This window comes from Bactrocera neohumeralis, chromosome 5 (assembly GCF_024586455.1).
Source record: "Bactrocera neohumeralis isolate Rockhampton chromosome 5, APGP_CSIRO_Bneo_wtdbg2-racon-allhic-juicebox.fasta_v2, whole genome shotgun sequence".
Taxonomy (NCBI): domain Eukaryota; kingdom Metazoa; phylum Arthropoda; class Insecta; order Diptera; family Tephritidae; genus Bactrocera; species Bactrocera neohumeralis.
Genome location: NC_065922.1, coordinates 66,476,861 through 66,598,756, shown reverse-complemented (window position 1 = coordinate 66,598,756; position 121,896 = coordinate 66,476,861). Strand labels below are relative to the sequence as shown.

The window sequence follows — 121,896 nt, the reverse complement described above, 5'->3', positions numbered from 1 at the left end:
TCAAGAGATCTATTGGCGTATCAATTAGACTGAATGAGATATGGATCGAAAGTTTTGGCGGAAAAATAAACACTCACAAACTTGTCCCTCTATCATACCTGTAGACCTTCCTATACTCACCGTTCCCACGTCATTCGGTTCTAAATAACCGGAACGGACCCGGATTTGCATCCAGCCAAGTACTGTCATCCCGGCACCATGCCCCGAAATTACTTAAGTATTTTTTTCCGACGCTACAACAACAACAACCTTCCTATACTCGCAGTTTTTTTGAAATAAAACGAACAATGTTTGTGTTTTTTAATTTCGTTTTCTTCTTTTTTTCCTTCTCTTTTTCGCTTTCTTACGTGATTCATTAAATTGTCTTATATGATATACAATAAACTGCTTAAAATCGCCACGTTCGTACGAACGCAACGTTACCGTTATAAAAATAAATGTATTAACATAAAATAATAGTCTTAGCAAAGGGTTTCCTCCATAGATGTCGTCGTTGAAAATACCAAATTGCTCCGAGACACTTTGCATGCAGAGTATGTAGAGTATATATTGCGCGCGATGTAGATCGTGAAATTTGCCGCGCGCCAACAACTCCAACACAGCGGTGTACGCATGTTCAACAAGTCAGTGATCGATCAATGGACCCCAGAACATTTTCGATATTTTCGTCTCGTCTTCGGTTAGGAAAAATTGACGTCCCAAATGTAGAAACTCCTTTAAGGACAATTGGCCATCGCCATTTTTGTCTATCACAGCAAAGGAAATAGCGGCATCTTCATCCGAAAGACCCAGACAGCGGAAGAATAACTTATACTGTTCGAGATCCAAGTGGCCAGTGTGATCATAATCAACGGCCTGCAAATAAAAAACAACGAAATACATGCATTACTTAACTGTAATTAAATATCAATTAGTTACGAAGTAATTACCTTGAATAAATAGGGCAAAAAGCGTCCAATGCGCTTCTCCAACTGTTCGTCGTTGAGACGATGATGCACCTCCACCAAGAACTGCTCGGCAGTCACTAAATTATATGGCGTAATTTCGCCGAATTGCTCGACCCACGTTTGACGCATGACCTCTTCGAACTCAGCCGACATCTCGGGCGTGAGATGACCCAAGTCCGTGAAGCGCTTGGCAATCAATTTGTAGTCGTCAAATGAGACAACGCCATCGCGATTGACGTCGAGTATGCGGTGGAGCGTGCGCATTTTGCGACGCCAGAACTCGGAATCGCCCTGTAATGAGAGAAGAGAGAGATGGACAGTTAAAAAATTGCTTTTGGGTAAATAATATATCAGGCTTATATTTAAAAATTAATATAAGTAATTTTATTTCTAGAATTTTTATAGTTAAAGTAATACCTATTTCATAAATAATTAAAAAAAAAATATTGAAAAAATTATAACAATTTTAAAGATAAATTTCAAAAAAAATAAATTAATTAAAAAATTTATATAATTAAAATAAATTAGTTTTAATTCCATTTTTTTCTTTTGAAAAACCTAAAAATAATTAACAAATAATTTATTTCGAATAATAATTTGTAATGTACTCTAGTATATGTATTTACCGTTAGCATAATATACAATAATAAATTCGAATTAATAAAGAGGTAATATTCATTTCAAATTAAAGTAAAAACTATAACAATTTTAAAGATAGGTTGAAAAACATTATACTAATTTAAAAATTATTTATTAATTTTTTGTTATTTTTTTTTTTGGAAAACTAAAACTAACTTTAGTTCCAGTGCATTTACCTTTAAAATAATATACAATATTTAAACTAATTTAAAAGTGCAAGGGTAATTTTATTTTATTATTTGGCTATTATTTTTTAATTTTAATATTTAAAAACTAATCAAATATTTTAATTTCAGTACTGTTATCCTAAAAATTATATTTAAAACTATTTAAGAAGAAAAAGTAATATTAATCTAAAAATGAACTAATAAAATAGTTTTAACTCTAGTACTTAATATTGAAATAACTTTCAACTCTTTAAACCGATTAAAAAATATATAATATATATATTAAATAAATAGATTAAAAAAAAATTAATAATAAAAAATAAAAAAAAAATTATTTTGGTTAAAAACAAATTTTTTTTTGCTCAAAAATTCAATTAAAATGTTAAATAAAAAATAATAATTTTAATTCTAGTAATTTTACTATTAAAATAATATAAATTTTTTTTAACTCATTTAAAAATAGTAATAATGTTTTTAAAATTAATTAGATTAATTAGAACTAATAAAGTAATTTTAATTACCTTAAAATAATATTCAAATTTTTAAACGATTATTTTTTGTTTTTTTTAGGTTTTATTTTATTTATAAACTATTACCAATTATAATTAAAAAATAAAAAAATTAACTTCACTTCTTCTAACGCTAAAATATTAAAAAAAAGTTAAATATTTTTATATAAATATTCAAATTTCAAATTTAATACTTTTGCAACTAAAATATTATTAAATGTTTTAAGTTAGGTTTCTTTATTAATTTTAGTAATTCTCTTTTTAGTTTTTTTATTATTTTTAATAAATTTTTTTTTTTTTTGATTTTTAAGCTATTCTCTGTTTTTTCAATTTAATTTTTTTCTATTATAAGATTTATATGTATATAATTATATTATATATATATACACATATTTTTTTCAAATTTTAGTTTATGCATAGTTATTTATTTTTCTCTACTCGTTCCTTTCTCAAAAAATCTAAACCCGTTCGGCGCATGCAAATTAGTTGCTTAGAAACTAGTTGAAAAGCCGACATATTAATGGGTTGACAAGCCACACTTAAATAGCGAAACAATACAGTTTCAGTCTGGTTTTTTGTTGCTTTAGCATCTCATTAAACTCATTAAAAATCGGCATGTGTTTTGGACTTTTAAGCATTCAGAAAGCATCCGAAACACGCTTATTTGCATAGGTGGGATAGGGCAAAGAGAAAAAGTAAAAAAAATTCAAAAATAAAATTGAAATAAAAAAATTAAAAATATACAAATAAATTATAAAATTATACAAGAACTTAATAAAAAATACAAAAACAATAGGACGCTGCAACAAAAATTTATTTGAACTGATTTTTAGTGCTATCGTCTAGGTAGTATTATGAAAAAATATTCAATTGGTGTTTGTATTTATATAAAAAAATCAGCAAACTGGTTATAACTGTGCCCAGACTATGTCTGCTCTATAGAAATGTATGTATGTATATTAAAAAAATAACAAGTGTTACCAGATGAAATAATTAATAATCTGCATTAAAGTAAAATAAATTAAAAATACAGCAAAACTAGTTGGAGGCAAAAAAAAATGTTGTTTTTTATTTGCTTTAATAATTTTAAAATGTGAAAAAAATATTTTTCTTTTAATTAAAACTTCTTTTTAAAAGAATTAGAGAACAACAACACAACTAAGATAGTGTGAAAGAAAAAATTTTAATAAAAATTTATTTTTAAAAAACTTTAAACAGTTATATTTAAAAAAATTAAAGAATATCGCTTTTGGTCAGGGACTACAGCTAACCTAAGAACTTAGGCCGTCAACAGTTCGCCAAGCTGTGACCCTTGGTGGCCTGAGCTCAGCCTAAAAGAATAATAATGCAACTAAAATAATTTGAAAAAAAATATGAAGAAAAATTGAAAAAAAAACTAAATTTTTTAAAATATATAAGTATTTATATTTGTACTATTATTTACAATTATATTACAAAAAAATTAAAACTTATAATTAAACATATATAAAAGATTATTATATGTATATAAAACTATAGAAAAAATAAAGAGTAACAAATAATACAAAAAAAAATTGAAAAAAAAATAAATATTAATAAAAATTTATTTTTACAATAAAAAAAATTTCGAGAAGGCATATTTAAAAAAATTAAAACTTATATTAAAAAAACTGTAGCACAACTAATATAATTTGAAAAAAAAATAGTGAATATTAATAAAAATTTATAATATTAATAAAAATAATATAAAAAAATTTGAGAAAAAAATAAATGTTAATAAAAAATTATTTTTACAATAAAAAAATTTTCAAAAAGGCATGTTTAAAAAAATTAAAACTTATATTAAAAAAACTATAGGACAACTAATATAATTTGAAAAAAAATAGTGAATATTAATAAAAATTTATAATATTAATAAAAATAATATAAAAAAATTTGAGAAAAAAATAAATGTTAATAAAAATTTATTTTTAATAAAAAAAAACTTAATTTAAAAAAATTAAAACTATATCAAAAAAACTTGTAATAATTTGAAAAAAAAATATTTAATTTAAATTTAATATAAAAAAATATAAGAAAATAATAAAATTAAATTAAATTAAAATACAACTTAATAAGTCTATTAATTGTTAATAATTTTAAAATATTTTATTTTTTTTTTTAATAAATACTTTTAATAAATATGTATTTCTTTTATGCTATTTTTAAATAAATATTCATATATATATAAATTTAATGTTAAATAAATATTTTTTTTTTATTGTAATAAAATTATTATTTAAATTTATTTTTATCAAAGAATGCTTACCCTCGCACTGTACTTGGCGCGTACGCTTGCACGTTTTTGTTCAAATTCATCGTCGGAATCCGAATCGCTATCACTGCAAAGGAAAGAATATTAACATTATTGCCTTAAATTGAAAAGAAAATATATATACTATATACTTGTAATATATTTCTAAACACGCCAAAATTACAAAAAAGAATCATATTTACACAAAAATATTAATAAAAAATATATATTTAATTTAAATGAAACTATAACTTTTAATAATTAAAAATCTGTTTTTATAATATTTTTACCTCTCTTATATAAATATTTAAAAATAAATATATAAAATTATTTATTTTTTTTTTTTGTGAATTTTTGAATTATTGAAAATTAATGTGTTTAATGAAGAATTATTTAGAAACAAATATTTATATGCGATTTCAAGTTATTTTTATATTTTACAGCCAAAGTCCCCACCGCTAGTGTTGTTATATATTACAGGTAGCATATACATTTATAATTGTATTTTCTTAATAAATAAATAGTTATTTTGTATTTTGTATTCTAGTCTCAACAAAGAAGGAAAATCTTCATTTATCTGTGCTTTCTTCGGAGTTTACTCACCTTTCTTCGTCACGCTTTGATGATGCTACCGTGGACACCTGTTTCTTCGAGCTACTTTTACGCTTGTTTAAATACGAATTGTTCACCCTGGGCTTCAACAGACAATAGCTGCCGTTGCAGACGGGCCTCATAAAACCAGCTGTGGGCAGCGTTGCAGCGTTGATAGCTGTGCAAGTCGAGCGATGCTGTACAAGTGCAACGGTGGAATGCTGCAATGAACAAAGTAGAATTGAACTGATTAATTTGTGGAGAAAACGGCGGATGAATAATAGCGGTAATAACAAAGAACTGTAATATACTTATGAATGAACAGGTGGTTCGGGGAAAATGAAGGAAATTGTTTGATGAGTCGATTAAAGCGCTTGAAATATTTAAAATTTGATTTAAAAAGTCAACAAACTACCTTAAATGAGTAATATTTATGTGTTTGAAGAAATTTCTTATATTTATTTTACATTTAAATTGTGTTTACAAAGTCGCATAACCTCACTTTCTTTATAAATGAACACATTGTAATCAAATATTATATAACTTTTGTTATGTACATAGTATATGTAACATACAATTCTTAAAATCGAAATCATAAATTTTATTTTGGGTTTAAATACAAATAAATAAATAGTTTTCACAAGTCACGCCAACTTTGTAAATATTATAACTGTATTGTGCTTCAAATTTGACTGCTCTGGTTTGGTGATTATCTAACTATCGTATGTCATTACAATTCAAATGGAATGCATCTGCCACAAAGTGAGCATAAACTTATTTGCTTTCACATACTGTGTGTGTTATATATATTATCAATAACCAAAGTGAGGTTATGTAATATTTGTGCCCTTAATTTATGTGCATATATGATTTGTAAATATGTATGTGGATCAATGATTAGACAGTGAACACGTGAGCATTACTCAATACTAAATGAATTTCGAAATATATACATTAGAGTGATTCAAAAAAAAAAATATTTTTTCGTTTCGTACTGGAAAAATAGGTTCTTAGATACCTCTAAAAAGGCCTCTCCAAACATCAGTTTTTAATTGTAACGGGAAGGTCCTCCTACATACAGTTTTCTATTTTTTCTTATTATCAGATAGAAAAATTTATATCTCGCTTCCAACTACTTGAAAAAATATCTTGTTCCTTAAATTTTGTAGGAAATTGAATGCTCTACAAAAAAGGTCTATTATGATTTTTCGTAAACCCAACCGTTTAAAAGATATTAACGGTTGAAGTTTGATTATTTTTGGGAAAATTTTTTATTTCTTATGAATTTTATAACTCAATGAAAAAAATCATTATGAATAAGGTTGTTGGAGAGGCTTTGTTAGAGGTGTCTAGGAACCTATATATAATATGTACATATACATACTAATACATACTAACATAAGTGCACTCAATTAATTTACAACAATTAAAGAAAAAATTAACTCTTAACCAACTTTTTTAGTTAATATTCTTAAATTTAATTAAATAACGTAACTAAATTACTTATTATATACTTAAGGGGGTATTCTTGTCTAAGATTTTGAAAAAATCGATTTTTTTTGCATATCTTGAAAGTTTAGACTTTCAAAAATATGACCTTGGAAGGATTTTTCAAAATTCGACTTATTTTCGGAGATACAGCCGATTTTGTGACGTGGCGTCCGTGTTCACTAGAATTGTCTCCTAAACTTTAAACGCGTTTTTCTCAAAACTGACTTTTTCGAAACGATACCCACGATTTCTCAGGTTCTACTGGACCGATTTACTTGAAATTTTTATAGAGTCTTCTTTATAGGCTTGTCTATGGTTGGAACTAGCCCCATCCCCATAATATAATATATATAATAATGCCATATTACTACTTTTGTAAAATAACACGATTTAATAGCAAAAAAATAGTGAAAATTCTCATTTTTTCGTGCCTCTGACTACCCCTAACCCCTTAAGACATAATAATTTATATTTATTTACATATAAATTTTATTATTATTTCAAATTTATGGATAAAATATTTTCTACATTGCATTCTATATTTGTTTAATTTATTTGTTTTGTTTTTAAGCGAAATAAAATATTCAAATTAATTTAAAAAATTTATCAACAACTTATTTTATAGAAAAAAATTTCTCATTTTATAGAAAAAAAAATTAAAAATTATTTTTTTCTAGAAAAAACTCTTTTTTCTTAGTTTTACGTATCAATTTTTATGTTTCATTGTTTCTTTTAATTGCATTTATTAACATTTTTAATTATGACTATTTATTTTATTTATTCAAAATTATTTTTTTTTCATATCCAAAATTTCTGATACATTTTTTCGTTTTTATTTTAACAAATATAAAATTTTCTTATTAATTTTGTTTTCAACACATAAAATTTTATTTTATCATTTCTGTTGTTAAGAAGAATTTTCTTAATTTCCTTTGAACAATTTTTAATATTATTTTTTCGTATTTTTAGAATAATTTAAAAAATAACTTGTGTTTATTATTTATTTATTTATTTTTTTTTTATTGCAATAATTTCATTAATTTATTTTGATGGTTTTTATTATTAAATGTTTTTTTATACCAATAATTTTATTAATTTGTGTTATGTTATTTATGTTATTAATTAGAAATGTTAAACTTATTTTTTCGTTTTGTAGAATCATAAAATATTTAAAAAATATATCTTTCAAAAATAATTTGATTTTCAACATGGAAAATATAATTCCTTTTTATTTTTCTATTTATTTGTTTATTTTTTTATTTCAAAACTTATATTAATTTACTTTAATTGTATTTATTTATAAATATTAAAATGATCATTTATATATATTTGAATTTCACTTCTAAAATCATTTTTTTATAATTATTTATAATTATTGTTTTAATAAATTATAATTTATTTTTATTTTTTTAATTAAGTTTCTTTTTTTTGCACATTCAGTAATTTTTTTCTAATTGTTATCTTTTTAATGGTATTTATTAATAATATTAATATTAATTATTTTTATTTAGAATCATAAAATATTTAAAAAATATATTTTTCAAAAATAATTTGATTTTTAACATGGAAAATATAATTCTTTTTAATTTTTTGTATTTATTTGTTTATTTTTTTATTTCCAAAAATTATATTAATTTACTTTAATTGTATTTATTTATAAATATTAAAATGATCATTTATATATATTTGAATTTCATTCTAAAATCATTTTTTTATAATTATTTATAATTATTGTTTTAATAAATTATTTATTTTTATTTTTTTTTTTTTTTTTTGCACATTCAAATTTTTTTCTAATTGCTATCTTTTTAATGTTATTTATTAATATATTAATATTAATTATTTTTATTTAGAGTCACAAAATATTTAAAAAATATATCTTTCAAAAATAATTTGATTTTCAACATGGAAAATATAATTCTTTTTAATTTTTGTATTTATTTGTTTATTTTTTTATTTAAAAATTATATTAATTTACTTTAATTGTATTTATATGTATATAAATATTATAATGATTTTTAGTCGCAATTTTAAATTAATATTATTTCTCTTATTATTTATATATATTTGAATTTCACAACTAAAATCATTGTATTTTTTGTAATTATTGTTTTATTAAATTATAATTTATAAATATTTTTTTAATTAAGTTTCTTTTTTTTGCACATTCAGTAATTTTTTTCTAAATGTTTTTTTTTTTAATGTTATTTATTAATAATATTAATATTAATTACTTTTATTTAAATATTTGTTTTTGTTATTGATAATTTATATAACATATAATAATTTTATATTTCAAAACTGTATTTATTTGCTTTAACATTTCCTTATTATTGACTTCTTCTCATTTTCTCTTTGGTTTTTATTTTTGTACTGTAATAGGGCAATAATTTAGTTTGTTTACTTCAACGTAGCGCCGGTTTCGAAAGTATTTATTTGCCAAGTTTTCTGGCACAAGGCACACGCTTGTTTATGTCTGTATTTATGTATGTACATATGTACATACACATACGCATTTATGCAAATGTCGTGTGTTGTCGTTTACGACACATCTTCAAGCGCCGTTAAACCATTTGGCTGTTTGCCAGTTATGAAAACGAAAGACTTCAACAAAAGCAACGAACTTGCGACGAAATGCTGGTATGTATGTATGTATATATATATATACATATTTATTTACAACTATTTATATACCATATACTTATTTATATGAATTAATTGCTTAACTGTTGCTTATCGCTATTCCATGCACACACACTCCCATTTCTATACTCGTATGTATGTGTATAAATACAATATGTGAAGCTTTTCTCAAAAAGCCGAATTTTATGTTGTTTACCGTTGAAAAATGCAACCAAAACAAACTTTCTTCGTGTAAAAAAAATTACGGTTAATTTTGTTTACTTCAAAGTTCATTGACTGGCCGAAGTTAATTAAAATGTGTGTCGTGTGCAACTATTTGGAACTAATGAACGTTTTGTTTACTAACTTTGAAGGCGATTTAACTAATGAATTGCAGTTTAATATGGCAGGAATACGTATTAACTATGTACAGTTACACTCTAAGAGACTTAAATATTGATAAAATTTTATTTTTTTAAACGTATTTATTTTTAAACTATTTTTACGTAAACGTATGTGACTTCAAAAAGCCTATTTTATATGAATGGGGGTGCTGATAAGCGAATTTAAATTTGTGCGGGTCATATGCATATACCTACATATAAAAAAAATGTATAAAGAGAACCAAAATGCAAAAATTTTAAAATAAATATATATGTAGAGAGAAAATATAATGTTTTAGAAACAAAAATAAAAATAAAAAATTGTATGATAATGTAAAAATCTAATCAAAATAACAAACAAAAAAATCTAAGTGATGCACATTCAAATATTAAACGAAAAGAAAATTTAAAAATAATGGATATCAATTAAATGTAGTTAATATTAATTAGTATTACAAAAAATATTAAATAAAACATATAATACAATTACAAAATAATATAATATAAAATATTTTATAAAATTAATGCTTATTGTAACTTAATTTTAATAAAAAAAAGTTTTAGTATTAATTTTTTTTCATTTTTTAGTTAATTTTTTTGTTTGTATTTTATTTATCTATATATACATACATACCTACCGGTTTTTGTTTTTTACTTCTTTTATCATTTTTTAAATAACTTTTTTTTGTATTTTGTTTTGTTTCTTATTTCTTTTATTATTAATTATTTTAGTTTTTTTTTATTATTTGTTTTCTTTTGCTTGTTTTTTTTTTATTTTATTTATAGTATATATACATACACACACATATTTTTTGTTTTTTATTTCTATTATAATTTTTTTAAATCATTTTTTTTATATTTTGTTTTTTTCTTATTTCTTCATATAAATTTTTTTTATTGTTTTTTAAATAATTTATTTTTTTGGTACTTTTTTGTTTTATAATATTTTTTTTTTTAATTTTTTCTTTGTCTGCGCTTTTGAGATACTTTAAACCCATTTATTGCTTACGGCTGTCAATAAGTGCATACATACATACATACAAACATACTTATGCTGTTTAGTAGCATAAATAAAATATTTTCAAATACAAACATGAAATAAGTGGAAAAACGAATAGTGTTTATATACATTTTTTGTAGTGGCTAATACTCCAAAAAGCAGAAAACAAAAATATTTACACTTTTAAATAAAGTTTGTATTTCTAATGGGTTTTTACAGTTATTTTCGCTTTACCATTTGTTTGCTGAAGTGGCGAGAGAGCAAGTGTTTTGTCTGTCTGGTTTTTTCTATACTTTTATTTTCGTTTTCATTTCTTTATTTTTATTTATTTTGATTTTGTTTTATATATTTTTTTGGTTTTTGTTTTTTATTTTTTTTGTTTTCGTGATATATTTTTTTCTTTTATAAATTTTGGCTCGAAAGCATAATGGTTGTGCAAATTTGAGTTTTACAAATAATATTGTTTGTGACTTAAATAGGCAGGATTTTGGCGAGATTTTTTATGAAGAAATTTGTCAATTTTTTTTTTAAAGAAAATTAAATTTATTTAATGACAAATATACAAGAAAAAGAAAATATATACGTATATAAAAAAAAGTAAAAATAAAATTAAAATATTTTCTTTAAAATTCTTAAAAAATTGTAACAAAAAAGCTTAAAAGAATAGGAAATATATATAAAAAATAGTAAGAATAAAAATAAAATTTTTTTTTAAATAAAAATTGTGACAAAAAAACTTAAAACAATAGAAAATATATATAAAAAATAGTAAGAATAAAAATAAAATAATTTTTTTTATATTAAAATTTGAATTAAAAACAAAGCCTAAAACTAGACTTAGAATTCTGTTAAGTATTTTATATACATAAATTTTTTGTTATATTATATTGTTATATACTTATTTAGTGTTTTAATGCTAATTCTAAAAAATATAAACAAATATTTTAATTACAAAACTCAATTTTCATTTATTTTTCTTTTAATTAAAATTGCAAAAAAAAAATATATTAATTTTTAATACCTTTAATAGTATATTAATTTCATTTTCCTTTTAAATAAAAGTTCAAATAAATATTTTATCAAAAATTTTCAAGTTCATTAAATTTTTTTTGTATTTTTAATTTTATGATTGGTTTTTTATTATTATAAAATATATATATTTTGTTATTATTATTATATAATATATATATTTTGTTATATATGTATTTCATATTTTATATATTACATTTTTTTTTTACTTTTAATTCATTACAGTTTTTTATGTATTTTTAATTTTATAGTATTTATATTTTATTATATACATACATACATGTGTATTTCATATTTTTTATGTACATTTTTTTTTAATTTTATTTTTTTATTTTTAACTTTTAATTTATTACTAGTTTTTAATCACCTTTGCCCATTACCTATACATACACCTGCATATATGTACATACATATGTATGTATACTTGCAAGCATACATTCATACATATTGATTTAGCAAATTATTCAAAAGACCTCGATTTCTTCTTTTTCAATTCGCATGCTCGCCGAATGCCACACGCAAAATACAAAGGCAACAATAATAGCAACGGTTTAATGAAGGCACCAGCAGCAATTTTTAATTAATGAAAAAACAAAAAAAGCGGAAATTTTGTACCTTAAACCGTGAAGCGACTCAAAACAAAGATTTTGGAGCGTAAAGTCTGTTGTTCATAACAAGAATATACTAAAAAGTGAACCAAAAGGAAACTGAAGAAAGATATGACACTTAACTGACATAAATAAGGATAAAGATGATACGACTTTAGGTGAGGGGTTAGAGCTTATTATTTATAAAATCATCTATTATTACTTTTTCAATACTTATTTTGTATTTTTATAATTTTTTTATTAATCATTCATTAATGATTAATACCTTTTAATATTTTTTTTCTTTAAATTTTTTTACTATTATATTATTTATTGTACTATTTGCTTCCATTATTATTATTTTTTTCTTATTTCATATTTTTATTGTATTTTTGTATTAATCTTTTATTTTAAAATTTTTTATTAAATTTTTTTATTTCTATATTATTTCTTTCATTATTATTTTTTCCTTATTTTGTATTATTATTTTTTTTTAATACTTTTTTTCATTACATTTTTTTATTTTTTGTTTTTTCATATTATTTTATTTTTAAAATTTTATTTTTACATAATTCTTTTTATTTGAATATAAGAATATTTTATTTTCATTATCTTTTTTTTTTTTTGTTATTTATTATTTTTTTAACATTATTATTTGTTTTAGTATTATATATTAACATTAACATTTTTTAAAATAATAAGTTTTTTATTTGCTTATATATTCTTGCTGTAAAAAAATTCTTAGCTTTAATTCCCTACTGGGTCTCTAGGTGCTAAGCTGCCACTATTAATCGTTCGCTTTGCATACAACATTGACCTGTTGCTCGCTAATTGATTTCGTTTATTGTTTAAATAAAACGTTCTTTTGCCGTTGCTGCTCCTAGTACATCAAGGTTTCGAGACTTGAATTTGTTAGCAATTTCTAAGTTTCGTGTGAGGTTGTCCATCGTAATTTTGTTAGTTTCTTTAGAGAAATATAGATTTAGAGAAATATATCTAGTTAAAAATAAAATATAATCAGCATCATTTATGGCTTCAAAGCCTTTTCTGGAAAAATTCCGAAAAATAGAGAGAGCAGTTGGGAAATATTTGCCTCCACAATCAAAAAATCATTGTCGAAAATTTTGTAAAGGCAAAACAACACCAACTACATATGGTGCATACATATGGTCTGTATGTACTATATTCAAAACTCAAAACACGAACACGTGTTCGGCAGAAGCCAAAAAACTGTTATAATAAATTTCTACGTATACATATATGTTTGAGTACAAATGCAACCCTGTGTAGTGATAAAGTAAGCCTAATAACCAAATAGGCCGACAATAACCAAAGAATGGAAGAAAAACTAAGAAAAAATATTTTTATGTGCACTATGACATATGTATAGTACATATGTAAGTAGTTGTGCTTGTATGTATGCAGACTTTACAGATAAAGCGAAACGAGTGTGTTTAATCTTTACAAAGTTTCAATATTTCGAAATAGTCAAATATAAATGCCAACGAATACAAATTTGAATATACATACACACATACATATGTACATATATGTATATGTATTTATATAAATTTCAAAATCAATCTACATGAATGTATGTGGTATATGTGTACTTATGTATATGTAGCACATATGATATCTACATACATACATACATACATATATATATATATATATATATATATATATATATATATATGATGTCATATGTGCTACGTGCATGTTTAACTACACATACATACATATACCACATACATTCATGTAGATTTTTTTGAAATTTCCCGCACATTCGAGAACACTCTTCTCTAATGAGTTTGAAGTTGAAAGAAGTACTCGTATTAATTATAGTTTTTTTTCGAATAAAACTCATTAAGTGGGACCGATAAGTGTGTAAGATTAGACATGGACATGCTATTCACAAAATGTAGCAGACATGTTGTTGTGTTGTATGCCTGTATGTAAATGCAGATACTGCTAACATAAGCCTTAATTAAAAATGTTTGCTGCAAGTATTTTGTTTTCCATTTTCAATCTACAATGCATAAAATCAAAAATTTTGTAGAAGAAAGAAATTTTTAATTTTTAAAAAATTCTACAAAACAAAAAATTCTAATTTTTATAACAAAAATACTTATTTTTGGTATTTATCAAATAATGTCTGAACTTATGTTTGGACTTTTCACACTGTTTGTAAAATCTATTATATAATATTTAATTTAAAGCAAAAATATTTTTTAGAATAATTGTATTTTGAAATTTTCTTATAGTTAGAAATATGCAAAAAAAAACAAAAATTAACGAATAAAACTTTAAACTCTTAAAAAAAAATTTATAATATATTTTTATAAATATTTGGTAATTTCATGTATTTTTAATAGAATTTAAAATTTTTTTTTTTTTTCTTATACTTTGAAAATTTGCAAAAAATAACAACAAAAGAAAAAACTTCAAACTTTTTTCAACACATTTGTTTTTAAGATTTGGTAATTTCACGCTTTTTTAAATAGAATTTATTAAATTGCCTATAATTTAACGTAAACATATTTTTAAAAATAACTTTGTCTGAAAATTTTCCTATAATTAACAGTTTGCAAAAAAGATAAAAACGAAAGCAAAAAAATAGCAAACAAACAAGTTTTAACGATTTTCACCAACGATTTTGTTTTTTTTTTTTTTTTATCAATTGTTTGTAAATAAATTTTCATATATTTTTTATTAATTTATTTTAATATTTTTTTTAATAAATAATAAACTAATTTTAATTAGTAACTGATTTTCTACTATTTTATTTGAAAAAATTAATTAAAAAATGTAAGTAAACTAATTAAAAAAAATAATAATAAAAATAAATGTAAACTAATTTATAAACAACTGAAAATATTTTTTTTTATAAATTAATTTTGTTTTAATTTACCACAAACAAATTTTAATTAATATTTTTTTAATGAAACATACAAATTATTTTATTTATATTATAAAATTTCTATACTTGAATAAAGTAAGTAATAATTATAAAAAATTAATTTTAAACCATTTTTTTTTTAAATTATTTTTTTTTTTATAATTTAATTTACATTTTTTTTAATAACTTTTTTATATAATTTTACTTAAATTTTTATTATTTTTATTTATATCAATTGTTTAATAAATTTAAGAGCAAAATTATTTCAATTACTTTTGTTAATTTCAAATCTAAATATTTTTAATTGATTTATTTTTTATAATTTAAAAAGATTTTCATTAAATTTTTTAATTATTTTTATTTATATCAATTGTTTAATAAATTTAATAGCAAAATTATTTCAATTATTTTTGTTAATTTCAAAACTAAATATTTTTTGATTTATTTTCTATTTAATTTAAAAAGATTTTCATTAATATTAAAAAATAATATTTAATTTTCCAATTATTTTTATTTATTTAATAAATTTAAGAGCAAAATTTTTATTATTTTTATTAATTACGAAAATTTATATATTTTTATTTGATTTATTTTTTGTTTAATTCAAAAAAACATTATTTTATTTGTATATGAAGTAAAACAAACTAGCCCAAGTTTGCGGAAGAAGCTAAGAACACAAAATAGTTGAAAAAAAAATTCTCAAAATAAATGCGACCTGCATTAATAAGATCTACTGTACTGAACCCACCCTTTCTTAATTATCAGTATCATTAAAATGTTTGATTTTGAAATTTATTAATAAAAAAATTGAAAATATCAAAATAAAAAAATGTACATACATACATTAACACTCAAACACAAAAGTATGCGTACTCTGCTAAAAAATATAATATATAGTATATTTTCCCTAGTTAAGGTCAATTTATAACAATAATTATATTAATTTTAATTGTTTAATTTTTTATTTTTTTAAACTTCTAATTTGTGTTTTTAACACACCCATACTTTTGTGCACGACTGTAGCATGTAACACTAACTTCAAACTTACATTGGCTTCAATGTCCATGAAACAGTGGGAGATTGCAGCATTGCCCACGGCGATGCTGCGTTCCAGCATTTCTTTGGAAGTGCGCAAAAAGCCACGGCTCATAATTGCAAAAGCCATTTTGTTGTGTTAGCTTTTCGTCTACAACACGATATTAAAAACGCCAACTTTTTTGATGGAAATAATAGGCAGGTATTTGAAAGACGCACACACAGAAAAGCACTGCAGACACTATCAGGATAGTAAGTGTGTGATCATTTAAATGTGTTTGCTTTATTTGGCAGCGGTTTGAAAATTCGAAAACAGATTTTGAAATTTCAAGCAATAGTTTTGATATTTTTAAGCGTTTAGCTTACACAATTTGCAGTCACTGTTCTCTTTAAATAATTTTTTGCTAAAAAATAATTTTCGAAAACTTGAAAAATTCACACCGACAAATTTTTATTTAGTCTTGCGCAGTTTTTACACTGTTTGTATTTTCGAAACTCTCTTCACAACACAATTGAAACACTTTTTCGCTTTCTTTCACTTGAAAATTTTCAATTTCTTGTGATAGTTTTTACTTTGATTGCAAAATTATAGTATGTTGAGTTGTTTGCTTTTTGGTTGAGTATTGAAACTCTCGCAGTTTTTTTGGAAAATAGTACGACCGTTCGCTTCAGCGTTCGAATACAATTTGAACGAAACTCCTAGGCGGCACGCACGAATAAACCCCTGCCACGCTGCCCAAAAGCGCAGCTGGCGTTACAACGCAGTCAGTGACGGCAGCGCAAAGAGCAGCGGCAGAGTTGTTGTTTATGGCTTTGCCGCCACATACACGTACACACATGGAGTATATAGGGAACTGGAAACATAAATATAAATGTGTGAGTGCTCAAATATATGTATGTATGTGTCCATACATACATATGTGTATCTGAATGTACGTTTGTATATGTGTATTTAGTGAGCAGCAGCACAATAAAGGTATTAATTCAAAAAAACAGACGCGAAAAGAAGGGTGTAACAATTGGAAACAAAAACAAAGCGAATATATGTATAATTTTATGTGTATAATACATACATACAGATTTATGTAAGCATGTGTAACTTGGAGTAACAGAAAATATGTGTACAAAATAAAATCGAAAACCGAGCCAACTCCGATTTTAATGGAATACAAATTTTTATACATAAGTCAAATATACATACATACATATATACTGTACTTATACGTAAGTACAAGTATCATCTCTCGATCCAGATTGCTTGCAAAGTAAAGATTGCTACTTTATATACATACATATATTTTTTGTATGTTTGTATGTACATACATACATACATATGTATTCTTAAAATGTTTTTGTAGTTCAAAACACGTGTTGAGAGCTAGAAGATCAATTTACACACATAATATTAAACATTAGGGGGGTACTTAAATGTAAAAAAGGAAATTATTGGAAGAAATTCCATACGCCTGAAACTATACCTCGATACTACGTGATAGAGCTAGAAAATTAATTTATACACATATAATATAACATTAGGGTGGTTCTTAAATGTAAAAAATTATTGAAGGAAATTCCATGCGCTTGAAACCATATCTCGACAATACGCGATCTAGTAAAATATAACACATATGGAGTTTGGCTCAAAGTGGCAGATGTCAAAATGTGAACTTCGCTGTGGCTACTTTTGGACTAAAATATTTATGGAAAATTAAAAAAAAAAAGGTATTAATATATCTCCATGATGCTACCGATTCAAGGCAACGAGACGACCTGAAAAATTTATTAAATTGATTATTTATTAAGTTCCATCCTAAAACATTTTTTAGCTAATAATACAAAAAAAATAAAAGAAAGGAGGCAAATAAGGATTCAAAAATCATGAAAAAGCAAACTCGACTTAGCCAAAAAATTTTCAATAGCTAATGAAAAGTAAATAATTATGTGTATTGAAGTTGGGATAGTTTTTCAGAAAAAAATATTAAAGCAATTTTTAAGACTTAAACGCAACATTGATATCACTTGATAAAGCCTACAACGCAGTTGACTTTCTATACTGGTTGGAAGTGTTTAAATTGAGTCTCACAGGCGTCAAGATTTAAATTTTTTTACTTTCGATGCACCCTAATAGTCTCTAACTTGAAGCAATATTTAGTTTTTATATCTTTAACATTGATTTTTATCCATAGAAGGGCACAAAAATTAAACCAAAAGTATATTCGAATTTTTTAGTACCACCCTAAAGTAGGTATTAGTAGGTATGCTATTAAAAAAAAGAAAATAAGGATTAAAAAATGATAAAATAGACGCTAAGCCAGTCTAAAAAAAGGGCTAAGGAAAAACACTGAAAGTCCTTCATTCAGATGAGGTCAACATAGCACAGTAACTTTTCCACAATTTCACAATAATAATAGGGAGTGAATTTGGAATCAAATAAATCCCTGTAAAAAAATATACAGAAACTTTTGTAAATAATCTACAACTATACAAAATTTCGTTATGTTTGAAAAATAAAAACAAGGAAAAACATTTACTTCAGTTGCATCGAAGCCGTAATACCCTTCACAAAAAGTTTATATGGTCGCTATAGTGCTCCGATTGCAAACATTTCTTCGGAGATTGTACTGGTGAACAATAACTTAAGCCAAATTTAGTGAAGATATATTTAAAAATATATAAGTTTTACATATAAGAACACGATTTTGATAACGATGATGTCTCCGACGTTTCCTTCTGGATGTTACAAACTCTGCGTTAAACTCTACTCTGGGTATGATGATTTTTCGAAACTAAAAGGTATTATTTGGCGAAATGGAAAATCAGGAATGGCACTTTCTGTAATATAAAATTCAATGGACATATAAAAAGTTATAAAGAGTGCTAAATATGAAAAATGAAAATCATCGATTTTTAGAACTGTTGACTGCTTGTTCACTATTACTGAATAATTAAACTCACCAACATACACATTAAACCAATGGAATGCGGTTTCGCACTTTGACCCAGTTGCATCCATTTTAACTAAACACATCTACAAAATCTTGCATTGCCGCTTTCTTTGCCCGAAGTATATCAACAAAAATGAGATTTGATCCAAGCTTGACAGTAATTGGCATAAACCAGGCCGATTATTTACTATTGAAACAAATTTTTTCTTGAAATATTGTATTTAAAATAAAGTCAGTGTTATGGCACCATCACTAATGTGGCAAAAATACTAACATATAAATAGTCGTACTGTGTTCGCCGAAAATAGTATCCCAAAGGATGCCAACAAGTCTATTTTTTGAAGAAATAAGGGAGGGAGAACGGCTACAAAGCTAGTGTTTGGCCCCGAAGCACAGTCGAAAATCCGTTTTTTGTTGTCTCCTTGCCAACGTGGACACCTTGTGACCCCTGCGCTCTTAGCCGCATCCAAAACATTGCTTCGCGAAATGGAATTTTCATGGTCTAGATACCATTTTCAGGTCTCTAAGTGATCAAGGTTCAATGCGCCAAGTTGCAATTGAGCCCACAATAAAATAGCAATGAAAATTATGTTCCAGTATTACTTTTCCCAAGAGTTCGTGCTTAGCAGTTACAAGTTTTGTTAATATACATATACATATATGTACATATGTATATGTAGCTATATAAATGTATGCATGTCTATATATATGTATGTAAGTATTTTTGTACTCAAAATGCCGACTTATCACATCAGTCAATGCCTGCCCAAGTGATAAGCCGCCCAAAAGTGCTTATATATGTATGTATGTGTGTAATCATGTATGTGGGTGTGTGTGCCTGCGTGCAGTGCGACAGCAAACGAATCAGCCTCTAAATTAAAAAAAATAAAAAACAACAACAACACGCCAGATAATATATGACCGCATATTGAATGCGAGAAGACGAATTTCATTTTAATGGAAACTAGGTCACACGCATACATGCATGAAAATGTGCTGCAATAGTTTGAGAAGCTAAGTATGTGTATATTTGTATGTAAATATGTGTATTGTATTTACAATGGACAAGTATTTAAAAAAGCATAAACATACACAAAAGTACAAATACATACATAGATATGTGTATGTATATATGTATGTATGTATATGTGTGCGCTTATAAATGAAACTAACGAAACGGTGAAAAACATTTAATCATACAAGCTTTATTTGAAGGTGTATATAACCGCCTTCATATATATGTACATATGTACATATGTATGTATGTACATTTATATGTATTTAACTTGTAACCAAAAGTTAAGAACAAATGTGGCATAAAGATTTAGGAACAGATTATAAATTATAAAACAAGTATGCCGTTCCCTTAACTTCCGCACACATATGCACATATTTTTATACCAATACACATACATACATATATACATATACATACTAATATATATTTATTTTATGCCAAAAAAGTTCAATAAGTACAACGGAAAAACATCTTTACGCACACCCACAGAAGCACACTCATACAAACGCACAAAACTATAACAACAAAGCAACAAACCGCTGCAATGAAAACAAAATTAGTATAAACAAACATACAAATGTTTATGTGTGTGTATGTGCAAACATTTGATGCCGAAATAAGTTTGTTTTCAATTACCTTTTGTTGTTGCTGTTGTTATTTTAGTAAATACAGCAGTTATTTGTTTGATTTATGGCCAAGTATCAAATTTGATATTTAAATTAAACTTAAATACCAAGAATTGTGTGCCTACATGACTGCCGGCACTGGAACTTGAGCAAAAAACACACATGCATATGTATGTATGCTCACATATTTGTATGCATGTACATATATATATGCCATTCACAGTTTTTTTTTTGCACAATAGCTTGTAGTTGCTTTATTTTGACAGTTATTTATTAAAAAGCAATCACGTAGTATTTTTGCGCAAGGTAAGTTTCAGAAAGCATCACGACACATCGCAAAAATTATAGCCAATGACGTGCAAAATAACAGCTAGGCGGCTTGTTTTTTTTTTTAAGTAGGGAAGCATCAAAAGCCAGATTGCGAAACTTCAATCCGCTAAACCTAACCTACGCCCAACTTCAGACTCTCCCACGGAACCACCTCATAAAGTATGACTTTGTAGGAGTGAAGTCTCCTCTATGGCAAGGACTGACGAACGCCTAATCTGCTCATATGTATGTACTATGTAAGTACATATTTCTCAGTTTTGTCATGATTTAGGCTGCCGCTTCGCTGACATGACTGTCGTCAAATTTTCCAACGTAAAACTACCACTGCGAGTTGCTTCAAGCTTTTTCATTGTACTTAAAAAGTGAGGGCAATGAAAGAATACATGCTCAGAGTCTTAAAATCCCTCTGACCACGTCGGACAATTCGGACAAATATCGTGCTGGAATCTGTACAGATAGCTTCTAAACCACCCATGTTCTCTTTGTATTTGGGTTAGGTAGAAATCCAGGTCGCCAAGTCGTATGTCGATCCACAAATGGATGTCTGGTATCAGTCTATGGGTCTCCCGTCTTTAAGTGAGGTTTGCCACCGCTGCTACCATTTTGTTAAGCTTTTGACTCTCTTCTCTTTTGGCTCCTAAAAACGGCTCTGATAACTTGTATACCCGCTCGTATTCCTCACCCTGGATGTCAATGGGCATCGTACTGCCTATTACTTCAGCAGCATCGCTTGATATTGTTCGAAAAGCACTGATAACTCTTAGTGCCGACAGCCTGTGCACAGCGCTTATTTGTCTGGCATATGCTTTAGTGCCTAGCGCCTGGATTCATATTGGAGCCGCATATAATACAACCGATCTCATTAGCTTTGCAATTAAGAATCGACGGCTGGAATGCATGCAGCCTTTAATAAGGTGCTTAGAATTTTATTAGGTTTCTCTGCAGTGTATTCAGATGATCCTTAAATTTGTGGTTTAAGTCCATTATTACTTCCAAACACTTTAGTTGTGGTTGTTAATGAATCTCACACTCCCCTATGGTGAGAGATATACTCTCTTCCACTTTTCTAGTACTTATGAGTGAGACTTCAGTCTTTTGCTGTGACTTATGTACATATGTACTTACAAAAAAGGATAGTCGAAGTTTACGGTTACTTTGCCAAAGGAGTCAGCACTAAAAAATTTAAACTACAGCAAGAAAAAACGATAACTTCGGTTGCACCGAAACTTTTGTATCCTTGTATCCTTCACAAAAAAAAATTGTATGACAGCTACATATATGCTATAGTGATGCGATCTTTTTAGAGATTACACCATTGCTCTAGACAATAACTCATGCAAAATTTCTTGAAGATATCTTGTCAAATGAAAAAGTTTTCAATACAAGCACTTGATTTCGATCGTTCAGTTTGTATGGCAGCTATATGACTTTTTGTTTCTCGACAAATAGGAAGAAATGCACATTTTATATCGGTTCAGAACTTGCTGAACCCACAAGGTTTTTAAGAAAATTTCGTTCTCGGAAAAAACTAAAGAGAAATTTTCAAATTATTCGAAACTGGTTCACCGCGATCTCCATTGCACCAATCAGTAAATACTTAGAATAACTGATGGGATCTGGGGGCCAGAAGTGACCAAAGGGCTAGCTTGTGGACTGAGACAACGAGAGACAAAGGTTTCAAAGAGGGAAGAGAATTCTTAAGTAGTGTTCCTGATATATTTTAAGAAAATAACTAAGTGACCAACGATCGAGGTGTAGCAGATGTTGAAACATGAAATTTGCATTAAAGGAGAAATTCACATTCGATATGACAATACAGGCATAACAACGAATTTCTGTAATACTTGTATAATATATTATTTTACTTATTCGTATTCTTACATCGGTTTTGAAAGCTGTAGAAGAATGATACAAGTAAAAATAAAGCAGAAACAGGATCCTCTTGTGCTTCTGTAAGCTGGTTTGATGCTGATCCCCTGCTCGCGAAGAGGTAGCGAATACAAGTATATGTAATTTACCTGCAACCCATCTCAATATACATATAAGTGCGAGCATTCCAAGAAACCTTAGGTGAAAGAACTCATTCATCGTCTGTTTGCCAATTCATCCTCGACGCCTCTAAAATGTCATCCAGCTGCAGGTGTACGGCAGATCCTTTGGCCGATTGAAATACCTATAGCTTTACAAATTTCTTATATGTATGTATGTAAGTACCAAGCGTTCGCCTTTTTCGGTTTCAGCATATTCTTTGTAAAAGAAATGCTGCAAAAAAACATTTTCCACAATGACAGGTTAAAATTGCCACTCCTTAGCCTCTCTACACACACGCACGCAATATGAATTGAGGTGCGCAATTAATCTGGAATTTTCGCCATTGTTTAGTCCCTCAATCATTGCTGAACGGAAAACAAGCGCAGCGTGTGACCTTTTCGGATTGCAAAAATAGCTGCGCATGTACACAGTCTACTACGCACAGGTATGCGACTCGGCCAAAGGCATGAGCAAGGTTTGTTGTCTAGAATTTCAAGCGAAGAAATTGCGCAGTTCCATAAACATCAGCCATTCAACCGGTGGAACTTCTTCTGCGAAATTCTGCGCCGCATACACATTCACCTTTTGGCTTCATAAACTCACTACACACATACATACATACATAGCGTACATACACGCACGAGTGTAAGCCATATAAAAAGATTTGCAGCGATATTCCGGCCGGCTTAAAGAAAGTGGCTCAAGCCAGTGTGCGGTGGAAAAAGAAGAGTTTAAAAGAAATATGATAGGAGATATGGATAACTATTATATACATATGTATGTTACCTATGTATGTATGATAAGCGAAAGATAGTGATAAAAAAGAGGAGCAGCAAACTAAAAAATGAAAATGTAGTGAGGCAGAAAAACTGGTTTGAATTGTAAACTCTACAAAAAGTCGAAAAAGAAATAAGTGGAAGGCATGGGCTCTAGCTAACTGGCTGTAGCACAGGTAACTTAAGTATATGTATACATATATATGTATATTAATTATCTAGTTGCACAAATATAATACAAAAGTATGCACAAAACACATGGAAAAGAAAAGCATAAGGCACGACATAGGAGAACGGTGGCAAGTCACTAAAAAGGGGCCTTATTGGTGTGTAGCACTGTTATGGGAGCAATTATAGGAAATTAATGCCCGGAACCACCTTATAAGCACATCCACTTCATTATAACAAAAAAATCGAATTGTAATTTTTTTACACTTGGGGTACTCACAACGTGTCATAAAGCATCGTAAAATAATAACATCATAAATTTTTATCCCATGAATGACGATGATAACATGTGTACCGAAGCTCCCCCAACAGGCTCAGCTGCTCGGATACTTGGCAGCCGCATCGGGCGGATACCGACGGTGCTCGTAGAAGGAGGAGAAAATTAAAGGCCGATTGCCCCCTCTACCACCAGCCGGTCACCCTGGCGAAAATGATGACCCTGGCAGTAAAGGCTTAAGCTAGCCTAAAGTGGTATCTGAGGCACCTCCGGGAGTGGAAAAATCCTAAGGTAGCGGAGGTACTAGCGCAAAACAGAGATCAGAGGAAGTAGAGGCTCCCATGCATCGAAGCAGTGCAAAGGAGGCAAATCCACGTCCGTTCGTGTACGAGATAGCGGTTCGCGGAGCCGCTTCCCTATTAGCGCAACCCGATATATGTAGTATTATGTATACATAAATAGTAAGATAGATTCGCCATATACATATGTACATGGTTACTGAATCAAAATATTCGGTAAGTAAAGTGTACAGTCTAGTTTGTCTATTTAATCGTCTCTCTGAGCTCTAACACTGATGTTTTCAAGCTTTGGAGGTATCTAATTGAACATTTTTAAGCAAATTAGATACCAAAGCATATTTATTCCTTGTAAGTCAACGATTTTTTCTTGGAGACCACAATTCCAATAAAATATAGATGTATTCCCAGCCACCATCGAATAGATTGTGCAGACGAAAATCTCACAAACAAACATCTTAAATTTAAGTTTGAGTACCGAGGAATGATCTCCTTACGAAGAAAGTTTTTTTTTTACAAAAATCGTATATGGCTGAATATATCGTCACCTGAAATGCAAAATAACGTAACAACATTTTCGGAAATTTACAGTGTCGTGAATGAAACACGAAATAAAATGGAACATGAGTAAAAAAAAAAATAATTATATTGGTTAAAACTGATTTATACCTGAGTGCAGAACCTGAAAATGTTGAACATATGTAATATTATGTATGTAATTTGAAGTAGTGAAGCGTAATCAATAAGACACTCAATTTCGAATTTTTTGATGATACGTTGTTTTGCATTTCAGGTGACGATATATAAGTTATTTCTCTCTAGATATATATTAATATATCGCGGTATACATGTTCCAAATAAGGTTAATATAGAGTAAGGGCAACTAAACGCGACGATAATAATACATAGTTAATATACATATTCTACATACATATATTAAGTTAAATAATTAAATATTTACCAGGCTCTGAAGGGAAAAATTTGTTTCTGAAGCCTCCATTCTCAGTTTGAACCGATCATCTGACTTTGATAAATAATGTCCATAACTTAGTCCTTTTCAGGTTAAAATTGTGAACGTCGAGAATCGGTTTCAACACTTCTAAGTTATACGATTTCCGAAGAAACTCTAAATATGACCTTTAAGAGAACTTTAGTAATGTAATCCCGAACTGTTCTCGATTTACCGTGAAGTAAAGCAGTTAGAGTTATTGAACTATCCAATCAATATTTAAGTGACCCCAAAAGGTCGGAATGAGTTTGTATTCCGGCTTTGAACGAAAGAAAACAGAGCTCAATTTAGTATTGATTGGGCGATTAGCTAACTGCTCTATTATAAAGTAAATTTTACACAATCAATGGTTAATATTAAATATTAAAATTCACTTAATTATTCTCCAAGTAGTATTTTAATTTCATTTACAAAAGCAAATTCTTTTTGACACCTGTCACTTACTAATTGTTGAAGCTAAATTTAGTCAATTTCTTAATAATCCACTAGTACTTGATTTAAGGGGGTAAGGTTAATTCGAGCGAAAAAAAGCATATTTTCAATAATTTTTTTTAAAGATACAATCAATATTTATTTATTTGTATAATTATAGCATAATTATATGATATTTAAAGAATATTCTGTGAAAGTTTCATAGAAAAATATTAAAAAATGAGCCGGTGACAGAGCATCTTCCAGACCTTCCAAAAAAAAAAAATTGATTAGCGGTGAACCGCATAACTCATGACTGGATCATTTGAAATTAAAAAACCAAATTGATTTGATTAGTTGATAAGTTTCTTCAGGTAACGCTGTCGAGTTTTTTTTTTAACAATGATTTTTCAATTTTTTGCAACGTTAGGAACTCAAAATACTGATTTTTCACCAAAAAATCAGAAATTTTATTGATTAAAAATAAGTTGCAATTAAAAAAAAAAGAAAACTCGACAGCGTTACTTCACAATTTATGTAGAGAAAGACTGTGCAAACTTTCAAAAGAATCTGTTCAGTAGATTTTGAGCTACAGAGTTCACCGGCTTCGAAAAAGTGAAGTGTGAGAAAAACAGGTTTAAAGTTTCACAGCCGCTCACAATCAAATCGGAGGGCGGAGACTTACAAGTGTATATCTCCGTCAATTTTGCTTTAATTGTTATGAAATTTTCACAGAATAATCTCAAGATATTGTACATTTATATAAAATAAAAACAATAAAAATGCAAAAAAAAAAAAATACCTTACTACGCCCTTAACTTATTATTTTAGAATAATATTGTATTCTATATACATATGTATGTATGCATTTATACCGAAAAAGTTGGGAAAATTCACCCCTTTATATAAACATACATACTTAAGTAAAAATTGCTACTCTTCATTGCAATTAGTTAATATTTACCATTGACTGACTGCCTGACTCTACTACAAATATTTATATTTTTTGTAGAGACAAAATTATATTTCTTTCAATATTGTATCTGAATAAGATATACATACATATGTATAAGAAATGTAGGCCTGTCAGTGTAAATTGGATTTACCAAAAACTTGTTCATACAAAAAAATGTTATGTACATATATATTCATATATACATATCTGTGTATTTGTACAGCAACATAAATATGCCCTATAAATGGTGTTAATTTGTTTACTTTGCATTCACATTTGGTTTCAACATTTCCAGAAAGGTAAAAAAATACCTGCCTTCAACAGCGGCGTGACTCCAACGACGAACAAATGGAAAACGCCAGAAAGTAAGCAGTTGGTATGTACAAACATACATACATATGTACATATATATTTATTCCAGCGCGTGCAATAAGAAAGTGGTAACAAAACAAAACCATTAGATACTTGCGGATACTGCTATGCATACAAATTCGTAAATATTTTTTTATGCGCTTAAGACTATTCACCTTTTCTCAGTTTGTTTTCGTAGTTTCTTATACCATTTTTTTCTTTAAAAAAATATGTAATTGAAAGGGCAGATAATTACATAAGTAGACACAGGTAAATATCATACACAAGCAAACAAGCATAAATATATACCCTACATATATATTTTTATGTCAGATTTATATTATTCATATTAAACCAGTTGTAAATGAGCTTCAGTTTAGTTGCCAAAAAGAGTTGTCGTTGGCGTCAGTTATTTTCCTTAATACAATCTTTTGAGCTGAACTTCCGGTTTTAAAAATTGGAGAGCAGTGAATGTCACTTAAAATAATCGATTTAATATTCGAATTGAATTAAAAAAATGTAACTGTACAACACGCTTTTTATGCATTTTGATATTCAGCGCTTATTATTTATTTAAGTTATCATTCTCTTAAGCTGAATATGCGCTGAATAGTAGAAAGTCTACAAGGTATGATATAGAATTGTAATTCTTCAAAACCCTGAAGTAAAGTTTCACTCTAAGAACGACGCTTTTGAATTCAGCGCCTTATTCAGCTACCATTTTCATTATAAAAATGGCGCTTTAGTATTCAACGCTTTATTCAGCTACCATATTCATTCTCAGAGCAACGCTTTAGTATCCAGCGCTATATTCAGCTATCATTTTCATTCTAAGAATGACGCTTTAGTATTCAGCGCCTAATTCAGCTAACATTTTCATTCTAAAAATAGTGCTTTAGTATTCAGCGCCTAATTCAGCTAAGATTTTCTTAAGCTGAATAGCTATAAGTCTACAAAATATGGAATTGTAAGAAAATCCTCATGTTTTCTTTTAGTTACAATCATCCGTAATCAGCAATAGCAAGCCTCTGAGTATTTTATTGGTAACAATGTTCACCCAAACTAAGCCAGGATCTTTATATGACGGAAACGTAAGGTACCTTATATTGATAGCGAATCCTTATAAAGCTTATCCAGCTATATCTATAAGCAATTATATTTATTTTGCTCTTCGAGTAAGTGATAGAATCGTAAAATAGTTTCTATTTCCTCGATGTTTCAATAATTTCTGCATCGGTTCCACCAGGTATCTGACAGAAAAATTGAACTATAGTATTAACGGTCGTATATTTAAAGTTTGAAGAGGATGGAGCCATGTGTAGAAGTTCACGCAAGTGAGGAAAGTTCTCTGAGCGCCATTCACTTGGGACTGGCCAGCAACAATTATTTTACATATGGCTTAAACAGCTCACGACTTCCGGTCTTAGACCAAGTATCCTCTGGGTAGCCAAAAAACATCCTTTTGAAGGCGAGCTAAAGTGAGAATGATTTACCAATGATTTACAATTCAGATCGATTTCTTGAGAGACAATCGAATCAAGGACAGGCCGAAACACCAAAAGAAGCAAATGAGCTAATGTTTGAAACTTTTCCTTCTGGAATGTGTGTTTTATGGAGAGGAGCAGCCTCTATCTTTTCCTCATCTAGACTACACGACACGGCACATCAAGTGGTTATGTCCACACTACTTACATTATGTAGGATCGGAGCTCGAAGCCAGTTAAAATGAAGAAAAGTCTTTATTGAGAATATCATCCAACTCTCAATGATACAACAGATCGTTTATGGTTTGAAAATGCTTCTAAAATTGTTGATTCTCCCCACTTGCAGATGAACGAACATTAAAAAATCATCTCATTCCCAATCAAGATGATTTGTGATTAAGTAATAATACTTTGAATTTATTTTAATTTCTTAATGTTGAACTAGCTAGATGGATATCTCTAGGCGTCATTTCATTTTCGCTAATAGTTGACTCAGCTGAAAAGTTATCGAAGTCGTTGCAATAGAATATGTCGCTACCTCATTAAAGTTTCATGTTTCCTTTCTAATCTAACTATTATACACATGTTAGTCTATATGTATTATACTATACCAATTGCTTATGGTTGTTCGATTCGCCGCTTTTACGTATCAATCGTACCGAAAACAAGTTCCAAGGTACTCGGCTAAGTACCTGTCAATGCTCTGAAAATTCGTTCGAATGCAATTAAACTCAGCTAATACTGTGTCCTTGTACATCGAGGACTCTAATATTGAGAGCTCGTACACTCTCAAAAGAAAATAATTTTGATGGCAATCAGAGCTGTAACCCGCGCCAGAAAAGTAAGCCTTCAATCCGCCCATAAAAATAGGAAGCCATAAAACGGTAAATACTAACGTAAAGTAGCAATAAAGGCAGTCTGGAAAAGTTTGTTGTCTGGCGGCGAACACTAATTATGCCAAGTATTGATTGTAACTCCTGCAGGTCTAAGTACATCCTGGCCGACACTCACACCACCCAGAAGCAGTAAAAAGGAGGTCAAATTTCGGCGCAGGCGTATCAAATCACTTTGCTAGACACAACTCCTTTTGCTAACGTGCATTTTGCACGTCTGCCATGCTGCTCCACCCCGGCCGCCGCTTGGATATTCATGCTTGAATTCCATTGAAGAAATTGCGCATCAGCTGTTCAAGTGGCCGGTGGACGTGCTCTAGGTAGTGGAGCCGCGCGCTGGTCACGCCGCAGCTGCCTGCGCTGCCACGATGCGAGCGGCATCTAATGACGCCACCGCGCCGTCAACGCCGGCCGTTAACATCACCGTTGTTAGTGGCGCGTACGCCAACTGTTGACTGTGGTGAATGCGCATGACGCAGTGCATCGGCACATATTCGACTTCTTTTGCGACGCATAGGCAAAATAGAACTTACGTGCCACAACAAACATACAAATACAATAACTGTAAGCTGCATATGACGCCAGCTGCTCAGGCGTGTTTGCGGCGTTTTTGTTTACCAACACCCGGCAGCATAGCCGCCATATTTTATTCTACGCTGCCCGCTGGAATGCTGGAAAGCGCTGCGCAGTCAGCGGCCAAGGCGTGGAGTTTGAAGTTGTAAACAAAAACAAAGCTTCCAGCGCTCAGACCTCGCAGCTGTTGACGAAGCCAAGTACTCGTTTGAAAGACAGTTGTTATTGGTAACATTTTTGTAAATATGTACATATGTATGTATGGTATGTATGTATGTATTTTTGAGATGTCTCTCTAAAAGGTATCTCAAACACGCGCCAACATAAAAATAAATTACAAAGGTGCGACCATATTTATGAGCTTTTTTTAAGGTCATTGGAAATTGTTTGTAAACACTTTTGGTAAATGCACACATATGTACATACATAAATATTTGTATACATACGAGTACATGTTTCAAAAGAACAAAAATAAATAAAAAATTTTGTTATGAAAAAACAACAAATTACAAAAATGGACAGACAACTTGATGATTGTTTTAATATCTGGATACATACATACATACATACTTACATATGTACGTGTATGTACATATTAATGTTTCATTATGCTCTTGCCCTTTTAACGTAACACCACTTAGAGTTAAATACAATTTTAAGTGCTTCCTTCTTCTGGTTTTAATATTCATATGTACATATGTATGTGAGTATGTACAATATACAAATATAATTAGTATCTAAACGTGCATACATATTTACACTGCGACATCTTCAAATTGAATTTACTCTTAATGTGCTCTATTGCGCGTCGCCAACATGTTTCCATGAAGAAACGTAAAAAAAGGAGGAAAAAGTTGAGCGTCATGCCACACACACACTCACACTTATAGATGAATGTGAGTGCAAGCACTTATTTGCCCTTTCCTTGCTGTTTTTCTAGCATGCTAGGACACATGCATGCACGCACACATACCTACTTATGCACACACACACACACGCATATGCATTTGCATACATACATATACTTTTTTATTGGAACTAGGGTTAAATTTAATAGCTGCACATCTCCGCGTTGGTCGCTTGCATCTGGTGTGTCTGGTGACCGACCTACTCCTTCATGGATTTCGAATTTGCCGTGCAACTCGCGTTGGTCTACGTGCGCTTTGGAACGAAGTCGGGCGAGCATTTCGATGCAGCAACAAAACAGTAAAAAACCTGTACATACATACATACATATGTAAATATTGCAAAATTGCAAGTGCGAAATTTCATGCAAGCAAACACACAAATACTTACATATGTACATACATACATATGGATATGGTACTGTACGTGCCAATAATTGCGCTTGCATAGCGAGTAGAAAGCAAATAGCAAAACAGAATTGTAAAATTTAAGTAAAGCCGGCTTGAAAAGAAAATGGAATAAAGAAATAAATAAATTGATAGTCAATGCAACCGGCTTAATTGAAGTAAATTTATTGAGGTTGTCCTCAGCTACGTGTTTTTCATTTTTTGCAAAGGCCACAAGTGACTACATAACTGTACATATGTATGTATACAATGTATATACATATATGTATACATACGAAAATTCATACAAATTGTAAAAGACGAGAGAAACTGTAATTTATAACACCTGTCCTCTTTCGTTAAAACATATAGATTTATGAACCGAACAAGCAACTGGTATAATTAAATAAAAGTAGGATAGAATGAGCTCAAATAATTTAAAAGAAGTTGGGGAAGCGCATCAAACCGGGTATAATATATTAGCTAATACCAGCAAAATCTAATATAAATAAAATATGATCACAAACCACTTTAATGAGGCGGCTAGCGCTAACAAACAACTGGTATAAATCAAGAAATCTGCCATTACTAAATATTAAATATGCAGAGGTCAAACCATTTTAATGGGACTGCCGTAAAGAACAAAAAATTAAGTAAATAAATAACTGGTATAAAAATAAAAAGTGGTATAATTACTTAAAATAGTACTGAAAGAGGTCAAATCAATTCAATTAAGTTGAGAAATCGAAGAAATAGCTGGCATGAATAAAAAACTGGTATAATGAAATAAACGTAGAATTGAAAGAAGTGAAATAATTTAAATGAAGTTGGCGAGCTGAACCAATCATTGGTACAAATGAAAACGGCTGACATATCAAATTGAATTGAAATAAGAAGAAGTCTAATCACTTAAAGAAAACTGCCGAATCGAACAAATTACCCGTAAAAATCTAGAAAGCTGAGATTACTAAATATAAAATATGCAGAGTTTTTTTCTTTTTGTATACTAGGAGGAAGCATCGAAAGCCGGAGTGCGGGACTTTAATCCGCTAAACTTAACCTACTCCCAACTTAAGACTCTCCCACGGAACCACCAAATAAGGTATTACTGCATGGGAGTGACAAGACGTCTCCTCTATAGCACAGACGGACTGACGCCTATTCTGCTGCAGAGGTTAAACCACTTTAATGAGGCTGCCACTATGTATCAGCAAAACACTGGTATAATTAAAAAACTGGTAAAAATGAAAATGTCGAATTGAACAAATAACTGGTATAAATCGAAAACCGGTATAATTAAGTAGAGGATATCAATTAGTTTAAAATATATTGACGTATAAAACAAATTATACCAGTTATTAATTAACAATACTGGTAAATAAAAAAGTGAAAAAACTGGTATAATAAAGCAAAAGTAAAATTGAAAGATGTCATAGGTATAAACGAAAAAATTATAATGCTTTTTAATAAAACTGCCGAAATGAACAAATAACTGGTATAAACCAACAATACTGGTATAAATTACTGTAATTAAAGTGCAAAGAAACAACTGGTATACAAGAAAAAAATGGAAGATGACAAATATTTTTTGTCAAAGAGACTGAAATAAAGGTTCATCGGGTTGATTTACATAGAAAAAACTGGTATAATAAAGCAAAAGTAAAATTGAAAGATGTCATAGGTATAAACGAAAAAATTACTTTGTAAGAAAACTGCCGAAACGAACAAAAACTGGTATAAACCAACAATACTGGTATAAATTACTGCAATTAAAGTGCAAAGAAACAACTGGTATACAAGAAAAAAATTGAAGATGACAAATATTTTTTGACAAAGATACTGAAATAAAGGTTCATCGGGTTGATTTACATAGAAAAACTCCATGAAATAGTTTCGTAGAAGCGCTAAATCTTGGAAAATCCCCTATTGGTGGGAAAACAAATTCGTCTACAAAAAATCCGGGGTCTCTTGAGAATTTTTTTCACGGAAATATTTATAGATTCAGCTCATTATGCGATCGTTAGACTGAATGGTCCTTAACCTGACACACATAAATATAATTTTTGTACGATCTGTTATAAAATCCGTTGGTGAAACGAAACAGACACAGGGGCAAGGTTTTTGAAGTAGAGTATATTCAAACTAGTCAGTTAAGGGTTGCGAACTGCTGAATAAATCTTATTTGGGTAAAGCACGAGGGTCTACTTTCTGAAGCCACCCATTTGAGTCGAAATTTCTTTTCGACTTACTTTAAACACTTTCAAACAACCAACATGGACCTACATAAAGTCCTCCCATTTGGACTTACTATAAACAGTTCCAGGTACATAGTGTATAAGAAAAACATTAAAAGCAACGGACAGTCTGATCTCATAGTTTTTCAACAAATTTAGAAAAGAAAAGTAAAAAACGTTAACTTCGGTTACACCAAAATTATAAGTACCCTTCACAAATTGTACAAAGGGTTCCTTACAAGAACTTGACTCCGTTCGTTCAATTTGTATGGCACCTATATGCTATAGTAACCCGATCTGAACAATTTCTTCGAAAATTGCAAAATTGCCTGAGGCAAAATAACCCATGCCAAATTTCGTGAGGACATCTCGTCAAATGAAAAAGTTTTGTAAGCACTTGATCGTTCAGTTTGTATGGTCCGATATGGGGAGAAAAGGACTTGTGCAAAATATCGAAATGGTACCTCAAAAACAACAAAAAAAAGCGTTTAAACAGACAGACGGACATATGTAAATCGATTGAGATCGTCATGCTGATCATTTGTCTATTTAGACATATGTATGTATTTTTATAGGGCCTCCGACGCTTTCTTCAGGAAATACCTTGTTCAGTGTATAAAAACTGAGCGAGAGTAGTGGTATTTTCGACTAGTTCGAATAGTTACATATGATTCATGTCGTATGTACGTGTCTCACGAGACGTCTTACCTGATAAGCGTTTAGCCTGTAAAGGTCGAACACAGCTTCAAAGCGTGCTTCTAGTTTTTTGCGCATATAATCTTATGTTAAACTTTTTTTTTTGTTAGACCGACCTTGATGGTATTTGTATAGTATAAACCCCCACAGAAAACAATAACAAAACTGTATGACTTTACATACGAAGTTAACATTGCGTCGGAGAACGCGTCGGTCACATGTTCTCTAAACTACGTGCATTCTTACATTCCCCTACTTCGAAGTAAAATGAGTTGTGATTCATTACAACTCTCATGGCATGTGACGTTTTGTTGATTTCCAGTGCTTATCTAACAGTTAGACCGCTGTAATTGGACACAAAACTTATCAGGGACCCACAAAATTTTGACAGTTATGTTATGTAAGGCGTTCGGTTGTAAAAAAAGCGATAACAACTGCGGCAAATATAGTATATTTAATTGATAGCGTTGTTTACCATACTTTTTAGTTTTTTAACATGAAAACATTTCGTAATATATGTATGTACTTATATACATATATAAATGTATGTATGTATGTATACATATAATATGTGTGTGGACTCATTAAGGACTAGTTGCGATTAAATTATAGTCGCGCATGGTTGGTGTTTTGGCTGTTTACTGATAAATTCCAAAAATAGCGGGAGTTCGTTAATTGAATTTACATCAATAGTTTTTGATAAACTCAAATATTTGTTTATTCACCTTGGACGATTTCTAAAATTAAATTCAAAACTATGTACGTTATCTGACCCGGCGGAATTTTGAATATGTAAAGGGTGATCCACATCGAGTTGCCCTACTTTTTTTAAATAAAAACACAGAAACTTCGATTTTATTGTGGAATGTTTATTATCATTCGAAAGAACATTCTTTGGCAATTATTTTTTCAAAATTATATCTGTCAAATGTTAGCCGGGACTACGTCTCTCTGAGTGCAATTTTTAATGACTCGCTCTAGCATTTCGACTGGTAAGTGGCGAATGACACGCATGATGATTTGCTCCAAGGCCTGAATCGAAGCGAAATTGTCCACCTAGACTTCAAACTTTACATACCCCGCACAGGAAAAAATCTAACGGTGTGATATCATACGATCTTGTTGCCAATCGACCGGCCCAAAACGTGAAATTATCTGCTCACCGAAGTGTTCTGTCAATAAATCCATTGATTGAAGCGAAACCAAATGTCTCCGAGACCACGAGCTTCAATTTCAGGTATCAAATAGTCGATTATCACGGCGCGATAATGGTCGCCGTTGACGGTTACGTTCACACCAGTATCATTTTTGAAGAAATATGGACCGATAATTCCACCGACCCACAAACCACACCAAACCGTTGTTTTTTGGATGAAATGACAGCTCTAGAATCTCTTCAGGTTGCTCTTCGTCAAAAATGTGGCAATTTTACTTGTTTACATACCCATTGAGCCAGAAGTGGCCCTCATCGCTAAACAAAATTTGGCTCGAAAACGTCGGATCTTCTTGGAACTTTTCAAGAGCACGAAGAAATGTCGTTTGGGAAGGTCGAGCAGCTTTAGTTCTTACTTCTTCTTCTTAATTGGCGTAAACACCGCTTACGCGATTATAGCCGAGTTAACAACAGCGCGCCAGTCGTATCTTCTTTTCGCTACGTGGCGCCAATTGCATATTCCAAGCGTAGCCAGGTCCTTCTCCACTTGGTCCTTCCAACGGAGTGGAGGTCTTCCTCTTCCTCTGCTTCCACCGGCGGGTACAGCGTCGAATACTTTCAGAGCTGGAGTATTTTCGTCCATTCGGACAACATGACCTAGCCAGCGTAGCCGCTGTCTTTTAATTCGCTGAACTATGTCAATGTCGTCGTATATCTCGTACAGCTCATCGTTCCATCGAATGCGATATTCGCCGTGGCCAACGCGCAAAGGACCATAAATCTTTCGCAGAACTTTTCTCTCGAAAACTCGCAACGTCGACTCATCCGTTGTTGACATCGTCCAAGCCTCTGCACCATATAGCAGGACGGGAATTATGAGTGACTTATAGAGTTTGGTTTTTGTTTGTCGAGAGAGGACTTTGCTTCTCAATTGCCTACTCAGTCCGAAGTAGCACCTGTTGGCAAGAGTTATCCTGCGTTGGATTTCTAGGCTGACATTGTTGGTGGTGTTTACGCTGGTTCCAAGATAGACGAAATTATCTACGACTTCAAAGTTATGACTGTCAACAGTGACGTGTGTGCCAAGTCGCGAGTGCGACGACTGTTTGTTTGATGATAGGAGATATTTCGTCTTGCCCTCATTCACTGCCAGACCCATTCAGTTCTTACACAAGCTGTATTTTGTATGCTTTTAATTTAAGATCTCGTTGATACCGATATATACCGACAGACGCACTTATCTAAATCAACTGAGCTCGTCATTCTGATCATTTATATGTATACTTTATATGATCTCCGACGATTTCTTCTAGGTATTACATTTTTCAGATTATAAAAATCTAGTTCTACCTTCTTGAAACGAGCTTTTGGGCAGCCCTTCTGCTGAAAATCTCACTTTACGCAAGCGTGATTTTAAGCACGAACACATCTGTTATGAATACTAAATTTAATAAATCCACACGTCAGTAACTTACATACGTACAAACAAACAAAAAAAAACAAAACTTCAAACAGACATACATACATACAAACATATAAACAAGCCAACAAACATTCAGACGAACCAACAAACAAAAACTACAAAAATACATTCAGAGCAAGCAACATACATATGTATGTATATACAAATGTATGTATGTATGTACTCAAGCATCTAGCATGAGGAAATAGTCGGAGTAGATCTTTGCGATCGAAGGTCTCTCGCAACAGTTTATTGACAGAAATCATCTTAGAAAGGCGCTTTAAGCGTAGCATACGCGTAAGCCGGCGCTGCATGCATTCCCAAACAAACAAAACATAAAAACATTCTTTTTTGGAGAATTGTAAGAATATCAGTAAGCATGCATGACCCTGAATACCAGCTGCTACAAGTGAGCGAGACGAGCTTTTGGTATTAACGCTGTGTGGTGGGGGCGCATATAAGCCAAAAACAACTCCAAATGCGCCGCTTAAGCAACAAAACAGCGCGCCAACGTGGCAAAGTTGGAGTACACCAATTCTTGAGTCAACGAAAAAGCAAGATTTCTTCTTAAAAATAAACTTAAAAACTGTTTATATGTAAAAATTAAATTTCCGTCTTCGTGTGTAGCTTCGCGTGCGTCCGAAATCGCATCAACCATTTGCCAACTGTGGGTGTAGATATTCGTGATCACCGATGTCATGCAGGCAGTCCAATTGTCTGCGACTCGCAGCGCCATGCACGTAGCACCCGACGAGCAATAAACGCGCCTCGCTGCCAACAATTGCATATACATATGTACGTACGTATATATGTATGTGTATGCATTCGTATTTATCTGGCTACATGTGCTGCGCCCAGCGGTGAAAACGTGAAAAATGCCGGCACACATGCCAAGTGATGTGGCGTGGCTCCAAAGTACATAATTGCTGCTGCCGCCTGACACTGCTGCTGTGGGCTCAACAAGTTGATGACGACGACAACAACAACGCCACGTTGCCCAAGTAGCAGTCGACTTATGCAGATGACGATTTACTTTTTCTTATGTGTGAATACATATATATGTATGTATGTATGTATGCATCTCTGTCTTCACTACACTTTAGAGCAGCACTCTTTTTTGTAGTTGTTGTTATTTTCGTGCATATTGTTGCACTACCGCTGAGTCCAATGACGGTCAATAAACTCGGTCGCCGTTGTTGTAAAACGGGCTATGAGCTTCAGTTGTGGCATTCAAGTGGGAACACAGCACATTGCAGTTATTGCAGATTGAACTTAATTGGCTGTAAATGTGTGGGTTGCGCTCAATTGAAGTTAGTGGCATGTAGGAAAAATCTAAAAATATATATAACGGTATATTGCATTTATTTATGTATTTTTTGTTTTATTTTTTAATAAAACTAGCTACTACTAGAAGTAGCAAGACTTATTCTACGTTGGATTTCAATGCTGACGTTCTTGTTGGTGTTAATGCTGGTACCAAGTTAGACTTCGAAGTTATGACTGTCAACAGTGACGTGGGAGCCAAGTCGCGAGTACGACGACTGTTTGTTTTCCTCTTGCTCTCGTTCACTAACAGACACATTAGCTACGCTTCCTTAACCAGTCTGGAGAAAGCAGAACTAACGGCGGGATTGTTGAGCCCAATGATATCAAGATCATCATCGGTACGCCAGCAGCCGTACACTCTTATAGAAGATGGTAACTTATCCATTCAGATCCACAGCTCGAATTATTTTTTCCAGGAGTAGGTTGAAGAAGTCGCACGATAGGGAGTCGCCTTGTCTGAAACCTCGTTTGATATCGAACGGCTTGAAGAGGTCCTTCCCGATCCTGACGGAGCTTTTTGTATTGCTCAACATCAGTCAGTCATATTAGTTTTGCGGGGATACCATATTCAGATATAGCGGCATAAAGGCAGCTTTGAAATCGACTAAGAGGTGGTGTGTGTCGATTCTCGTTTCACGGGTCTTTTTCAAGGTTTGACGCATGGTGAATATCTGGTCAGTTGCAGATTTTCCAGGCCTGAAGACGCAATAATAAGGTCCATTCAGTTTGTTGACGGTGGGCTTTAATCTTTCCACTGTATGCTCGTTAGAACCTTATATACGATATCGCGAGGCTTATCCCACGGTAGTTGGCGCAGATTGTGGTTTTTCCTTTTTGTAAGCGAATCTCACGATATCTAAGGAAAAAATTCAAAGTTTTTTGCCCACACAGTCAGATCAGCGTAAAAGGAACGGATGCGAATTTATAAATATCCAAGCATTACCAACAAATTCTTCAAAATTAGTTTAAGAAAGAGCTATTCAGATGATGAACCGACTGCCTTTTTCCTTGTGAAGCGTCTTACTTAAGGTAGTTATTGAATGTAGAGTTGAATTCACCGTAAATATACCGACAATATACTTTTCAATTTTCAACCGTTTTTCCTACAGGGTATGTATTTACTTTTGAAATTATACTTGCGGCTGTACATTTGTGCTTAATTTGTATGACAAATGCATTGAATTGCTTACTTAATATTCATTAGAAAGTTGTAAAACGAACAAAACATTATTTAAGAAGCCTAGATAATAGAATTAGATTTCATATGCCGCTCTTTGAGCGACAAATCTTTGACTAGATTAAATCTTAAATTAAATGAGAAAATCGAATACGAATTTCTAAACCTTTTACTAAGAAGAATGGTTGGTTGATGGGTAGCGTTTCAACTTGTGTTAAGCAGAACGCATGAGAGCCTCATTATGAATTTGTACGACTTGGGACCTCAAAAGACATGCTATGATTGTTCCAGTGCGGTGTTCTGGCTTGTATATCATACATTTATTCAGCTGCGTCTTACGACAATGAGGCGACCATGTTTGAGCTGCGTGTTTAATGAGAAACCAGCTGATGTACAATGCCAACGACATTTATTTGTCCTTACCCCAGATACTGTCGTCCAGCAATTTGAGGATCTTCTGGCGCCTTTGTACTTTAGTAATGATCGCCGTGGTATGCGCTGTGAAAGTGTACAGGCTATTCAACGTAACTCCCAAAATTGTGAGGTCGTTCATTGTCGGGATTTTAACGTCATCGACAAAAATATTGAGGTCTAGTCTGTACTTCTTTGTCCAAATGGTGAACAGGGTCGCTGGGAATTAAGAAGTACAGAGTTTTAGGCTCCTTGCAGTGAAGAAGAAAGAAAGATTCCGGAGATCCCGGAGGCGTTCACTTCTTTTTGGACCGGAAGAATTGATTGGCAGAATGCAAATACAATGGGGATATCTAAGGACGCTTCAATCCGAGCCGAGCGCATTTTCCCATTTACGAAACACGCGAATTTCCGCTCCTGTCAGCTTTAAGGGTCCACTCTGTGCCTACCCTAAGAGCCATCTGGATGATGTTAAATTTGTTAGTCAGATTAAATGTTTAAAGGTAGTAAAAAAGCTTAACAAGCAAGTTTTAGTACCATATAATGAGATAAAAGATAGTTACAACAAATACAAAGCAGAATATCATGATTAGTAGCCTTTGAAGAAAATAAATATTTCAGTAAGGCTATTTATCGGAAGAATGTTACAGCGGATATTGCTTGACAATAAACATTATAACTTTGAATTTTTCAAAATTTTCAGAACTATCAATATTTTTTTACACTAAACACAATTATATGTTTGTTTGTATAATGAAAGAGTAACATACCTGGCTTGTGGCGTACGTGCATTGTAATAATTACATTGATATTTAATTGCGATAGTAAATAATATTTGTTTTTATATGTAGAAACACTTGTATTCACATTGAGTGCGTCGCACGCGTGATTTACACTTACAAATGTACAAGCACATGTAAATTAATAAGCTGATAAGCCAAAATCAATGCGTGATGAGCATGTCCAATAACACCCATAATAGCCACCCACCAAAAGTCACGCGTCATAAAGCAGCCACCGGAGTTATTGTCAAATTTACAAACGTCAAAGTAGCGATAAGCACGGAAGCAGCTGACGAGTGCGAAATTCAAATTTGTATAAGCAAGTAATAAAATACAAGCAAACGCGTGTTAGACTGGAAAAGGTCAGACAAATCATAAAATAAAACAACAATAAATGTAACAAGTGTATGAAAATTGCGCCGTTAAAATATAGTGCGTACTGATGTTTCATTTTATTGAAGCGGCAAACGTGCCTTGTAAAACGTCGTCCGAACATAACTTTCCGAAAATACTTTTCTTCTAATATATGTACATATGTACATACATATATTTATTATTTACAAGTGACTAAAGTAATATGTGAGCAATGATAAAGCAACACTCACACCTGCTAACAATTTAGAAAAACACAAGAAGCCACAAGTGAGTTGTTGTTAAACCGGCCTCAAGCGTTTGGGAGCAGCAGAACACAGCAATGTAGAAATACATATGTATGTCCAAAAAGCAACAAAAAAACTATTTGTTATTATACCGGCTCCAAGCATTAGGAAGCAGCATAACGTATACAAACTGCCCACAATAGTGGCAGAAGCGGAATTCAGAAAAGAGCGGTAGTGATAACAAAACAAGTAGCAAACAAATAAAAGCATATAGCAAATATAATAATGCAAACAAAAAAGAGATATGCAACGGAAAATACATATCAACAAAATAAGCGGAACATGCCATCATATCAGCAACTGTTCTCACACATTCGTTTAGCTGAGTGATAGACATTTGTTTACCACAAAACAAAAGTCGGAAAGCCAACTCCAAAAAAACTAATCTCCTGCTTTTTTTATTATTGTTCGTACCTTTCGAATTTGTAAACATACGATTCATCAGCCATTGAGCTGAAAGCAGACGGGCTACGTGCCTGGTTTGGAGGTCAACTAGTCGGTAATAATAAGACGCAGTCCGAAGCTTATCAGTAGCATGGGAGCAATCTTTGCTGCAGAGAATGAACTTATAAATAGCAAATAGTAAAATCCTCTTTTATGTTCTTGTTTTTAAATATTTAGCGAAAATATGTTTAATCTAAAGATTTGCTATCGATAGATTTAAATGGCCGTTTAATTATGAGAACTAAATTGAAAAAATGGTAATTAACTAACATATGTACATATGTGGACTGAGATCATGACAGACGAATATACAATTAAAATCTTTCGTTCTTCGGTTAGCTAAACAATGCGAAAAGATTCTAACTTTTGGCTGATACCATAGCACTATTTATGAACTTTCTTCTGGGCTGATACTTAACTGGAATTGCGGTAAAAAGCTTCTGAACGCTACAACGACAGTCGCGTCTACGTAACCGGAAACCCGTATTCATATCCAGTAAATAACTGTCAACTCGGCTAGATTCCCCAAATAATTTATGATTGAAGTTTCTGCCGCTTTCATGAATAAACATCAAACAAACAAACCTGGAGAATTTTAATAAAATAAATAATAAAGCTCAGATTATTGTTGTCCAACTGCTTCAATTACAAAAGTTTATAAACTGCTCCTGCCTCAAGCCTAGCACAAAATGTGGTTGTACACACTATCTAAGAAGAGCTCCCGCAGGATTAGATTTTTGATGTTTGCCACCGATAAAATGAATCTATATGACATGAAGTGTACATGCTTTAGGTTAAGGGACCGGAAACCATCTTTTCAGGCATCTAAGAGCATAAAGAGAATGATCTTGATTACGTCGACGATATTGCGCTCTTTATCGACCAGACTACCGAGGAAATAGACATTAGGCATGCACGGCACGCTATTAACATATTAATTTACTATATCCCAGTGAATGGCGTCCTTGGAGTCAAATCTCAAGAATTAATAGAAGAAAAGTTCGAGTTACCTGGCAAATACAGAGTTATCCTTGCACAATTTCGTTTTGGATACTGTAGCAGATTGAACTCCTACATACTTGTCCAGCATCGACCCCTACTTTCCTAAATTCCGGTTTTGCTGGCACTTTATGATCTTCTTCTTCTTAATTGGCGTAGACACCGCTTACGCGATTATAGCCGAGTTAACAACAGCGCGCCAGTCGTTTCTTCTTTTCGCTACGTGGCGCCAATTGGATATTCCAAGCGAAGCCAGGTCCTTCTCCACAAGTGGAGGGAGGTCTTCCTATTCCTTTGCTTCCCCCGGCGGGTACTGCGTCGAATACTTTCCGAGCTGGAGTGTTTTCGTCCATCCGGACAACATGACCTAGCCAGCGTAGCCGCTGTCTTTTAATTCGCTGAACTATGTCGATGTCGTCGTATATCTCGTACAGCTCATCGTTCCATCGAATGCGATATTCGCCGTGGCCAACGCGCAAAGGACCATAAATCTTTCGCAGAACTTTTCTCTCGAAAACTCGCAACGTCGACGCATCCGTTGTTGACATCGTCCAAGCCTCTGCACCATATAGCAGGACGGGAATTGTGAGTGACTTATAGAGTTTGGTTTTTGTTTGTCGAGAGAGAACTTTGCTTCTCAATTGCCTACTCAGTCCGAAGTACACCTGTTGGCAAGAAGCACTTTATGATAAGAGGGCATAATAGACTAAAGAGCAAAGTCCGTACTTGTATTTTCAATTAATTAATAAATTTATGTACTATCGCCTTTTGTTATTAAATGCGCAAACTATTAGTTTGATTTTCTCTTTCTGGCAACACTAGCACTGTTGTTATCACCTGCCCAAACAGCTGTTTATTTGTTTATGAATCAATAGTTATTTTGAAGTGAATTTTTCATTCTGAAATATTTGTATTAAAAATTTTTTCGTGCTTAAAAGATATTTGCTGTTTTATTTTTAAATTGGTAGTTTTCTAAATAAATATGTATTAAAAATGGATTTCTCTTTGGACGCAAGCACAGATGAAGATTTTTTCGGGTCGCTGAAACGGTAAATTAACTCAATACTACGGCCAAATAATAACCATTGCTTTGTTTTAGACAAAACACGAATTTGGAGAACCTTTTTGGGCTCGAAGCGCAGCACAATGCGGGTAAAGAAGAGCAAGACTCGCTCAAGTACCAACCTGTTAAGCAAACTTCAGTTAATTTAAATGAGAAAAAAGTTATTTCAAGTCCTAGCACAATGGTGCAAGCTTGGCAAACTATTTTAGCAAAGGTAGCGCACGCTTATAAAGAAGGCGTTGCTGTTGGCAAAGTAGGTGTGGCATTATTGAAAAGTATTGAAAACGAATACAGAATTATCATCTATAAGGCCAAATTGAATGTACTTACCACATGCTCATTACGAAATGAAACGGTACAAATTCACCGCCACAATAACTATTTACAATTTTACGACGATGATTTATGCTGCTGGAGTGTTTATTTTGACGCCAGTGCTAATACCGAAGAATTTGTAGCTAAATTGATTGAACTTAATATAAAAATAGGAGAAGAAGTTAATAAAGAAGGCAAGGAGTTTATTCCAGAAACTGATACAGAACTAACAAACAAAGAAGATGTACTCACAAATAACCAAATATTTTTAAAGAGCGTAGAAAAGCCGCCTATTGCCCCTGCGAAGCCTACAAAGACAACGCTAATAACACGCATGGCCAAAATGGGTCAGCAATTGCCGAAAATGGAACTTCCTTCACATGTTCAAAGCAGTGCCGAAGTCACCGACTCGTCAGACACGGAGACTATAAGCACACCAATAACAACACCACGTCACTTACAGAATTCAACACCACGCAGCAGTAACAGAGCGCTGTCTACGACGCAAGCAATACCAATTAACCAAATAAATCCTTATGCTATTTCCAATATAAATTCCAGTTTTGATTCGCAGTTCATGCAAATGATGCTCTCGGAAAATCGTACGCAAGGCTCAGAGCTGCGTATGAATATCAGCAGGTTGGAGGGTAAAGTTGAGAAGGTACTTGACAAAATCGATTTATTGCATACTAGTTCCAGTCACAAACTAAATAAAGAAGATGAAATATTGACATTGGAGGAAAAAGTGTTGGAACTTAAGAAGGAGAACAGAAAATTACGACAAACAATTGAAGAGAAGAACGAAAATTTGCCGGAAGCAACTTGTCAACAAATTTTGCGTATGTACAGTGCCGAATTGGAGCAAGTAAACCTGGCCAATTTCGACAGTCTAGAAAGACTTGTAGGTGATCTGCTTAAACAACGGGCTGCGTTGCACGAGAAATTAGAAAAGTGGGAAAAAGAACTAACGGAGAAAAATTTACAGTTGAAAACGCATCAAATACGTCTAAATGATGATCAAGATATGTTAGCAAATACCATTGCAAATAAACACCAGCTCGAGGAGGAGCTCAAAACCACGCAACAACGGCTCGTCGAGTGTGAAAGTAGCGAAAGCGATTTGCGGCAACAGCTGATCAAAAGCAAGAATGAAATCCTTGCACAACAACAGTTGGTCGAGGAGTGTAAACAAAGGGAAACAGAGGCCAACAACACGCTGCTTGAACTGCAAACGCAAAATGCAGATTTGCAGAAAAAATTAGAGGAAAAAGAAAAAATGCAGTTGGAGAGTCAGCGCAGCAATTCGAATATCGCTTTACGATGTGAAAATGAGCTAAGCGTTGAACAGCAAATCGAGACAGTATTAAAAAAGACAATGAACAATTTATATGCGAGCTTAGCTGCAAAACTAGAGACAATTGTTCCAATGCAAAAGCATGCGGTAATAGCGGTAGTTGGCAAAACTATACGCGAGGAAACGCTCAGAGCAATGGACGAGTTGGAAGAATAGCTTTGGATATCTTGAATTGTGTGCGTGTCACTATGACAATGTGTTGATAGCATATAATCAGATGATTTGTAAATTAACTTTAAATATGTATTAATAAAGTATAAACATTTATTATACGAAGAGATGTGAGTTAGCACAAATGATAACTTCTTGCCATTTTCAACTTTGCAAACGTGCTTTAGAGATTAGCTTCTCGAATTGCTTCGAAAAAAAACAAAAAAATATTTTTGTGGCTTTATTATTTTATATGTATATACGTATATTTGTTCTGTTTTCGGTCATTTCTATGAACAACTCATTGATTAACTATATTATAAACTGAATGTTCCATTTTCCTGCTTCCTCTCTAGTATTTACACGTTAAGGCTTTACAGAGGATCAACAATCAATGATATACATGTGCAGTATGCTGTTTTGTAATGAAATTAAGCTATTATGACTTTCACTGAGAAATATAATTTAACTAATCATACATATAATTATTCGTATTTATGTATGGATGAGTATACGTACATATGTATGAGCATTATTCGTATACAGTCCACTTTAGTCAAAAAAAAAAGATTACTAGTCATATTTTTAAATAAACCTCAATGTAATATTTAACTATTACTAGTAGTGGGCAGTGGTAGCTCTATTAGCTAAATTTAAGTATAGTTACAACGTGTGTGAGATTATGCTTAAATTAGCATAGTAATACATCCATATATAAAGTTCACTTTTCAAATTATTAAACGGAATTCAACTTTAAAAACTATATAGATAAGCTAGTATGTACTTTATATGTATTTGTAAACCGCCGGCTCCACTTATGTATACCAGCTAAAGCAACTAATTGCAATCTCACTTTAAACACAACCATTTTTAATCGGAGCTTGTTTCGTCCTCTTCACTGCTGGAAGGTCGTGCTGAAGCTCGATGTCGTTTGCGCTTCACACGCGTTTTCTTGGGACGCATAGCTTGTGATTCGGCTTTGCGTTTGTACTTGCCTTGTTTCTTCTTCTTGCGGCCGTACTCATCATCACTGCTTGTCGGTGACTCCTCATTGTCACTTGAATCCGACTCAGTTTCTGACTCTTCGCTGCTGGAATCTGAACTGCTACTAGTATCACTGCTGTCACTCGATGATGAGCTTTCTTTGTGTTTTTTATGTTTCTTACTTTTTCCGCTTTTCTTGCTCTTTTTGCGTTTCTTCGAGGAAGTTGATTTTTTAGATTTCTTTGATTTAGATTTTTTATGTTTTTTCTCATTTTTTGCTTTCAGCAGTTCAGCTTCCTTTTCTTTTAATTCTTTCATACGTAGTTCAGTCAATGGTGTGAGATAATCCAGTTCAGAATCCGAGCTGGTGCTTGAAACATCAAGTACAATTTCTTTATTTGGATCAACCTGAAAATGTACATAAATTAGTTTTATATATAAAACAACTTACTTTATATGTATATAATACTTTCAAAAAGTTGCGGCATTGATAAGTCAGATGTCCTGCATATCCACATTTTTTGCAGGCTGCCCGTATAGTCTCTTTGTTGGGATTAGTCAGTGGGAAGCTCATTTTGTTTCGGTGGTCAGTTGTTATTAATTGTTCCAATTGCTACTGTATTGCTTCGGAGTCGAGAAGATTTTGTTGCGGCTTAAAACCTTTTTATTTTGACAATTTTCCGCATAACCTTAATTTACTTGCCAAGTAAACAACAAATTTTCGCACCGCACAATAAAAAAAAGAAAACAAAGTCATGAGTAAAATCAATCGGTTTTGCATTAATAGTAATCGTTGCAGCTTAACAGCTCTGGATTTAATAGATAACAAATAATAATCACATTTTTTCTATTTCTCCGCTATTCGTTTCCTTTGTAGACTCATGTAATAACACTGTTAAGAAATATATTTTTTATTTTTTTGAATATGTGTATAGCTGATTTTTTGTTAAAAATATCAAATAGAAATAATATCGAGAAGGACTTTCTAAATTAATCGGTTTGTACATATGGTTTTATTTTCGTTTTGCAACACTAACACTTTCCTTACGGGTGACAGCACACAACAAACGTCATCAAGTTTTGCAGTGAAAGAAAAGTGCATTGGTGTAAAATTGTTGAAATTACTTTGATTTTAATAAAGTATCCACTTTAAAATTGTATTAAACTGTTTAAAAGTGTATAGGAGAACAAATGTTACGATACGTGACAGTTAGTTGAATAAAAACATAATTTTTCTTAAGGTTTTGCTATAGTTTCACACCTACACCCTACTCTAACAGATTGACACAACGTAAGCGCACAGACAACTACACGCAGTAAACTGTGAACAAAGCAAAATCATTGATATATCTAAACTTTTGCAGTATTCTTTCGCATAATTTTACAACGCCGTAGCGCTGTGAATGATTTCTTCCGCCTCGCCAGTTGGTCTGTTTGGAAGCGCTTACAACAGCCGAAGTAGCAGCAGTAGTAGTAACAGCACTATGCAGCAACAATCCAGCGCCTCCGGCAGTAGCCCCTTTGCCGCATATTCCTCTTCATCGACAAGTCCGCAAATGGGACTTGATGTTGAGTTTGGAGCGGATCCAGCGAGTGGTGCGTTCTTTCAATCCGAAGGACGCAAACATGACGATCTTAAGCAAATGCTGGATAGCAATAAAGATGGACTTAAACTTGAAGCTATGAAACGTATTATTGGCATGATAGCGCGTGGGCGTGATGCCAGTGATTTATTTCCGGCAGTAGTGAAAAATGTTGTTTCCAAAAATATTGAGGTGAAAAAACTAGTATATGTTTATCTAGTGCGCTATGCCGAGGAGCAACAGGATTTAGCACTTTTGTCTATATCAACATTCCAACGTGCATTGAAAGATCCAAACCAGTTAATACGTGCATCAGCTTTGCGTGTGTTATCGTCAATACGTGTAAGCATGATTGTGCCCATTGTTATGCTAGCTATACGTGACAGTGCTATGGATATGAGCCCATATGTGCGTAAGACCGCAGCACATGCTATACCCAAGTTATACTCGTTGGATGCAGAACAAAAAGAAGAACTAGTGACAGTTATTGAGAAGTTACTCTCAGATCGCACAACACTTGTCGTTGGTTCTGCTGTGATGGCTTTCGATGAGGTGAGAACTACTTTGAAATGTTTTGCAACTTGAATTTGTCAAATTCTTTAATTTTTACGAGCTTCAAAGTATTTTATTTGTCTTTTTCATATTATATGAATTTCTTTTATTTGCTATTTTATTATTTGTATTTTTATTTAATGAAACTGAATTATTTTATAATGTATTTTGATACACCCTGTGTTTTTGTGTTAGGTTTGTCCGGAGCGTGTTGACCTCATACACAAAAACTACCGCAAACTGTGTAATCTGCTCGTCGATGTAGATGAATGGGGTCAGGTGATCATAATCAATATGCTAACGCGCTATGCCCGTACGCAATTCGTCGATCCCAATGCAGATGAAGTCGCCGAAGATGAACTGAAACAGAAAGAAGATGGTAGCGAAAATTTCTATGAAGAAACTTCTAGTGGCGATTCCTCCGACGATAGTAGTAAGGAAAAACGTGAGAAAAACACACGAAAATCAAAGTCCGAGACGTCAAAGCAACGGACATACTCATCATCTTCATCGTATCATGTAGACTTGGACCACCGTCTACTCTTGCGTCAAACCAAACCGCTACTACAATCGCGTAATGCTTCAGTTGTTATGGCTGTTGCGCAATTATATCACCACCTAGCGCCACGCAACGAAGTACAACTAATTGCGAAAGCATTAATACGTTTGCTACGTTCACATAAGGAAGTGCAGAGTGTGGTGTTGACCTGCATTGCCTCCATGTCGACAAAGCGCAAAGCGATTTTTGAGCCACACATTAAATCGTTCTTTGTGCGCACTAGCGATCCAACGCACATTAAGTTGCTCAAATTGGATATATTAACCAACTTGGCATCGGCGTCGACGATTGCGCTTATTTTGCGCGAATTCCAAACATACATTTCCAGTAATGATCGTTCATTCGTAGCGGCCACAATACAAGCGATCGGACGCTGTGCAGCGTCCATAAAGGAAGTGACTGAAACCTGTCTCAGTGGTTTAGTGCATTTGCTCTCCAACCGCGATGGTGAGTGTGTATATCAAAATTAAAAAAAAAAAACATATTTTAATTGTTTTTACTATTTATCTAACCTATAGAGCACGTTGTCGCGGAGAGTGTTGTTGTTATTAAGAACTTGCTGCAATCCAAATCTGCGGAGCACTATGAAATTATCTCGCAGATGGCAAAATTGATTGATTACATCACTATACCAGCAGCGCGTGCCTCTATATTATGGCTCATTGGAGAATATAATGAGAAAGTGCCGAAGATCGCGCCCGATGTGCTGCGCAAAATGGCCAAAACATTTGTGGATGAAGTGAGTGAACTTAAGATGCAAAATATCAACTTACAGTAATTTTTCCCGTTTTATTTTTCAGGAGGATGTTGTTAAACTACAAATTCTCAATCTCGGCGTGAAACTCTTTCTCACCAATCCAGAGCAAACGTCGCTACTCAGCCAATATGTTTTCACTTTGGCGCGTTACGATGCCAACTACGATGTGCGCGATCGCGCACGTTTCCTACGCCAATTTATTTTCCCAGCCAATGGCCGTACAACCGTACTCTCCGAAAATGCGCGTAAGATCTTTCTCTCTTCGAAACCAAAGCCGGCGCTAGAGAGTAAATACTGTGAACGTGATCACTTCCAACTTGGTTCGCTCTCACACTATCTGAATATGCGCGCTACTGGCTACAAAGACCTGCCAACATTTCCTACTGAAGCGCCCGATACCTCGGTGCGTAATATTGAGGGTTACATGCTGGAAAGTAGCGCAGGCGCTGCAAACGCCACTAGCAACGCTGCAAGTACCAGCGCCACACGTACGCCACAGAAGCAGAGCAGCAAAAATGCACATACAAGTAATGATAAGAGTTTCTTCTCCGAATCAGAGAAATCTTCCGCCTACTCAGAGTCGGGTTCGAGTAGCAGTAGCTCCTCGTCGTCAACGTCAAGTGATGGCGAATCATCCGAATCAGAAACGGAGCACGTGAATGACGTGGCTGCTGTTAAAACTAAAAAGCCGTCAAAAGCTTCGGACACCAAGTCGTCAACCGCAACCGTGCTGGTAAACACGTCATCGAGCAATGGCAACAACAATGCGCACTTGAATGACAACAATAACGGTGGCAACCAGAGCGAAGGCACTTCGGACAGCGAGTCTTCTTCGTATGGCTCCTCTGAAAGCAGCAGCGGCAGCGATACAAACACAGAAGATGGCTCCGAGAGCAGCGAATCGGAGACTGAGAGCGAGAAGCAACGCAAGTTCCAGCGTGTCAAAGAGAAAGCCAAGGAAACAAAGGCAAAAGAAAAGGCCAAAACAGCGGAAGAGCCAGCAGCTGCAGCGGCGCCAGCTAAAAGCAATCTGGACTTGTTGTTGGATTTGGATGACATACCGCCCGTTGGGCCCGTTATGACACCCTCACTTGGCGGCTTCCTAACACCTGGTAAATTTCTACGTCACAGACTAAAGATATGGCTCTTCTAATTTTTTTCCGCTTTGCAGGTACACCACTGGGTGGCGCCGTTGGTTTGTTGCCCGTTAGCGCTGCTAATCGCATCGAGTTGGTCGGTCCCTCACACATCGAATTTAAGCATCGCGAATTGTTGAATAAACTCTCCGGTCATGGTTTGCAAGTGAGCTATCGCTTCACACGCTCACCGCATCTATACTCCGCCGCTATGGTTTCAATAGAATTACAATTTATCAATCTAACCAACGATGAGATAACCAACATACATCTGAGTCAGCAGACCTTGCCACATGGCATGCAACTGAATGAATTTGCGCCCTTGCAATGCCTGCAGCCGCAACAAATGGGCACCAGCGTGCTCGGCATAGACTTCAATGACTCGACACATGCTGTCGAACTGGAAATCAGCACCAGCGCGGGCAAGTCACGCGTCACACTCAAGCCGCCGGTGGGCGAGTTGGTGCGTTCGGTGCAAATTGGCGAAGCATACTTCAAGGAGGAGCGCACCAAATTGCGCGGCATGAACGAACATCAAAGTCGCTTGCAGCTGCAGCGGGAGGCGGTTGATTTGACCGCACTGAAGCAACGCATTTTCGAATGTATCAATGTGGCGCAGCTGGCGTCAAGCGACAGCAAGGATGTACTCTACTTTGTGGGACAAACTATGAATTCTAAAAGCCTGGTACTGATTACTTTGGACTGGCAGGCGGCAGAGGGCGCGCATTTGACGTTGGTGGTGAATTGTGAAAAAATGGTGATCGGTTCGATGGTCTTGAACGAGTTGCGTAATGCACTCAGCTTGGCTTTTCAATGCTAGACATCGCGTTAAATCGCATTGAAGCTTAAAAGCTGAATTTGAAGTTATTTTTATATACAAACATACATATATTTTAAGCAAAAGTTGAATGAACAAATTTATTGAATAACAGTACATGAACTACATTTATGACAAGCAAAATATGCGTTAAAAGCGTATTATTAAAGTTGCCAGATTAGCAAGAGTAATGCTAAAGGGTTTTTGGCTTAAAATTATCAACGAAATTGCTGAGCAAAGTGCATAATTAATTAATCAAAAAAGACAAAAAAAAAAAAAAAATAATTAAAAATGTGGCTTTTGGCATAATAAAATTAAAAAAATTTATATTTGCGTTTCAAAAATCTGAAACTTCGAATAAAACGCAACTGTTTAATAGCGAAGCATACAAAATATTGAAATTATAGTTATTAGCTTGTTGTTTATAAGGCAAAAAATGAACTGAAGTTACAAAACTTGATCTGTATTGCAGCATTGTTTTTGTAAATCACTGTCATCTATTCAATATAAAAGTATCAACTATTTTTTAATCACTTATTTGCTTTTTTCATTATTATCATTAGTTTACAACTGGAAAAAGGTAGTACCAGGGTGATCCTATAATGCCGGGATTGCTGTTGAGTAACGGTACTTGTATTAGTATAGTTTCGGGCCTGCATATGCGAACAGTTCCAGTCGAATTCATTGCTGTTTTCGATTTGCTAGTAGTACTTGAAGAGTTCCGAATCGAACAAACAACTGGTATAAAGCAAAAAATGGCATACACAGAGTTAGAATAACTCAAAATATACACTTGTAAATTCATTTTTATTTTCCTTAACATTTTATACGTTTCTTCTCTTTTAAAATACTTTAAATTCATTTTATACCAGTTTATTACCAAGTGAAAAAAAATGTTTTGCAACCAAAAAAATAATAGTAATAAATTTAAAAATTGCATACTGAAGTGAACTATTAAATCAGTAAAATATGCAAAGCGTGGAATTCTCTAAAATGTATAATTTTAATAAAATCCAAAATTTCCAAATATGTATATATAATGTTTATATTCGGTATAAACAACCTACGGAGAATGTGTTATACCAGTTTAATTCATTAGCAGATATGCAGAGATAATTAAATATTTTTGGTTTTTAACAGTAAAAATATTTTGTTATGCTAAAAGCTTAGTTGTACAACTAGTCGAAAAGACGGCTACCGAAATCTACAGTTATAAAATTATTAAAACAGCAAAAAATAAGTTAAAATTAATGTTTTAAATAAACATTTATATTTACTTTACCGAATTTTAAATAGTTTAAACATTAAAGGATTTCAGTGTTTTATACCAATTTAATTTACTGCCGTTTATGCAATATGGCTTACTAGTTAAAAAACTGGTCGAAAAATTGCACACAGTATAGCTAAAAAGAAAATAAAGAAATAATGTAAAAAAAGTTGAATTTTTCATATTACTATTTCATTTAAATTTTCATTAAGAAATTTTTGTTTTGTATTTGGTGTGTATAAAATATTTATTTATTTTTTTCAATTTAATTAAATTTTTTTTATTTAAATTTTTTTGTACTTGATTTAATTTGATTTTTAATTTTTAATTTAATTTTTTTTTTTCAATTTACTAATTTTTTTTCAATTTATTATTTTTTTTCAATTTATTAATTTTTTTTTTTTATTAATTTTTTTTCAATTTATTAATTTTTTTTTCAATTTATTAATTTTTTTTTTAATTTAATCTATTTTTAATTTTATTTTTTTTCGTTTTGGATTTATTTTATTTTTTAATTTGATTTTTTTTCAATTTATTTATTTTATTCAATTGATTTGATTTTTTTTTTTAATATTTTCGTCAATTTATTTAATTTTTTGTTTTAATATTTTCGTCAATTTATTTAATTTTTTTTTTTAATATTTCTTCAATTTATTTAATTTTTTTTAATATTTTCGTCAATTTATTTAATTTTTTTTTTAATATTCTCGTCAATTTATTTAGTTTTTTTCAATTAATATACATATTTACATATTTTTTCTATTTATTTTATTTTTTTATTGTTTTTTACTTATTTTTATATTTTGTTTAAGTAAGTTATTTATTTTCAGTTTTACCCGTTTTTATTTTCCGTTCAATATTTTTTTTATTAATTAACTAACTAAGCGAAAAAAGAAAATGAAAAATCTTAATCAAAAGAACATCTTATTAAAAATATTTAAACAACTTTTTAGCTTAGAAAAAAAAAAAAAATTTTAATAAAAAAAGAAACAAATTGGAAAACTAAAACATTATTGAAATATAATAAACAAATAAAAGTTATAAATCAAATTGAAAATATGTTTTATTTTTCAAATTTGTTTTTTTTTTGATTATAATTTTTATTTTCTTAGAATTTGTTTTTATTTTATTTAATTTTTATTTTATTTTTATTTTATTTTTATTTTATTTTATTTTATTTTATTTTATTTTATTTTATTTCTTTTTATTTTATTTCTTTTTATTTTATTTTATTTTTTCAGTTGAATCGTTTTAAGTTTTTTGTTACGTTTTTATTTAATTTTAATCAACTTTTTGTCATATATTTTTCTCTTACTTTTTTGTAGTTTTCAAATTTATTTAGATTATTAAAATTTTTTTTGTAAAATTAAAAATATTTATAAACAGCTCTTTATTGCTTAAAGCAGTTATTTAAACTAAACTTGACGTCCAACAAAAAGAAAATGATAGCAACTTAACCTCGAGCAAAGTACGGCAGATAAAAGTATTTGCCCAAATTCTGTGCCACAAGTATGTTAATAACTATGTATGTATATTGTCTAAACTTTACAAACTGGTCTAAAATTAATTGTATATGCAACCGTGCACAAAATGCATAAATTAAGAAAGATTTTGTAATTAAACTATGTGAGTTGTTGTTGTAAATCTATTGCCTTCATGTACTATGTCTACTTTCTACTGTGTAAAGTGTAAAAATAATTATACATAACCTACACTAATTACATAACTATATGCGCATAAGCAAGCTAAGAAAAAATATAAGTAAATTTTAACTTGTGAGGCCTTCTCTTGCTCTATAAAAACAATAAATGCTTTTTCGAGGAATTTTGCTTTTCAACTGCTAAGAAAAATATAGCGTGGAGAAAACTTGTATAGTTCTCCCTTAACAACACCTAAAAGTATGCTAATTTTTAGCTACAACTTTTTCGTCTACAAAGTATATAAAAATAATTGAATAAAAACTAATTAATGTATAAACTAAATGCCGAAGTTAAAACTTGCTTAAAAATAAACATAAGAACTGTCAAATGAAGGAATAAATATAACGTAATTTAAATCTAGTGTTGTTAAACTGTGCAAAAATAACTGCAAACATATTTTCTTTTGCCAAATTTACGCTGTGGTTACTTTAGGTAGGCATACTTCTGGAATTTTTTTTTAATAAATTATATTAGACTGCTATCTTAAAATTGTATGTATGCATTAATAAAATAAAAACAATAATTTGTTAAACAAAAATAAGATTTTTTTAAATTCTTGCTCTTAAAACAACAAATTAAACGGAATATGAAGCCTTTATAGGACCGAGAAATGCAGATTTCTTTGTACGAGTACAGAGGTCCTGATCTTCTTACCTATACTTCTAGCATTCGATTGATTTAAAAAATAAAACGCATCCTTACTTCGTAATCAGTAGAACTTAATTTCAGAATCTCATAAGACCAGTAATTGTTATTACAACTACAAAAAATTGCTCGACAAGCTGTACTGATTTTGATATGGAGGAGGGTGAGGTGAAAACATTTAGGCACTTTCTCCTCTTCTGTCTAGCCTTTGTAAGATTGAGAATGAAACACCTCGTTAATCCTACCTTCGGCGAACCAGAAGGCATAGCCGAAACTGACATTAGCAGTCTCAACAAATTTACGACAAGCTCACAGCTGTTTTTCTTATATGGCAACTCAGAGGGGAGCCTTTTTTCTCAGGCTCATTGAGATCAAAGATCAACATAATTATGAATGGTGTTTAAGCATTGTTGTTAACTCGGCTATAATCGCGTAAGCGGTGTCTACGCCAATTAAGAAGAAGAAGAAGTTTAAGCAAAATTTGTAAGAGTAATCGGAATCATATCGCTCGCTCGATAAGTCAATGTAAGCAAATTCAGAGCCTGAATTTGTAAATTCTAAGGAAAACGTCCGAACTCCGGTGTTCGTAGTATCAAATTAAAAAAAAAAAAATGGTTATTCCGTAACCGCAATGAAACTAAAATAAATAAAACGATAGTAAATCTTATCTTACGCTTAAATTTTAAATAAAATAATAATAATAAAATATGTTTCCCCAATGGGGATGCACTGCGACTTCTTGTTGGCTCCCACTCTCCTCGTTTAAAAGTATTGTCTGAAAATTCCCCGCGACGTTTCTTATCAGCAGCGTTGAGACAGCTCAGAGATGAAGTGCCTTTGTGCATACATATTTATTTACTGTTACATACATATAAACATACAAAAATTCACACCTAGTTTAAACTTGGCAAAAACATATCTCTTTCTCCTCACGTCACCAAGCAATCATCAAAAAGAGCTGCGGTGCTTTTTGCTTTACTCACTGCCTCAACTCATCCGTATATATAAAGCTCGTAATTTGTTCCATCAAATCATTCAAAGTTTCAACATTCGATCAATCAGCACCCAATTAATTTCAAAATGTTTGGCAAAAGCTTTTTTGGTATTCTAATCCTGGCTGTCATTGCTTTGGTATCGCAACTGGCGCATGCCGAGCCGTTACCCTTCGTCGACAGGAGTCATGGCAATGGTGGCAGCGGCAGTCGCCGTCCCCCAGTACGCGTACCCGGCACTCCACCATTCAATCCAAACGATCGCACTTACGGCAAATGATGGGAGCACTAGGACGAAGCATGGTTTAAGGACTTAAATAAGGGCTTAAACGCGTGTTGACAAGCAGTTTGTGAATGATGATCATGTACACAAATATATATTTGTGAAACAATAAAAAAATAATAAATTAATTTATAAGATATGTAAGTTTTATTTATAGAAAGTTTGTAAAATTTAATCTTGGTAGTCTTTATACCATTAGTAGCTCTTTTTTAGAGCTTTTAAACCTATAAGTATAGAGTAACTTAAAGTTATCGGGAAGACGTAAAGCTTTGAGAGCTTCCTATCCTCCGAATAGTTTTAAATAGCAGGATTTCATATTCATCATATGTAATTTGAATGCCGATCTCTAAGATACATATGCCTGTGAAGTGTGCCATTAACTCGCGCGGTTAAGTAAAATTCAGAATCAAATCTACAGTGATTCTGCATTAGATTTTGGCAGGAAAATGTATCTTCTTTTAAGAAACTTTTTCACAAAACCCTTTAATACTCAAGACTCAGCTTTAGTTTTTGTGGCGTTTAGCCTAATTGGTACAAAGAATAAGAAATCTGCATCCATCTTGTCAAGCGGTCCTTTAAAGGGTTCATTTTGAAAGAAGTCGGATCATCAGAAAATATGTATGTATGTAAAAAATTAAAAAGTAGGTAGATGGCAAAAAAGTGAAAGGCGCCATAGCACTCTCAAGGCAACTGAGGTTCGTTCTGAAGGTCAAGGCAACATTTAGTTAGTGAAGTTACTAATTGATTCCCTGTTAATGAAGTATGTAGAAATATATGTATAGTATGTTAAGAAATAATCTGCATCTGCAGAGGTTATATTCTCGAAAATTATATTAGCATATATTGCTTGGGAGCAATACTGTCGTTGGGGAGGGATGTTCTAGAGGGACAAAAAATTGTGGTACCATCCGAAGTGATAATTGTGTCTTTTCATCAGCCAACTGTTAAGTCCGGCCGACCCATTGATGTGGCTAAACAATGCTATCTGTGATGTAGTTGAAGATTACACCAATTGAGGTGGGACCAGTTTCCTTTATGATAAAGTTATTGTTCTGGTGCTTGTGTATGCTCTTGACTGTACAAGAACGCAAGCAGCCCCTTCCTACGGCTGAATGGTTGGAACGGACGTGCATTCCTCAACTCGGCATAGCTATACAAAATTATTTCGATTTTTATGAGACTACAATAAGAATAAGGAAATTTGTACAGATTTATATAGAATTTAGTATTTTGCACAAATTTTTATATTTATAAAAATTACAAAAAAATCATTGATCTTAATGTCGAATAATTCTTGTGTTAAATTTATAGTTTCCGTAAGTAAATCCTAGCTTTGTTATTATTATTTAATATAAATATATGGATATAGAAACAATATCAAACATTAAAATGTATTATATTTTTATTTTTACTTTTTCAGTAGTAAAAAAATCGTCATAAATTTTTTTATTCTATAGAATAAACAAATAGCCCCACTGCATATTGACAACATAAATCCCTCCATGAAGAGAAATCCATGGTAAATAGTTATCATTTAACTGCTCCTGTCGTGATATGGCAACACTGCGTATGACATCAGTTTGACAATTGGCACACACACAACAAATAAATAAAATAGTCATAAATGCACTTCTTGGTAAAACCAAATTTTCTTCACTACGAAAATCGGTACAAAATCACGCCTACTAGCTGCTAACATATGGAATTATTGAGGAAAAAACTATAGCGATTAGATAAAGTTGATAACCATAAAAAGTGCAGTCAAAAATTGCGTCTGTTTGTGGTGTATGAAGGGCCAGTTGCTTGCGTGGAGCAACAAAAATAGAGCCAAACAAAAAAGTGTACTAATATAGAAAGTACATCATTTCTAATCGCTAACGTCGCACCATAAAAGAGTAGTGATGAGTAATAGCGGCAGCGGTCGCGCTAATGGTAGTGGACGTCGACAGGTTGATTGGAATCGTTTCGGTTTAGATGATGACGGACCTGGCGACGTGGTTGTAGCAAATTTTCGGCAACGAGGTAATTCCGGTGGCTTTGTTGATTTGGGTAATGAATATACATACGCTGCTGGTGGACACCAAGCCTCTGGACGCAACGAGATATTTGCCGATGAGCAGGGCGACAAACCATGGTAATTGCTGTGCAATAAAATATATTGGTTTGATAACGCTTATAATATATTATTTTTGTATTTTAGGTGGCGTTCGAATTTTTTTATCTCACAACCAGTGCTATTCGGCACTTGGGATGGCGTCTTCACCTCCTGCCTTATAAATGTATTCGGTGTGATTGTATTTTTGCGTTCTGGTTGGATTGTAGCACAAGCGGGCATAATTAATGCAGTGCTAATTATATTTTGCACTGTAGTCATAGCGTTAGTTTCCGTGCTATCTGCCGTGGGCATTTGTGAGCGCTGTCGTGTAGAAAGCGGTGGTGTGTATTTTCTTGTAGCTCACACATTGGGCTCACGTTTTGGCGGCTCACTTGGTTTGCTATACTGTTTCGGACAAGCGGTGGGTTGCGCTTTAAATGTTATGGGTTTTGGCGAGAGTATGGCGGGACTGGTTGGACTGGAGGGCAACAAATGGGCGATACGTGGCTTCGCTACCGCCGCTGTGCTACTTCTGGGCTGCATCAATGTGGCCGGCGTGAAGTGGGTTATAAAGCTGCAGTTCATTTTACTAATGATATTGCTGGTTTCAGCTTTAGATTTTATGGTTGGCAGTTTCATAGGCTTCGATCCAGGTGTGTAAAAATATATACTATATATATGGTAGAAATTTTTTATATTTCAATTTTTTTTTGTACAGATAATGGTTTTGAAGGCTGGGGCAGCAGTAATTTCTGGGAAAATTTAATGCCGAAATATGAGGATGGCTACTCATGGTTCCGCGTGTTTGGCGTATTCTTTCCAACTGTGACGGGTGTGCTTTCCGGTATTAACATGAGCGGTGACTTGCGCGCTCCTTCCACCGACATACCAAATGGCACTTTGGCGGCTTTTGGCACGTCGTAAGTTCAACAGAATATTTATTTTTTATTACATTTAAACATTACTTGTTTTTTACTTTAGCACCTTCCTTTATTTGGTGTTCGTGCTATTTCTGGGTGCCACCTGCACACACTCCACTTTGCTCACCAATTATATGATCTCCGTGAAAGTATCAGCGGTGCCGTTGCTGTTACTGGCTGGCATATATGTATCCAGTATGTCATCGTGTTTGGGCGCTATGTACGGCACGCCGCGTGTTTTGCAAAGTATAGCTAATGAGAGCGTTATACCTGGCATCGATGTACTCGGCAAAGGTGTAAGTATGATAGATATTAATTTTGGTGATAGATTAACCTTAACCTCAATTTTTCGGTTACAAACTTTAGCGCGGTCCCAATAAAGTGCCGCTCTATGCCATGGGCGTTGTTGCTGTGGTTACGGTCTCTTTCATCATAGTTGGTGATATTAATTTCCTTGCACCCATCGTGACTATGCCCTTCTTATTGACCTACGCTTGCATTGACTACTCTTACTTTGCTTTGGCGCAAACGTTCGACATACAAGAACAACGCGAGGAACGTTTTCGCATACAGGCGTCTAGTCCATCTTATGAGACGCGCCGTTATGGCACTGCGCAATCACCCGGCGGCGATAGCAACGATTTGGATTTGCTATTTCCCGATCGCGTGCGTCATAAAAACTTGCAACAAACACCACAAAATTCACCACATCATGTGCCTTCAAATGTCGCCTCAACTGCTGCTGCAGCTGCTATGGCGACGGCTAATCAAGAGACTGAACGCAATCATATCCAACAACAGCAATATGGTAGCGATGCCAATGGCGCTGCTTTCGTGATGGCTACAACAGCACAAACGTGCAGGAAGGTGGCGCGACGGAACAACCGGCGGATGATGAGGAGCCAATTGCGCCCATACGCTTGCCCATACACTCCAAGACGAAGAACTGGTATTCGCCTTTCTGCAATCGCTGGGCGTCGCTGCTGGGGGTGAGTGTGCTGCCTAGCGTATATGCTTGCAATTTTATTACTAGAAATCTTATTTGTTTACATTTTTATTGCAGACGTTTATGAAACTGCTCGTTATGCTGTTGGTCAATTGGTATTATGCGCTCACATGCTTCGTTGTTGTGTTCATTGTGTGGTTTTATGTGGGCACTGCTAATCCTGCCGTGAAACCAGGCCTAACGGCAGAATTCAATTTCTTCGCGTGGCTAAAAAGCGTCATATTCAGATGTTTTGGGTGAGTGTGTTGTAACATGCATGCTAAGTAATTAACAGATAAGCGAGAAAATGCGCAAAAAACATTGTTGTGGTTAGATAAGTTAGTCATGTGACATTTACAGCTATTAACTGTGTACACATAAATATTTGTAACGAAATTTTTTTAAGCGAACGGTTTTAGACACGGTAATTAAAATATTTGAATAGCTTTGTGCAAATAATGTAAAAAGGTTGTCATTTTTTTTAAATTTTTATAAAAAAAAATCGTTACATCAAGAAGCAATGCAAGTGAGGTGGTTTGACAATTTTTGCTGTTAAAACAAATTTGGGGAGATTTGTTATCGGTTTGAAAATTAACGAAAGATTTATATTAATGATATTATTGAATAGTGTTGCCACATTTTTGAAAAAATAAAATTACACTAATTTCACTATAAATTAATAACATCAATATTTTTGCCAAAAATTTAATCGAAAAAATTAATATTATATGTATGATATTATTGAACAGTGTTGCCACGTTTTAGAAAAATTTATTAAAAAATATATTGCATTATAAATTAATTACACCAATACTTTACCAAATTCTAATTCAAATTTTTTCCCTTCTATCTTTTAGCAAGCGCATGCACGAGTACGAGCAGGTTGTGGTGACGCCCACCTGTCCAGGCGTCGACTTCTCGCGCACACAATTGAATGAGGATAATGCTGATTTCTCGCAACGCAGTCGCTACCATCACTCCGCTGTGGTGGAAGGTCATCTCATCGATGACGTATGAATCAAATAATAAAGCAATGGCGCGTACAATAATATTTTCGTAAAATACAACAACAAAAAAAAAAACAAAAACAAGCACTAAAACAATAACACGCACTAAGATACCCTCCAAAATGGTAACAACAATTGGACTAAGTAACCGAATATGTATTTTTGAAGCAATATTTTCCACCAAATGACAAAAAATTATAAGTATAACAATAACAACACAAGCATTCCCTAAAAAAATCGGTAGAAAATAAAAAGTAAATAAGTCACCTCAGCACGCAAAACCAAATAATCAAATCTAAATGCACTTCACTCAGCACTTCAACTCCGTTAACGGTTTATTGCATTTAAAATTCATGCACAAATTTGGTTCCAACAGCACTCGTCATATTCATAGTATCAACGTGTATGAGTATGCATAATACTGACAACTTTAGTGCGCTGTGTTAGTGCTAGTGTAAAAATTTTATTTATTTTTTATTAAATTAAGCAAATTATGCGCCTTTGTTAATATAAAAGTTAAATATTTTCATCAGTGCATTTAGAAGCATGCAAATTTCTCTGTTATAAAACTAAGTTAAGCGCAGCTTTTTACTATATAACAAATGACTGTTGTTTAATTTATGTAAGAGATGCTTAAAAGTGTTGTATTTAGTAAATTTTATAAGTGTGATTAGTTATGTAACGATTGAAATTCGTATGTATGTTTCCTTGCGTTGCATTTAAAAGCCTAAGCAGAATTTAATGCGTTCGAAAGGAAGCATATGTGATAATGAGATAATAAGAAATGCAACAAAAAGTTTAACAAGTGCAAAGTTAAAATTAAAAATTGCAAAAATACTTAAAAATTAAAAAAAAATTAAAAAAAAAAAAAAATAGTTGCAAAATGAAAATTAACGCGTTAAAAAGCTCAGCATAATCAAAAAGCGGAAATGCAGGCATAACAAAAGTGCAAAAGTGCAAAATAAAATTATGTTTTCAAAAAATTTAAAAAATATATATACAATATTACTTTCGTTTTACTTAATTTTTATGACTTTAACGAAGCATTGCTTACACTCTAACTATACTTTAGCTATATTTATAAATATCAATCTTGTTTTCTATTGTTTATATAAAAAAAAAATATACATATAATAAAAAAAATAAAAAATTATAATAAAAAGAACACAATTATAAAAAATTATATAAAAAAAAAGAAAATACAACTAAATATAAAATGTTGCAAATAAACATAGTTACTCATGTACCAATTTGCATTTTGCGCAAATGTATATATGTATGTATAAGTTGAAATGTAAGAAACAAAAAATGTACTACTTTCCACACGCCTTAAACTTTACTATCTGTACTAGTATATACATTTCATATTTAGATATTCTATAACTCTTCTTAAATTTTTGCTAGCTTAAACTGCAGCTAAAAATATATAAATAAAATTAAAAAAAAAATAACAACTTTGTATGTCGTGTATTTATTGAATTTTTATGGATTTACAACACATACAAAAACAAATTAAAAATGAAAGAAAAAAATATAAAACAAAAAAAACTTAAGTCAAAACAAAAAATTGTATTAAAAATATTAACTACAAATGAAAAAATATAAATCTACTTTAACATAATATAAAAATCAATAATTAAAAAAAAATTAAACTAAATAATAAAATGGCATGAAAGTAAAACCAAACAAAACCATAAATAAGTATTAATTAGTAAATGAAATAAAATAGAAAATACAAAAAAATAAAAAATAATAAAATAATGAAATATTAAAAATAGAGTGAGAAAAAAATTTAATTTAAATAAAAATAAAATAAAAAATATGAAATTAAAAAAAATAAATTAGTAATAATAAAAGACATAAAATAAATTTATGATTCAAAATATTAAAAATAAATCATAAATTTATTTTATGTCTTTTATTATTACTAATTTATTTTTTTTAATTTCATATTTTTTATTTTATTTTTATTTAAATTAAATTTCAATATACATATATAAACAAAAATTATAAAATCAAATTAAAAATAATAAACACACGTAAATATTATAAAGAAAAAATGGAGAAAAAAATAAAAAATTATATTAGTTATATGAGTTGGAAAAAAATTAAAGTAACTAAAAAATAAATAAAATTATTAATAAAAATAAGAAGAAAAATAAAAATATATAAAATATTAAGTTAAAAAATATATATAAAATAAAATTAATTGAGAAAAATTAAACTAATTGAAAAATATATAAAAAAATAAAATTAAAAAAATAAGTTAATTAAGAAGTGAACGTATAAAATTAAATTTAAATAAAAAACAAGAAATAAAACGAAAAGCAATACGTTAAAAAAGAAATCAAATGGTAAAATTGAACAAAATAAAAAACTATAAATAAATACACAAAATATAATAAAACAAAATAAATTAATATAAACAAATTGCATTAAATTAAAGTCTGATATGGAATGAAATAGGTAAATAAAATTAAAATTCAATAAAAATAATTAACTCCAATAAATTAATATAAAAATAAAATAAAAAAATGAAGACATAAAACTAAATAAAGACAGAAAAAAATAGAAAACATAAAAAAAAATAATAAATGAAAAAATTAAAAAAAGAACGAATATAATAAAACTATACGAAATAAAATAAAAGTGAGAGAAAAATTAATTAAATTTAATTTATTTTTCGTCTTATTATTTTATTTATTATTATTTTATTAATTTTTAATAAGCAAGAAAAAAAATTAAATTAATTCAATAAAAATGAAATAAAAACCGAATAACACAACAACAAAAAAGAAAATAAAAACGAAGAATATATTTAATTGAATAAAAACCAAAAACGATATGAAATATGAAAGTAAAATAAAATAAAAATGTAAAAATAAAACAAAAATAAGAAGAAAGTAAAAATAAATAACTGAAATAAAATAAAATATTTACTGAAAATTTTAAAAGAGATGAATTAGTTAAAAGTTGAAGACAAAAAATTATAAAATGTGCACTAAAAACTTAAAGTAAAAATTAACATTAAAAAGGAAGAAAATGAACACAAAAAATTAAATAAAAATAAAAAATTGCACGAAAAAATTAGAGAAAAAAATATAACTGTTAATTAATAAGCAGATATTAAAACAAAGAAAAAAGAAATAATAAGTACACAAAAAAACATAAAAAAATGAAATTGTTGAAAAGACTAAAATGAAATGAAATAAAAAACTAAATTCAAAACAAAAATAAAAATAAATATTTAAAACAAATAAAATAAAATGCTCAAATCTAAATATAGAATAAAAAAATTAACTAAAAAGTGAGGATTTAAATACAAGAAAGTAATAAAATAAAACTTCAAACTAAAAAAATATAATACAAAAAATAAAAATTTAAATTTCAAATAGAAAGACGTAAAAATAAAAATTAAATAAAAATCCAATTAATTAAATAAAAAGTATATACATGATTAAAATTGTAATAAGAAAAATGTAAGAAATATAAAAACAAATTCATATATTTTGTTTTATATTTTAAATTTGTATATTTTGTTATCATGCTTATATGTGCATACATTTAATTTAATTAATGTTTTTAGTTTTTATTCATTTTTTATATATATAAAATAATAATTAAGAAATGAAGTCAAAATAAAAGTTTAATAAAATAAATTTATAATACAAAATAAAGACAATAAAGTCACGTAAATAGTTATAAAAAAAAATAATAAAAAATATAAAATTTACATAAAATGAAATTGATTGCAAAAAAAAAAAAATAGTTAAGAAATAAATAAAACTAGTTAAAAAAATAAATCAAATTAATAAAAACTAAAGTAAAATTAAAAAAATTAAAATAAAAAACGAAAAACAAAAAACAAAAATTATAAAATCAAATTAAAAGTAATAAACACACGTAAGTAATTATAAAAAAAAAAAATAAATGAAAAATAAAATAAAAATTATATAAAGTAAAACTATTGCAAAAAGGAATTAAATTATTTAAAAAATAAATCAAATTAATTAAAAAAAATTATGCAAGAAAGTAATGAAATAAAATGGATAATATCAAACATAAGAAAAAACAAAACACAAAAGAACGTAAAAATAAAAATTAAATAAAAAAATCAAATTAATTAAATAAAAATTATATACATAAGTAAAATTATAATGAAAAAAGTTTAAAAATGCAAAAACAAAATATATAATAATAATAGTACTAATTAAAAAAACGAAGTAAAAATAAAAGATAAATAAAATTAATATATGCTTAAAAATAAATTGTTTACAATACATACAAATAAAAATTTTAAAATCAAGTTAAAAACAATAAACACACGTAAATAAAAAAAAAATAAAATAAAAAACTAAATTAATAAAAAATATAAAAATTACATAAAATGAAATTAATTGCAAAAAAAAAATTTAATTAGAAAATAAATAAAACTATTAAAAAATTAAAGATAAAAAAAATTAATATATGCTTAAAAATAAATTGTTTAAAATACATACAAATAAAAATTTTAAAATCAAGTTAAAAACAATAAACACACGTAAATAAAAAAAAAATAAAATAAAAAATTAAATTAATAAAAAATATAAAAATTACATAAAATGAAATTAATTACAAAAAAAAATAATTAATTTAATTAGAAAATAAATAAAACTAATTAAAAAATAAATAAGGTTAATAAAAAAAAGAAGTAAAATTAAATTAAATAAATTAAAAATATATATCAAATTAATAAAAACGAAAGTAAAATTAAAATTAAAAATATGAAAATAAAAATAAAAAACGAAAAAATAAATTATAAAATCGTTGTCAGAAAAATATAACTCTTAATAGAATTGTGTACACTTAAAAACATAAAAATTAAAAAAAAAAAATTGAAAAGTAAAACAGTTTACACATATACAAAAATAGTAACTTATATACATATATTAAGTTGTGTATCAATAAAATAGATAAAAAAAACTTTAATATCAAAATAAAAAATTATTTAAGCATTATATTAAAAATATATGTAAACAATTTATGTAAAATACAAGTAAAAAAAAAAACAAAAAAAAACTTAAAATCTTTATCTTCATATTTTTTATTTAATTTTTTTGTTTTGTTTTTTTTCTTTTGTTAAAAATTATTTTAAATATAAAAAGAATTTAAAAAAACGTATATACATATATAAAAATCATATAAACGACTATTAGTAAATAATGTGCATATACCGTAAATTGTAGTTAAAGTAATTGTGAGGCATAAAATGTAACTTAAATTTGTATTAAAAATATATATATATACAATAAATATATATACACGCATATATCTACGATTAATAAAGGCTATTAATTCTGAATTAACACTAAGATATAAAAACAAAAGTCTATGATTGAGTCTCATCATCGTTAAACAATTTTATTTATTATTTTAAGGTCTTTCCAATGCCTTCCCAGTAACCAGGTGACGGTGGTAAGTTTATAACGACAAAAACTAAAGTGGTAGTTGTATTGCACCTGTATGCTATAGTTGTTTGATATCGGTGGCTTTCATGTTCTATTGAATTCTCGCATCAAGTTCGTTGCTTAAGTCTTTTGGTTTCACCTTCACGCCTTAATACTGCCATTGAGAGTATTTTTAAACATTTCTGTGTCGAAGAAAATGATAAAATCTTAATTTTCGTTGAGTGATGAGCATAAAATGTTTTAAATTAAAAAGGTTTAACAAAATTAGTACAACAAAAACGCTAATCTCAACAGACAAACACGATCTGCTATAAATGCGGAAAGCACAAAGCCAACTAAAAGCGTTCAAAAAGTTTAAAAAAAATTAACGAAAAGAGTAAGAAACACGCAAAACATTTTCAAGGCACACTTGCACATATATTTAAGTGTATATATTTATATAAAAAAAAAATTTAATAAAAAAAAATATTTAAAAAAATTAAATACGCACTGCAATAAAAGCGTATTTCTGCCACTAGCGTGTTAACGCATTAAGCGCTTTCGTGCCAAATTATAGTGTGTTGGTAGTTGTCTGCAAATGTGTGTCGGTGTGTGTGTGTGTGGAAGCTGTGTGTTAAAATTGATGGCCTGTGGCACGCAACAGAAATTGGCTTCAGACCGCTGCAGTTATCGCTTTAATTGACGTACAATGCGGAAGCTGTAAACGCATATAAATTTAGTAAGCGTTACAACAACAAAAATAGCGAGATTGCACACATTTGTATATATATTATTAAAAAACATATATATTTACAAAAGCAGTTTAAGTAAGGGATATTTTTATAAATTTATTTTAATCCTTACTGTATACAAGGCCAGTGAAGCCAAAAGTGGAGACCTCATCATCTAAGAATGTAACTCAAAATTCCCAATGAATTCCTATTGACTCACATTCAAATGCGCCGATTGTTTGCTGGATCTTTGTTTTATCTACTAGCTCCGTCAATCTGCTTGAATTGCTTCTGGAACACTGTCTAGCCTAACTCTTTAGCCTAGTATGATGCGACCGATAAAAAAATTGAACAATGTTTTCAATTCCGAGTAGAGAAGAATGGACCAATGATTCTATGATCAACAGTTCCAACGGCACCATACTGACAGCTCAAAGGATGGATTAGAAACTGGCGCGGACTTCTTCTGTAGCTTCAAACTAAATTACTACAATTTCGTCTGTCCAAACGAAATTGTTGACATAACAAAAGCTGCCAAATGGTCTTCTGCTCTAATCAGCATGCTCTTAAGCCTTCTTGTGGATAGGCAAACGGTAATTAAGGATAATCGCTTATACCAAATCTGACTAGATTATGCAAGGCGGCAAACTAGACGCTCAGTGGGAAACTCGCTAAGTAACATTTGGGTACCCAGTCGCATAGGAGTAGAAGCTAACCAAAAAGTGGACGACTTAGCCTGCTCCGGGCTCCTAAGCTAGCCTAGACCATTTAATTCCTTTAAAAGTTACTTGAAGCAATGTACCATAGAGGAACCGCTCAGGTCTGAGAACGCTCGCAACACACGGCATATTACAAAAGTACTTTAGGGTAGCGTTGAGAATGAACAGGATAAAAAGATACTGCTTTTAGAAAAAAGGAAAGTTAGTAACGCTAATACATGATGATATTCTGGCAAATTACTTCTGCGAATGCCGAGCCCTCCGCTAGCAGTTGAGGTGGAAAAAATCGTTTAATTTTCGGCCAAAAAACTTACCCATCTATTATGTTCACCATATCACTTCTTTATCCAACCTAAAGAAGTTATTACTAACATGCTGATAATTTAATCCAAAAAGGTTGCATATAGTGTTTAGAGAGAATGAACCACTAACACGATAGTCGATTCAATACCGGAATTTATAAAGATTTTTATATGACCAAGAATTGTCAACACACCTCCGCCGTTAATTGCTGAAGATTGAAGGGAAGTATTCATATAGCTCATAATGTATAGTATATTTAGTATTGCATTCTTATACGCTATTATAATACACTTGTGGACTCGCAAAGCTTATCATTATACTTTCTTAAATTTTTGATTCGATCGATTTTTTTTTATTGAAGTTCATCCCCAAAAATGAATTCTGAAATATAAATAATATTTCAGGCTCTTTTTTGGTTTGTTATTCGTTCGTTCAACTGAATTTTCTCTAAAATTTTTTTTTATATAATCTACTCATATACTGGCGAGGGAGTAGATTTACTGCTCCGAACTGCAGCCTCCTTCAGAAAATCCACTTAGATAGCACTGCAGCGATACGAGCCTTGAACTCATTAACAGTGCGTTCAGGATTGGTGAAGGAATGACTAGCCTCGTTATCAAAAGCATCAAGTTTCTTTGTGATAAGACTGATTTATAATTCAGGTCAGGTCACAGCCAAATCCCAGGCAATTCTAAAACTGATGGGCTGGCAAGAAAAGACACTTTAGAACCGCTATCAGTAGAATAGGAGCAGGTCGGTGTTCACTTATCCTCATGTGTTCTACTACTAGATAACAGGGTTCCGCGGGAGATTGGCCAGTGCTGGGCCACAATCGGTACATACGCTGTCACAAAATACTTTTCGACCAAGATCTATAGCAAGAGATCTAGTGATCTCTATGCCCTTAGTAAGTATAAGTATATACTTCCTAAAAAGGTAAGCCTTCATATATGAAAATTTGTTAATGAGGAGTAACTAGCACACCACTATAAAGTCAGACCTTGGATAGGTAACTCCCAACTCCAACAAGAGCGAACACTTTTCAGTCACCTTCGTGGAGGGTTTACATGGGAACTACCTCTACCGTTTTTGAGATATCGTTCTGTAATTTTTCTTAAGATCGGAATCACTGACATCAGACTATAGCACGTTGCTGGCATATAAAATGAACCATCGAAATCATGTGCTTGTAAGGAAAACTTTTTCATTTTGAAGAGATATTTTCATGATTTGGCATGAGTTCTTTTATCTAAGGCTAATCGTTGTATCTCCGAAGAAATCATTCAGATCGACTACTATAGCTTAAAGCTGCCGATTAAAATCGAAATAATTATTTTATGCTCTTTTAAGCTTTAAGAAATGCACCTGTGAAGAGTATTATTGCTTCGTTTTTTCTTATTTCGACTTCCTTTACCTACCAACTGGTTGAATATAGTACGAAATTCATATATTATATATGTACATATGTATATTGGGGAGACTTCCGTTAATTTTATCATAATAAAGCAAGGGAAGTGTTAGTAGTTCATGTTTTGATGGTGAGGTGATGATGAAGCTACTGAAGTGATCATGAAGTGATTATGTGTTACATACGTATATATACTTGTATATATGTTTAAACACAAAAGTTCCGCAATTCATCTCACAAAAAGCTATGGTTGCAGTTCGTAGTCTAAAATTTGTCCCTTGATAAATATGATGCCAGTTTTACTATGAAATATACAAGTTCACTCATCATAGAAATATGAAATAATCGAACTCAGACTGATTTAATCAACTTTTGGTAGCCGGTCGATGTACATATATATGTGTATATAATTATATATTGACGCTGTTCAGCTGATGATCTCGTTTACTGCCGCCTCAAAACTCCTTTCACTTACACTTGTTTGGCCAAAATATTGCAAACATCAAAAATGCCAAAAGAGACTGAGTAATCGGCGAGTGTCAGCGTTGAGTTGTTGGACAAAGAAAGCAATTTAACCTAAATAATACAACTTTAGAAAGTTTGCGTAATAAAGATTTCATTATTGGATAACTCACTGATTGCTGCGTGATTAATAAGTACCTTGTATATATGTACTTATAAACATACAAACATATTTCAAACACCTCGTTACATAGTATATATTAACTTTAGGCTGGATGTTCAAATAAGGAGATAAATTGAGGTTAGATGATACAAGTTGTTCTAAAACGTTGTCCAATATTCCGGAAAAATAATGTTTGTTAAAATTTTTTTTAATTACAATTTTAAAACAGGTGTAATCCCACCTAAAACTTCAAATAATTAAAATATTTTCTAGCTAAAAAATGTTTTATTTTTTTAACAGGTGGCAACGCTAAAAAAATATTTCAACTCTCTTCGCTTTGATACACATACAAATTTAATTCGTTTATTTTAACAAATTTTATATATTTAAAATTTTGAATTAGCTGGCAACTCTAGCAAAAACTTTACTCATATTCAAAAATTTTATTCAACTACACGTTTTTTTAAGTTTGACATCTTCATTGTAGAAATTGGCTTGTCATATAAATTCCTTTAAATTAAATTCTTTTTAACAGTTGGCAACACTTTTAAAAAATATTTTCCATTGTAAGTGGTTTTAAAGTTTTTACTCATGAAATAGATACATATGTATATTTGAACATTGTTTTTATATTAATACATTTTTATTTTATTTAATTTTGTAAACATGTGGCAACCCTGCAAATATTTTTTGAATTCTCTTCGCTTTGATACACACCTACAAAAATAACAATAACTTTATTAAGCAATTTTATTTTTTAAATTTTTTGAATGATTTGGCAACTCTAGCCAAAACTTTACACAACTTGAAACCTTTTTATTCAACTACAACTTTTACAGCTATTTTCGATTGTATATTGGTAGTGTTAAAATTTGTTTATCCTATTATTTATCTGATTAAATTAAATTCTTTTAACAATTGGCAACCCTTTTAAAAAATTTTTTAAATCGTAATTTGGTTAAGCTTTTGATTCATTAGATAGACATATTTTTGAACATTGTGTTTATAGTCAATAAATTTTTATTTAATTTGTTGTTTTTAACAGATGGCAACCCTACAAATATTTTTTGAACTCTCTTCGCTTGTACACACACTTACAAAAATTTTATTTTAAAAATTAAAATTTGATTTATTTATTTAAAATTTTTTATGAGCTGGCAACTCTACCCGAAACTTTGCACAAATTTATCCCCTTTTCGCTTTGATACACTCATACAAAAATAATTAATTTATTAAAACAATTTTATTTGTTTAATTTTTTTCTGATCTGGCAACTCTGCGAAAAACTTTACACAAATTTATCGCTTTGATACACTCATATAAAAATAGTTTATTTATTAAAACAATTTCATTTTTTTTTTTTTAATTTTTTATGAGTTGGCAACTCTATTCAAAACTTTACTCAACAGTAAACATTTTTTGGTTTATTACAGTCTATCTTGAAAATGCTTGTACCGTATTTTTTTCTTTTTTTACTTAAAGTTTTCAAACAGGTGGCATCATTTTTTTAATCAAACGGTTTTATTTTGAACCATTGAAATATTACACCGAACAGCGCAAAAAAAATATTTAAATGAGCTTAGCTTTCAGCTATCATATTGACAAGCGTGATGAAATTTTGTTACGTAACACATTTACGTTGCAGTCAAATAGTTTTGGAAACGTGTATAAAGTACCATCGTTTCGTTTTTAAAGTAGATTATATTGAATAATCCATATTTGTATACTCTAACTAATTATTTGAATAATTACTGCCGTTCAAAAAGGGTGCTGAGTAGTAGAGTAATGAGCTTATGTAATCCACAGCATTAATTTGGTTCTATTTTTATGCATTATTAATTAGGGAAGTCTTGACAGTAAAGAAATTATTGACTGCTCTTAGTGATCGCTGAACTCTTTCTCTTCCTTCCTCTCTCCCTCTTCTTCGTCCTAGAACTGCATGTTATCCTCTATAGGAGCTGTTTGTAGTATTTTGTAGCTATTTAATACATTTCTCTGCATAATCCAGCTTCAATAGCACTTACTACTTTAGCAAATAACAGTAAAAAAATGAAATAAAAATATTGTTTAACATGCTACTAACACAAGTGTCGTTACATAATAACTACTTTGCATAAGTAAACAGTTATCAAACGAACTTTTTGTTTACACAAATGAATGATTCAAATGATTATATTACTTTCGAGATGCCAGCGTTAAGCAAATTTTATATATGTATAAGCTGGCATATATGCATGCATGTATGTGCATATATGTTTTTATAAAAGTAAAGACATGTAAGCGTACTAAGTGAACTGTTTGAGGGGACCTGCTAAAAGTAATCAAGCGAAAAGCGGCGCAAATACACTAAAACGAGCAATAAAAGTTAAATAAAAGTAATAACATACAAAAATCGCAACAACAAACATATGCCAAAATAACGCAAAAACACAAAAACAAATACAAATGTATGTATGTGTGCGTTTGACAGTAGCCAAAGCAGCCTGTTGTCCGAGTCAGCGTCAACAAGAGAAAGTCGAAATGGTGCAAATTTGCGTTAAACTCTTTTTTCTTTTGAAATTTATATTTTTGCATTTTTTTGCATTGGTTTTTGCTTTTATGTTTTTTTTTGCTTTTGCTTTTTCCTTTTTCCTTTTTTAATTTTTATTTTTATTTCTACCGCATTTCGCCGCTTCGATTTGCTTCGATTGTACGCTCAACTGACAATACGCTTAAATGGATGCCGGCAACAGCACGCATCATATAACAACAACAACAGCAACACTGAAAACTCACCCAACTACAAAATATTGAAACAAATTAATGTCATTAATAGAAAGACCACGCCAATTGAGGAAGCAACTGGCACATAGCAATTAAAGAGTGGTAAAAAAGCCAAAACAAAAATGAAAATAGAAAAATTTATAAATAACCACTAATTCGAATTTAAAAAAGTGATTTATGAAGTCTTCACAGCTATGCAATTTTGAAAAAAATTAAACATAAATTGTTTAGCTAAAAACCTTTGAGCTCCAATTAATATACATATGTATGAGCAGTTTGATAGGAAAAATTTTACGGAAAAACACTGGAATTAAAAAAAAATTATTAAGAAATTTTAGAAAATTAAAATAAAAATAAAAAAAAAAAAAAAGATTACAAAAAGGATCAATTACACAAAAATACAACAATAAAAAATGTTTTTTATATTATATTTAAAAAATTATTAAATATTAAAAAAATTTAATAAATACTTAAAAATATTAAAAACTACCATATATAAGTAAAAATCGAAAAATTACATTATTATTTCTTATGCAAATAAAAAATTAGCAAAAAAAAATAAATAATATTATTAAAAATTCATAAAAAACTATAAAATACAAAAAACTGAAATTGAAAAAAAATAAAAGCTAATTAAAATGTTAAAAATAAGATAAAAAATAAAAAAATATTATTAAGAATTAAAAATAAAATAAAATCAATACCAAATTTTTTGATCATTGCTCTCTTTACTTATATTTTTTACTTTGTTTGTTTTTTTTTTTAATTTAAATTGTTGTTTATTTTTCATTATTATTCATCATAATGACTTGCGATTTCCCGAATTTCACTGTGAAAGGTGAGTCTGAACGTTTTGTTTCTTGTTGGCTGTGTGACGGGTTTGTCCATCTTAAATCTGCTGGACTGGCAGGCAGGATTTTAGATTCAATTCTTGATAGTAAGAGCTTGCGCTGGTCTTGCATAAAATGTAGAGCGACAGAAATTGAGCTATTTAAAGTCAGGCAGGCATGCAATAATTTCTAAGAAATCGGCCGTGAATTTGAGACCCTTATGGAAAAATTAAGGCATTATGAAATGCTTTTTGAATCATTTAAATTGAAGAAATAATCCGAAACCTTCCTCCAAACGTAAACGTTCGACTGATGAAGGGACTATCGTCCTTGAAAAGAATGTCTCCTCCCAACATTCAACTTATTAATATTTTTTCTCATGTTCTCAAGTAGACAAGCTTTCGTCATCACATGAGCAGTACACACAAAAAGTTGTAACTGAAAATGTTAAGCGAAAAACTTTTCTGGATCTGCCTCTTAATAACTTTTAGTCTGTTACTAAAAATTTAGTTTTTATACCGCGAAAAAGTCAATAATCGTTTCAAGCTTTGCTACAAATACTACAGTTGATGACAAAAAGTGATATGTATATTTCGTCAAAATTAAAATGGGACTATACTAATAACCGAAAATTTAACTCCAAATACGCCAAGAATATTTCGTCTTTTAAGATGAATTGAATGGTCTCTACGTCGGCGTAACGCTTTCCTTTCATGGGCAAATGCATTTTACCGAAAAGCAATAAGTCGCACGATGTCATATCAGGTGAATACGGGGAGTGGTTAATGGTTAAAATGAAATAATCGGTCACAAGCATTCGAATGTTGAATTCTGAACAATTTTTGGTCGTCAGTCAATTCGTGCGGAACAAACCGTGCACATACCTTTCGTAAATGTTCGGTCAAAATGCGATAAATCGATGTTTTGGAGATGTTCAATTCCATTTCCATGAATTTCAATGATGATTTCGGCTGACTTTTGACGAATTAACGAACAGTTTCGATGGAATTTCCGGTGATTAAAGATTTTGATTGGCCCACATGTTGATCGTCATTTATGTCCTCACGACCATTTTGAAAACGTTGAAACCACTGGTGCACTCTGCTACGGATAGGCAATCATCGCCATAAACTTGTTTTATCAATTGAAACGTTTCGGTAAAAGTTTTACAAATTTTAAAACAAAATTTAATGTTGGCTCTTTGTGCGTCCTTTTCCACCGATAACAAAACATTTTAAAACGCAATAACAATCAGCATTCCAAATTCTCACTGGATAATCGAAAAAGACGCGAGTCGATATATAGATGACACTCCTGAGAGATGTCGAAAAGTCCTGTTTATCTCTCGCCTTATATACTTGTATAATTAAACAAAAAATACTTATTACATAAGCACAAAATTAAGATGAAAAGATTTAAAAAATTTTAATATTTTCATTAATGAAGAAAAGTTTTATCCAAAACTAGATGTCCTGGAAAATTATAAAAATAAAAATTTAATTTAATAATAATTATTTTTTTTTTTTAAAACTATAAAAAATTAGAAAATACATAACAATTTCAAAATTTCTCAACGATTCCGCACAAGAAATTTGGTTAAAAATACAAAATTTGAGACAAATTCTTTGTTCGGTATTATTATTCTAAAAATCAATTAAGGACTGTCCTACCAATTTTGATAATTTTTTTTGATATATCATTTACTCGGGGAATTAAGTTACAATTTCCGGGTATTTTGCCACAATGTAAATACATAAATGAAAAAATAATGTTTATATAATTAAACAAAAAAAAAAGTTGGAAAGATGATACAAAATCAAATGGTTCTTATGATTAATAAAGAAAAGCTTTATAGATAAAAGATAGAGATGAAAAATTTTAAAAACAAAAAGTAAATAGATAGAAATAAATATAATAAATTTATTTACTTCAAAAATTAGAAAATATATAAAAATTTTAAAATTGAAATTGAGAAAAAAATTAATAAAATAAAATAACTGTTTAAAAATATTAATATTAAAAACAAAACTTACAATTATGTCTATAAAAAAATATATAAACAAAAAAAATGAAAGAGGAATAAATATTAAAAAATACAAAATTCATTTTAAATAAATGAAAATAATATATTCTTAAAAAATAATACAAAGTAAATTCACGATTAAAAACTTATTAATTGAGAAGAAAGGAATCTAAAAATAAGCAAAATAATGCAACAAATTAAAAAGCAAAAAAAAAAAATAAAATATATTGAAAAGTAAACCAAACTAAATTATAAATTGGAAAACATATAATAATTTGAAATAATGTAGACCAAAATTTGTAATAACTTTTAAAAATTAATCTCACAAAACGAAGAAGCGAAGTTGTCAAATAAAACATTTCCACTTGAGCACACACGCATAACGAGCAATTATGTATAAGTATTTATATGCCTACAACGCACATCAATTAAAAAGATGCGTAATTTCTTTACTTTATCTGCTTTTGCCTAGAAATGCAGTGAGGCGCGTGATAAGCGTTTTATACATTTTAGATTAGAGCATAAGCACATATACATATGCGCCTATACACATGCCAATACATTTGTTAATGTATGCATGCTTCTATTACTGTGAGCACCGAGTCGTCGTGTTTAGCAGCGAGTTCGCTGCTTAAGTCTTTTGTGAAGGTCGTTGGGGTTCGTTGGATGTGTGTTTTTCTTGCATGAATTTGCAGCTGTAGCATTTGATTTTGAGATTATTACATAAAGAATGGAGTTTTCAATCACAACGATTTCAAAATCATATGAATTGGTTTAGCTAGTATTTAAGCTTTTAATGATAATGATTTAATGACAAGGGAATGTGTAAGCTGGAATTGGTGCACGACATTAAATAGTAGTCCATGGAAAGCACGACATGAAATGGAGTAACGACATACAATTTTCGAACTGGAAAGATAAACTGCCCCGGCTTAAAACTGAAGTAGATATCGCTTCATAAACAGGAAGTGTTTACTCCCTATAAAGAAGTCTGGAATACAGGAAACTTGTAGAGAAAATTTGCTTCCGGTTCAATAAGAAATTTTGCAAATGCAAAGAAGCAAAATGATACAATGGAAGAGGGACATAATTCAGGCGAATTTTAGTATAGACAGAGGTCAGATATAAACTAACGGTACCATATTTCCGGCGCGAAAATCAAACAGAAAGTTATAACCGGAAAAGGTGATCAAAAGGTAGGGCCGTATGCCCGGAAATCAAATAGCGATACCATACTTCCGGGTTGGAGGTGAAAAAGGAAGTTGGGAACCGGAAACGGAAACGAAAAGCGGAAAGGTACAACGGAAGTGCAACATAATTTGTGCAGTATGTTAGTATAAACTGGGGAAAAAAATAACGGTACCAAATTTTTGGGAAGGAAATTTTTGAAAAGGGACAAATTGAACCGGAAATAAAAAAACGGTGCCATATTTTTGGTTTGAAATCCAAACAGGAAAATACGAACCGGAAACGTAAATTATCGGATGTACTCTGTACAAAACAACAATTGTTGTATACAAATTTATCAAAGCGACCACTCTAATTGCCAATGAAGCAAAGCGAAAGTTTATAAAACAGTTTTGAGTTATTTTTTTGCATCATGAATCAAGTTCTTGTATGAAGAAGTTTCATTTGTGAAGCGTATTTTAGCTTCGGATCAACCGATCTTAAAATTTTTTCTTATACTATATATTTAAAAGAATTTCAGCGGAATTTATGCAATTTGCTTGTGATTCCTCACTTGAAATTTCTTCCAAGTTGCTGCTACTAAATCGAAATTGGTGGCAACGTTGTATCTATTAATAAAATATTACAAATCTACAACTAGTTTGCTAGTAAAAATAATATTGAAATGAGTTTGCTTTGCCGGCTAAGCGCATTAGACTGAAATCCGTCATTGCAAGTTTGTGTCTTAAGTCTTCGGTTTTCATTTTCAAGCGACTCTCACTCAAGTGACTTTGCGCAATAAACGAAGAAACAAACACGCACAACTGTCACCGACAAGTTGGCCACTTTTTTACGTAGATGACTGGGTAAATGCTAGCTGGCGGTTTATCATTAGTGGCACAGCCGAGTGCAAACCTAAATTAAGCAGCAACGAGTGAGGAAATGCAGGCTGTTGCATGTACGCAAGCAAATTGAGGCGCGTTGTAAATAAGTGCCAGGCGATAAACAAATAAATGGCTGTGTGTATGTAAGAAATGATGTATATGTGTATCGTGTATGTATATGTAGAGAAGAAGGCACATGTGTGCAACAAGTGCGTGGCAAATGCATGCAATGTTTGGTGGCAGCGGCGCTAAAGCGCATTAATTAGCTTGAAGTAACGCTTGTTAAAGTTTTTTTTTCGTGGGTTATTATGTAAATGGCTGATATGAAGTGTCTGTCACGCATTGAGCAAATTGGAGATATTTATTTGTTGGTGATAGAAAAGTTTTTCAGCTGTGGCAAAGTGGCTGCTTAGTCCGCTGTATTATAAATATACAAAAATTTTCACAAAAAACTACAAGAAAAGTGAAGAAATGCAGAAAATATTAAAAAAAAAGTAAATTAAGTATTCTGCAATTCATGTTGGTAATCGCCACTTGTAATTATATGTATACACTGCGGCACAGCAGGCGCCCAACCACCGCTGTCTGCTCACCATTGATTGATTTGTAAATTACCAAAGCAGAATTTGAGAAATTGTGCAACAAGTTGCTCTTTCACTCATTTACAATAACTGTTTACTATATATTATCTACTCACAACTTTTTTTACGCTCTTTTCACTCTCTTTTGAGTTGGTTTGTTTTATGCCGCCGGCATTGATTTGCTGTTCCAACAGGTGTCTGCTCTTGTGAGTGCATTGCACTCATGTTTGTTGTTGTTATTGCTGTTGTAATAGCTTGTTGTTAATTGCCAATTAGTTGTTGTTGGGTGTGTGTATGTTTATTGCGTCAATTGCATGCATTCGCGGCGCTTCTGTTGACAAGTCTATGGTCAAGGTGGGCCGCTCCTGCGCATTAGCATAGCTGTGTTGTAAAAATTAGTTGAAGAAATTGGTTTAAATATTTAGTAATCGATATGTGTATGCAAATTTGCAGATTTACGATACAGGCGCAAGTATTTCAGCTATATTTGAGTTGGCTTTTGGTTAATCTACTAGCTTATTGCTCTGCACTAAACGCAAATGAGCGTGTAAATTAAAATTTTTTTGCACTTTTTGTTTTGTTTTGCAAACGAAATTGTCATGAATATTTATAATTGATATAAAATTATAATAGATATCAGTAATATGATGTAAATTGTAAGGTAAATCTTCCAATGAGTGAAAAAAATCAGAAAAATAAGCGCATAACATTCTCAGCATCGCGATAAAGACTGTTTACAGCTCGTTCCCACGACAGTCGGGTCTATGTAACCGTAACGGACACGGATTTTTATCCGACCAAAGACTGTCAACACGGCGGATTTCTCTTACTACAACAACAACTTTCTGCAGCTAGCGGTACTTCATTTTAATGCTGAATCTAATAAGCCGGACAAAAAGTTCATATCATTTCCATAAAAAGGCGACACAAGAATCATATTCAATCGAAATATTACTTAAGTTAACTTTAGCTCAGAAGTAACCTTCAAGAGACACATACTACATACTTATTTAATAACTGTTTCGTGAGTTACAAATTTTGTCTCAGCAAATTTTGGCATTTGAATAAAAGATAAATAAAACCGTGTTTGCACCGAAGCTGGAATACCCTTTACAAAAAAGAAACTTCTCTATACAAGAACTTGATGTTGATTGTTCAGTTTGCATGGCAGCTATATGATATAGTACTTCGATCCGAAAAATTTCTTCGGATATTATGGCGTTGCCTTAAATAATAGTCTATATCGTATTTCGTGAAGATATCTTGTCAAATGATAAACTTTGCCATACAAGCACTAAGTTTGCGTTAAGTTTGTATGAAAATCGATTTGATGATATAAGGCCCGATTTGGAAAATTTCTTCAAATAATATAACCTTGTTTTGAGCAATATTACGTGCCAAATTTCATGAAGATACATTATCAAATCGTTTAGTTTGTATGGTAGCTATATACTATATTGATCCAATCTGAACAATTTCTTCGGATATTTTACCGATGCTTTGCAAAATAATTCGTGCCAAATTTCGTGAAGATATCTTGTCAGATAAAAAATTGTTTCATACAAGAACTTTATTCTGATTGTTGAGTTTGTGTGGCAGCTATATGCTTTAAAAGTCAGATATCGGTAGTTACGGAAAATGAGCTACTTCGCTGGGAGAAAAGGACGTATGAAGAATTTTAAATAGATATCTGGAAAATTGAGACACTAGTTCGCGTATATACAAACGGACGAACAATCGGTTATGGCTTAGTCGACTCAGCTCGTCATGCTGACTATTATATATATATATATATATTCCTTCCGGATGTTACCAACTTCGCTTCGCTAGCTTACAGGGCCCGGCACTCGAAGTGTAACCAACTTCAGACCGTTCGCGCAGCTGTCGCACTGGAATCAGCTGTTTATGAATTTGCTGAATGACAGTTCGGAGTATTGTTCACAAGTGCACAAAAGCGTTTTGCCAAAAGTGAACGCAAAAAAAAGTGATCAGCGTTGGAATTCAAACGTAATAGTGTGATTGCTTTATATTTAGGTGGAAAATCACAGCCAGCATTGTTCGTGAGCTCAAACACCTTGATGTGAAAAATTTTTTTGTTTATGTCGTTACAATGATACTGGTAGCACCGCAAAGCGCCGTGGTGGTGGTCATCAAAAGGCTGCAACGTCACGTGAGATGGTTCGTAAAGTGAAGAAGCGACTTGAGCGAAATCCACGACGAAGTGCCAATCAAATGGCTAAAGAACTGAAAATATCCGACCACTGCATCTGACGCATATTGAAAAACGAGCTCAAGGGCAAGAGTTACAAGTTCCAAAAGGCCCATGATCTCACACCGAAGCAGCAACAAGTAAGATTTGAGAGAGCGAAGCAGTGGCTTCGCTTGGCCGAAAACGGTAAAATTCCGAACATTATGTTTTCTGACGAAAAAATTTTTCCAATTGAGCAATTCGTAAACTCTAAAAACGATAGGGTTTACTTGACCGACCATTCATACGAGAATCTAAGTCATCGGTTGGCCACCAGTAGGCAGCACCCGCCACAAATAACGGTTTGGGCCGCTGTCACCGCTGATGGGCGCTCTACAATAAGACTCAGTACCGTCTCACAAAGCGCGGGTGAACCAAGAATGGCTGAAAAACAACGTTCCGAACTTCATTACGACCACACAATGGCTTTCGAATTCACCAGATGCGAATCCAATGAATTATTCTCTCTGAGCCATTTTGGAGAGCAAGATCCGAAGTAAAAAGTACACCACTCTAGAGATGCTGAAGAAAACCATTGTCCGTGAGTGGGCCAAAATACCGGAAAGTCACATTCGGGCAACTTGCGACTCGTTTTTTGACCGTCTCAAGGCCATAGTTAAGGCAAAAGTTGGTCATATCGAGCAAAAGTGAATTGGTCCTGAATTTATGTACTTTTAAAATAAATAAAAATAATTTTCCAAACCGAACTTATGACTTTTTTAATTGGCACTTCGAGTACCGGACCCTGTAATATACCCTGTTCTGGGTCTAAACAACCCGCAAATTTATAAAATGTAATGGAAATATATTTTTTACATGAGGTATGTAGAAAACTAGAATCGACTTTCGATTGTTTTGTTTTTGACAGCGGATTTGCTTGGACGCGTATTAGTTGATCTTCGATTTTTGGTGTCGTGCATTGCGAGTTCTTGTCAAAGCATCGACGGTCAATAAAAACATCATAATTTTGTATACAATAAGGAAGTGTTGTGAGGCCAGCAACTGACATCCATCAATACTTTTTTAGTCTCACCGCATGGGCGCCGATTGAACAACGGGTGGTTAAAATAACTAAAACCAGGATAAACTTGTTGAGAGCAATGAGCTCATGAGATCATGATAGCCGAAGCGAATCCAGGTTTATAACCGTTAAAAAAAACTAACAATTCGGCAGTTTTTTCTAATAACTTCAGCGTTAGGTTTTGACATTAAGGTGGAGATTTTTCTTTTATTGAAAAAGTGATGGCTGAAGCATGAAAAATGGTGACACAGTTTAATAATTGAATATTACGTTGATATTTGAACAAGAATATGCTGATATCCCGAGTTTCTTGCAACTTTATATACTTACTTCTGGGTAGAAAAATCTAGAAAATCAATTAAAATTAGGCTCCTGCAAAGCATCTTCAACTGTGAAGGCTATATGGCGTTCGATGCTCCGATACGTATATAAGCCTATCATCTCTTAATATCTACCTTTTAGAATTGTACAAAATCCTTTGAGAACCGTAAAAATTTAAAGAAATTCTTGGTATTTTGGCACTCATTCAAAACAAAAGATAAAAAACAATAATTAAGGTGAAAATAATTTACGAGCGATGCGAGGTCAAGAAGAGGAAATGGTAGGGTCTGGCTGAGTTTTTAAGCATTTAAAAACGGTTTATATCGATTTCCGGAAAAACTATGAGTTGTATAGAAAAAAGTTAGTTGACAAAGTTGTAGGCAATAGAAAGGTCTACAACTTTTGTACTAAAACCTTTTACACAGAATCTTAAATTTTATGTGAAAAACTCAAATATCACATTTTTTTTGGTTTTTTATTTTTAACTTTTACAAAAAAAAATTATTTCTCGAAAGTTGGCGTAGACTTACACTCTTATTTCCCAAACATACAGCATTTTGGTTGTATTTAAAATGTTAGGGAGGAAACCTTATTTCGATATAAAATCGATATCGACAAAAAAACCCTAATCTTCAAGGAAAAATTATCACGTAAATTTTTCAGAAAACTGTAAAAAAGCATTTTTGGTCCGAAAGTATTAGAATGAGAAAACAGAGGTAATTCAGCGCTCTTTACCTCACACGCCTACTCTAAATCTTCATTTAACTATTATCCATACATGCGCCCATCAATGTTAAGAAAGTTAGGCAATGTTTTCATTTCGGCTAATCCTCTAAAGAAGCGCTAATACATATAAAACGAATGACAAGGAATTCGCCTTGAATCATATGTATATATAAAGCCAGGTCAGAGAACACTCACACTTTTAATATAAATATAGAGTTCTGGACTTAAGGAATTATTGATGAATTCCAAAATAGAGCAAGAAACCTGCAATATTTTGTCTTGAAAGGTCTTAAAGCTAAATCCTAACATATTTCCTCTCTTGTAATAACTCCAGTTTCTGCTACTCAAATATGTCTAATTCCACTCAAATACTCATTTGATTGAGTCAAATTAAAATAAGCTACTCATCGTTGCCAAGCAGCAGCTCAGTGCAGCACATTGCCACAGTGCAGACAACAGTTGAATATCGGAAGGCAACGCGTATGGTTTGAACAAAAGCGAATAGCGGTTAAACTGTCAACAAAAAGAACGCAATCAAGCTGCCTGTGAAGTAATATTGGCTAAGTGACAACAAGTGAAGTGTGTGATGAGGTGAGGCAAAGCGCGCAACGGCCAAGACCCAGAAAGTGCTGGCAAACGAGTCAATAAAGTCAATAGTGTATGCATTTGCTACAACAGCAACAACAATAACGACAAATTGTAGCAAATAAAGAAAGAAGCGAACGGCAAGTTTCAACAAAACGAGCGTTGCGCATCAAGCAACAAATAAAACCGTTAATAAAGTGCGTATGAATTGGTGTGCTTACTTGCAAATTCCATTTGTTTGTGCTTGTGTGTGTGTGTGCTGCCGATAATATAACATTTAAAAGTAAAATAGCTAATAATTATTACAGTTTGGGGTTTTTTGTTACAAATTGTGATTGCACGGCAACGATACAAAGTTGTGCGGTGACTGCCAATCGGAGCGTTGTAACGAAAGCGGGCTAAACAAATATTGCTGTGATAGTTTCATTGTGTTTGTTTTTATGCCTACCAAAAAGGCATAACTGAATTGGTTGAGTGGTGATTACTAGTGCCAATACAAAAGCCAATGGTTCGATGATGGCCGACCGCGCGGCTGGCAACGCTTGAATTGTTCGCACTGAAAAAGGCTTGTAATGCTGGCTGCTTACTTGGTCAGCAGTTCAGTGGGCAAACGAAATAAATTATTAGTAATTAATATGTACACGATAAAGCGCTGAAAGAGTGCATAAAAACAACAAAAAGGAATAGTATGAAAATAAAATGTTTGTATTAAATTTCTGCGATTTTTTACCAAAAGTTATTAATTAAATGTGTTAACTGAATTTGTGACTGGCGTTAATAAAAGTTTATGGCAGCAAAAGTGAAAGTGTGTATGACTAAGAAATTAGTGGAATTTCGATACTGGAAGTTGTTTTGAAAAAATAGATAGAATAAAAAGTTATAAAGCTAATAAATAAATTAAAACGAACTAAATTAAATTAAATTGAGTTGAAGTAAAATATATTAAAATAAAATAAAATTGAATTAAATTAAATTAAATTAAATTAAATTAAAGTAAATTAAATTAAAGTAAATCAAATTAAATTAAATTAAATTAAATTAAATTAAATAAATTAAATTAAATTAAATTAAATTAAATTAAATTAAATTAAATTAAATTAAATTAAATTAAATTAAATTAAATTAAATTAAATTAAATTAAATTAAATTAAATTAAATTAAATTAAATTAAATTAAATTAAATTAAAATTAAATAAAATAAAATAAAATAAAATAAAATAAATAAAAAAAATAAATTAAAATAAAATAAAATAAAATAAAATAATATAAAATAAAATAAAATAAAAATAAAATAAAATAAAATAAATAAAATAAAATAAAATAAAATTAAAATAAATTAAAATAAAATAAAAAAAAATAAAAATAAATAAAAAAAATAAAAATAAATAAAAAAAATAATAAAAAAAAAGAAAAAAAAAATAAAAAAAAATAAAAATAAAATAAAATTATATCACATAAAGTACAAGAAAAAAAATTAATAAGAAAAAACATAAGGTTATGTAAAAAAAAAATAAAACACGACAAATTAAAAAAAAAATTAAAATGTATAAACCAATATAAAAATAAATATAAAAAATTAAATTTAAATAAAACAAAATAAAACAAGAAAAAACGTTAACTTCGGCTGCACCGAAGCTAATACACCCTTCACAGGTGCATTTCTTTTAGTAACTATGTGTCCAGTTTGAATGGCAGCTATATGCTAAAATAATCCGAAACAACAATTTTTTCGGATTATATTATTACCTTAAGCAAAATAATCCATGTCCAATTTCGGTGCATTTATTTTAGTAACTATGTGTCCAGTTTGTATGACAGCTATATGCTATAGTAAACCGATCTGAACAATTTCTTCGGAGATTACATTGTTGCCTTAGAAAATAATCTGTACCAAATTTCGTGAATATATCTTGTCAAATGCGAAAGTTTTCCATACAAGCCCTTGATTCCGATCGTTCGGTTTGTATGGCAGCTATATGCTATAGTTAACCGATCTGAACACTTTCTTCGGAGAATACATTGTTGCCTTACAAAATAGTCTGTACCAAATTTCGTGAGTATATCTTGTCAAATGTGAAAGTTTTCCATACAAGAACTTGATTCCGATCGTTCAGTTTGTATGGCAGCTATATGTTATAGTGGTCCGATATCGGCCGTTCCGACAAATGAGCAGCTTCTTGAAGAGAAAATGACGTTTGCGAAATTTCAAAACGATATCTTAAAAACTGAAGGACTAGTTCGTATACATATATACAGGCAGACAAACGGACAGACAGACGGTACATGGCTAAATCGACTCAGTTCAACATACTGATAATTTATATATATACTTTATTATAGGGTCTCCGACGCTTCCTTCTGGGTGTTACAAACTTCGTGACAAACTTAATATACCCTGTTCAGGGTATAAAAATGTACTAACCTCACATTACTTTAGGAATGCGATCCCTTTTGCTCATTAAAAGAACTACACCTGCGCGCCATGCCGGCATTTGCTGCTTGGCAAAATTAGTATTGGTATTTCTGGATAATTCCCCATTTTGCTTCGCTCTCCAGCATAACGCTGATTAAATTCTCCACGTTTAAACGTCTTTTAGATCTACTACGGCGGTGCGTACTCGTTGCCATCGCACACATTTAAGGAATGCATGTTCAGCGTCGTCTTCTGCTGCTTCATTGTAAAGGCATGGCCACTCTTTCAATGTTTTGAAGTTTTATCTCATTTTTTTGATATATCCGTGGTCAGATAGCAGTTTTGTTGTGTAGAAGTCGACTACTCAAAATTTTCCACTTGTCCATGAGTTTAAATTTCTCATATGTCTGACCTTCCATCTACCACGACTTCCATTCTCCCATCTTTATTGCCATGCTGATATCGTTCAATTGCGTTCCTGTCATTTTCAGATACTTTCTTTAGCTCACAGAGTGTTTTTCCTTCGTATGCTTGAAGGTCAATTGGGGAATTATCACTTACAACTAAAATTGTCACCTGACACCTGCCACTGTTCGGTATGCTGATGCAACTTTGAGGGCTGAGGAATGCAATATGGCCAACACCTTACGACGGTTTTTCTCTTTTACCACATTTGCCTAATTCTCTGCTCAGTATGGTAAAAGGTTGTCGACATTAAGAGCATAATTTTTTCTTGGATGTGTTCCATATGTTGACCATTAGTTAGCTTAGTTGGGAGGTGAATTTTGCTGCCTTTCCTGCGGCGTGCTGTGTGTGTAGCTGGAAAGTTAATTAAGGGTCCAGTCTTACGCTTATAGCCTTGACAGACGGCAGCGTTAATCCGGATTAACTGCGCACTTAATCAGATCCAAATTTGTAGGTGACAGACGGCAGCTATGCGAGTTTGAAACTCTCATAAACAGCTCATTGTCCTTTTTATAATATTTTCAATGAAAATTGATAGAAGATAAACATTACGGTTGTTAGCCGACCAATTTTTACCAAACCATTTTTTATTACAAAAACATATCAACACATTATTTTTAAAACTGCATCATAACATAGAAGTTTTTTTGATATTATATTGAGAATATGATAAACAGCTGTCAGGGTTGCTTGTATTTCATTCACAATAGATGAAAATTGGCCATTTTTAACAATGTTGCCAACGAAAATCTCACAAACTCCCTAAAATTTTGAGAGTTATTTTTGATTCAGCAACGGAGTTAGCTGTGGTAACTCCTGAATTAATCCCGAAAAATGCAATTAATCTGGTTTAACGCTGCCGTCTGTCAATGCTATTAGATAGCTAACTGTTTTTTCGTGTGCTTAGAATGTCCATAGTCGTTTGCATACTTACATCGAGGGATACATATGTATATGTAAGCTTATTCGTTAGCAGTAGTAAATTGATTAATCTCAATTAAAAAAAAAAAACAAAAAAAAATAATAAAAATAATTAAAAAATATAAAAAATAATTAATTAAACCAATTAATTAAAACATTTAAATATAAATAATTATTTAATAAAAATATATAAGTTAACAACAACAACAACAAATTTCAAAATATATTTAATGAATTAAAAAAAATTGTTAAGGAATAAGATCAAGAAAAAGAGAAAAATAAGAGATAAAATAATTAATTAAAAAAAATTATAAAATTAACTGACAAATTAATTTTTTTAAATTCCGCAAATGTACCTATGCACCTCCGTGCACTTTCGTGGCATATTACTCATACGCCACCGGTTATACAACGCAATTGGGCAATATTTTAATTTGAACCGCGAAAAATGGAAAGGCCTGCCACAAATGTGCCGCATGCACTGACTAAAAGCTGACTAACACAAAAACAAAACCAAAAAATTAAAATAAAAGTAAAATTGAGTGAAATAGAAAATTCGAGAGGAGTGTCTGATATACATACAGTGACCAGCGACAGACAACCGGTCATTACAAAATAGCAATAACAACTCAGGCGGCGGCTGGACAGCCACAGCTTGACAGTGCAGCGCTGTAAGCAAGTGGCAAAAAGTGCAGAAATCATTGCATGCGATTATCGCTGCATGCAAATGTCTGCATGTATGCCTATTGGAGTGATAGTGACAAATGCAGGAAAAAAATGTAAAAAATGTGTCGATGTGGCGTTACAGTGTAGCAATAAAATCGGACTTTAAGCTAGTAAACGTAATCGTGCGCTGTTTTAACTGCATGTAGATAAGACTTTATATGACGCATGCTTGAAAACTAGGGCAACTTACCATTTTTGAACACATACATATGCAATATAGTTGCGTTACGCATACGTTTTTGCAAAAACTCTTTTTGATATTTTTTTGCAATATTTTTTTTTGCTATACTTTTCTAGCTATACTTTTCTCCTATCATTTTATGCACTAATCTCTAGAAACTAATGTTTTCGCAAAATCTTTTTATATTTTTTGCAATAAGCTTTTTTGTCATAATTTTGTTATACTTTTTTCTATAAATTTTCGAAATGACTTTTTTGCTTTGCTATAATTTTTTCCATAATATTAATATATAGCAATATTTTTGCTAAATTTTTAGCTAAACATTTTTGTTCTAGTTTTTGCATACACGTTTTGCTTTACTTTTTTTGCTTTGCTATAAACATACAATTTTTCTAAATATTTTTTGCAATAATGGCATTTTGGCCGTTTTGTTTTCGTTTTTTTTTACTAAACATTTTTGTTCTAAATTTTTTGGCATCGTCACGTTTTTTTGTTATAAATTGATTGCCATAATTTTCGCTTTTTGTTCAGTTATCATTTTACTGTCATAAAATTTTTTTTTTAATTATTTTACTATAATTTTTAGACATACAATTTTTCTATAGTAGTTTTATCAATAATGGCAGTTGTTGTAAACAATTTTTGCAGTCGTTTTTTGACTAAATGTTTTTTGTCATAATTTTTTTATAAATTGTTTGCCATAATTTTTTGCTATAAATTGGTTGCCATAATTTTTTTGCTATAAATTGGATGCCATAATTTTTTGCTATATTTGTTTGGTTATCATTTTACTTAATACCTTTTTTATCAAAATATTTTGTTATAAAAAATCCACTTCTTGGCATCGGCATTATATCTAATTCTTGGCACCAATTTTTGTTTGCTATACTCTTTTTCTCATAATTTTTATGGTGTGCTGTAATTTTTGCTATAAAGTTTTTTGCTATGAATATTTTGGCAGTAAAGTTTGTGATTTCGTCTTTTTTTGCCATAAAGTTTTGCCATAAAATTGTTGCCATAATTTTTTTAACCCAATTTTTCGTTATACGTGTTTTTACACCATATCATGTTTTACTATATTTTTTCGCCATTCAAGTGTTTGCCATAATTTTTGTTATAAAATGTTTACCATAATTTTGTCCCCATAAATTTGTTTGTCATAAATTTCTTTTCTTAATTGTTTTTTGCTATCAAATTGTAAAGACTTGTTTTATCAATTGGTTTATCCCACTCATTCGCATTCGATAAGGAAATCCGCATGTTCGCCGTAAATCCACTAACAGTGCAAGACAAGTATTACAAGATTGCCAACATATCCAATTTTTGCTGCTGTCCCGAGAAAAAAAACCTCATAGCAAGTTTAACTAAGCTCAGCTGCCGTGTTGTTGTTGCTTTGCAAGTTACTGGCTTGTTTGTTTGATTGCTTCTCTTGGTTTCTTCCCTAATAGCGCTGCATTTATTTTGCTTGCCGTTGATTTATAATTGCAAAAGTGACAGCGAACCACAAGAAATCGATACAATAACAGCTAAAAAATACCGTTAATTAAAACCCATACACATTTAATATTAAAGCAAACAACATAAACCGACGCCAACAACAACGCCCAACGAACGCTATACAAGGAAACTGGACACCATTTCTTAAGCGGTAAGTTGCTGTAATCTGTAGCGTTTGCTGGTAAAGTGGTTAATTTTATAAGGAAGTTGCCATTTGTGATTGAAAAACGCAGTGTGTGCGTGAAAAAGTATGCGTATATAATTCAGCAAAAACTATAGTAAATTAAATATTAATTTTTGCGTGTTTTCCGTGGGAATGTCGCCGCAGTTCGGTAACTCAGATGGTGTGAAAATAAGTGACATGAGATAAACGGTAGAAAAATAGTCGCAGTTTAAATTTATTCAAAAAAATTTAATGAAAAATTAATTAGTAAGGCGTCAATTATTCCATAGCAAGCAATTTGCAGTAAAATTTTCTGACTTCTTGTGCACTTTTTATTATTATAAATTGAATAATAAGTACTAACAATCGATTTGATATGGGAAATTATCAAAAATATAAAATTTTTATCAGTTAAAAAATTGTTTAAGTGCTTGGAAGCTTTACTTAAAAGTGTGCTGAGCACTTAGTTTTTGACTGCTACGAAAAAAACTTTAAAAACAGCTTTTAATATGCAGTTATTTGATATTGTTATTGCTAGTATTGCTTAAAATTCGCCTTTAAATAAATTTGAGTTTACCTTTTTTTAATTAGACCGATGTAGCAATTTTTCATATAACACTTTGTAGAACAATCAGCACTAATCAAATTGAGAGCCTGCTGGAAAAAATAATCTTAAATTATAATATTTAATCCTATCAAAAATATTATTATTTATTTCAAAGCAGAAGAAATAAATTATCAAGAACAACAAATCATCTTCCTTAAGACAGATACTTTACTTGCCAAAAGAAACTATTTGATTAAGATACTGATGTTATGTTTTTTCTTTAGCATTAATAGTAAGCCGAAATATTTAAATACTAATGCCTTATAGTATAACATTCACATACATATGTGAATTTCACCTAAAATAAATTTCCTATAATTTTTGTGCTATAATATTTTTAATACCTTTCCATAATTTCTTGCTATAAAAAAAATTACTATATTTTTTTTTTCCATAGTAAAATAAATAATTGCTTTATAACGATTTGACTTACATTTTTGCAAAAAAATAGCTATAATTAATCTATTTTTTTCCTGTATTTTTGCAATAATTTTATATATTAACAAAAAATTATCATACAATTTTTTCCATAAATTTGATTTGCTATAATCATTTTCTTACATTACTTTCTAACAGAACGTAAGAAAAACAGAACGTAAATATGTATGAAACTTGATTATACTTCGTTTAAATTTTTGTTTGTTTGCTATAATTTTTTTACCAAACATTTTTATAATAAGAAAAATAACACTACTTAACAAATCTGAAGGAAAAATTTGCGACTGATATGCTAAGAGGTTTGTGGGGTACTTGAAGAGTCTTGATTTCGAGTTTTAGTTCAAAATTTTTCCAGCGTGTGTTACAAATTTTTTACTATCATTTTCGGCTGTAGCAACCAAAATAAGCAATAAACAGCCTCCAACTTTACTGTAGCAAAATGACTGTAAACTACTTTCTTTAATTTTGTATTTGCTATAAAAATATAGAAATTTATAAATTTTGCAAAGAAAAAATTAATTACTCCGTATACTAAATAGTACATATGTACATACATATGTATGTAGTATGTCTGTTATTATAAGTTTAATATTTAATTATATTTCGTTATAATTTTTATTTGTTTCACATTTGTTGGAATAATTTTTGTGGGTTTAATTTTTTTTTTCACAATTTTTGCTATAACACTTTTACCATAATTTTTTGCTATAACAATATTATCAATATTTTTGGTTATTCTTAACATTATTATTGTAATTTGTGTGCTATAAAATGTTTGTTGTGAATGCATTGCTATAATTTTTTGCTATAAAATGTTTGCTATAATAATATTGCTGTAATTTACATATTTTGTATTTTGAATTCAAAAACATTTTATCACATACATATGTATGTCTATTATTACAGATTTAACATTTCACTTTATTCCGTAATAATATTTATTTGCTTCACATTTGTTGAAATAATTTTTTTTTTAAGCCATACATTTTTTGCTATAACATTATTACTATGATTTGTGTGCTATATAATCATTGCTATAAAAATATTTTTTTTCCCACAAAATATCTTCTCTAACATTATTACCTTGATTTGTGTACTATATAATCATTGCTATAAAAATAGTTGCTTAATTTTTGTGCTATAAAATATTTTCAAAAAAATTATTACCAAAATTTTTCCTGAATTTAACTGCTATACTACTTTTAGACAGCAAATGTAAATGTTGGATACCATAATTCTTTTCTAACATTTTGTGCTATAAAATTGTTTTCAGCAAAGGTTTTGCTATACATACATACATACATTTTTTTGACCATTGTTTTATTACTGGTTTATTCAAGCCTTACAAGTATCTGAACAGACTTAAACTTTGGTGTAATTTATCAATTTCCCATCGGAAAACCGTTCATATGCCTGCTATACATTTTTTTGAAATTATTATGCCTTCGCTAACAAACTAGTAAAAATATTAAATATATTTCAGTAAAAAGCAGCCACTTCAATCAGTCAAAAATGATAACCGCAAAAACCGCAACCACTAATTTGCCATTTTCTTGCTTGCGCGATTTAAAGGAAATGCACATGCTGGTAATAAATAACAGTAATATGTTTTTATAACTAATATGCATAGCAAAATGCAAAAGAAACTTGCTTTGCACACGAAAGACTTAAGTGACAAACCCGGTTTTTTTTCATATTTCATAGTTGCTTAGTGGTAAATTGCGGTTTTTGCACGGATGTTATTAAATATTATGCTGCAAATAGCTGCGATAAAGGAGAGCTCAATTTGCAAAAGTTATGAAACATAGAAAGTTAGTTTTAACCATATTTTGAGGTAAAAAAGTATAAACTATTAAAATACTATATTCTTAAAGGGAGAATACTACTGACGTTAAGGCAATCCATCTGGTATTGCTAAGGACCAAAACTAGTATATGTCGATGTTATTAGACTACCAGACTGACCTAACTCAAGCAAATATATCATACACTAATAATCAGAAATTTAAATTAAGTTTCAATACATATCCACGTATTTTTAAATTTTAAATGGAAATGCAGCGAAGATAAGGATTAGGTTTAGGAGTTGTTGGTATCATAAAAAATTCTTATGGCATATCAAATTGTATCTCATTTATTGGTATCAACCTTAAATATATTCTATGCTCACACCCTTAAGCCAAATCTCAACTCGAAGAGAAGTCACGGCCTTTTCTACTGAGCCTTTATACTTCTGAGAACAGCAGAGTTAGAGTGGTGATGAGATACTTACATAATGCTGGTCGTGTTCTCTTACTATATCTTTTATATGTATCTTACATTAATGAACAAAAATTGTAGATGATATTTTAGAACTCACTCAGTAGAGTCCCCATCGAAAGCTTTTCAATGACTTTGCCTATATTAATTGCTCTCTACTTGACGTTACCGTACCATGAGTGGTGTTAGGTTTGCATAAGAAACTTCTGGAATAAAGTATTCTATTTCGTAGGCGGATTGGTATTAAAAGAAGACTTTCAAATTGCAGTTAGGCTTTCTCTTTAAATAGATTAAAAAACTAAAGCAATGCTTACAAAATTTTGCTATACACTTTTTTGCTATAAATTTAATTCGCAATTAATTTTTTTGCATAATTTTATTGCTATAATTTTTCTTTATAATGTGATTTATTATACCAACCATTTTTTTCAACAAAATAATATTTTTTACTAAAATTTTTTCTATAATTTTTTACCATAATATTTTTTGGTAGACGTTCTTTGGAAAACTAATGCAATGCCTGTGAAATTTTGCCATACACTTTTTTGCTACACTTCTCGCTGCACTTCTCATTTGCAATAATATATCTTTGCCATAATTTTTGTGCTATAATTTCTTTTTTTATCTGATTTATTATACCATTTAATTTTATTTGCTATAATTCTTCCTATAAATTTTTACAATTAAATTTTTTGGTATAAATGCTACACTTCTCATTTGCAATAAATTATCTTTGCCATAATTTGTTTGCTATAATTTTTTTTAATCTGATTTATTATACCATAATTTTTTTGCTACAAATAATAATAATTTTATTTACTATAATTCTTCTTAATTCTACACTTCTCATTTTCTATAAATTATCTTTCCCATACTTTTTTTGCTATAATTTTTTTTTTAATCTGATTTATTATACCATAAATTTTTGCTACAAAATAATAATAATTTTGTTTGCTATAATTATTCCTATAATTTTTTACCATAAAATTTTTTTGTATATTTTTTGTTCCTTACTGAAACCAATGAAATGCTATAATTTTTCGTCGAGATAGTTTTCTTGTAATTCATTTTACCATACAACTTTTGTTAAAAGTAATAATAATATCCTTTGCCATAATTCTTCCTATAATATTCCTCTATAATTTTTTTGCTATACAACTTTTTTCTTTAAAACTTTTTGTTTCAATTGCTTTTTTGCCATAAAATAATAAGATTTTATTTTCAAGTTTTTCAGATGATTTCCGATAACTTTTATAGAGTTATTTTTTCTTATGAATAGTGATGAAATTTATTCAATTTTACAGTAAAAAACTTGAAGAGGTATAATATAGCCTACAATATTTGCCATTATTGAAACTCTTTTTGATAGTAGGGTTCCATAAATTGCATATGTTTCATAATCTATGAGTTTATAATAACGGAATACTAATTTTATCTAAAGTAAACTACGCCACAAGCTCCAAAATGCACTCAACACTAACCAAAAACCATCTGCTTTGAACGACAAGCAGCTCTAAACGAAGGCGAAAGCATCAGAATTTCGCTTTCGACCATAAAGTTATTTGGACATAAATTTGAATATAAATATAATAATGAAAACATGAATAATTTCCAAAAGTAAACGCCACTCGTCGATTAACGCACGCTATAAAAGACGCATTTGTCTGAAGTCTCAGCTGCTTAGTAGTAATGATTGAAAACGGCGGTAGAGTGATGTGCCAAGCCTTTCTCAGTTCAAATACTCCCAACAAAAAAACTGAGAAATATAAATCTCGAAAATAGTCAAGCATAAAAATGCAGTGGGACAGGTGCCACGCTGAAAAAAAATAAAAATGTATGTGCGACACTCAGTTGAAGTGAAAAAATAAGTAAATTATTTAAATTGCTTTTACGCTAAGCGCTGGCATGAGAAAGAGTGTAAAGCGTTGGAAAAAACTGTGAAGAGTCTGCGCTGCTATTGTTGACGCATGCGTGCGCTTTTTCTAATTCAAATGTTGACTTTCGCGTTTGTCACTTTTAGTTTCATTCACATTTACATATGGCTAGGTGGAATGACACACTTTTCATTAAGTGTTGCTATGTGGTTGTTGTTGTTGCCTTTTATTTTATATTTTTTCGGCGGCGGTTTTATGTGCTTAAGACTTTCTGCTTGGCATATGTGAATTCAGTTAATGGCATAACTATGTTAGTTGAGTTTTAAGCATATTAGGGTGGCACTTAAAATATAAAATAAATTATTTTTTCGGTTCTCAACGGTTAATTTAGTAATTTTGCTTTCCGTTAATGACTTAATTCTATTTTTTGAGATTTATGTATGTACATTAGGGTGGTAATAACAAATTTTTAAGTAAAGAGTCTTTATAAATCACAACCTGTAAATCGGTAGTATTGTGCAAAAATAAAACTTTTGGTTTATGTAAAGATTTTTTGCTTAGGGGGAGCGTCGCTTAATGATTATGCGCATATGAGCGTACCCTAATGATTATCCAAGAAACGAAATAATAATAAAATGCTTAGTTGGCTTATGTTAGGTGACCGATAAGACGTCTAGCAAAGGGATCAAATATTGGCTTACCCTAATACTAACTAAAAAATCCAAAAATATCGTAAATAAATAAAATGTCAGTAAAATCAGATTTTCACAACAAATTCGGAGTTAATACCACATATTTTATAGCGTACGTCGTATTTCTTATAATATAAATTCAAGTTAAAAAAGTGCTCACCCTATTAATAACTTGAAAATTTTTTAAAATAAATAATAAAAATATATGTTTTTATTTTCCAGTACTAAAGTTTTACGCTGTTATCACCCATGAAACCAAATTTGATAAACAAATTTTTTACTTGTATTTAAGTACCATCCTAATATAATGAAAATACACAATATCTAACAATATTAAAAAAACAATTATATAACATATAAATGAGTATTTCCACTTAAGTTTGAGCTGAGGTTGCGAAAATCTAATAAAATAAATTTCTTCCGTTATTTAAGTACAACCCTAATATAACGAAAATATATATATATCAACTAAAAGTGAGTATTTCCAACTAAGTTCGAGTTGAGGCAGGAAAAATCTGATTAAATCAATTTCTTCCATTATTTAAGTACCACCCTATTATAACGAAAATATATATATATATCAACTATATAATCATATAAGTGAGTATTACCAACTAATTCAGGTCTGTGATTATAAAAATCGGACAAAAAAATTTCTTCCGGAATTTAAGTACCATCCTAATAATAACGAAAATACACATATTCCAACTATATAAACACATAAGTGAATGCTTGTTTGCTGAGACACACATTTGAATGGAAATTAAAAGCCAACAAATGTTTGCTTTTTCGTTAGTTTGCGCATACACACACATAAGCATATGAATATATACATATGCATGTATGTACGTAGATATATATTCCCTGAGTGTTTACATATGTAAATATGTTTTGACTGTTTGGTATTGTGCGCTTGTGCGCCACCTTTTTTGGTATTTTCCCACTTTGCTTTGCCTCAAATTGTTTTTTATTGTGATTATGTAAAGCGTCGACGTAATTTAATTGTACAACAACAATAACAGACGCTGCGGCATGCGAGCGCACTTAAAGTACACATCCGCACGTAACCTTTGCTAAGTGCTCAGCCGCTTAATTGTTTTATTTCACACATATTTATTGCCGGTGGAATTTATTGTTAACTTCATTTATGCTTCAACATCTTCGTTTGTTTATCACTTTTACTTTTTCGGGTTTTTTCGCACACACTCTTTGGTTGATTGTTCAGCAAATTATTTGGTTTTTGAATGTTTAACACGAAAAGTGATTGACAGTGACTTATGGAGGTGAGCAAATGTGAGAGTCTTCTCCGAATACATGTGTCTCTCGGTGATATTTCGTTGATAAGGTGAATGTTGCGATTGTTGTTGTAGCGGCAGACAACATTTCGTAAATAATTTTGTCTGAACTGTGGAGAGTTCAGTCCTTTTCTGATTAAATATTCGGGTTCATATAGGTTAATTATACCCGAATGTCATTGAAATGCGGGTTGTATGCTTTGCTATCTAGCTCTTCTCTGCTAGGTGGCTCTGCCAGCTGCGTGCAACGCTCTAAACATTTATAGGAATGTCTCGAAAATAAAGGATAGCGTTAATGCGGTCCATTTTCAATTCTAGATAAGGCTTTTTCAATTTATTACAGTAAATTTTTGAATGCTGAGGGTAACTCTTCTTTGCTATTGCGGAAACCGTGGAGCTGTTCTCTAATCTTTACCTGCAAAGTGCTGGACTATAATACAGCCAAGCATACAATCAGGGCAGTAATCTCATGTCGCATATCGGCCAAAACAATATTGGGAAGCAGGCAGCAGTGGAAACAGTTGCCAGAAGAGATAGTGGACGAGATTGCCAAGAATGGTGCATGGCTAACACTCGAAAACGTGAACAACATTGAGAAGCCCATGTATTGTCTATACGACGACCTGGACAGAAGAATAGTAAAGAAAATCAAAACACGATGGAACAAGCTACCTGGGTTCCTAGATCGGATCGGAGGTACACAAAATCACTACTGGCGGAATTGGAACTGCAACTGTAGAAACATGATCGGAATACTAACTGGTCACCGTCTGGTGGCGACACACGCCTGCGGAATAAAGCTGACAGATCGAAGAAGACTGCAGAAAATGTCTAGAACAAGGCACCAGAGAAATAATGGAACATCTCTTGTGCACTTGCCCCACTGGAACTTGTCACTGGAAGTGGTATCGTAGTGAAACCACAGAGTCTGTTGAAATTCGCGTCAAACGTAGGCATCTTAATGGATGACTACTCCTCATGGATCTCGCAACTGAGCTCCATCTGGCATCGCAAAGGATCAAAACTGAACTATGTATAGCTCATTGGACCTCCAGACTAACCGAACCTAAGCTAAGCGTTCACAAAATAGTAACGTTTCTTATTCAGAATCTTCTTCAAAATCAATTACATTATGGATAAAAATCTACAAAACAGCTGGTTACTTTGGTGACAAGAAATTATTTCAGTCATAAAAAGAATTTCCTCTTGTCGCTAAAGTATCCTGAAACGCTTCTCATTACAACTACTTTGCAACCTCCATGGGAAATAAATATGTTTATAGAAACTATAGAAGCTGTTAAATTGAAGGATTCTGTTAACTTGTTACTCTTCCATGACTAACACAAACCCAACATTTCAAAGAGATCAGAACATCAACTAGTTATATTCCTTCAAAATGTACCTTAAATACGCCAACGCATTTTTTAGAGAATACAACATCCTGGCATATTTATATAACATCAAAGTCAGACCACGTCCCATAGAAGATGAAACCTTTTGAATTGCATTCCTCTTGTTGATAAACTGCAAGTTCAACGGTTCAGTTCGGTTTAAAAAACGATAATTCGCTATCTATAATCCAATACGAGTAGCATCAAGTGAAGGCCTAGTGAGATGAGTAAGGAGCTACTTATTGAATTTAAATCAAAAGTTGAAAAATATGCTAAGGAGTCAGTGTTAGAAATCCTGGGATATTATTGAAAATCTTGTCATAGGTTCGATCAGAGGTTCAAAATGGGAATAACACTTGAAGCTTCCATAGATGGCAAAAACAGTGGAGTAATAAGGACGATGGTAAGAAAATCATATCCAGTTATCACAGCAACTATATGTATGACATCTTGCTTTATTATGAAACAGAGAAAACTCTAAAAAATCTGAAAATATGCGACTTCATACTTCTCAAAATTGAGATCACTGTGTCGTAGAATCTACTCATGGTGGCATTTTCTCTAGCCACATACCGAAGAGAGATTCGTGGTTGGGTCCATGCTTAGGAGGAAGGCTGAAGGGAAAGTAAGTCTGATAGGAGCTCTCCATTAAGCATATTTTTAGGCTACATTTTCCAGCTAATGGATGTACGGTAGGTGTAACATCTTTCAGGCTCTCACTACGATAGCATCACAAAACTCGCTAACTGTGGGCTAAAAATTAGTCGAGAAGTGTCTGTCCTCACAATCAGTATCAACAAGCTACTTCATCTGGAAACTGCAAAGCCGATGAGTTCGCATGAGAGAGCACCTTTCGCTTCCAATGCCCAGCTCTTGCAAAGCCATGGTTGAAACATCTCGACAGTCAGTAAAATAGAGGAAACTGTTATTGAACGCACAGAAAATTTGTGACTAGTGTAGTCCTCTATATAGAAGAGAAGAGAGCAAAATACAAGTTAAGACCAGAGCACTCAACAATTTTCCAATGCTTTTCATTATAACACATTCATTTTTTTTAAATCTATTTAAAAAACCAGGTAACCTCTTCAAAGTCATTCAATTTGACCAATTGCTTTGTTACCACCACAACATTGATGACAGATAACGCGAAGAGCAAAGAGGCAAGCCAGAAAAACAGACGATCTCGGTGAACAGATAGGCAAATTTGAAAGGCACGTGCCATTGCATTGGAGGCATTCGTGACTACAAACACGTGGCGTGCTGCAAAATGCATGTTGAAAGTGGTAAAGTCGCAACACTGTTAACCACAGTAATCATTGCAACAACAAAGAGGCAAAATTCAGTTGAAAGCAATAAAACGTGAGTGCAACTTGCGAAATAGCGCATAGAAACGAACTTTAACGTTAGTATTTGTTGGTATGTGTGTACGTGCATATCGACAAAGTAACAGTTCACTTTTTCGAATGTGCAGTTTGGTCGCTAATTCATGCCCTGTAGGAAATATTTGGACGATTTTTAATAAAATTTATAAATTTTGTTATTTTCAAAAGAATTTTAAACTATTATTACTGATTTTTAATGTTAGATAATTTAAAAATAATTTTAATAATTTTAATAATTTCGGGATCACGAACACAGTTTCGGGATTCATTTTTGTTATTTTCAAAAGACATTTTAAACTATTATTACTGCTTTGTAATGTTAGATATTTAAGAAATAATTTTTGTAATTTCGGGATCTCGAAAATAGTTTCGGGATCAATTCTTTAAAAACAAAAGTGTAAAAAGAAACAAAATTATTATTATAGTTGTGTTTTTGACGGGTTGAAGAAAATTAATCACGAAAGCATTTTAAATAATTTCGGGATCTCGAAAAAAATTTCGGGATTAAATTTTTTTAATATAAAAATTAAAAAATAGCTATGTTATTATGTTAGTTGTATTTTCTGAATTCAAGAAAGTCAATACCGAAAGTAAGCAAGAAATAATTTCGGGATGAAATTTTTAATATAAAAAGTTTGAGTTGCATATTCGCTGAGTTAGAGAAAGCTAATCCTGAAATCAAACAGAAAAAGCGTTTTAACGTATTTAGCAAAAATTAGTATGCGGTTGTACTTACGATTCAATTTGTAACGCACCAAAAGGTGGTCAAAAAGTTGCGGGATTTGGTTATTGAAAAAAATCATTAAATTGAAAAAAATCATTTTAAAAAATTCGGGTTTCGGGAATTTCAGGATTCGCGAATTTTGGTATGTTCTGGCTTATGTTTTTCTAAGGACTAAGTCCCTTAACCAATTAAGCAAAAATTAATATGTACTTAGTACTGATCCACATTTGTAACGAACTACAAGCAAAAGGAGGACAAAAAGTTTCGGGATTTGGTTATTAACTTTACGATTGAATTTTTATAATTGAAAAAATTACTTAAAATAATTTGAAAAGTTTGGGATTCGAGAATTTCGGGATTCGGAAATTTCGGGATTCAGAAATTTCGGGATTCGGGAGTTTTGTGATTCGCTGGCTTAAAAAATTTTAAACCACAAAATCCTTTTAAAAAAATTTCGGGACTCTGCAGTTTCGGTTGGTATGTGCTTTTTTTTATGTGTAAACGCATTTTTAATAGCAATATAATTTTAAACTGTAACTTTGAAAAATAAAAAAAATATTTGGGTTAAGTAAAAAAACACCATTACTTCTACCAGCTCTAGATAATTTATTCGTGCTGCATGCCTCTTTATGCACACAATCTACAACACGCAAATGTGTCTTGCATGCCTTTCATAGCGTGTTGTTGTTTTTGTTGTTGTTTTTAATGCCTCTGCAATTCGCGCTCGTTTGTTGATGTAATTTTCGCAAATTATTTCATTTTCATTAAATAAGTTCGCTTTTGTATGCCACCGCGCACTTTTTATCTGCTGATGTTGTTGTTGTTGTTTTTCTCTTTTCATGCGCTTCAGTAATAATATTAAATAACTCCAATTGCGGCGCAGTGTTTACGACTGTCTGCTTCGCGACAATGGCATAAAAGTCATAAGCGTGTGTTTATGCGCACACACACAAAGGCACTTATGAGTGCTATACACAGATGTGTGATATAACAAAAAAAAAAAATAAATAAAAAGTAAAAAAAATTAGGCAAATATTTTTAAATAAATTTAGTTTTGGTGTGGAAAATATGAAAACAAAAAAGGCAACTTTAATAAGAAAACTATGTAATTAAATTAATATTTAAGTACGAGTATATAAAAAAAATTCATAAAGTAAAATAAAAATAAAACTCAAAAATTTTAAGATCAAAGTACAAAATATTTAAGAAAAATTTAACAAAAGCAAAACCAATTTGCAAAATTCATCTCACCTAAAAGAGAAAAGTGTGTAGTGTTGCGGTTCATTTATACTTGAAACCGCTTTTTCAAGTATTTTTTTAAATATACAACTCACACACTGACCGACTTATTCTCCATAAGGTTTGTTAGAAAACCGAAAATCATTATATATAGTATATGAGACACATGCTATTAATATGCCACATACTAATAAAATGTTCTCTGAGTTGCCTTAGAGTACCCCACACACCATCACCAATCATATGGAGTAAAGTCAGCGCATATTCGAAAATCCTGATGTTAATTATATGGAGGCTAGGTCAAGTTCACACTGTGACATAGTAATGCCAAAGGAATGTTATGTACCCAATTTGGTTAAAATCGAGATAGAAAAGTAGGCGATGCCAACGATGGCTCATATAAAGGCTCTCTCATACGATCACGGGCATAAAATTTAATATTTTTAACCGTGCCGACATATGTGTTGAGCGGGTTAATTATCGGCTTTCACCCGTTTTTAAAATATTTGTGTTTTTGTAGCTTTAGTGGTTTAGGAGTTATGAACATTAAACTTATTAGAAAGCGGCGCCACGCCTACCTTTTCAAAATGTTTAACCCACAGGTGCCTTTACCTATTTTAATTTAGTGTTTAGTTATGGAACTTTATACGTTATCTATTAAAGGCGTATCAGTGATTCGATTGCCAAAACTATTATACTCGCTGCTAGAGTATAGTATATAATGTTGAAAAAATTAACAAATAATTATAGCTCATGTTAATTCCAAAAATTCTAAAAGTTGAAGAATTAAAAAAAAATTATGTTATATTTCAAAAATTAAAAATAAAAAAAATAGTTAAAAATTTAGCACACAAAAATGATAATTAAAAACATTAAATTTGAAAAATTAAGAAATTCAAAATAAAGAAAAACTATAAAAGTAAATTAATATAAAATAAAAAAGTGAAACAAGTATTGATTAAAATAAAAACAAAAAATATCAAAAAGGAAAAAATTAAAAACCTAAAGTAATCAAAAAGAAATTACAAACTTAAAATAAAACTTAAAAAAGTGACAAATTTTAAATAACACTTTTGAAACATTAAAAAATATATATAAAATTCGATTAATTAAAAAAAGTTACATAAATGTGAAAATTAGAAAAGTTAAGCGTTATATGCGTTTACGGGTTTCAAAAAATCTATTTTTTTATCTTATTAAATTCTTGAGAACTTAAGCGCTCGAGGCTAGTTAGGCTAAATGCGCCGTCTTTAAACGCATTTTACTCGAAACTGCGTTTTTGAAGTCGTTTGGCAAGATTTCTCGAGAACTACTGAACCAATCTTCAAGAAATTTTAAACAGATCTTCGAGATACAATTCTCATTTTTTTGTAAAAAGGTCTAACTAAAATACAATTTTCATTTTATTTAAAGTTCTAATAAATATTATTAATAAAATATTTAATTTTTTTTATGGGGAAAAAATGTAGAAAAAAGCTGTTTTATACCTGAAGAAAACCATGTAATCCCTTAAAAAAATAAAACAGTATGAATAATAATTTAAATTGCATTAAAAAAAAAAATCGTAAAATTATAAATTTTTACACTTGTTTAAAAAAATTGTTGTTGGATTTCATACAAAAATGAGTTTACACATTTACAATTCTCAATGCTATGTTTTCGAATCGTTATAACTTATAACTTTATGAGACTTGTGAAAACCCTAAATATACTGAGAAAATGAAAAAAAAAAATTAAAAATAAAAATATGATAAACATATGTATATGTACTCGGTTATTTTTATAATGGAGATTACATATAATCGCACCTAGTATACGCTTAGATACATATTCGTAACAAAAAATGTGTGCAAAAGTCAAACAACAATTATCAGAAGTGGGGTCTAGGCCATGCGCGAACTAAAGACTTAAGCGACAAACTTGCGCAAATTAAATTGTTATCTAAGTGTAAATGTTTGTGTATGTGTATAGCTGTGCATATGTGTATAAATAATATTTTGTTATTTATATAATACAATATATACATATACATTCATATATGTATGTTTGTATATATATAAGCCCGTCTTTAAGTGCCTACAGCTAATTAGCCACTTATTGTGCGCATGTCTCCATATAGTACGTGCAATTGCCCGAGTTATTATTCAGATTTATGCTTTCTGTACCTTACGTAAACGCATCTAAATAAATACGAAACTTTCATAAAGATGCGCGTAAATATGTTGACAATAAACAAGTGTTGTAATTTCGGGTGACATTTAAAATATTATGAAAACACACATGATTAAAGGGAGCTGCATCTTGGGCTGTTACATGCAATTGAATTGTTTATCTAATTGCGTTATGCATAATATTTTTAATTATTTTTGTGAGTGGGTTGCAGAAGGGTGACTTAAAAATGAAAGGTAAAACGTATAATGAAAGGTATTACGATGAATTTGTCAACAGTTAGGCAAAACAAATTTCAAAATAATTTTCATCTAATGAATAACATTGTAAACTATTTTAATTTCGGGATCCCGAAAATATTTTCGGGATTTATTTTTTAAGTGAAAAACTGAAATCAAGAATAATTTTCAAATAAGAATAGCATAATTGTTAGTTATTTTAAAAATTTCGGGATCGCAAAAATATTTTCTGTATTTTTTTAATTTTAATAATAATAAACTATTTTATTTCAAAATAAGATAATGAATAATATTTTAAAAATCAAAAAATATTTTCGGGATTTTTTTTTAAATAGCAAAAAACTGAAGCAAAAAATAATTTTCACATATTGAATAATATTTTAAACTTTGTAATATTTTGGGTATCCCGAAGCTATTTTTCGGGACTTAATTTTTAAAGCATAATTACGAAATAAGTATCGCACAATAATATAATAATATAAATAATATTTCAAAGTCATTTAATTATTCGGGATAAATTAAAGAAATTAAATCAAAATAATTTTCACGTAATAACTAATATTTTAAACTCTTTTAATAATTCCAGTATACCGAAAATATTTTTGGCATTTATTTTTTAAGCAAAAAACTGGAAGCAAAAAAAAATTTTCACATATTGACTAATATTTTAAACTATTTTAATATTTTGGGTATCCCGAAGATATTTTTCGGGACTTAATTTTTAAAGCATAATTACGAAATAAGTATCGCACAATAATGTAGTAATATGAATGATATTTCAAAGTCATTTAATGATTTCGGGATCCCGAAAATGTTAACGGGATTTATTTTTTTTTAAACAAAGAAATTAAATAAAAATAATTTTCACTTAATAAATAATATTTTAAACTATTTTAATAACTTCGGGATGCCGAATATATTTTCGGGATTTAATTTTTAGAAGCTGAAATCAAAAATAATTTCAAAATAAATAAGCATAATGAATAATATTTTAAAGTAATTTAATAATTTCGGGATCCCGAAAAAAATGAATTGAAAGCTCAATCCTTAAACTCCATTGAGATGTAAAATAATGCATCTCCATGGAATTTAGGGATCGAGCTTTCAATTAATTTTTTTTTTTCAATTTAAGCAAAATTATAAAATTTCTGGCTTGGGATATTTCGATTTTTCGAAATATAATAAATCAATAATGAAATTTACTAGCTCGTACGAAAGCATCACTGAGTGCTCTCAGATAAATCATCATACAAATGTACATTACTCATGCATATAATTTTCAAAACTTGCTGTTCTTGACATACAAAATCTCTTCACGATTAAAGAACATGCCTACTTGAGCTTCAATTGAAATTAAGCAAGAAAAATATTAATTGAATTCTAAACAAAAATATAGCATATAGCATATAGTGTGGCGATATAAGCATACATTATAAACAAGCAATTGTCAAATTAGTCTCGCCGCTCACTTGCTCGCCACTTCAGTGTGGTTTCTCACACATTTGTTTAAAGCAAAATCGCTTGGTTGTTTGTTGAATTGTGCGCGCTGACATTGAATGCATTCGCAGCTGTTAACAGGCTTTTCGGAATTGTTTTCACAAACATCTGTTTCAGCGCATTTCGGTTTGATTAAGCTATTGTTAGAGGTCAAAATTCGTTCATTGAGGAAAAATAATAACAAAAAACAAAAAAGAAAAAACAATAACAATACCAATAGCAATAAAAAAATGAATAAAAAAAAATATAAAAATAACGATATACAACAAAAACAAAAGTATAACAAAAAACATAAAAATAAGACATTAGTTGCTTGACAACAATCTAAGTGGCAAAATATATTTATTTTCTTTATAAAATACATAAGTATATATGTATATACGTATTTATGAGCATATATGTACATATTCACTCATACAAAAGTATATAGTTACATATGTATTGGCATCTGTATATTGACGTATTCACTTTCAGCTGACTTTATGCTAATTAAAATTATTTCATCAATATTTAAACACTTTGCAAGCAACAGACAGTAGCTAAGATATGTTGATGCAACATTTCAACAAAAAAATCAATGAAATTTTGTAATAAACAAAAATATTTTTGAAAAAATTATTGGCACATACATTAATCAGATTGAAATTTTTTTATTAGAAAAATTAGCTTCATCCAACCAAAGTTATTAATTAATTAAAAATTTAAATAAAAAGGGTCAGTTTTAGCCCTTAGCGATATCATACTGAGTAGTCATCCTTTAGAACGCCTGCGTTTGCCGCGTGTCTCAATAGACTCGTTGGTCTCACTATCGACAACTCTTCCAGTGTCTCATGCCGTGGTGTTCCCAAATGCTTAACGCGTTGCCTTGCTAATGCGGGACAAGTGCACAAGAGTGCTCGCATTGTTTCCCTGGTGCCTTGCGCTTGAGATTTTCTGCAGTCTTCTGGTACTGTTAGCGCCAGTCTGCAGGCGTGTGCTTCTCTTCTATCGAATGCCAGTAGAAAATTTGTATATTGCCGATCCACTGTTTTACACATGATTTTTGATTTTTGCACCTAGGTAACTCATTCCATGGTATCTTGATTTACATTCCCATGCTCTTTAGTTTCGAATATTGGCCAGGAGTGCCTTGCAAAGCAGGGAAGCAGTGGAGAGTGTCGCCAGAAGCAAGCGAGTTCACTTCTACTAGGTACTAGATAGTGGATGAAATTGTCAGCAGTGGTTTATGGCTGTCACCCGAATATATGCTCAATATCCCGCTGCTTGGCTGTTCACATAGCTTCGCAGCTTTTCTAATAGTAAAGACATTTGCTCGAAATATGCTGCAATGGTCAGGCAGTATGAAAATCGAGAGCTTCTGCATGTAAATATAGAAGTTTTCATCGAAAAGGTCTAGAGGTGGCAGGTTTGGCACTAGTTCGAGCGCCGCCGTTGGAGTGGCTCTTTGTGCTTCTGTTATGCATAGCGCAGTGAGCGTCTACATTCTTTCGCTTGGCGTTTGGTAGGTAGAGTTCCATAAGCATGCCCACCAGACAACTGCAGCTACTCAAAGGCAGAATTGATCTTACAATCGTCTTGTAGCACCAGTGCAAGAGTAAGGGAGAAAGCCCACAGGTTGTGCTGAACAAATTAGGCATTAGGCCATCTAATGGATCCGCAGCAGTTTGCTATACAAGATTACCCCAAATTATTTGATGTCGTCCTTAAGAGAGCGTAGTCCCCCAAATATCGAGGAAGCCTCCGGAATTTTGCATTCTTAGTGTAAATAGGGCACAATAGACCTAAGGTCGCGGTGCATTCCTCAATTATTTATCTAGTGTAAATAAGCAGTTCCCTTTTTTCTGGTTTCTACCACAGACCCGTTGAGGACTGCATTGATAGTGGTGGTTATAATACTGCTAATGGTATGTATACGCCTTTCCGCTATTAAGATGGGAATGCCGTCATTATCTTGGGGGCTTTGCCGACAACCTCATAAAATATAAGTATTTTTATTACAAAGTTATTAAAATACACGCATTCATATCTTTCCTTGGATACCAATATTGGAATATATAAAATCGAAAACCAGCATGAAAGCCATCCGGCATAATCACTGATATTCGTTTAACCGAGATCAGATTCATCAAAATTTAGACATAGCAGAATAAGCTCAGGAAGCTGCCTAAAGATTATTGGATATACTTATGTACAATTCTCTTTGTTTTTATGTTATTCAGAGAGCTACTATGGTCCAAAATTACTAGAGTCATTTAGATTATTAAAAAAAGCGACTCTGGCGTGTTGGTTATGGAGCGAAATATCTCCGACTCTACATTCTAAACGAAAGATCAGTCAATATTTTGGATAATAAAGCCGTCTTTAATTTTTGCGCTCGTTAGGAAATATTATTAGCAATGCTAACCACTGGACCGTAACCAAACAGCTACCGATCCATAACGAAATTCGACGTCGTAAATGTAAATAGATCGGCCAGACTCAACGAAAGCCTCACAATCACATTAGCAGAACAGCGCTAGATTGGAATCCGCAAGGAAGCCGAAGACACGGAAGACCAGTCAACACCTGGAGACGGGAAGTCGAAGCAGAAGCACAGAGAAGTGGTTATTCTTGGAGAGAAATTAAATTCATAGCTTTAAATAAAATTAATTATAATTTGTTTATTGAGGCCCTATGTTCCACCTAGGAACTACGGGAAAATATATATACAAGTATATAGGAAATATTATGTTTTCTCTCAGCAAAGGAACATTTTTTTAAAAATAAAATTTTGTCATCGGAACTAAGAATTCATCGGATGTCAGTTCGAAGAAACTTTGAAATAAAACATTTAATATGAACTTTAGAGTCCTAAAAGCTTTATGAACCATAATTTAAAAACTATTAACATGAGAGCATTGGCTAAACCTCATTTATACCGCTACTTTATAGCCAGCTTGGAAAAGGAGTGTCGATTTGAGTCTTCATCATATGCAGCGGTTTCCTCACCTTCATGCTTTGCATGCGGCTCGTGCTTCAAACGATCCTCCTCATCGTACGGATGCGGTGGCGGCATGATATAGAAGGGTATTATCGGTCCAACCGGTAGCTCATACAACACCATATACATTTCTTCAATGTCGCGCAGCGACTGAAAGGTGCGCACACCGCTGTCTTCCACCAGCGAGTAGATGAGATGTGAGAGCGCTTGAAAACCGAAAGCTTCAGCCTGCTGTTGCTGCTCCAGCGTTGCGGCTACAAAGGAGACACGTGGCATCAACATATGACGCGCCACTTCCAAAATGCTATAGAAGAATTTCTGCATGAAGACCGGATCTGCCTTAAGCTCGGGATGCAAATAATACTCGAAGAGGTGTAGGCTATCAGGCTCATGCTCCGGATGCTCTTGTTCGTACTTCAGCACTAGCATACGACCGAGTAGCATGAACTCGGCGAAGAGTAGAAACGTATCGAATATTTGCAGCCAAATGGTCCAAGAGCGCCACTTTTTGGTCATCCATTTGACCAGCGCTACGCCGTAGATCTCGTTAGTCTGCTCGTCGATTACCATAATACTGCATTCATTTTGCAGCACGTGATCTACGTAACGACGATACGTTTGTTCCACATCGGGATTATCGTGTATCTTCAGTTGTGCGTACAGCCGATTGGTGCGATAGGAATTCTCCACCATGAAGTCGGCAATGCGTGGCAGCCATTTTTGCGGTATGTCGCGTATGCATATGTCGCGCTGCTGTTCGTCGAGCGTTACGCCTTTGTGCTCAGCCCAATAGATTTGTACAGGATTCATTTTGTAGAGGAAATTTGGAGTGTTGTGGATTTGGTTGGAGCAAAGTGGTTAACAGTTATTGCGATAATTTTGCCTTTAACCGAATGTTTTGCGAATTTTACACGAAATTTTAAACGAAACAAAAGACGGGTAAAAGAGCTAAGACGAGTTAATTTTAATTTGTCTACATGAAAAAATAAACGAAATTTAGTTTTTGTAAAATCAAAATAAACAAAAGCCAATGAGTTTGTCAGCAATAACTTCAAAAGTAACACTCAGAGGCATATTTTTTAGAAACTCTCTTTGGAATATAAAAGTACGTTGCAAAAGATTTTAACGTGATCTTCAAATTGAATTTCATAAGGTAAATAAAAAATATTCCAAAATGACTTTTCCTACTTTCGATGTCATTTTCCGTTTGCCGATTGAGTTTGCTAGTTAGCAAAGTTTTCTAGACTGTTGAGCCTTGATGCTTCTCAGCTACAGCTTAAGCGCTGCATTGTTTTTTAATGGATAACTTTATATGATATATAAGGTCTGTCGCAAAAGAAATAGGACTGTTAAAAAAAAAAACACAAAAAATTAATATTTTTCAAAAGTTATATTTTTTTATTCAAAGTGGTTTCCTTGTGCTTCAATACAGCGTTTAGCCCGGTCAATTGGCATTTCAAATGAGTGTTTAAGGTCATTTTTCGGAATGCTCTTGAGAATATCGGTCGTCGCCTTTTGGATAGCTGAAATGTCCTGAAGCCAGTGTCCTTTCATGGGCAAATGAAGTTTTCCAAATAGGTAAAAATCACAGGGTGCCAGATCAGGTGAGTAGGGTGAGTGATTAATGGTTAATATGGAGTTTTTTGTCAAAAAATCAGTGACAAGCGTCACGTGACACGGCGCATTATCGTGCAACAGGCGCCAGGACCCTGCCTCACGGTATTGTGGTCGAGCACGACGAATGCGTGACAAAAGACGCTTCATAACACAAAGGTAAAACACAGCATTAATCGTTTGGCCAGGTGGGACGAACTCTCGGTGTACAATACCCTCGGAATCGGTAAAACAAATCAGCATTGTCTTTATTTTTGACTTCTGAAGATGACCGACTCCTGATCGTCACAGAGGTTCTCACGACCTTCTTGGAATCGCTTAAACCACTCATGCACATTACTACGGTATAGGCACTGATCACCATAAACTTTTTTCATCATTTGAAATGTTTCAGTAAACGTTTTCCCAAGTTTAAAACAAAATTTAATATTTGCTCTTTGCATTTTACGACCGATGACCAAAAGCTGCTGTCACTTTTTGATCAATAACATCGATTGTAGTTATCCAATTGTCTTAAAATTTTTACGAAATGTCAACAAGAGATCAAACTTTTTATTTCATATACCCACCAATAGGTGGCGCCACCAGAAACAGTTATATTTAAAAAGTTCTGTTTCTTTTGCGACAGACCTTGTAAATGATAAATCGAACCACCACTTAGAAAAGAGACATAAAAAGATGTTTAAGTTTATCCGTTGGTTACTCAGTGATGCCTTCAAACCAGTAGCGAATTTAGAAGATTGAGCTCATCTTCGTTCCCGCCGTAGTTCAGTACAAAAGTAGTTCAGTACAAATTGTCTGCAATCAGTGCATTGACTTTGCTTAAAAAAAGGTTATTGTTAGTTTTTTATTGTTAGTTTCAAAGTGAATCCATTCAGCTCACGTTACCTCAAAGAGACCAGACCTGGTGAAAAACATGAAGAGCTTGCAGAATCTTTGGGAGCCACTTAAGCAGCCGTTTAAACGTTTGAAACTCCTCAAAAAACGTTGTGCCTTATAGCCCAGACCTTGCCACTTCTGACTAACATTTTTCCGGTCGATGCATAAGGCCCTCACTGGAATGCAGTTTACATCAGAATAAGTTGCCAAAAATTGGTTTGATTTATTAATGGCCAACAAGTCGGCGTAGTTCTTTTGGAATGAAATTTTCATATCGTCAGAGAGATGAGAAAATGTTGTAGCTTCAGTTGTGCAATATATAGTTGTAGACTCAAAATAACATTAATATCTTCTTCTTCTTCTTAATTGGCGTAGACACCGCTTACGCGATTATAGCCGAGCTAACAACAGCGCGCCAGTCGTTTCTTCTTTTCGCTACGTGGCGCCAATTGGATATTCCAAGCGAAGCCAGGTCCTTCTCCACTTGGTCCTTCCAACGGAGTGCAGGTCTTCCTCTTCCTCTGCTTCCCCCGGCGGGTACTGCGTCGTCATTTAATACAGACGAAGGAAAAACGATATCATAGAAACCACTCATGTTGAAAAAAATTTGAGTTTTGGTTATAAAATGGTTATATATTGGTTATTTCTGACAGCGAAAGTTGATATGATACACTTATATATATGTAATAAAGAACTCAAATTCGATTTTTTTTTTTGATGATACGTTGTTTTGTATTTTAGGTGACGATATGCAGATTTCAAAGTAAGGCAGAAGCTGAGTTAATACTTACATACATAGAACCTCCAACAGATTCAGTTAAGCTCCAAAGAATTTTTATTTAACTTATGACTAGCCTAACTACTTTCTTTGCTTTGAGGGGCTGGTTGCAGTAGCATCTACAGCATATTGTCATATTAATTCAAGAGATTCCTGCATCATTCGGTTAGCTGCTTCAATAATTTCTTGAAAGTTGTGTTATAAGATGACGTCCAAGCTTCCCAATAAGCAAACGTAAACTCTCAAATTAAGCTTCATCGAAGCAATAACCACTGAAAGATTTGTTTAAGTTTATTCCTGTTCAACACATCAGATACAGGGTGTTCTACGTGATTTGAAATTAATTTCTTTAAGCAAATTTTATCTGACTCTTTCTTTACAATAGCACATTCTTTCGGGTTCACCTTATCTTGTGAAAGGTTTCTTGCTTTAATCAGTTGAATGTGTGGAACGATCTTCATTTAAAGAATCAGAATCATTAGCAGATAGTTCATATATTTTCGTTGCTTCATGGCAAAGTAAGCTTCCACAATTAGTGAAAAACCTTGAAAGCTCAAGCTAAGTACTCATCACTTAATCTTTGAGAAGAAACAAGTTAGAGAACACATAGCATCACCTTCATACCAGCTTCGTGTGTTTTTAGAATACATGTACGAGTATGTAGACTTGAAATATGCAGTAAACCGATGTCAACACAAATCGCTACGCTTGGCAGCGCACTTAAATGGTAAGCGTGTTACGCATGCGCAAATGCGCCGTCAACTCTTTAAAGCCAACAGCGAGTACAATGCATGCTTTGTTCGGGCTACTAAAAGTAGGTGCAACTTACTTACTTACTTGCTGACTAACTTATGCCCTAGTACTAGCTGTGTTATGGCACGTGCTTCATTTACTGAGTTCCCTGTGTTAGCTGGTATGTGGTTTGATCGTTACCTTTTTGAATAACTCCAATTGCTTACAATGGTTGAGGCTCACTATTTAATTTTCTAATTATGTATGTAGGAATGTGTTGCGCTTTGAGCTGGCAATCAAGTGCCGCTTACACACAGTACTGCCTTTCAACGCCTCGTTGGGTTTTGAGTCTTTAACACTTACTTGTGTCTTAAGCTTTTTGCTAAAGGGAAGGCGGGTATCTGTGTATATTCTTTTCATGTTTTTTAAACTCATTATCATCACTCATTATCTATACTAAGTCTATTAACTTCCGAGTTTATAGAACCGATTGTTACTGTGAGAAAATGTGGTATCATGAAACCTTCGAATGGTTGCCATTGCTTTTGCGGGTTTGCATTATTCGGCTAACACTCTCTAGAGTGAATTATAATGCTTTTTAGAGCTCAGATATTTAGAAATTTCTGAAGAGCATTTGGGACAAAAAACACTCTATTTCGACTAAAGTGAACTGTCTCATCTCTTGCTTCACTTATTTCACTTTTCAATCGAAAGCAGCAGCTGAGTTGTCTCTAGAGCGGAGGCGTTTTTGGATACAGCGAGTGCAAGTATTTGCCTCATTTCTTCCCTGATTTCTCTCACTCCCACTCGAAGAGCAGGTGCCTAGTCACCTCTGAAACGGAAGTCACAGAATTGCCAGATTTCTGATCAATCTGTCTAGTACTGTTATGCAGCGTATGGCTTAGGTTTGAAGGCAAAAAGTTGGAGAGGGTCACGCAGAGACTCATTACCTTAAGTGGGCGGGTAAAAGACGAGCTTAACGTCAGTATTTGTAATTGTCAGGATATCTTTCGCGGCAAGAAAGTTGTTGAAAACGAAGATTAAAGACTTGAAATTAAGGCAAACTACTAAGAGATAAATCAGGAGCGTAAATAAAGCCGTCTTCAGTGCAACTTAGAAAATTCTATAGAAAGTATCTTTAAACTAGTGTCTAAAGTGCGAATTCTGCGAGAATATGATACTATATTTTACTTAATGGAACGTTCATTATGCTACTCAATGGAAATCTAGAATATATGCTATCAGAGTGTCAAAACACGGGAGAGAAGAGAGAGTTTTCGCTGCTGTGGAACCCAACTAGAGATTTGTTGAGAGGACAAAGAAGAAAAATCGCTATTTTACATAAAAATGCTAATGGCTTGCTACCTTAAACTTAGCCCGGGTTACATTCCGGGCGCCTGGGGACGAGTCAGAGTTACGTTCATCCCGAAGGTTGGTAGGCGCTCCCATGTTACGGCCAAGGACTTCAGGCCCATCAGCCTCTCCTCCTTCTAACTAAAAACTCTAGAAAAACTGATGGACTGGTACATAAGAGTGCACATTCCGAGGGACCATTTATCAGCAGCGCAACATGCTTATTGTAAAGGCAAGTCAGTGGATCATACTATCGTGCCATGACTTGAGGAAGCCATTATGGTTAAGAAATTCGCTGTTGGAACCTTCCTTGATACAGAGGTAGCTTTCAAAATGGTTCTGAAGTAACCAGTCGTAACTGCTCTAGACGGTCTTGGGTTTGAAACAAACCTCAAACACCTCACAACGAGTCTTCTGTGCGACCGAGTGATTAAAACGGAATGGGAAAACGCTTGACAAAATGTGAGTAGGGGAGCTCCACAAGTTGGAGTCCTTTCTCTTTTTCTATGAATCCTGCTTAAAAAACTTGCATATCGTGGCTGCCGGGTGATTGCTTATGCAGACGATGTAGCTCTTACAGGTATGGTCAAAGCAAAGTTCCTGAGTACCGTTTACGAGTTGATGCAGGCGTATCTCAGCGTCGTAACAAATTGGGTAGTCGTAAATGGTCTCGCTCATGATCCCGGTGTCACCGCTGCCGCAAGTGGGAGACATCCGTCTGCAACCGGTGGATACAGTGAAATTGACTTATCCTGGATAGGAAGCTTTAATGGAAGCCGAATATTATAGAGAGAGCCAAAAAGGCATCGATTATCTTGTACTGCTGTAGAAGAGCCATTGCCAAAAGGTGGTGTTTCTCTAACAAAAGTGGTCTTCTAGCTCTACGACTTGACTATGGTAGTCCATTATGTTCTATGGAGTCTTTATGTGGTAAATGGCTCTAAAAAAGACCACACTTGCAAAGAAACTTGAGAGCGTTCAACGAGCAGCGCTCATCGGTGTTTGTGTGGTGCACTAAGGTCCACTCCAATCATGGCACTTAACGCCAACATGCATATAGTGCCCGCTCCACGTTGGAAGTGATATAGCTGTGAAAGTTGCTATCATACTAAGAGAACCTGGGTTCCTAAAACAACACGCGTTTGAGCACTCGGAGAGCCTCACACACTTTAATTTCATGCCGAATCCCTGGGATTATGGAGACCCCAACCGAACTCTGACGGCTTTTTCACTGCCTCCTTCAGAGAAGTGACCATCCACAGCAGGGCGGCGATACTAGCCTTGAACTCAGTAACAGTGCGTTCAAGGTTGATCAAGGAGCGCCTCACCTCGCTATCAATGGCAACGAATCTCTTTGTGATAAAACTAGTATGGGCGCAGGCCACAGCGGAATCGATGGAAATTGTAAAGCTGATGAGCTATCAAGGAAAGGAACCCTAGAAGTACTCTCCGTAGAATAGCAGAGGGTCGATGCTCCCCTATCCTTTTGTGTTCTACTAGTAGATAGCTGCGCTTCGCGGAAGCTTGGCCAGCGTTGGGCCATCATCAGTACAGGCGCAGTCGCAAAAGCCTGTTGGTCTAAGATCGATCGCAAGAGATCTAGTGATCTCTTTGCGTTCAGTAAGGCTAGCATATTCTTAGTTTAGGGCTTTGAACAGGCCATTGCCCTATTGGCATCCACGCAGTAAGGCTCTGCTGCTGTTGTGCAATAAACTCCTTTCGTCCGTGTATTAGTGGAATTTGTCTCGGAAAACGCATTAACATCATTTTAAAGTGCAATTACACATACATACATACATATATTATGCATACATATACTTGTCTGTTTACTCGTATGTACAAATTACCCACATTATTTGTTCAACAATTACATAACTTCAAAGCTTACAGAATCTTAATAGCCAGCAAGAAGTCTCGCATAAAACAATTGAGATTGCGGCTGAGCCGCCACAAAAAACGCTCGCATCAAGTCCAAATGGCGCTGTGTAAAGTCCAATAAATGAACAGATCTACAGCATAATTGCCACAGTTAAGAAAAGCGGGCATGTGTGCGAATGTATGTGTGCATGTACGTAACAAAAACTATAATTTGCCAAGTGCAATTAAATGTTGTTAGGCGCGATTAAAATTATGAGCGCCATTTGAGCGCTTACGTAATAGCGGCTTTTATTGAGTGTGCTTATATTTACGCTCCAAATTGCAGAGCAGTGAGTGAGTTACTGTTAAAAGAGCGTAAGAAGCATTGAGTTGTGCTCAAGAGAATTTTATTTGGCGTTAATTGGTTTAAAAGCAAAAAATATATAAAATTATATATAAAACGAAATAAAAAATTGAGAACCAGAAGGTCACAAAGTAAAAACGAAAAAACAATACAATAATAATAAAATATAACACAAAAGTATTAGTAAACCAAAATATTTAATATCAAAGGCGCTAAAAAAAATAATAAAAAAATCATTAATATAACATTTGTGAAAATTTTTAACCCTTTAATAATTTTTTGTTTATAAATTTGCTGAATCGACGAACTTGACTCGAACCTGCTTCTACTTCTTATTGGCAAAGATACCGCTTGTTATAACCACCAACTTGACAACAGCGCGTCAGTCGTTCTTACTTTTCTTACTTTTTTTGACGACAACTGAAGATTCCAAATGTAGCCAGGTCCTTCTCCACCTGGTCTTTCCAACGGAGAGGAGGTCTTCCTCTGCTTCCCCTGGCGGGTACTGCGTCGAATACTCTCAGAGCTGGAGTGTTTTCATCCATTCGGACGACATGACCCAGCCAACGTATTCGCTGTCTCTTGACTCGCTGAACTATGTCAATGTCGTCGTACATCGCGTACAGCTCATCATTCCATCGAATGCGATATTCGCCGTTGCCAATACCCAAAGGACCATAAATCTTCCGCCGAGCGAAAGAAAACTCGAAAACTCGTAACACCAACTCATCAGCTGTCGTCATCGTTCATGCCTCTGCTCCATATAGCAGACGTGTATAGTTCTGGTCTTTGTTCGTTTGCTCTCAATTGCCTACTCCGTCCGAGGTAGCAACTGTTGGTAAGAGTTATTTTGTGTTGGATTTCGAGGCTGATGTTGTTGTTGGTGTAAATGTTGGTTCCAAGAAAGACGAAATTATCTACGTTTTCGAAGTTATGATTATCAACAGTGACGGGGAAGCCAAGTAGCGAATGCGACGGCTGTTTGTTTGACGACAGGAGATATTTCGTCTTGCCCTTTTTCACCATCAAACGCTTTTGCTTCGATTTTTTGTCCAATATGGAGAAAGCAGAACTCATCGGCGTACGCTTGCAATTGTACTTTCTTGTAGAAGATTGTGCCTTCTCTATTCCGACTTACAGCTGGAACTATTCTTTTCAATGGAGCTGTTTTTTACGGTCGCAAACACAGCGTACAACCCTGGGAGGGCGGATGTTTCGTCTTCTCACTTTAGCTCGCCTTCAAACAGATGTTTTTTGGCTACCCAGAGGTTATTTGGTCTAGAAACGGACGTCGTGTGTTGCTTTAGCCTTATGTAGAAAATCCTTTCTGGCCATTCCCATGTGAATGATACTAAGGGAACATTCCTCACTTGCAAGAACTTCTACACATCCTTGATTCGAATATTTCTTATAATTATTAATTAAGATATCGGTTAAATTAGATCGGTGGATCAAATACTATTATATTTTAAGTTCTAGGCTTGATGATTTAGTATGTATGAGGTTTTATTGGTATTGCCGATGCTGCTCAAACCAACGTTATTTTGAGACTCTCTAAATTTCTTTGCGGTATTCTACAGGCCATGTTCTCCAACTCTGAGCACACACTATAGTTCAGTGGTCTCAAATCCTAAGCTCACCAGTGAACAAAGTATTGGTTAGCTGACTTACCACGTTGTCTAAAACATACTGCTTGAACACATTTGTCCCATTTTTAAACCCTTTTTCACAGAAGTGTGGAGGTGTAACGCCTTTGCGACCTCTCGACCAAATCATTACAGCAGTTGGTTGGTGACCACCTTGAATCCTAAGAGTAAAATTTTTTGCATCTTTGGAAGTTTTTGCTTAGATTTCCTCAAAACTGAAAATGTTTCATCTGTTAAAAGTATACATTTACATAAATTTTACTTATGGGATCATTAATAAGTTTTGATCTGAATATATCTATTTCACACAGTTACTGATATCTAAGGCAATTTCTGCAAATGCGTTCTTTATATGGCGGAAAATCAACTAAAAAAGTAATCAATAATGCTAAACAAAAACCTTAAATATTCTTCCATCTTAACGACTCCTTATGAAAACCTACGGGAAACTAAAGTGGCTCAAAAATCTTTATTCTTCCGTCCAATTCTGGCATAAAATAATGCAGTAATATCAGTATACATTTTTTCTTCTTCTCACTGTCTCTCTCTCTTTCTCTTTTTATTTTCTATCTAACGCACGGCAGGTTTTTGCCTCTATCTCTCTCTCCTTTTCTCGCTCCTTATCCGCATGAACTTATCATAAAATATACTCTTATTATTAAACTAAATGTAGTTCAGAATAAACTAGTTTTATAACAAATATCAAGGCACCATTCTCATGAGTGGTGTCAGCTCTGAGCACTTTCGGCAGTTTGTGTCTTAGAGAAATTCAAATATTCAACTTAAACTCGTCCATTTTCATGGTTGAATCAGATCGTAGCTTCACTGAGTGTTATTCGAAAAGCCAAACTCCACCGTGTTAGAAAACGAATTTATGCAAATAATCATTTTTAACTACTGTTTACTCGTGTCTGTCTTACATCCTACATCTGTCTATTGTTCACTATACTTGTAATGCTCCCCATATCCCTTTACTTCCAAATTTTGAGGTTAATTTTTCCTGTGTACCATTTGTACTTACAAATATAACTATAATGAGCTTTCCTAGCTTAAAATATCCATTATCCACTGAATCTTATTATAGCATATAAGATTTTACATAATATTTCTATTTTAGTATAATTTATTTCTGTTTTAAATATCAGTTTATAAACACATTTTAAATTTGAACTTAATTACTCTCGTTCCAGACTTCATAATGTACCATCGACCGAAAATACTTTTACTCTGCCTGATTCTGCTACAAATCCGGCCTTACTGCAGTTTACCTACCATCAATCAACCTTTTCCAGACTCCCGCAATTATTTGAGTCCAAATGAAAAACATTCACTTTTCAAGCCACCCGAGTTGGAGGAGACCATTGAAGAGGTGCAGCGAATCTTGGCGCAGGATCCATCTTTGCCGCGCTTGACGAGGTAAGTTAAAAAGCATTTTAAAACACCGGTATACGTTTCCAGTTTTATTGAAGCGAAGGCTTATGTGTTTTGAACTGAAAAGGCAGCAAGCAAAATTTGGAGATTTTATTTCTGTTTCCCGTCTTACCATAAACTAATGGGAAATTTTACTTTCCAAGAAAACTCGTAAGGTCTTTGAAACAACTTAATTTTCACTTTATGTAATCGGAGTACTTGATTTATTCTACAACTCGAGCTTAACTGAGATAAGTTGAAGAGGCAAATAGCAGAAGGGACATTTGAGTGGAAAGTACCTTACCTTCTTAATTGAAATTAGTTTCAGTGGGAGCTGTTGGAAAATCTAATCTAGCAGAAGGTAGTCTCAGCTTAATTTCAGGCAGTTTAGACAGAGAAAGGTTACTGATTAGCTGCAAGGATGTCCATTTGAACTAACTTACGTTTCTACTCTTCGTTTTCAGAGGCGAAATCGAGGAGCTTTACGAGAAGGTGACGCGTGAGGAGTATCAGAAGAGCGTTGCAGCTGGGGACATGGGACGCGCGGACAGCATGCGTGCACTCATGTTGGTATTGCCATATAACACAGACAATAACACCGAGGAAAATATACAGGTGAATTTAGTTGATCTTTCATCGTTTAGAATTGTAACTTAAGACTTTTTCTCGCGCTAGGAACTTTATACGCGTCCGCCAGTTACGAAAGTAATCGACGCTTATACACCACATCAACCTATCAAATTCCTCACACCCGACCCCAGCGCGCCGCTGAAAACCGAAACTGCGCCAGCCGGCGACTTCGCAGCTACAACTTACAAGCCTGCCTATTCTTTGAAGACACAGAAAGTATTTGCACCCAACCCGACCACATATCATCCACCACCACCAGCGCCGGTCGTGTTTAAGATGACATCGTCGGTACAGCAAGAGCCAAGCGACGGTTTTCAACCAGTTACAAATAGCATAAACGATGGCGATTATCGAACGAACGTGGAACGTAATCCAACACCAAAGCCGGTGCAGCGTTATAGCAGCCATTATAATGCCAAAACTGCAGAGTTTCTCAAGCAACGCAAGCCAGCAAAGCACGAGACGTCCACGGTGCGTCCGGTTGCGGATGTTTTGGAGAGCTTGGGCATTGTTGGGCAAACACAGTCACGCAACCGCTTCCCCATCGATGATTACTATGCGGCGGAGAGTGCGCCACAACCGGTGATATCAACTTATGTGCCGCAGACCGTAAGCCTTACGGATCTCAAGGAATTGCAAGCCTACAATCTCTCGCCAAAAATCAGACCTGATGCTTATTCGAGCTTCAAACCGTTAAATATTGGTGAGGAGATACGTGTCAAACCCGAAGTCGAGGGTTATCTTACACGTTTCGGTATTGTTGGCGGTCGTAAAAAGAAGGACTTGAAGAAGGGAAATAACCTGAAGAGTCATAACGCTGAGTTAACCGCTGGTGAAAGCGAAATATCCACAGCCAAGGTGCCCAGACGTGGTACAGCTGCCGCGGCAAGCACTGAACTCGAAAAGCTTTTAGAAAACTTACAAGAACTGGAGCGCTTAAACGTCAATCCCAAAGCGCTAGGCCCCACCACAACTATACGTCCAACAACCAGTAGCACTACAACT

At 32.1% G+C, this 121,896-nt stretch overlaps 7 protein-coding genes and 1 long non-coding RNA gene across 9 annotated transcripts in view; 4 read left to right on the top strand and 4 right to left on the bottom strand.

The window, feature by feature from the left end:
• Window positions 1-296: 296 nt before the first annotated feature.
• LOC126760477 (sarcoplasmic calcium-binding protein) lies at window positions 297-27,632 on the bottom strand. 2 transcript variants are annotated; one of them, XM_050476122.1, is made up of 5 exons: window positions 27,332-27,632; window positions 5,138-5,346; window positions 4,550-4,622; window positions 930-1,238; window positions 297-855 (listed from the first exon to the last, which is right to left on the bottom strand). In XM_050476122.1, the coding sequence occupies exons 1-5, from the start codon at window positions 27,404-27,406 to the stop codon at window positions 625-627; spliced, it is 897 nt and encodes a 298-aa protein (XP_050332079.1). In that variant the 5' UTR covers window positions 27,407-27,632; the 3' UTR covers window positions 297-624. The 2 variants fall into 2 exon arrangements, with proteins under 2 accessions (XP_050332079.1, XP_050332077.1); XM_050476120.1 differs by lacking the exon at window positions 27,332-27,632 and adding an exon at window positions 16,188-17,031.
• Window positions 27,633-39,560: 11,928 nt separating this feature from the next.
• Window positions 39,561-41,360, bottom strand: LOC126760490 (uncharacterized). The gene is made up of 3 exons (XR_007667203.1): window positions 40,839-41,360; window positions 40,081-40,529; window positions 39,561-40,020 (listed from the first exon to the last, which is right to left on the bottom strand). It is a non-coding gene; the product is annotated as an uncharacterized LOC126760490 (long non-coding RNA).
• A 2,442-nt stretch (window positions 41,361-43,802) lies between these two features.
• Window positions 43,803-45,960, top strand: LOC126760469 (myosin-J heavy chain). The gene is made up of 2 exons (XM_050476114.1): window positions 43,803-44,001; window positions 44,052-45,960. Exons 1-2 carry the CDS (start codon window positions 43,946-43,948, stop codon window positions 45,838-45,840), a joined length of 1,845 nt encoding a protein of 614 aa, XP_050332071.1. The 5' UTR covers window positions 43,803-43,945; the 3' UTR covers window positions 45,841-45,960.
• A 102-nt stretch (window positions 45,961-46,062) lies between these two features.
• LOC126760483 (protein SREK1IP1) lies at window positions 46,063-47,572 on the bottom strand. The gene is made up of 2 exons (XM_050476141.1): window positions 47,288-47,572; window positions 46,063-47,226 (listed from the first exon to the last, which is right to left on the bottom strand). Exons 1-2 carry the CDS (start codon window positions 47,390-47,392, stop codon window positions 46,705-46,707), a joined length of 627 nt encoding a protein of 208 aa, XP_050332098.1. The 5' UTR covers window positions 47,393-47,572; the 3' UTR covers window positions 46,063-46,704.
• Window positions 47,573-47,882: 310 nt separating this feature from the next.
• Window positions 47,883-52,759, top strand: LOC126760458 (AP-3 complex subunit beta-2). The gene is made up of 6 exons (XM_050476102.1): window positions 47,883-48,109; window positions 48,183-48,953; window positions 49,149-49,959; window positions 50,031-50,251; window positions 50,313-51,381; window positions 51,441-52,759. The coding sequence occupies exons 2-6, from the start codon at window positions 48,222-48,224 to the stop codon at window positions 52,223-52,225; spliced, it is 3,618 nt and encodes a 1,205-aa protein (XP_050332059.1). The 5' UTR covers window positions 47,883-48,109; window positions 48,183-48,221; the 3' UTR covers window positions 52,226-52,759.
• Window positions 52,760-58,682: 5,923 nt separating this feature from the next.
• LOC126760467 (solute carrier family 12 member 8) lies at window positions 58,683-62,951 on the top strand. The gene is given in 8 exon segments (XM_050476112.1): window positions 58,683-59,243; window positions 59,310-59,857; window positions 59,923-60,124; window positions 60,186-60,420; window positions 60,491-60,956; window positions 60,959-61,113; window positions 61,188-61,366; window positions 61,967-62,951. Coding segments are annotated over 8 exon segments (2,178 nt in total). The 5' UTR covers window positions 58,683-59,010; the 3' UTR covers window positions 62,127-62,951.
• A 27,685-nt stretch (window positions 62,952-90,636) lies between these two features.
• The window catches only part of LOC126760455 (uncharacterized), a 35,702-nt gene continuing 4,442 nt past the window's right edge, over window positions 90,637-121,896 (top strand). Inside the window, exons 1-4 of the mRNA XM_050476097.1 lie at window positions 90,637-90,831; window positions 120,042-120,267; window positions 120,726-120,876; window positions 120,937-121,896. The exon at window positions 120,937-121,896 is cut by the window's right edge and continues 4,442 nt beyond it. Coding sequence (XP_050332054.1) covers window positions 120,050-120,267; window positions 120,726-120,876; window positions 120,937-121,896 — 1,329 coding nt within the window. The 5' untranslated portion in view covers window positions 90,637-90,831; window positions 120,042-120,049. The remainder of the gene's footprint in view (window positions 90,832-120,041; window positions 120,268-120,725; window positions 120,877-120,936) is intronic.
• Window positions 109,569-110,658, bottom strand: LOC126760478 (uncharacterized). Its single transcript, XM_050476123.1, has one exon. The coding sequence runs from the start codon at window positions 110,436-110,438 to the stop codon at window positions 109,569-109,571; it is 870 nt and encodes a 289-aa protein (XP_050332080.1). The 5' UTR covers window positions 110,439-110,658.

Coding starts and splice junctions, on each gene's coding strand:
- LOC126760477 (XM_050476120.1), bottom strand. CDS start 16,304: ATGGCTTTTGCAATTATGAGCCGTGGCTTTTTGCGCACTTCCAAAGAA. Junction 5,347..16,187: donor TCATGGACATTGAAGCCAAT/GTAAGTTTGAAG, acceptor TGTTCATTGCAG/CATTCCACCGTTGCACTTGT. Junction 4,623..5,137: donor TCAAAGCGTGACGAAGAAAG/GTGAGTAAACTC, acceptor TTTCCTTTGCAG/TGATAGCGATTCGGATTCCG.
- LOC126760469 (XM_050476114.1), top strand. CDS start 43,946: ATGGATTTCTCTTTGGACGCAAGCACAGATGAAGATTTTTTCGGGTCG. Junction 44,002..44,051: donor TTTTTCGGGTCGCTGAAACG/GTAAATTAACTC, acceptor GCTTTGTTTTAG/ACAAAACACGAATTTGGAGA.
- LOC126760483 (XM_050476141.1), bottom strand. CDS start 47,392: ATGAGCTTCCCACTGACTAATCCCAACAAAGAGACTATACGGGCAGCC. Junction 47,227..47,287: donor AATGCCGCAACTTTTTGAAA/GTATTATATACA, acceptor GTACATTTTCAG/GTTGATCCAAATAAAGAAAT.
- LOC126760458 (XM_050476102.1), top strand. CDS start 48,222: ATGATTTCTTCCGCCTCGCCAGTTGGTCTGTTTGGAAGCGCTTACAAC. Junction 48,954..49,148: donor CTGTGATGGCTTTCGATGAG/GTGAGAACTACT, acceptor TTTTTGTGTTAG/GTTTGTCCGGAGCGTGTTGA. Junction 49,960..50,030: donor TTTGCTCTCCAACCGCGATG/GTGAGTGTGTAT, acceptor TCTAACCTATAG/AGCACGTTGTCGCGGAGAGT.
- LOC126760478 (XM_050476123.1), bottom strand. CDS start 110,438: ATGAATCCTGTACAAATCTATTGGGCTGAGCACAAAGGCGTAACGCTC.